Genomic DNA, 140,287 nt, shown 5'->3' on the forward strand with positions numbered 1-140,287 from the left:
GAATTGGAAATACGCTTGCATAGAACAGAAATGCACCCATGTCATTTGAGGCGATTTCATCATAACATGCTGCGCCGGCGGCAGGTGTCAAAAACATCCCCTTTGTAATAACAACTGGGAAAGGTTTCAGTGTCAGTTGAAGGGTGGCCGTGCAGAACAGCATAGAGTAGGTCCCATCTGCAGATGTTTAGAAACTTGTCTCAAATTATTTACATCGGCGTATTTCAAAGCTGAAATACCCTCAGAGCTGCGGTAAAATTTCGCATTACCAAACTTGTCGGCTCATTTTTCTTCCCTCGGTCATTACACTGTGTACAAATGAGGAAATTAATGTCACTTAAATAACATGCACCATATTGAGAGCATTTCACATCTGGTGCATCGTTTTTAGTATTTGATGCCGGAATATTGAAAAAAAATTAAATTTAAAAATAATATACTGATTGCTTTAAAGCCTAGACACCTGCATTTTTACATATTTTAGAAATTATGAATGTAATTTTAGTCATGATGTGACTAAGTATATGAAATGTTTGTACGAATTCATGTTTGGCAAAAAATGAAGAAGTTAGCAAAAACAAGATTGAATGCTACAGGACCTAAGAAAGAGCTACAGACCACATGTTAACAGCCTAGAGAAATTGTCTTCTCTGCTTCTTCACTTAAATATAAGTAGAGAGTCAGAAAAATATGCCTTGTAGACATTGAAGAGATGTCCCAACTTTTCTAGATGCTTAAAGACACCTGGTGAACATTTTTCACTATGTGGAAATAGATACTGAAGAAAACTTTCGTGCACAAAAATTTTTGTGCACGTTATGAAAAATACTCGAATTTATCAACAGACATTCAGTAAGTTAAAGGCTTACTTCGTTTACTCGTAGCTCATAATCGAGCATCTGCTTCAACATTGCACAATAAGTATTTTGCTTCGTCAGCCTTACTGTACCTACTGCGAGTCGAAGGCCTCTTCCATATGATATCTGATTCAGATTACCTGGTCCTGTGCAAAATACAGCCTCATGATTTTCGAAAACTTTGTAATCTCTTCTGCCTACTGCTACGTCTGTCTTCTCTTAAGAGCCATTGAGTTACCGATGGTCACTAAGAAGTGAACATCAGTCATTACCTCTTTGCATTACATGGCCTTCCCATGGCGACACCTTTATTAATGCGTAAGCGTTAAGTGGCTATGTTCGAAGGAGCTTGTCCCCAGAGTTTGTCATCACGATTGTGGTGTACTGAAAAGAGCAAGACGAAAGAGAACAAATGTATGCCAAAAAAGAGCAAAGAATCTTGCCAAGAAAATCGTGGGGCCGAAGTGGAGTCATTAGTTAATAAGTTATACCTAAAAAAGCCATTCAGATGTTGAAATAGCTGAGCAGGCTAATGTCGACGTCCAAATGGACGTGGCATCACACAACCGACGTCGGAGGGAAAAGGTTCTAATAAGTGTTCGAGATCGATCAAAAAGTGATTAATGAGTGTCAGTTATAATTAAAAGAAAATGTAATTAGGGTAGAAAAGCCGAGGAGGAGTAACCAAAAGCATAAAATGAAATAGGTATGTGGTGACGTCATCTCGGCGATGTTACCATGGTGATCGGTGCCATGGCATCCCTAGCAAACACACCACTAGCAACGATGACATTGTGGAGACCTGGCAACGCAGCATGTCTGGGCATGTTGGGAGAGGCGGCGCACCAGAACAAAAAAAAAAAAATAAGTTGTGGTTTAACTCTGGTTAACCCTAGTTGAATTGCGATAGCAACGGCGGAAGCTTCGTTTGCCTGCTACATTATTGAGAACAGTTATGCTCATTCTTTTACGAGTATGACGCGAGAGCCTAAGTTACCAGTCTTCTTCTTCTTCTGCTCCTCCTCCTCAGCTGTTCAAGGTCAAGCGTGACCTCTGCCGAGACCACGCAGTATGGCTTGAAATCTGGCGCAGTATTGCTATCGCAATAATAATGATGGTTTAGCCGTAGTCCAACCGAATGAGAAATGGTTGCTTCATGATGGTTTAACCTGGCAAAGTCTTGTTGTGCTGTTTATTGAGCATTTCTTTGGTATTTGCCGAGGTAAACTATTGTGGAGCTACCACTTCTCACTAGGTTTAACCAATGCTAAAAATCATCAATTTTATTTTGAAATATCTAAATGTTTAACTAATGGAGACACTTGTAATGTAAAGGAATATCTTTCATTGTTATTGACTCTTGGCGAGAGCTATGATTAAAATGTGGTGGTTGGCAAAGAAGCTCGTCTTGGTGCAAATCTTATAAACACTAAGCGAGGCTTGGATTGACTCTCTGTGCAAGACGAGGTCAATTGATGTACCCTACTGAGTTGTATGCTCTGGTTGAATCTGGGTTAGTGTAGGTTGAAACGCTGGTTTAGTTCTTGAATGTAGCTCAATCGGTTCTCTGTTTGGATCTTTGTTGAAGTCTCCAACAGTGATGAGCAGATCTTCTTAGCAGACTCGGTCGGCAAACAGGTCGAGCACTTGGACTCCATGTCTTACTGGTGGCATCTACGCAGCGGCTATTTATGCTCTCCTGAATGCGTGACATCACAGTCTAGGATTTGAACACTGCATGTTGACTTCATGCATAGAAACGTTACATGTGGACTTTGTACCAGGCTCGCCGGCGCTACTGCTGTTATGTACTCTGCTTAGAAGGCTGTGACATCACGGCGTGGCACATGAACACCGCATGTCGACTTATTGTTAGGCACGCCAGCGCTCCTTCTATAAATACAGAACATCATTAGGAGATCCCCAAATGGTCAAAATGTTTTGGATTCAGAGCAGACCTGTGATGATATCCTCAGGATAATGCTCTAGGACTGATCCTAAAATAATCTTACCAGGACCTACTCTGGACTGCGAGTAGTTGTACTTCCTTGTTTTGAGTAACTTTCAATGCATACATAAAGCACACAAAAAGCACATCTGTGAATTAACATACCTAATGTGAAAAATAATGAGTGTGCAATGGTAAGACGCCCGACTACTATGTCGGAGTACCCGGGTTTGATCCCGACTGCCGCCGGCTGCGTTTTGATGGAGGCAAGTCCTCCACTACGGATCCTTGTTCTCTCTTTCCACTTTCAATTCCACCTTCCTCCCTTACCTTATGGTGCGGTTCAGGTGTCCACAAAAACAAGTGTGACAGCAATGAGAACTAGGTGGTTGTAAATTTTGATGTATTTAATATGCTATACAAGGAAATAAACCAGACAAAAAGATATGCAGATCAAGTGCACACTGGAAAATGTTTATTCAGAAATGGGAGTGCATTAACACTGTCCACGTAGCTTCTTGATGTCAGTGTATTTAAACATTTCGTTACTGCTAGTGGCGTCACACTCATGTGCTGTCTTTGGTTATGTAGATCGAGTTTACCTCGCAACCTGTTACTTTGACAGAGGGGTTGCTTACGCATACTACAAAGCTCATGCTGGAGACAAGAAGAAAATGAAAGAAGCTTTTGAGATATCGAAGGCTGGTGAGGACAAGTTTCAAAACCATCCTTCTTTTCATGCTAACATTTGACAAGGTAACTCTGATTAAGTAATTTTTTCAAGCTGCTTTCTTAGCTTTTAATTGTGTGATATTCTAAAAATGTATCTATATACATCTTAGAATACAGAGCAATTTCATATAAAGAACACAGGTGTGACACAGTTGAGCTTGTGCATGGACAGTGTTAATGTACCCCTTTTCTGTGTACATTGCAGTTGTCAGTGCAGACTTGTGCTGTCTACTCGGCATGGTTGTCACGCGGTGGAGAGTAGACGTTTAGAATGAAAAGGCTGGGTTGTCCTGTTGTGCCGGGAGGAGTTCAAGTTGACACCCGCAAATGTGTAGACTCGAGCAACTTGGTGGCGGGCAACGAGAAATGCAAGTTGTGGGAAACGTTGGTTGGTGAAAGTTTGATAGCTAGGGAGAGAGACACGGGGGCCTGGTTCTTGGAGCGCAATGACCAGGGGGGGAGGAGAACATGTGTTAATGAACAGAGAAAGTTGGTGGCGGCGGCAGTTGAGGTTGTTACAGTTCCACTGTACAGTTCCAGACGCGCAAGTATTCACGAGTTGTTGGCGAGCGCGGCATCTTCAGTGTGATTGACAGGACGCGGTACTGGTGTGATTTGGGATGGCAGGCAGTGTGTAACGGAAGCTTGGGTGGGTGACGAGCGACCCAAGTCGCGTGGAATGGAGCGAGATGCGGGACGCAGACGCTTGGTTACCTTGGGCAGGAGTTTGGGGCGTTTGGGCTCCCGGGCAATGTTAGGGCCGGCTTGGACTTTGGCGGTGAGTCTGTTGAGCCGGAGGTCGAAGGTGCGCAGGTGATCCATCACTTCGCTCATGGCCGTCGCAACTGCCTCGGTGATTGTGTCGCGAGTGATGGCCGGTGATGGAGGGGTAGGTTGGGGGGTGGTGACTCGAGTTTCAAGTGTAGTTATCCGATCCGCAAGGCGATCGGCAATCTGGAGAAGGAGCTGCTCGGTTGGAGTTGGGGTGGTAGGAGGGTCGATGATGGGAGGGGTGACCTGAGTAGCGGCCCCTTTCGGCAGGCTTACTAGGGGCACTGGAGTGAGCATAGGTGGGGTGGATGATTGGGGGGGGGGGATGAGGTGTCCATGGACACCACGTGATCAGGTTGGGAGGAGGGAGGGGGGGCGCATTCGGGGCTGTCGGAAAAGGTTTCCAGACTGGGATGGAAGAGGAGTTTGCGGGGATCGACACTGGGGGCCAGGGTTGGGAGTAGTCAGGATAGGGGGGGTTACCTTGAAAAGGGCGGTTGAAAGTGGGAGGACAGGACAGGAGTGGTCCGTCGTGGGATGGGCTCCATGGCACTGGGTGCAACGTGGGATGCACAGGTGATGTTGAGGTGGATTATGGGCGGCACACACAGTACACAAGTTCACTTCCGGCGTTGGGCAGACATCTGCACGGTGACCGGCGGTGAGGCAGCGCGAGCAGATCTGGCAGAGGGGGCGGTGGGGTCGTCAGGGCTGCATGACGCCCTGATACAATACGTATGTTGGTACAGTGCATCCCTCGAAAGTGACGAGCGCATTATCACTTGCGCCAATAAGGCGGGCATACAGGATGTTGAAACCTGGGGGAGCAGTGAGACGCCGCATGAGAGTCTCAGGGGTGGAGCCTGGTTGAACGTCTCGGACAAAGCCCTTGATTGAATTATCGGGGCAGGCGATGTAGCTGCATGTGGAGTAGGATTTGCCATTGAGGATGATGTTCTGGATTTTTTCCATGGCCTGCGCGATGTTGAGAGAGATGGTGCTCGCCACTATGATGTTTTTGTCGTGGGCTATACGCAGCGTAACCCGCGACTGGAAGGGGGGGGGGGGGTGGAATGCCTGTAGAAGCGCTGAGATGCTGCGAAATCTCGTATGGCTTGTACTTGGTGAGGTCAAGGCCCCCGCGCGGGCGCATCACAACCTTTACCTCGTCGCGGGGCAGCGAGGGGAGATTCGGAGTGCGGCGAGGAGGGGGTGGGAGTGGAGCATGAGCAGCTGCCTCGGCCTGCGGGCGCAGGCGGCCACGGCTGTAATAAGCCGTGACCCACATTCGGGATTATTGTGAGCGAGGGCCGCAGTGGTGGTAGAGGACCGCGGAAGCGGTTGGCCTTCAGGTATGCTCATCATGAGGAACAGGTAGATGGATTTCTTGGCGGTGGAGCGCCGCAGCGGCGGCCGTCATAGAAAACGGCGCCGCAGAATCGGCGGCGGGGAGCCTGGATGAGGCGGTGCACCGGCGGGGTGCGCTGGCTAGACCTGCGCCTCCTCGTTAGTATAGTGGCCAGTATCCCCGCCTGTCACGCGGGAGACCGGATTTCGATTCTCCGACGGGGAGCTTAGTTTTTGTTTCTTTGTTGCATTCTGCGCTATTTGAGAACAGCGCTTGCCGTCTTGCCTGCGCCTCCTCGTTAGTATAGTGGCCAGTATCCCCGCCTGTCACGCGGGAGACCGGGGTTCGATTCCCCGACGGGGAGCTTAGCTTTTGTTTCTTTATTGCATTCTGCGCCATTTGAGAACAGCGCTTGCCGTCTTGCCTGCGCCTCCTCGTTATAGAGGAGAAAACCTGGGCCAGGGGGCGCTGCGCCGCTCTGTGCGTCAGCGCCCTCCATGGAGATCCCGTCATAACCTACGCGCAGTGCGACCGCGTCGTCTGCTCCCCGCCGCATAAAAAAGCATGCTGTCGTCTGCTCCGCGCTGCTCTCCAGCACGTGTTTGCGCGCGCGCGCTCGGTTGTTTCCTCCTCCGGCCGCATTCTGGCCGCCGTCGCGCTCCAACAAAGGGGGCAAGAAAAAAAAAATCTGGAATGAAAAAGTGACGGCGCGCTTTTTCGCAAAACTCGTGAAAGTGTTTTTCTCTCTTTCGTGTTGAAACGATGGTTGTCGTTTTTTTTTATGTATCTCGTACCGCTCGTATCTTGCACCTCTGTTTGTAACTGGCGATGCCGCAGGAGCCATCGCAGAACCAAGTCGGCCTCAAGAAACAGATATATGTCATTAATGCCATCACTCGGCGCTTATAAAGGAAAAACACATACGTTAATCGTCCTATCCTCATACGCGATCCTGCATCGGGAGCTCAAAACTGCGCATTCGCTAGAGGAGATAGCTGAACTAGGGATTGCACAGCGTAGCTGTGGAATTAAGAAGACAAAGGTTTACTTGGAGAGATGTCCCCGCCTGCATGAAAGGTCGTCAGGCATTTCCTCGCTCTTCGTCTCACGGAGAGAGGAAACTGCCGAAAGAATGGCGTGCCTCGGCTTCTCGTCAGTGATCCAGGTCGTTAAGAAACCTCTCATCGTTAAAGGTAGATAAGTGATTGACTTCGGATGGCAGCGCCACAACAGCGAACTCCCCCTGACCGCTGTCAGCAGGAACCAAAGGGTAAGGCGGCATGCTTTGTGCCTTAGGGAACGCGTCCTAAACGCGCCGAAAGCAGGCACCACGGCGCCGGCAGCATCGCCTAAAACGTCTGTCCCCAAAGAGTTGAATAGGCCCCTTTCAAGTGAGCAGTCACAAATGGAAAGGAAGCTCCCCAACCAGCGTCCACTCGTCGCTGTGTACACGCGTATCAATTCTCAACTAGAAGGCTGGACCCTTCATTCTCTGAACAACATGGAAGAGACATCAAGAGGTGCCGCCTCAAGTCCTTCAAAATACCTGTCGCTTGCCTCTGCCTTCGAGTACAGAATTCGCGTTCATATTTTTTTTTGTCTGAGCCTGCCAACAAGCGCTCTTTGAAAACAATATCCGCGGCGATCAATTAATCATAATTTCTCACTTTCGAAAGCACCGATAAAAAGCGTGCCTCCAGCCAGCCTCTATGTCAGCCGGGGCACAGAAAAAAAGCAAAAATAAGAAACACCACTGGAAAAGAGCGCCGCCTTTGCGCGCACAGACGCGCGTCCGTCACCCCTCGTCCTCACTCTCCTTCTCCCGCTCCGCGTGCACGTGCGGCTGCCTGTAGCACGCGCTCCCTAGCGAGCGGGCTGCGCAGACTCCGCAGACAGCCGCGCGCAGCGCGGGCGCGGATGCGCGTAGGTTTTGTAGTTCCTCTCCGCTCCGCTGGAAACCGAGCGCTGGCGTCGCGGAGCAAACTCCAGCTTTGGTTCCCTATCCCCGCCTGTCACGCGGGAGACCGGGGTTCGATTCCCCGACGGGGAGCTTAGTTTTTGTTTCTTTGTTGCATTCTGCGCCATTCGAGAACAGCGCTTGCCGTCTTCCCTGCGCCTCCTCGTTAGTATAGTGGCCAGTCCACGCCAGTGAACGGACGCAGGATGCAGGGCTCCTCAGGAGCGGCCTCAGCGGCCACGTCAGGCCGCGGTGACAGCTGCTGAACAGGACAATACTTACCAGGTCGTTTTGCCTGCACTGCCAACATGTCGGTTTGTTTTGAATACCGTTTTTTTTGCACGCCGATATCAGGGCCCGCCCGTACCGGGTGGAAGATTTCCGGGATGCTTTAGCACAACACTCGCTAATCCCCGATGTTATCGCTGTGGGGGCGTATCGGATGAGCCACGTCTGGGCCGTCATTCTCAAGGATACTGAAGCCGTCAACAAGATTGTAAGTGTAGGTGAGCTGTCTGTGAAAAACGGTCGCTGCTTGGTGATTGACCCGGCGAACCAGGACGTGCGACTCAAACTTCCATGGCTACTACACAACGTGCCAGACGAAGATGTTCGTGCTGCATTTGCGCCGTACTGAAAGGTGTCGGAAGTTACCCGGGAGCGCTGGCGTGTTGAAGGTATGCTCGAAAATGGCTCTACAACTAGACTCGTCACGCTGAAGCTGAAAGCTGGCTTGAAGCTCAACGACCTGCCGCCTCAGTTGAATGTTAGCGGCGAGCTGGCGCTAGTGATTGTGCCAGGCAGACCCCCGTTGTGCCTACGCTGCCGGAGTACGGGTCACATCCGCAAAGAGTGCCGGGTTCCTCGCTGCGGAACCTGTCGACGGTTCGGGCATGAAGAGAGCCAGTTTGCTCGTACCTATGCTAGCATTGCCGGACCTGGGACCAGCGAAGACTCGTCCGAGTTAATTATGGACGAGGCGGATTCAGAGGAGACTGCTGACATTAGAGGTCAGTCAACGAAACAGGACGCCCCTTCCATGACGGTTTTAACAAAGAATAATGTGACGGTCTCAAATGAACAGAATGAAACTCTGCATGTCTTGAACGTTCCATCCCAGGACCATGAAATCGCGTCAAAGGAAGCGTCTGAAGACGTAATGAAGTTTTCTGACGCTGAGGAGGATCTCAGTACTGAGCCTCCCTGTACTGATGCCATGGAAGTTGGGCAGGAGACAGCAGCTCTAATTGCCGCGAAACGTCCGCACGAGGAAAGCGTCGAGGAGAATCAGCTGCCAGGCGGTGCTTGTGGTGAGCCACCGCCGAAAACTGCGGGCATCCGAAGAGCAACTTTGAGACCAAAGCCGAACTTCTCGGCTGACACTCGGCAGGCGGGGAAACCGCCTCCGTAGTTTTTGTGGTGTCCTGAACGATTTGTGGGTCGGCTGCCTACCGACCAGCGTCAGGAACCTTTTGCAACCAAGCGGGGCGTGTGTGAAAAAAAAAATGAAAGACGGTGCTTGTACTTCGTTTGAATGCAGCCCGACGTTCTGCTGGGAGGACATTACATGCATACATACGCCGCTGTTCTTCAGAAGCGGAGGCCACGCAACCATGAAGGTAGGCACCATGCGGGTACGGGCGTCTCTTTCTAATACATGACTCTTAATCTTAATTCGCCGTTACACGTAGCTACTTTGAATGTCAGAGGGCTGGGAGCGAGAAGGCGACAATGCCAGCTCAGTCGCCTCCTTTTGGATAATGATATAGATATAGCAGCTGTGCAAGAGTCAAAGATTGAGAGCCAAGAAAGCACTGACCGTATGGTGGCTTCTTTACAAGCAAACTTTTATGTGTGTGTATGCCATTCTGTTGGTGTATCGGGTGGATGCCTTTCATTTATACGTAACACTCTGGGTTTAAGCGTAGAGTCCGTTTTTGCCTGTCCAAGTGGTCGGCTTTTGGTTACTGATTTTACCTACTGTAATTTATGCTGGCGTGTTGTGTGTGTATGCTCCCAATTTAAAATGCGAACGTGAATCGTTTTTTGAGTCTATTGAATTGTGGCATGAAGACCGACAAAATCTTGCTTGTACTTGGTGACTACAACTGTGTGTGCGCAGCTGTGGACCGAGCGGCTAAGTGTAAATCTCGGACAGAAGCTCCGAGCTGTTGAATGCACTTGTGCATGAGTATGGCCTTGAGGATGTTGGCAGTGTGTTCTCCACTGGAAACCAGCCAGAGCTCACGCACTTTCAGCGATATAGCCCTGCTAGATTGGACAGGGTGTATGCCTCGGTTGATCTTGTTTCCGTATGTACTGCATATGAGGTCAAACCTGTGTCTTTCAGTGATCATTGTCTCGTGAGTGCAGTGTTTGGTAGGAAAGGAAAGATATCGCGCTTTACCTGGCACCTATGGAAACTGAATGCCAAACTTCTCGCCGATGAAGAGTTCCTTACGGAAGTTAAGACCGAGTATGAAAATCGTCTTGCTATGCGACCAGTAAGTTTTGCAGCGGAATGGGACAGCTTCAAAGAGTGGGTCAAATTGAAATCCATCGAAAACAGCAGTAAGGTGCGGCATAGAGACAGAAAAAGAAAACGAACTGAATGAACAACTCCAGTTTTTTTTTAGCATGGAAAGTTCTGCGCCAGGGCATTTCACCAGTAAACAACCAGAGATTAAAAGTGAGCTGGAAACAATCGACAGCGAAAGATACACAGCGGCTGTCATACGTGCAAGGGCTGAAAAACTTTGGGCAGGAGAAGTGCCAACAAAACGAGCGCTAGCAGACGAGAAAAGATACGCCTGCCAGAAAGAAATAAGGAGTATAAGGTATGCCGGCCATATCACTGAAGATGCTAAAGATATTCAGCGTGCGGTAGCAGAGCACTTCGAAGAACTGCTTAGCGCTAAGCTTCAGACTGTAGGCGGCTTTCAAACAGATTTTCTAAGACTGATGCCTGCACTGGATGACGAAAGTGAAGCGCGCCTAGAAACACCGATAACGTGTCAGGAGATAGAATCTGCAATAGATGACCTGAGACCTGGGAAGGCCCCTGGGCCGGATGGGCTAAGCGCTGCCTTCTTTAAGGCGGGGGTCCCACTCCGGCAGCGCGAATGTGCCATTTTAGGCAATGTTTGCGTGAGCATTCTGCGTGTTGTTCTTTTTCGAACATCACAATGTAGGCATCATTCGAAAGCTTAATATACGCTCTGTCAAATGATGTGCGCTGCTTTAGTGTGCCAACGTTATAAACTGCATGAGAGGTGGTATTGCAGATGACAAATTCGCTAGCGTCGTTGATATACCCTACTTCGGATTAATTTGCTGAAGAAACTGCTGCACTTAGAACAGTTTCCATTGGCCTACACATAGAATGGGTATATATATTAGGGAAAATGGTGCGTAATTAGTTTTAATTTAATCAGTATTTGATCGGCAGCATTTTAAACATGGTAAAGTTTGGCTATTTTGGGCACGAATATCTGCGCTTTATCAACGTGCACAGCAGTAAAATGTTTACCACTTCGGGCGCACATTATAATAGTTGAGTGTACGAAGTTTCGTCGAAATTTATTCGCTAGTTCGTTTTTAATTACCTTTACAATTTGAAGATTTCCGTAATACTGCCTCACATCGCATAGCTTGACCAGAAAAACCGCTCATTCTACAGCCTAGGAATCATGCATGGCGAAACTAGAATAGTAGTTATTTGTGAAAATGATCGCAAATTGCGCTTTATACAATTAGCACGATTATACTGAGCCTTCAAATATAATCAATTTTTCCTACACGACATTCAATCGAGAAGGCCGTCATACTCAACAACGTGGGCCTTGTTTGAGTTGGCTTTTTTTTAATATTGTATTGCTGTAAAAAAAGTTAAAATAAGAAGCACAAACCATGGTGATAATAAGTATTTGCACCTGTATTCGGTCATTAAAGGTTTTTTACTGCTAGCACCATCTAGGTAAAAGCTGCAAAAGTGTGAGTTCATTCAATTGCCAGGAGAGGCGCGCGTGACTACACTCCTGGGAATCATATGGGAATCATATCGACAAAAGAAACTTCAAGTGCAGGCCCTCGTCCAAAGTAAAATAAGACAGTCCACTGATCGCTGGATGACTGATATACACGATGCCTCTAGAGGCAGAGCAAGAGAATTCTGGAACCATATAAGCTGGCTAGGGAAGAAGAATCAAAGAAAGCAGGATCGGATTCACGATAACGAGGGAAATTGTTTAAAGGGAGACAACCCAGTGACCTACATTACATCAGTTATAGCCGAGTCATTTAAGAGCGGCGATAGGGTAATCTCCGCAAATCAGGAAGCAACACAAGGTAGCAGAATACAAAGCAGCTTAGAACTGACCAATCTAAACTGGAAAAAGGCCGAAAAAAATATTCCTAAAAACACATCTACAGGAATAGATGGAATTCCGATCAAGCTGATTAATGAACTCGGTCTAAAAAGTAAGGAAACGTTGTTAAAAGCTTTGGAAACAGTCATAACGAATAAGCAAATTCCGGACAGCTGGCGGCAGAGTAAAATGAATTTGATTTATAAAGGGAAAGGAGACAGGATGCACATAAAATCCTACAGGCCGATTACCATAACATCTGTTATGTACAGGTTAGCCATGCAGGCGGTGAAATTAAAGGTGCAAGCATGGGTTGAAAGTAACAAGATACTCGGAGAACTTCAGAACGGCTTTAGAAATGGTAGGCGCTTAGATGATAGCCTGTTCGTGCTTACCCAATGCATCGAAATATCTAGAGTGGAAAATAGACCTTTGTATTTGGCCTTCCTGGACATAAACGGGGCGTACGACAACGTAAGCAGGGAACTCCTGTGGAACATATTAAGAGAAGAAGGTATCGGTTATGAGATAATAGAGTTCCTACAGGAAATATACCGGGATAACAAAGTAGAAATTACGTGGGAAGAGATAAGTACGAAGGATGTCAAAGTATGCAAAGGATTAAGACAAGGCTGTCCTCTATCACCGGTGCTGTTCATGCTTTATATGATAAACCTGGAACTGAGGATACAAGACAGTAACCTAGGTTTTAACCTGTCATATAGATTAGGTGGAAAGGCGGTAGAGCAGCGCCTCCCCGGTTTGATGTATGCAGACGATATTGTGCTGCTAGCTGAGAGTCTGGAAGAATTGCAAACTCTAGTTAAGTATTGCGGAGACGAAGGGGACGCTCTAGGCTTCAGTTTCAGCGCAGTTAAGTCGGGTCTGATGATTTTCAACGGCTCAACTGATCAGGGTCTTAAACTACAAGGCCTTGAAATACCTAGAGTAGCAGAATATAAATATCTGGGGGTATGGGTAAACGAAGGATTGGCATACATTGGAAAGCATGAGCAATCACTTAAGGCCAAAGGGCGGAGGAATGTCGGGATAATGAAGCATAAGGCATTGTGGGGATACAATAGGTATGAGGTTTTGAGGGGTATTTGGAAAGGAATTATGGTGCCCGGACTTACTTTCGGAAATGCGGTCTTGTGCCTAAACTCAGAGGTGCAGTCGACATTAGAAACAAATCAGAGATCCGTTGGACGATTAGCACTAGGTGCCCACGGCAAAACTACAAATGAGGCGGTACAGGGAGATATGGGCTGGGCATCTTTCGGAGTACGGGAAGCTCAGAGTATAATATTATATGAGGAACGCCTGAGGAAATTGGACAGTAACAGATGGGCAGCTAAAGTATTTAAATACCTGTACCTAAAAAGCGTTGACTCACAATGGAGGAAAAGAACTAGGAAACTAACTAGTAAGTATGCTAGTAACAAGGACGGAGAAATAAAGAGCATTAAGCAACAGGTGAAAAACACAGAAGGTAAAAATTGGATAAATTCGATGGAAAAGAAACAGAGTGTGGAATTATACCGAAAGTGGAAAATGCAGATCAGGAAGGAAGATTTCTTTGATAACTCGAGAGGCAGTGCCCTACTTTTTGAAGCTAGATCAGGGTGCCTGAGAACACGCAGCTACAAAAAGAAATTTAACAATGGAGATTACGCATGTGCTGTATGTGGAAACTCCAGTGAAACAATTGACCATATTATACTCGAATGTAATGGTATCCATCCGGAAGTTGGTGCAGGCGCAATCACTGTTCTTGAAGCTCTGGGCTTTAGAGATAACAGTGGCCGGGTGAATAAACCGGCGGTGGAAACTATAGCAAAAAACGACTGGAAGATTGGTGGCTTAAAAGCAGAGAAGTGACACAATGTTAGTAATGTAGGAACAAAATTTAATAAATAGAATGGTGGTTTAGTTAACCATTCTAAATCAATAATTAAGATATAGGGAGAAAAATGAGCATGATAGCTACTGCTACCACCCCGTTTCAAAGGGGACGCTCCTATATTCCATCCATCCATCCATCCTTCAAAGTATTGAAGCTAGTCAAGAAACCTAGAAGTCAGCTTCTCTGCAGTGCAAAAACCCCTTCACCATGGCGGCCAAACCTGTTTTGGGGGCAGAAATCAGGAGCAGTGCAGGAGACGTCTATTGTGGCAATAATGGCCACGTCCATTTCCTGCACCCCTCTTTCTTCTTGTCGCAATTATGGGATTAAGAACCCCTCCGTTTGTGAGTGCCATTCATAACACCTCCCCTGCCCCTACCTCCTCCAGGCTCTCAATAGTGAAGGAATTCTGCTCAATACGTTTGCGCATGACATCAGGCTGGACATAGAAGTATTCTGCGCTGCACCCAATTTCTGCCCTCAAAACAGGTTTGGCTGCCATGGTGAAGGGGTTTTGCTCTGCTGACTTCTAGGTTTCTGCAACCCACCTATACTACTTTTGTGCTGTGAAGTGTTTTGCTTGTTGCTATTTGCATTGCTGTTCGTGAGGTGAGTGTCACACTTTTCAAAAATTCATTGCCTGTCGAAACAACTTCTTTCTGCAGCAGATCCGGTTTCAAACATTCCATAGAGAAAGAATTTCGACAACTGTCTCACCTGATGCAGAGGCTACAATTCATGATCTAGAGGAAAGCAGAGAGTGTCAGTGGAGTGAAAGGAATGAATGAATACCTGGAGGCACCACTCGATCCAGAACGTGGTGCGAGACACCACTGGTTCTTAGCACAAGGAGATGCATATACTCAAAGTGGAAACACAAACAGTTCATTAGGGAAGGACTGCGGAGTGAAAGATTTTTTAGGTGACAAGACATGACACGCACACTGCGTGCATGCACATGTTTTGCGCGCATACACTGTGGTTTATGCGGGGGCTATTCGCTCGCACGAAGAACCTGCACATGGTCACCGCATCACCCTTTGCACCCCTGCATTGTGTGCGAACAGTGGACGCTCGCCTGCAGTGCTAAGCCGCTAACCTTCACGCCCAATCGCAGAGGGGCTTTGCGCTATTTTGTGCTTTTCTGAATATACTTCTGGCCCTGTACTTTTTCCCTCACGCATTCGTATTTCGCTAGTCGCTTCAGGCTCGGATAGCAAGTGAGTTTATGCTCTGTGTAATCAGTGAAGCTTATGAACGTAATACTGTTCCATTGTCTTTCTCTACATCGCACATTGTTCTAATACCCAAGACAGATGATCCGAAGAAACGACCGTTGGTGGGGTCATATCGACCGATTAGCCTCACCAATGTTGACTACAAGGTGTACATGAAGGTTTTAGCCAAAAGACTGCAGAGCGTAATAAATAAATTGGTGTGGTCTCATCAAACGTGCGGCATCAAGGGTCGATCCATTGCCACGAATATACATGTCGCAAGAACCGTACTAGAATGTGTTGATGCACTCGGTGGTCAGATAGCCATGATGCAGTTAGATTTGGCGAAAGCCTTTGACCGCGTTTCACACGAAATTCTGTTTTCCATTTTGGAGCATTCTAACCTAGCTGAAATCATAGTGGAGGGCGTTAAAATGGCTTATGCGAACTGCACGACCCGTATTATAACGAATGGTGAACTGACTGACAGCATCGCAGTACCTTCATCGGTAAGGCAGGGCTGCCCGCTCTCACCCCTGCTTTTTGCACTGTATTTAGAGTCACTTTAGAGCCCGACGGGGAGCTTAGTTTTTGTTTCTTTGTTGCATTCTGCGCCATTTCAGAACAGCGCTTGCCGTATTCGCTGCGCCTCCTCGTTAGTATAGTGGCCAGTATCTCCGCCTGTCGCGCGGGAGACCGGGGTTCGATTCCCCGGCGGGGAGCGTAGTTTTTGCTTCTTTGTTGCATTCTGCGCCATTTCAGAACAGCGCTTGCCGTATTCCCTGCGCCTCCTCGTTAGTATAGTGGCCAGTATCCCCGCCTGTCGCGCGGGGGACCGGGGTTCGATTCCCCGACGGGGAGCTTAGTTTTTGTTTCTTTGTTGCATTCTGCGCCGTTTCAGAACAGCGCTTCCCGTATTCCCTGCGCCTCCTCGTTAGTATAGAGATTCCACTTCCGGCCACCGAGCGTGACGGACGTGTTTATCATGGGCTCCGAAGGAGCGGATTCAGCGGCCCAGCTGCGCCGTGGTATCAGGAGCACGGAAAGGCCTGCCAAGGATTATGAACTGGTTCTACCGCATCTGCCTACAGGTTCGAGTGTTTTGCATACTGTTTTTTTGCATGGCGACATAAAAGCCAGGCCGTACCGGGTGGAGCACTTTCGAGACTCCCTCGCTCGTCTTTCACTGCTGCTGGAAGTGGTTGCCCCCGGGGCATATCAAATGAATCACGTGTGGGCGGTAACGTTTAAAGGTGAAGAGGCGAAAGCGAAGATTATGCAAGCTCAAGCTTTTGAAGTTAAGGAACACCGATGCGTGGTCATTGACCCCTGTACCAAGGCATCAGGTTGAAACGTTTCTGGCTGCTTCACGGCGTGCACGACGATGATGTGCGAGCGGTGTTGGCGGCTTTTGGAAAAGTTACGGAAATATCAAGAGACAAGTGGAAAGTGCAACGGTGTGTCGACAAGGCTTCAACGACTCGAACGGTCATGCTGAAGCTAAAAGTGGGCGTAACCATTGAGGACCGCTTCGGGTCGCCGAGGACGTCGCACTCGTCCACGTCCCAGGCAGAGCCCCGCTTTGCCTCCGGTGCCGCGGGAAAGGACATATACGTCGTGAGTGTCGTGTGCCGCGCTGCGGGCTGTGTCGTCGCTACGGCAAGACGAGTCCCAGTGTGTGCGCACGTATGCCAACGTTGCAGGCCCCGTGCCGAGTGAAGTGGCAGGCGAGCACTTGATGGACGCAGTGGACGCCGAGGAAACTAGCAGTGGAATCTCTGAAGAAGAAGAATCCTCTGCGAAGACCCCTGCCCTTAAAGAACACAGTGAATCAGATGTGATTGATCCGTTGCCGAGTGTTGCTGGGACCGAGACACCCACGAAAGAAGACGGCAATGCCAGTGCTGGAAGCCCAGCTTCGACTACACAACACAGTGAGGAACAGGGAGACACTGAAGCTGAGATGCCAGCTGCTTCTACCTTGCCTGTGAAGCGTGTGCACGAAGACAGTGTCAACGAGGGATCAACGCAAGGAGGAGCGGAAAATGGACAACCTCCACTGAAGGCGGCCCCCCTTCGCCGGTCGGCCTTCAAGCCAAGACCAAACGTGCCTCCAGACAGGAGAACTGTGTCACCTGTGCCTCCGCCATAGCGGGGGTACCCTTTTCGGTCGAGACGTTACAAGCCCGGTCCATGATCGGGAGCAGCGCTTGGAACGACGGACGGACTTGCCAAAAAGGAAGAATGGTCATCCCGTGCAACAGATCAACCGCAATGATGTCTTTCTGCAAAAGCAATGTGAGTGATATATGTTTCGCGATTTATAATTTCTTGAGATGGTGACCAATTTATCCACTAGCTTGCGCTTAGCCACGCTAAATGTGAGGGGGCTGTCAACGCGTCGGAGACAACAGCAGCTGAACCGCGCCTTCTGCTGGAAAATGAAATTGAGGTGCTAGCAGTTCAAGAGAGGAAAATGGAAAGCGAACAACAAACAGATAAAATGGCTGAAATATATCGTTCTAGATATAGTGTTTGCGTTTGTCATGCGGTTGGAAGATCGGGGGGATGTGTCATTTTGATCCGAAATTGATTAGAGTGTGTACAGTCTGTGTTCTCGTGTGAGAGTGGACGGCTATTGATATGTGGTTTCAGTTTTTCTGGATTTGACTGGAGAGTGATCTGCGTTTATGCGCCGACTAGAACGTTTGAGCGCGAAGAGTTTTTTCGCTATATAAGATCCTTCTTAGTACATGAGAGGCGTGTTCTCCTGCTTGGAGACTTCGACTGTGTCTGTAGACCAGAAGATAGAACAACAGACCGTGTCCTTCGAGACAAGAGTGCAGAGTTACTTAATGACATTGTTAATGAGGCAGAGCTTGAAGATGCTGGCTGTATACTGACGCATGAAGGCCAAGCAAAGTTCACGCACTTTCAAGGCAGCTGTCACGCAAGGTTGGACCGAATATATGTTCCCATTGATTGTGTGCCATTGTGCTTGGAATATCAAACACTTCCCATGAGCTTTAGTGACCACTCCCTTGTAATGATTACTCTAGGCATGAAAAGTAAGGCAACAAAGTTCAATTGGGAGCTATGGAAATTTAATGAAAAACTGCTGCTGGATGAAGAGTTTACCACTAAAGTTAAAGAATATATTAAGCATATGTTACAAAATGACTCGAATTTTGTACAAGCGGGGGAGCAGTTTAAGTGCGATATAAAGACAGCTGCTATTGACCGAGCATGCACTCTCCGACGTAAAGAAAGAGGACAAGAAAAAGAACTTCGTAGCACACTTGAATACATGCTTATCATGAAGAGCATTAAGCCTGGCTTGTTCGCCCAAGATATAAAAAAGATAAAAACCAAACTTGAGGTGATAGACGAAGAGAAGTATCGCGGTGCGGTGATAAGGGCACGCAGCGAAAAATTGTGGCTCGGAGAGACGCCCACGAAACAGGCACTTAGTGATGAAAAAAGGTACGCAGTGTCAAAAGATATAAAAGAAATCTTCTATCAGATACGTAGTTACCTCGAAAAAAAAAACGATTGAACGGGAGTTTGTAGAATTTTGCACGGAATCGTTTAGCCTGAAAACACCGGACATTGAACGCTTCAGAAAAGACTTTAAGTCGCTGATGCCAAGAGCGGAAGACGAAGTGGCGCAGACACTTGAAGCAAGTATTACATCCGAGGAAATTGAGGCCGATATCGGGGAACTAAATTCCAATAAGTCACCCGGACCAGATGGTCTTGGTGCTGCCATATACAAGGCCTTTCCAACTGAAATGACTGTTTTACTGGAAAGAGTTATTAGTTAATGCTACGAAAAGAACGTACCTCCTCCGTCTTTTAGAATGTCACACGTTGTACTAATCCCGAAAACAGATGACCATGTTAAGCTTCAGTCTGTAGCGTCTTACCGTCCTATAAGTCTAACGAATGTTGACTATAAAAATTACATGAAAGCATTAGGGCGACGACTCCAACGTGTAATTAGTTCTTTGTAGGCCCACATCAGACATGCGGTATAAAAGGAAGGACCATTTTTACTAATATACACGCTGCAAGGATTGTTCTCGAATGTTGCGACGCGATGCATGACCACCTAGCCATGATGCAATTAGACCCCCACAAAGCATTTGATAAAGTGGTAGATGAAATTTTGTTCTCTGTTTTATAGTATGTCAATGCTGGTTCCGTGATTACAAATGGAGTGAAAATGGTGTACAGTGCTGTTCAGCGAGACTGATCGTGAAAAAGCATTTAACCGATTGTATACCTGTTCAGTCGTCAGTAAGGCAGGGCTGTCCTCTGTCTCCCCTTTTGTTTGCGCTTTATCTGGAGCCTTTCTGTCTAAGATTGCTTACAAGGCCAAGCATACGTGGTTAAAGATTTTTTCAAAGTGAAGTTCGGGTTTTGGCGTACGCGGACGATATTGCGGTTTTTTGTACGGACCATGAGAGCGTGCAAGAAGTTGTAAAAGAAGTCATTGCTTTTTGCACTGCAAGTGGAAGTGAAATTAGTTGGGCAAAGTGTTTAGGATTTTGGCATGGAAACTGGCAATACGCGCCTGAACTGTTCTCCAGTATGCAATGGACAATAACGCCAGGCACCTTGGTATGCCACTAAAGCACTAAAGAAAAACTAAGCTCCCCGTCGGGGAATCGAACCCCGGTCTCCCGCCTGACAAGTGGGGATACTGGCCACTATACTAACGAGGAAGCGCAGGAAAGCCGGTTGGCGTTGCTCAGAAATGGCAAAGAAGGCATAAAATGAAAAACTAAGCTCCCCGTCGGGGAATCGAACCCCGGTCTCTCGCGTGACAGGCGGGGATACTGGCCACTATACTAACAAGGAAGCGCAGGAAAGCCGGTTGGCGTTGCTCTGAAATGGCACAGAAGGCTGAAAACGAGAAACTAAGCTCCCCGTCGGGGAATCGAACCCCGGTCTCTCGCGTGACAGGCGGGGATACTGGCCACTATACTAACAAGGAAGCGCACGGAAGCCGGTTGGCGTTGCTCAGAAATGGCAAAGAAGGCTTAAAACGAAAAACTAAGCTCCCCGTCGGGGAATCGAACCCCGGTCTCTCGCGTGACAGGCGGGGATACTGGCCACTATACTAACGAGGAAGCGCAGGAAAGCCGGTTGGCGTTGCTCAGAAATGGCAAAGAACGCTTAAAACGAAAAACAGCTGCCCGCCGGGGAATCGAACCTCGGTTTCCCGCGTGACAGGCGGGTTTACTGGCCACTATACTAACGAGGAAGCGCAGGAAAGCCGGTTGGCGTTGCTCAGAAATGGCAAAGAAGGCTTAAAACGAAAAACTAAGTTCCCCGTCGGGGAATCGAACCCCGGTCTCCCGCGTGACAGGCGGGGATACTGGCCACTATACAACGAGGAAGCGCAGGAAAGCCGGTTGGCGTTGCTCAGAAATGGCAAAGAAGGCTTAAAACGAAAAACTAAGCTCCCCGTCGGGGAATCGAACCCCGGTCTCCCGCGTGACGCGGGGATACTGGCCACTATACTAACGAGGAAGCGCAGGAAAGCCGGTTGGCGTTGCTCAGAAATGGCACAGAAGGCTGAAAACGAAAAACTAAGCTCCCCGTCGGGGAATCGAACCCCGGTCTCCCGCATGGCAGGCGGGTATACTGGCCACTATACTAACGAGGAAGCGCAGGAAAGCCGGTTGGCGTTGCTCAGCAATGGCACAGAAGGCTGAAAACGAAAAACTAAGCTCCCCGTCGGGGAATCGAACCCTCCCGCGTGACAGGCGGGTATACTGGCCACTATACTAACGAGGAAGCGCAGGAGAGCCGGTTGGCGTTGCTCAGAAATGGCACAGAAGGCTGAAAATGAAAAACTAAGCTCCCCGTCGGGGAATCGATCCCCGGTCTCCCGCGTGACAGGCGGGGATACTGGCCACTATACTAACGAGGAAGCGCAGGATTGCCGGTTGGCGTTGCTCAGAAATGGCACAGAAGGCTGAAAATGAAAAACTAAGCTCCCCGTCGGGGAATCGAACCCCGGTCTCCCGCGTGACAGGCGGGGATACTGGCCACTATACTAACGAGGAAGCGCAGGAGAGCCGGTTGGCGTTGCTCAGAAATGGCACAGAAGGCTGAAAATGAAAAACTAAGCTCCCCGTCGGGGAATCGAACCCCGGTCTCCCGCGTGACAGGCGGGGATACTGGCCACTATAGTATCGAGGAAGCGCAGGAGAGCCGGTTGGCGTTGCTCAGAAATGGCACAGAAGGCTGAAAATGAAAAACTAAGCTCCCCGTCGGGGAATCGATTTTTTTCTTTATTGACGTGAAACACAAAAACAAAATACAAATGATAAAACACGTCAACTACACTTGAGCTAACGCGTACGCGGCTAAAATTTTTTCAAGTGCACCAACTCATGAAACAGAGAATGCTATTGTGGCGGATCCTGCTGCATCCTGAAAGTTTCGCGTATATACACAGCACTTTCAATAAAGTTTTCACGCGCAGATCGTGTATCTATATCTGCATGACGCACCTGCATTCGTGTTTTCCACAAACTATGGAGGCCAAGAAGCATATTAAAATCATAAGGTGCATCATCGTTCTGCACTAGTAGGAATCTTATACCGTAAGGAGTTAATGGAAGTTCCTTTTTAATTGTCCTTTGGAGGACGTCCCATAGAAAGACAGCATCCCAACACTGTAAGTAAACGTGTTCATTTGTTTCCGGTTTTTTGCACAACAGGCAATTTGTTGTCCATGGGACGAAGTTACCTTTTTCATTCAGCCAGGTTTTAACAGGGAGCGTATTGGAGTGAAGTTTGAAAAGGAACGTTTTAGCTGATGGCCTCACGGGCATCTTCTTAACTCTTTTCAAAACGTCCTGCCCTGGGCCTCCACAGTGTAATGCCCGGTAAAAAGGCACCGGCAGCATCACGTCAATGAGATCTTTATACAGTTTCTTTCTGGGAACATTGGAAAGATAATCAAAAGAAAACCGCACTTCTAGCAACTTGCACGAAAAAACAACCTCGCGCAGGTAGCCAGTCACAGTACCAGGCATGTTTTCACATGACACAATCCATTCAGGGAGCAGCCTCAGCAATCGCACTTGCATCACAGTTCTTAGAAAGGTATCTTTTTGATCACGGAGGAATATAAACCGCGAGACCACCTGACGCAAGAACAGATGTGCAAGGCCAAGCCCGCCCCTTTTAACAGAAATAAACAAATTCGTCCGGGCGGTTTTTTCCCATGTAGATGCCCAAATAAAAACAGCAAAAACGCGGCGCATTTTCTGAATTGAGGTTCGTGAGATACACAACACATTTATGAGGTACCACAGCCTCGAAACAAGAAAAACATTGCAAATAGAAGCGCGCGAAAACATTGACAGTTGCCTTCCTTGCCACGCATCCGCTTTTTCTTTCACTCTGGGTGTTTCTTCCAACCAGTGCACGTTGGGATCTTGATAACATTCTAAAGGCACGCCTAGATGTCGTGTTGGGAGAGCAGACCATCGCAGCTTACAGAAGAAATCAGGTGTCACGTCCCAATCACCGTGCCAAAACCCAGAGCATTTCTCCCAATTGATCTTGCATCCGGTTTGATCACAAAATGTTTGGACGACACCAGTGACTTCACAGATGCTCTTTCTAGTTGCACAAAAGACTGCAATGTCATCAGCGTATGCTAGCATTTTCACGTGTGCTGATTGCAGCTTGAATCCTAAAATGCGATCGCTATCAATGATAGCCAAGCAAAGTGGCTCTAAATACAGTGCAAAAAGCAGGGGTGAGAGCGGGCAGCCCTGCCTTACTGATGACCGTACTGCGATGCTGTCAGTCAGTTCACAATTCACTATAATGCGGGTCGTGCAGTTCGCATAAGCCATTTTAACACCCTCCACTATGACGTCACCAAGGTTAGAATGCTCCAAAATGGAAAAAAGAATTTCGTGAGAAACACGGTCAAAGGCTGTCGCCAAATCTAATTGCATCATGGCTATCTGACCACCGAATGAATCAACGCATTCTAATACGGTTCTTGCGACATGTATATTCGTGGCAATGGATCGACCCTTGATTCCGCACGTTTGATGAGGCCCAACCAATGTTTTTATTACGCTTTGCAGTCTTTTTGCTAAAACCTTCATGTACACCTTATAGTCAACATTTGTGAGGCTTATCGGTCGATATGACCCCACCAACTTTCGTTTCTCCGGATCATCTGTCTTGGGTATTAGAACAATGTGCGATGTAGAGAAAGACAAAGGAACAGCATTACGTTCATAAGCTTCAGTGATTACACAGACCATAAACTGAGCCGCATACTGCTGAAAAGTTTTAAAGAATGCGGCGCTTAGACCATCCGGCCCAGGGGCCTTCCCTGGTGTCAGGTCATCTATTGCAGATAGTATCTTCTGCAACGTTAGCGGTGTTTCTAGGCGCGCTTTACTTTCGTCATCCAGTGCAGGCATCAGTATTAGAAAATCTGTTCGAAAGCCGCCTACAGTCTGAAGCTTAGCGCTAAGCAGTTCTTCGAAGTGCTCTGCTACCGCACGCTGATTATCTTTAGCATCTTCAGTGATATGGCCGGCATATCTTATACTCCTTATTTCTTTCTGGCTGGCGTATCTTTTCTCGTCTGCTAGCGCTCGTTTTGTCGGTACTTCTCCAGCCCAAAGTTTTTCAGCCCTTGCACGTATAACAGCCGCTGTGTATCTTTCACTGTCGATTGTTTCCAACTCACTTTTTATCTCTCGTATTTTACTGGCGAAATGCCCTGGCACTGAACTTTCCATGCTCAAAAGAAACTGGAGTTGTTCATTCAGTTCTTTTTCTTTCTCTTTATGCCGCACCTTACTGCTCTTTTCTATGGATTTCAATTTGACCCACTCTTTGAAACTGTCCCATTCCGCTGCAAAACTTACTGGTCGCATAGCAAGACGATTTTCAAACTCGGTCTTAACTTCCGTAAGGAACTCTTCATCGGCAAGAAGTTTGGCATTCAGTTTCCATAGGTGCCAGTTAAAGCGCGATATCTTTCCTTTCCTACCAAACACTGCACTCACGAGACAATGATCACTGAAAGACACAGGCTTGACCTCATATGCAGTACATAGGGAAACAAGATCAACCGAGGCATACACCCTGTTCAATCTAGCATGGCTATCTCGCTGAGAGTGCGTGAACTCTGGCTGGTTTCCCGTGGAGAACACACTGCCAACATCCTCAAGGCCATACTCATGCACAAGTGCATTCAACAGCTCGGAGCTTCTGTCTGTTCGAGGTTTACACCCCGCCGCTCGGTCCACAGCTGAGCACACACAGTTGTGTTCACCAAGTACAAGCAAGATTTTGTCAGTCTTCAGCCACAATTCAATAGACTCAAAAAACGATTCACGTTCGCATTTTGAATTGGGAGCATACACACACACAACACGCCAGCATAAATTACAGTAGGTAAAATCAGTAACCAAAAGCCGACCACTTGGACAGGCAAAAACGGACTCTACGCTTACTCCCAGAGTGTTACGTATAAATAAAAGGCATCCACCCGATACACCAACAGAATGGCTTACACACACATAAAAGTTTGCTTGAAAAGAAGCCACCATACGGTCAGTGCTTTCTTGGCTCTAAATCTTTGACTCTTGCACAGCTGCTATATCTATATCATTATCCAAAAGGAGGCGACTGAGCTGGCATTGTCGCCCTCTCGCTCCCAGCCCTCTGACATTCAAAGTAGCTACGTGTGACGGCGAATTAAGATTAAGAGTCATGTATTAGAAAGAGACGCCCGTACCCGCATGGTGCCTACCTTCATGGTTGCGTGGCCTCCGCTTCTGAAGAACAGCGGCGTATGTGTGCATGTAATGTCCTCCCAGCAGAACATCGGGCTGCATTCAAACGAAGTCCAAGCACCGTCTTTCATTTTTTTTTCCACACACGCCCCTCTTGGTTGCAGAATGTTCCTGACGCTGGTCGGTAGGCAGCCGACCCACAAATCGTTCAGGACACAACAAAACTACGGAGGCGGTTTCCCCGCCTGCCGCGTGTCGGCCACGAAGTTCGGCTTCGGTCGCAAAGTTGCTCTTCGGATGCCCGCAGTTTTCGGAGGCGGCTCAGCACAAACACCGCCTGGCAGCTGAGTGTCCTCGATGCTTTCCTCGCGCGGACGTTTCGCGGCAATTAAGGCTGCTGTCTCCGGCCCAACCTCCACGGCATCAGTACAGGAAGGCTCAGTACTGAGATGGTCCTCAGCATCAGCATCAGAAAATTTGATTACGTCTTCTGACGCTTCCTTTGACGCGCTTTCATGGTCCTGGGATGGAACGTTCAAGACATGCAGAGTTTCATTCTGTTCATTAAAGACCGTCACCTTATTCTTCTTTAAAACCATCAAGGAAGGCGCGTCCTGTTTCGTTGACTGACCTCTAATGTCAGAAGCCTCCTCCGCATCCGCCTCGTCCATAATTAACTCGGACGAGTCTTCGCTGGTCCCAGGTCCGGCAATGCTAGCGTAGGTTCGTGCACACTGGCTGTCTTCATGCCCGAACCGTCGACAGGTTCCGCAGCGAGGAAACCGGCACTCTTTGCGGATGTGACCCGTACTCCGGCAGTGTAGGCACAACGGGGGTCTACCTGGCACAATCACTAGCGCCAGCTCGCCGCTAACATTCAACTGATGCGGCAGGTCGTCGAGCTTTCAGCTTCAGCGTGACGAGTCTAGTGGTGGAGCCCTTTTCTAGCATACCTTTAACACGCCAGCGCTCCCGGGAAACCTCCGACACCTTTCCGTACGGCGCAAATGCAGCACGAACATCCTCGTCTGGCACGTTGTGTAGCAGCCAGTGAAGTTTGAGTCGCACGTCCTGGTTTGCCGGGTCAATCACCAAGCAGCGACCGTTTTTTACACACAGCTCACCTACACTTACAATCTTGTTCACCGCTTCAGCATCTTTGAGAGTGACGGCCCAGACGTGCTCATCCGATACGCCCCCATTGCGATAACGTCGGGGATTAGCGAGTGTTGCGCCAAAGCATCCCGGAAATCTTCCACCCGGTACGGGCGGGCCCTGATATCGGCATGCAAAAAAACGGTATTCAAAACAAACCGACCTGTTGGCAGTGTAGGCAAAACAACCTGGTAAGTATTGTCCTGTTCAGCAGTCCTGTTACCGCGGCCTGACGTGGCCGCTGAAGCCGCTCCTGAGGAGCCCTGCATCCTGTGTCCGTTCACTGGCGTGGCCAGAAGCAGAATGTGGCCACTATACTAACAAGGAGGCGCAGGGAAGAGGCTAAGTGCTGTTCTGATATGGCGCATAATGGCAGTAAGAAACAAAAACTAAGCTCCCCGTCGGGGAATCGAACCCCGGTCTCCCGCGTGACAGGCGGGGATACTGGCCACTATACTAACGCGGATTTTTTAAAATCATTTTTATTTACCTTTTCATTCAGACAAAGAAAATACATTGTAATAAAAAAGCACTTCAGCCTGCTTTGGCTGAAGTGATACATTAAAATTTCTTGAACTGGATCAGTTCATCCAATACATTCAGCCATGAAAGTGGCTCAACCTGCACCCGATAAACTTCACGTACATAGCACACACTTTCAACAAATTTTTCTCTCACCGACAGCACATTGACATCTGCATTCCTGAATGCCATTCGTGTCTTCCATAAACTGTGGAGGCCGAGCAGCATTATCATGTCGTAGGGAATACCTGTGTGATTATTGTCTGTTGGTAGATAGCGTATTCCTATAGGTGTTATGGGTAAATCCTTCTTTATGGTACGTTGCAGAATATCCCAATAAAATACCGGGTCCCAGCATTCAATGAACACGTGCTCGATGTTCTCAGGCTTTTTACATAATAAACAGTTTGTGGTCCAGGGTACAAATATTCCTTTGTCAGCTAGCCAGGTCTTAACGGGAAGTGTACTAGTGTGCAGTTTGAAAAAAAAAAACGACTTCGTACTTGCTTTGACCGGCATCTTTTTAACTCTTTGTAAAACATCTTGCCCTCGGCCTCCATTGTTTATCATTCGGTACAAGGGAACTGGGATCATGACATCTATTAAGTCACTATACAATTTTTTCTTGTTCACCAGACTTAGATATTCTATCGAGAATCGAACCTTCAGTATATAGGCAGAGTCAACAATCTCCTTTAAATATCCCTTCAACCCGCATATTGACCACCCTGCAGTAGACACAATAAAATCTGGAAGGGCATTTGCTAGACGCACTTGCATCATTGTACGTAAGAAGGTCTCACTTTGATCCCTGAAAAACATAAAACGGGAGACGAGTTGCCGAACAAACAAATGTGAGAGACCGACACCACCATCTCGAACTGATCGAAATAAATTGGTTCGTTTTGTCCTTTCCCAGTTGGACGCCCAAATGAATACAGCAAACACTCTGTGCATTTTTTGCACATATACGCGTGACATAGAAAGAAACTGCAAAACATACCACAATTTGGAGATTAGAAAAATACTGCATATGGATGCCCTCGCAAACATGGATAATTCTCTACCTTGAAAAGCCCCTGCTTTCTCCTTCACTTCGGGCATCATGTCCTTCCAGTAATCGGCGCTCCTGTTATAATATTGCAGTGGCACTCCCAAGTACTTCGATGGAACGGTTGTCCACTGGAGGTTCGCAAAAGACCTCGGCGCAATTTCCCAATTTCCGTGCCAGAAGCCGACACTTTTGTCCCAGTTAATCTCAGCGCCTGTCTGTTCACAAAACTTTTTGGCAACGAAAATTGCTTCTTGAACACTTTTTTGGTCGCTACAAAACACCGCAATATCATCCGCATAGGCAAGAACTTTCACCTGGGACGACTCAATACGAAAACCGTTAATTAGTTCGGAGTTGATCAGTTTAAGACAAAATGGCTCCAGGTATAGAGTGAAAAGTAAAGGAGAGAGTGGGCAACCTTGTCTTACTGAAGACCGCACGGGGACAGTCTCGCTTAAGCTTTTGTTAACAATGATTCGAAAGGTGCAATTGTCATAAACCATTTTTAGACCATCAAGAATAACACATCCTACATTTGCATGTTCGAGCACGCTGTACAGAACTTCATGCGATACCCGATCGAATGCCTTTGCCAGGTCCAGTTGGATCATTGCTACTCGACCAGCAAAGTGATCACAACATTCCAGAATACTACGCGCAACATGAACATTTGTGCATATACTGCGCCCTTTTATTCCGCAGGTTTGGTGCGGCCCAACGAGTTGCATGATCACACTTTGCAGGCGCTTGGCCAGAACCTTCATGAATATCTTGCAGTCGGTATTGGTCAGCGTAATCGGGCGATAAGACCCTACCGACTGCAGTTTCCTTTGGTCATCCGTTTTGGGGATTAGCACTACGTGACCAGTACGAAAAGACAGCGGCATTTGCTTTTCTTTGTACGCTTCCGTGATCACCGCATGTAAAGTTGGGCTAATTTCATCTCGAAAAGTCTTATAAAAAGCGGCCCCGAGGCCGTCGGGCCCTGGCGTCTTCCCAAGGACTAGCTCGTCAATTGCGCTTTCAACTTCACCAATGCTGATAGGTTGTTCTAGGCGAGCAACAGTGTGCTCATCTAATCTGGGCACTAGCGATAAAAATTCATCACGCATTTCGCACCTCGTTCTTTTATTCCCTACCAGTTCTTTATAATATTCCACAAAGGCCTGCTCAATGTACTTCTTGTCGCTGGTAATCTCATTATGGTACCGAATCTGCCGGATTTCTTTCTGCGTTGCATACCGCCTTTCATCGCACAACGCACGTTTGTTCGGTGCTTCACCTGCCCACAACTTTTCGGCCCGCGCTCTTATCACTGCCGCTCTGTACTTGTCTGTCTCCAGAGTTTCTAGCTGGTTCTTTATTTCTCGGATTTTGTTTGTGTACATGCCAGGCGCTGCTGTTTCCATACACATTATGAAATCCAAATTGCACTTCAATTCTTTCTCCATTTTTCGACATCTTTGATGAAGTATTGTTCCTCGTTCTATCGCGATCACCTTGACGTCGTTCTTAAGTGCCTCCCACTTTGCTGCGTAGCTCCATGAGCTAGTCGAGGGCATTTTAGCTATCTCTTCTTTAATTCGCTCACTGGATTCTTCATCCTCTAAAAGTTTTACGTTAAGCTTCCAGAGGTCCCAACTAAACCGTGACTTTTTGGGCTTGTTACCAAACGTAACCATCACAAGACTGTGATCGCTGAACGAGAGGTGCTTTAGATCGTATTTTTCACATGCTGTGACAAGTTGCAAGCTGACGTACACTCTGTCTAGTCTCGCATTACTGCCGCGTTGGAAATGCGTAAAACCGGGATGTGAGCCTTGGGACAGTACACTGCCAAGATCTTCCATATTATTCCTTGAATTCCATATTCCTTGAATTAGTGAGTTCAGCAACCGAGCGCTCTGATCGCGAATCGGGGACTTGGGTACTCGATCTTCTGTTAAGCAGACACAGTTGAAGTCACTCATAAGAATAACACTTTTCGCGCAATTTAGGAACACTTCAACCTTCTAAGAAAAAGCAACACGCTCAGTCTGATTGTTAGGTGCGTACACACATATAACACGCCAAGCACTACCAGTCAGTACAAAGTCAACAACCAATAACCGGCCTTCTTCGGATGCTACGACATTTTCCTCCACAATGCCCAGACTGTTTCTCAAAAATAAGGCGCAACCACCCGACCTTCCAACAGCATGACATATACACACACTGTATCGCGACCGAAAATTGGCAACCATTCGATCTGTATGTTCCTCACTCTCAATTTTGGTTTCTTGCAAAGCGATAATGTCCAAATCATTTTCTAGGAAAATTCGGCTGACTTGACGCTGACGTTTGATTGCTGCCAGCCACCTGACATTCAACGTCGCTATGCGCAATGGCATATGAAATAATATTCCCTTATCTCTGGAGGAACACACAAATCGCGCAGTGCTCACCTCAGGGCACCATGTCGCGGCAGCAGTTTCCGTGCTCATCGGATTAACACTTGTGTCCACGCTGTGCCAGCCTTTACTGGAGGCTCGATGCGCTTCTTCTGGGTCGTCCTCCATGCGCAGTCAAGTGTGTCGCGCACGTTGCTCCGGCATCCGAAAAGGACAAAGTTACCACAGAAGCAGCGCTATTTCGGCGTCGCTTCTGCTGTTCTTCTATCAGGCGGAATAGTTGGTTTAAATGGCGCTCGCCGCCTCGGTGTCGCTTTGCTGGGCGGCTCCTCCACTGCTGCACCGTCACTTAGCTGGTCGCCTTGTACCGCTTGAAGATGAGAGCGTTTTGTGGCCGAAACAGCGGTGTCTTCCATGGTTGCATCTTTGACATTTTGTAGGGTGTTTGCTTCGTTTTTTGAGGTATCCTCCATTTCGACAGTAGGCGTCTTCTCTTGATTTTTCTTCTGCTCCTGTTCGAGTTGAGGCAGTTCATGCTGCGAGGCCGTCGTCGCCACAATGTGCTCACCGCTTGAAGGTTGCAGATCTTTTGCAGCAGCAGATGGTAAAACCCCTGCTTCCTTTGACGCTTCCTCAGCTTCCAACTCATCCATGACATGTTCCGCCAGCTCGCTGTTCCTTGCCGGGCCCGTCATGTTCGCGTACGTGGGAACACACTGGCTCTCATCATGCCCAAATCGCCGACAACGCGAGCACCTAGGCACTCGACAGTCGCGACGAATGTGGCCTTTACCTTGACATCGCAGGCAAAGGGGGGGCCTCCCTGCGACAACTAAAAGAGCTGGCTCACCTGCGATACGGATTTGGTGGGGAATGTCTTCCGCTGTGACACCTGTGTTCAGTTTTAGGCTCAACATTCTAGTTGTGGACCCCTTTTCGGTGACGCCTTGAACACGCCACTTCTCTTTTGACGTTTGCGTCACTTCACCATATGGTCGGAAGGCCACCCGCACATCTTCGTCAGTCACATTGTGAAGAACCCAGTGCACCTTGACTCGTACTTCCTGCTTGTTGGGGTCGATAACGATGCACCGACGTTCCTTGACGGAAATGCTTTCGGCCGCGAGCACTTTCTGCATGGCCTCTGAACTCCTAAACGTAACCGCCCACACGTGATTCATTTGGAATGCTCCCAGGGCTACAACCTCAGGGAGCAAATCCAAACGGGCAAGGGCATCCCTGCAGTCCTCGACTCTATACGGCCGCGCCCGAACGTCACCGTGCAAAAATACTGTGTTCAAAACGATACGACCTGAAGGTAGGTGGGGCAGCATAACTTCGTATTCCTCGTTATCATGAACAGCAATCCTGTTTCAGCGGGTCGGCTGAGCCGCTAACGCCGCTCCAACGGAGCACATGATAGCACGTCCGTCACGCTCGGTGGCCGGAAGTGGACGGGATACTGGCCACTATACAACGAGGAGGCGCAGGGAAGAGGCTAAGTGCTGTTCTGATATGGCGCATAATGCAAGAAAGAAACAAAAATTAAGCTCCCCATCGGGGAATTGAACCCCGGTCTCCCGCGTGACAGGCGGGGATACTGGCCACTATACTAACGAGGAGGCGCAGGGAAGAGGCTAAGTGCTGTTCTGATATGGCGCATAATGCAAGAAAGAAACAAAAACTAAGCTCCCCGTCGGGGAATCGAACCCCGGTCTCTCGCGTGACAGGCGGGGATACTGGCCACTATACTAAGGAGGAAGCGCAGGAAAGCAGGCTGGCGTTGTTCAGAAATGGCACAGAAGGCTGAAAACGAAAAACTAAGCTCCCGTCGGGGAATCGAACCCCGTTCTCCCGCGTGACAGGCGGGGATACTGGCCACTATACTAACGAGGAAGCGCAGGGAAGCCGACAAGCGCTGTTCTCAAATGGCGCAGAGTGCAACAAGGAAACAAAAACTAAGCTCCCCGTCGCGGAATCGAACCCCGGTCTCCCGCGTGACAGGCGGGGATACTGGCCACTATACTAACGAGGATTTTTTTTCTTTATTACCGACTTGGCAACTACAAAGGACGATGAAAAGTCGCATGAAATTAAAAACAAGTCACTTTCTGACAGGTTTCTTGTGATGGAATGGATTAGGTGACATGAGCTTGTCCAAGACTGGCAGCCATTCCGGGGGTTCAGATTGCCCTCCGAAAACATCACGCGTGTACATTACACTTTCAACAAAATATTGATGGGCTGGGTGTACAACATGTTCATGGCGAACATCCATCCGCGTTCTCCATACGCTGTGCATACACAAGACCATTAATAAATCACTGGGCACTTCCCCTGGCTGGGCGCATGGAAGGTAGCGTATGCCAAACGGCGTTATTGGTAAGTCCTTTTTAATAGTACGCTGTAGCACGTCCCAGAAAAAAACCGCATCGTGTCAATCAAGGAAAATATGCTCTATGGATTCCAGTTTTTGGCAAATTAAACAGTCAGCAGACCAAGGCACAAAAAGGCCTTTGCTTTCCAGCCATGGCTTCACCGGAAGAGTGCCGGTGCCCGGTATGCAATTTAAAAAAGAAAGATCTGATGGGCATTCTTTTCACTCTTTTCAACACGTCCCGCTCCGGACCCAAAGCATATACAGCGCGATAAAGAGGCACAGGTAAAAAGGTTTCCAATAAATCTTTGTACAGCCGTTTTCGCGTAACAGTACACATATACTCATTTGAAAATCTCGCCTTCACTATTTGGAAGGACGCGACAACTTCGCGAAGAAAAGCACTTAGAGCCATTGTCCCTGTAGACATAGTCGAAACTACATATTACGGCAGTGAATCACACAATCGCACTTGGATTACCGTTCTGAGAAAAACATCGCTTTGTTCGCGCAAAAAAAAGAACCTGGTTACAATCTGCTTTAATTATAAATGTGACAATCCCAGTCCACCATTATGCACCGTATGAAACAGATTGCATCGACTGGTACGCTCCCATGTTGAAGCCCACACAAACGTGGCAAATACCCTATGCAGTTTTTGAACAGAGATTCTTGACATAGATAACACTTGCAGCATGTAAAACATTTTTGCAACTAGGAGCATATTGCAAACGGTAGCTCTTGCGAACATAGAAAAGTTATGTCCTCCCCATTTGTTTGTTTGGGTTTTCACTTGCTCAACTTCACCGGCCCAACATTCCTTGCTTTCACGGTAATGCTTTAGTGGCACACCAAGGTAATTGCCCGGCGTTATTGTCCATTGCATACTGGAGAACAGTTCAGGCGCGTATTGCCAGTTTCCGTGCCAAAATCCTAAACACTTCGCCCAACTAATTTCACTTCCACTTGCAGTGCAAAAAGCAGTGGCTTCTTTTACGACTTCCTGCACGCTCTCATGGTCAGTACAAAAAACCGCAATATCGTCCGCGTATGCCAAAACCCGAACTTCACTTTGAAAAAATCTATAACCGCATATGTTCGGCCTTGTAAGCAATCTTAGACAGAAAGGCTCCAGATAAAGCGCAAACAAAAGGGGAGACAGAGGACAGCCCTGCCTTACTGACGACTGAACAGGTATACGATCGGTTAAATGCTTATTCACGACCAGTCTCGCTGAACAGCACTCGTAAACCATTTTCACGCCCTTTGTAATCACGGAACCAGCATTGACATACTCTAAAACAGAGAACAAAATTTCATGTACCACTTTATCAAATGCTTTATGGAGGTCTAATTGCATCATGGCTACGTGGTCATGCATCGCGTCACAACATTCTAGTACACTCCTTGCTGCGTGTATGTTAGTAAAAATGGTCCTTCCTTTTATACCGCATGTCTGATGTGGGCCTACAAGAGAAGTAATTACACATTGGAGTCGTCGCTCTAATACTTTCATGCAAATTTTATAGTCAACATTCGTTAGACTTATAGGACGGTAAGACGCTACAGAGGGAAGCTTAACTGGGTCATCTGTTTTCGGGATTAGTACAACGTGTGACATTCGAAAAGACGGAGGAGGTACGTTCTTTTCGTAGCATTCACTAATAACTCTTTCCAGTAAAACAGACATTTCAGTTGGAAAGGCCTTGCATATGGCAGCACCAAGACCATCTGGTCCGGGTGATTTATTGGAATTCAATTCCCCGATAACGGCCTCAATTTCGTCGGAAGTAATACTTGCTTCAAGTGTCTGCGCAACTTCGTCTTCCACTCTTGGCATCAGCGACTTAGTCTTTTGTGAAGCGTTCAATGTCCGGTGTTTTCAGGCTAAACAATTCGCTGTAAAATTCTACAAACGCCCGTTCAATCGTTTTTTTTTCCGAGGTAACTACGTTATGATAGCAGATTTCTTTTATCTCTTTTGACACTGCGTACCTTTTTTCGTCACTAAGTGCCCTTTTCGTGGGCGTCTCTCCGAGCCATAATTTTTCGCTGCGTGCCCTTATCACCGCACCGCGATACTTCTCTTCGTCTATCACCTCAAGTTTGGTTTTTATCTTTTTTATATCTTGGGCGAACAAGCCAGGCTTAACGCTCTCCATGCTAAGCATGTATTCAAGTGTGCTACGAAGTTCTTTTTCTCGTTCTATTTCTTTACGTCGGAGAGTGCATGCTCGGTCAATAGCAGCTATCTTTACCTCGCACTTAAACTGCTCCCATGCTTGTATAAAATTAGAGTCATTTTGTAACATATGCCTAATATATTCTTTAACTTTAGTGTTAAACTCTTCATCCAGCAGCATTTTTTCATTAAATTTCCATAGCTCCCAATTGAACTTTGTTGCCTTACTTTTCACGCCTAGAGTAATCATTACGAGGGAGTGGTCACTAAAGCTCATGGGAAGTGTTTGATGTTCCGAGCACAAGGGCACACAATCAATGGGAACATATATTCGGTCCAACTTTGCATGACTGCTACCTTGAAAGTGCGTGAACTTTGCTTGGCCTTCATGCGTCATTATACAGCCAGTATCTTCAAGCTCTGCCTCAATAACAATGTCAATAAGTAACTCTGCACTCTTGTCACGAAGGACACGGTCTGTTGTTCTATCTTCCGGTCTACAGACACAGTTGAAGTCTCCAAGCAGGAGAACACGCCTCTCATGTATTAGGAAGGATTTCATATAGTGAAAAAACTCTTCCCGCTCAAACGTTCTAGTCGGCGCATAAACGCAGATCACTCTCCAGTCCAATCCAGAAAAACTGAAATCACATATCAATAGCCGCCCACTCTCACACGAGAACACAGACTGCACACACTCTATGCAATTTCGAATGAAAATGAGACATCCCCCCGATCTTCCAACCGCATGACAAACGCAAACACTATATCTAGAACGATATATTTCAGCCATTTTCTCTGTTTGTTGTTCGCTTTCCATTTTGCTCTCTTGAACTGCTAGCACATCAATTTCATTTTCCAGCAGAATGCGGTTCAGCTGCAGTTGTCTCCGACGCGTTGACAGCCCCCTCACATTTAGCGTGGCTACGCGCAAGCTAGTGGTTAAATTGGTCGCCATCTCAAGAAATTATAAATCGCGAAACATATATCACTCACATCGCTTTTGCAGAAAGACAGCATTGCGGTTGATCTGTTGCACGGGATGACCATTCTTCCTTTTTGGCGAGTCCGTCCGTCGTTCCAAGCGCTGCTCCCGATCATGGACCGGGCTTGTAACGTCTCGACCGGAAAGGGTACCCCCGCTATGGCGGAGGCACAGGTGACACAGTTCTCCGGTCTGGGGGCACGTTTGGCCTTGGCTTGAAGGACGCCCGGCGAAGGGGGGCTGCCTTCAGTGGAGGCTGTCCGCTTTCCGCTCCTCCTTGGGTTGATTCCTCGTTGACACTGTCTTCGCGCACCCGCTTCACAGGCGAGGTAGAAGCAGCTGGCATCTCAGCTTCAGTGTCCCCCTGTTGTTCCTCACTGTGTTGCGTAGCCGACGCTGGGCTTGCTGCACTGGCATTGCCGTTTTCTTTCGTGGGTGTCTCGGACCCAGCGACATTCGACAACGGAACTATCAACACTGATTCACAGTGTTCTTTAGGGGCAGGGGTCTTCTCAGAGGACTGTTCGTTCTGTTCTGCCTCCTCAGTGATTCCACTGCTCGCTTCCTCGGCGTCCACTGCGTCCATCAAGTGCTCGCCTGTCACTTCACTCGGCACGGGGCCTGCAACGTTGGCATACGTGCGCACACACTGCGACTCGTCATGGCCGTAGCGACGACACAGCCCGCTGCGCGGCACACGACACTCACGACGTATATGTCCTTTCCCGCGGCACCGGAGGCAAAGCGGGGCTCTGCCTTGGACGTGGACGAGTGCGACGTCCTCGGCGACCCGAAGCTGATGCGGCAGGTCCTCGATGGTAACGCCCACTTTGAGCTTCAGCGTGACCGTTCGTGTTGTTGAAGCCTTGTCGACACACCCTTGCACTCTCCACTTGTCTCTTGAAATTTCCGTAACTTTTCCAAAAGCTGCCAACGCCGCTCGCACGTCATCGTCTTGCACGCCGTGAAGCAGCCAGAAAAGCTTCAACCTGATGCCTTGGTTACAGGGGTCAATGACCACGCAGTGGTGTTCCTTCACTTCAATAGCTTGGACTTCCAAAATCTTCGCTTTCGCCTCTTCACCTTTAAATGTTACCGCCCACACGTGATTCATTTGGTATGCCCCGAGGGCAACCACTTCCGGCAGCAGTGAAAGACGAGGGAGGGAGTCTCGAAAGTGCTCCACCCGGTACGGCCTGGCTTTTATGTCGCCATGCAAAAACACAGTATGTAAAACACTCGAACCTTTAGGCAGATGCGGTAGAACCAGTTTATAATCCTTGGTAGGCCTTTCCGTGCTCCTGATACCACGGCCCAGCTGGGCCGCTGAATCCGCTCCTTGGGAGCCCATGATAATCACGTCCGTCACGCTCGGTGGCCGGAAGTGGAATCCACTATACTAACGAGGAGGCGCAGGGCTAAGTGCTGTTCTGATATGGCGCATAATGCAAGAAAGAAACAAAAACTAAGCTCCCCGTCGGGGAATCGAACCCCGGTCTCCCGCGTGACAGGCGGGGATACTGGCCACTATACTAACGAGGAGGCGCAGGGAAGAGGCTATGTGCTGTTCTGAAATGGTGCATACTGCAAGAAAAAAAGAAAAACTAAGCTCCCCGTCGGGGAATCGAACCCCGGTCTCCCGCGTGACAGGCGGGGATACTGGCCACTATACTAACGAGGAGGCGCAGGGAAGAGGCTAAGTGCTGTTCTGATATGGTGCATACTGCAAGAAAGAAACAAAAACTAAGCTCCCCGTCGGGGAATCGAACCCCGGTCTCCCGCGTGACAGGCGGGGATACTTGCCACTATACTAACGAGGAGGCGCAGGGAAGAGGCTAAGTGCTGTTCTGATATGGTGCATACTGCAAGAAAGAAACAAAAACTAAGCTCCCCGTTTGGGAATCGAACCCCGGTCTCCCGCGTGACAGGCGGGGATACTGGCCACTATACTAACGAGGAGGCGCAGGGAAGAGGCTAAGTGCTGTTCTGATATGGTGCATACTGCAAGAAAGAAACAAACACTAAGCTCCCCGTCGGGGAATCGAACCCCGGTCTCCCGCGTGACAGGCGGGGATACTGGCCACTATACTATTTTTTTCTTTATTGCCGTGAAACACAAAAACAAAATACAAATGATAAAACACGTCAACTACACTTGAGCTAACGCGTACGCGGCTAAAATTTTTTCAAGTGCACCAACTCATGAAACAGAGAATGCTATTGTGGCGGATCCTGCTGCATCCTGAAAGTTTCGCGTATATACACAGCACTTTCAATAAAGTTTTCACGCGCAGATCGTGTATCTATATCTGCATGACGCACCTGCATTCGTGTTTTCCACAAACTATGGAGGCCAAGAAGCATATTAAAATCATAAGGTGCATCATCGTTCTGCACTAGTAGGAATTTTATACCGTAAGGAGTTAATGGAAGTTCCTTTTTAATTGTCCTTTGGAGGACGTCCCATAGAAAGACAGCATCCCAACACTGTAAGAAAACGTGTTCAATTGTTTCCGGTTTTTTGCACAACAGGCAATTTGTTGTCCATGGGACGAAGTTACCTTTTTCATTCAGCCAGGTTTTAACAGGGAGCGTATTGGAGTGAAGTTTGAAAATGAACGTTTTAGCTGATGGCCTCACGGGCATCTTCTTAACTCTTTTCAAAACGTCCTGCCCTGGGCCTCCACAGTGTAATACCCGGTAAAAAGGCACCGGCAGCATCACGTCAATGAGATCTTTATACAGTTTATTTCTGGAACATTGGAAAGATAATCAAAAGAAAACCGCACTTCTAGCAACTTGCACGAAAAAACAACCTCGCGCAGGTAGCCAGTCACAGTACCAGGCATGTTTTCACATGACACAATCCATTCAGGGAGCAGCCTCTGCAATCGCACTTGCATCACAGTTCTTAGAAAGGTATCTTTTTGATCACGGAGGAATATAAACCGCGAGACCACCTGACGCAAGAACAGATGTGCAAGGCCAAGCCCGCCCCTTTTAACAGAAATAAACAAATTCGTCCGGGCGGTTTTTTCCCATGTAGATGCCCAAATAAAAACAGCAAAAACGCGGCGCATTTTCTGAATTGAGGTTCGTGAGATACACAACACATTTATGAGGTACCACAGCCTCGAAACAAGAAAAACATTGCAAATAGAAGCGCGCGAAAACATTGACAGTTGCCTTCCTTGCCACGCATCCGCTTTTTCTTTCACTCTGGGTGTTTCTCCCAACCAGTGCACGTTGGGATCTTGATAACATTCTAAAGGCACGCCTAGATGTCGTGTTGGGAGAGCAGACCATCGCAGCTTACAGAAGAAATCAGGTGTCACGTCCCAATCACCGTGCCAAAACCCAGAGCATTTCTCCCAATTGATCTTGCATCCGGTTTGATCACAAAATGTTTGGACGACACCAGTGACTTCACAGATGCTCTTTCTAGTTGCACAAAAGACTGCAATGTCATCAGCGTATGCTAGCATTTTCACGTGTGCTGATTGCAGCTTGAATCCTAAAATGCGATCGCTATCAATGATAGCCAAGCAAAGTGGCTCTAAATACAGTGCAAAAAGCAGGGGTGAGAGCGGGCAGCCCTGCCTTACTGATGACCGTACTGCGATGCTGTCAGTCAGTTCACAATTCACTATAATGCGGGTCGTGCAGTTCGCATAAGCCATTTTAACACCCTCCACTATGACGTCACCAAGGTTAGAATGCTCCAAAATGGAAAAAAGAATTTCGTGAGAAACACGGTCAAAGGCTGTCGCCAAATCTAATTGCATCATGGCTATCTGACCACCGAATGAATCAACGCATTCTAATACGGTTCTTGCGACATGTATATTCGTGGCAATGGATCGACCCTTGATTCCGCACGTTTGATGAGGCCCAACCAATGTTTTTATTACGCTTTGCAGTCTTTTTGCTAAAACCTTCATGTACACCTTATAGTCAACATTTGTGAGGCTTATCGGTCGATATGACCCCACCAACTTTCGTTTCTCCGGATCATCTGTCTTGGGTATTAGAACAATGTGCGATGTAGAGAAAGACAAAGGAACAGCATTACGTTCATAAGCCTCAGTGATTACACAGACCATAAACTGAGCCGCATACTGCTGAAAAGTTTTAAAGAATGCGGCGCTTAGACCATCCGGCCCAGGGGCCTTCCCTGGTGTCAGGTCATCTATTGCATATAGTATCTTCTGCAACGTTAGCTTTGTTTCTAGGCGCGCTTTACTTTCGTCATCCAGTGCAGGCATCAGTATTAGAAAATCTGTTCGAAAGCCGCCTACAGTCTCAAGCTTAGCGCTAAGCAGTTCTTCGAAGTGCTCTGTTACCGCACGCTGATTATCTTTAGCATCTTCAGTGATATGGCCGGCATATCTTATACTCCTTATTTCTTTCTGGCTGGCGTATCTTTTCTCGTCTGCTAGCGCTCGTTTTGTCGGTACTTCTCCAGCCCAAAGTTTTTCAGCCCTTGCACGTATAACAGCCGCTGTGTATCTTTCACTGTCGATTGTTTCCAACTCACTTTTTATTTCTCGTATTTTACTGGCGATATGCCCTGGCACTGAACTTTCCATGCTCAAAAGAAACTGGAGTTGTTCATTCAGTTCTTTTTCTTTCTCTTTATGCCGCACCTTACTGCTCTTTTCTATGGATTTCAATTTGACCGACTCTTTGAAGCTGTCCCATTCCGCTGTAAAACTTACTGGTCGCATAGCAAGACGATTTTCAAACTCGGTCTTAACTTCCGTAAGGAACTCTTCATCGGCAAGAAGTTTGGCATTCAGTTTCCATAGGTGCCAGTTAAAGCGCGATTTCTTTCCTTTCCTACCAAACACTGCACTCACGAGACAATGATCACTGAAAGACACAGGCTTGACCTCATATGCAGTACATAGGGAAACAAGATCAACCGAGGCATACACCCTGTTCAATCTAGCATGGCTATCTCGCTGAGAGTGCGTGAACTCTGGCTGGTTTCCCGTGGAGAACACACTGCCAACATCCTCAAGGCCATACTCATGCACAAGTGCATTCAACAGCTCGGAGCTTCTGTCTGTTCGAGGTTTACACCTCGCCGCTCGGTCCACAGCTGAGCACACACAGTTGTGTTCACCAAGTACAAGCAAGATTTTGTCAGTCTTCAGCCACAATTCAATAGACTCAAAAAACGATTCACGTTCGCATTTTGAATTGGGAGCAAACACACACACAACACGCCAGCATAAATTACAGTAGGTAAAATCAGTAACCAAAAGCCGACCACTTGGACAGGCAAAAACGGACTCTACGCTTACTCCCAGAGTGTTACGTATAAATAAAAGGCATCCACCCGATACACCAACAGAATGGCATACACACACATAAAAGTTTGCTTGAAAAGAAGCCACCATACGGTCAGTGCTTTCTTGGCTCTAAATCTTTGGCTCTTGCACAGCTGCTATATCTATATCATTATCCAAAAGGAGGCGACTGAGCTGGCATTGTCGCCCTCTCGCTCCCAGCCCTCTGACATTCAAAGTAGCTACGTGTGACGGCGAATTAAGATTAAGAGTCATGTATTAGAAAGAGACGCCCGTACCCGCATGGTGCCTACCTTCATGGTTGCGTGGCCTCCGCTTCTGAAGAACAGCGGCGTATGTGTGCATGTAATGTCCTCCCAGCAGAACATCGGGCTGCATTCAAACGAAGTCCAAGCACCGTCTTTCATTTTTTTTTCCACACACGCCCCTCTTGGTTGCAGAATGTTCCTGACGCTGGTCGGTAGGCAGCCGACCCACAAATCGTTCAGGACACAACAAAACTACGGAGGCGGTTTCCCCGCCTGCCGCGTGTCGGCCACGAAGTTCGGCTTCGGTCGCAAAGTTGCTCTTCGGATGCCCGCAGTTTTCGGAGGCGGCTCAGCACAAACACCGCCTGGCAGCTGAGTGTCCTCGATGCTTTCCTCGCGCGGACGTTTCGCGGCAATTAAGTCTGCTGTCTCCGGCCCAACCTCCACGGCATCAGTACAGGAAGGCTCAGTACTGAGATGGTCCTCAGCATCAGCATCAGAAAATTTGATTACGTCTTCTGACGCTTCCTTTGACGCGCTTTCATGGTCCTGGGATGGAACGTTCAAGACATGCAGAGTTTCATTCTGTTCATTAAAGACCGTCACCTTATTCTTCTTTAAAACCATCAAGGAAGGCGCGTCCTGTTTCGTTGACTGACCTCTAATGTCAGCAGCCTCCTCCGCATCCGCCTCGTCCATAATTAACTCGGACGAGTCTTCGCTGGTCCCAGGTCCGGCAATGCTAGCGTAGGTTCGTGCACACTGGCTGTCTTCATGCCCGAACCGTCGACAGGTTCCGCAGCGAGGAAACCGGCACTCTTTGCGGATGTGACCCGTACTCCGGCAGTGTAGGCACAACGGGGGTCTACCTGGCACAATCACTAGCGCCAGCTCGCCGCTAACATTCAACTGATGCGGCAGGTCGTCGAGCTTTCAGCTTCAGCGTGACGAGTCTAGTGGTGGAGCCCTTTTCTAGCATACCTTTAACACGCCAGCGCTCCCGGGAAACCTCCGACACCTTTCCGTACGGCGCAAATGCAGCACGAACATCCTCGTCTGGCACGTTGTGTAGCAGCCAGTGAAGTTTGAGTCGCACGTCCTGGTTTGCCGGGTCAATCACCAAGCAGCGACCGTTTTTTACACACAGCTCACCTACACTTACAATCTTGTTCACCGCTTCAGCATCTTTGAGAGTGACGGCCCAGACGTGCTCATCCGATACGCCCCCATTGCGATAACGTCGGGGATTAGCGAGTGTTGCGCCAAAGCATCCCGGAAATCTTCCACCCGGTACGGGCGGGCCCTGATATCGGCATGCAAAAAAACGGTATTCAAAACAAACCGACCTGTTGGCAGTGTAGGCAAAACAACCTGGTAAGTATTGTCCTGTTCTGCAGTCCTGTTACCGCGGCCTGACGTGGCCGCTGAAGCCGCTCCTGAGGAGCCCTGCATCCTGTGTCCGTTCACTGGCGTGGCCAGAAGCAGAATGTGGCCACTATACTAACGAGGAGGCGCAGGGAAGAGGCTAAGTGCTGTTCTGATATGGCGCATAATGGCAGTAAGAAACAAAAACTAAGCTCCCCGTCGGGGAATCGAACCCAGGTCTCCCGCGTGACAGGCGGGGATACCGGCCACTATACTAACGCGGATTTTTTAAAATCATTTTTATTTACCTTTTCATTCAGACAAAGAAAATACATTGTAATAAAAAAGCACTTCAGCCTGCTTTGGCTGAAGTGATACATTAAAATTTCTTGAACTGGATCAGTTCATCCAATACATTCAGCCATGAAAGTGGCTCAACCTGCACCCGATAAACTTCACGTACATAGCACACACTTTCAACAAATTTTTCTCTCACCGACAGCACATTGACATCTGCATTCCTGAATGCCATTCGTGTCTTCCATAAACTGTGGAGGCCGAGCAGCATTATCATGTCGTAGGGAATACCTGTGTGATTATTGTCTGTTGGTAGATAGCGTATTCCTATAGGTGTTATGGGTAAATCCTTCTTTATGGTACGTTGCAGAATATCCCAATACAATACCGGGTCCCAGCATTCAATGAACACGTGCTCGATGTTCTCAGGCTTTTTACATAATAAACAGTTTGTGGTCCAGGGTACAAATATTCCTTTGTCAGCTAGCCAGGTCTTAACGGGAAGTGTACTAGTGTGCAGTTTGAAAAAAAAAAAACGACTTCGTACTTGCTTTGACCGGCATCTTTTTAACTCTTTGTAAAACATCTTGCCCTCGGCCTCCATTGTTTATCATTCGGTACAAGGGAACTGGGATCATGACTTATATTAAGTCACTATACAATTTTTTCTTGTTCACCAGACTTAGATATTCTATCGAGAATCGAACCTTCAGTATATAGGCAGAGTCAACAATCTCCTTTAAATATCCCTTCAACCCGCATATTGGCCACCCTGCAGTAGACACAATAAAATCTGGAAGGGCATTTGCTAGACGCACTTGCATCATTGTACGTAAGAAGGTCTCACTTTGATCCCTGAAAAACATAAAACGGGAGACGAGTTGCCGAACAAACAAATGTGAGAGACCGACACCACCATCTCGAACTGATCGAAATAAATTGGTTCGTTTTGTCCTTTCCCAGTTGGACGCCCAAATGAATACAGCAAACACTCTGTGCATTTTTTGCACATATACGCGTGACATAGAAAGAAACTGCAAAACATACCACAATTTGGAGATTAGAAAAATACTGCATATGGATGCCCTCGCAAACATGGATAATTCTCTACCTTGAAAAGCCCCTGCTTTCTCCTTCACTTCGGGCATCACGTCCTTCCAGTAATCGGCGCTCCTGTTATAATATTGCAGTGGCACTCCCAAGTACTTCGATGGAACGGTTGTCCACTGGAGGTTCGCAAAAGACCTCGGCGCAATTTCCCAATTTCCGTGCCAGAAGCCGACACTTTTGTCCCAGTTAATCTCAGCGCCTGTCTGTTCACAAAACTTTTTGGCAACGAAAATTGCTTCTTGAACACTTTTTTGGTCGCTACAAAACACCGCAATATCATCCGCATAGGCAAGAACTTTCACCTGGGACGACTCAATACGAAAACCGTTAATTAGTTCGGAGTTGATCAGTTTAAGACAAAATGGCTCCAAGTATAGAGTGAAAAGTAAAGGAGAGAGTGGGCAACCTTGTCTTACTGAAGACCGCACGGGGACAGTCTCGCTTAAGCTTTTGTTAACAATGATTCGAAAGGTGCAATTGTCATAAACCATTTTTAGACCATCAAGAATAACACATCCTACATTTGCATGTTCGAGCACGCTGTACAGAACTTCATGCGATACCCGATCGAATGCCTTTGCCAGGTCCAGTTGGATCATTGCTACTCGACCAGCAAAGTGATCACAACATTCCAGAATACTACGCGCAACATGAACATTTGTGCATATACTGCGCCCTTTTATTCCGCAGGTTTGGTGCGGCCCAACGAGTTGCATGATCACACTTTGCAGGCGCTTGGCCAGAACCTTCATGAATATCTTGCAGTCGGTATTGGTCAGCGTAATCGGGCGATAAGACCCTACCGACTGCAGTTTCCTTTGGTCATCCGTTTTGGGGATTAGCACTACGTGACCAGTACGAAAAGACAGCGGCATTTGCTTTTCTTTGTACGCTTCCGTGATCACCGCATGTAAAGTTGGGCTAATTTCATCTCGAAAAGTCTTATAAAAAGCGGCCCCGAGGCCGTCGGGCCCTGGCGTCTTCCCAAGGACTAGCTCGTCAATTGCGCTTTCAACTTCACCAATGCTGATAGGTTGTTCTAGGCGAGCAACAGTGTGCTCATCTAATCTGGGCACTAGCGATAAAAATTCATCACGCATTTCGCACCTCGTTCTTTTATTCCCTACCAGTTCTTTATAATATTCCACAAAGGCCTGCTCAATGTACTTCTTGTCGCTGGTAATCTCATTATGGTACCGAATCTGCCGGATTTCTTTCTGCGTTGCATACCGCCTTTCATCGCACAACGCACGTTTGTTCGGTGCTTCACCTGCCCACAACTTTTCGGCCCGCGCTCTTATCACTGCCGCTCTGTACTTGTCTGTCTCCAGAGTTTCTAGCTGGTTCTTTATTTCTCGGATTTTGTTTGTGTACATGCCAGGCGCTGCTGTTTCCATACACATTATGAAATCCAAATTGCACTTCAATTCTTTCTCCATTTTTCGACATCTTTGATGAAGTATTGTTCCTCGTTCTATCGCGATCACCTTGACGTCGTTCTTAAGTGCCTCCCACTTTGCTGCGTAGCTCCATGAGCTAGTCGAGGGCATTTTAGCTATCTCTTCTTTAATTCGCTCACTGGATTCTTCATCCTCTAAAAGTTTTACGTTAAGCTTCCAGAGGTCCCAACTAAACCGTGACTTTTTGGGCTTGTTACCAAACGTAACCATCACAAGACTGTGATCGCTGAACGAGAGGTGCTTTAGATCGTATTTTTCACATGCTGTGACAAGCTGCAAGCTGACGTACACTCTGTCTAGTCTCGCATTACTGCCGCGTTGGAAATGCGTAAAACCGGGATGTGAGCCTTGGGACAGTACACTGCCAAGATCTTCCATATTATTCCTTGAATTCCATATTCCTTGAATTAGTGAGTTCAGCAACCGAGCGCTCTGATCGCGAATCGGGGACTTGGGTACTCGATCTTCTGTTAAGCAGACACAGTTGAAGTCACTCATAAGAATAACACTTTTCGCGCAATTTAGGAACACTTCAACCTTCTAAGAAAAAGCAACACGCTCAGTCTGATTGTTAGGTGCGTACACACATATAACACGCCAAGCACTACCAGTCAGTACAAAGTCAACAACCAGTAACCGGCCTTCTTCGGATGCTACGAAATTTTCCTCCACAATGCCCAGACTGTTTCTCAAAAATAAGGCGCAACCACCCGACCTTCCAACAGCATGACATATACACACACTGTATCGCGACCGAAAATTGGCAACCATTCGATCTGTATGTTCCTCACTCTCAATTTTGGTTTCTTGCAAAGCGATAATGTCCAAATCATTTTCTAGGAAAATTCGGCTGACTTGACGCTGACGTTTGATTGCTGCCAGCCACCTGACATTCAACGTCGCTATGCGCAATGGCATATGAAATAATATTCCCTTATCTCTGGAGGAACACACAAATCGCGCAGTGCTCACCTCAGGGCACCATGTCGCGGCAGCAGTTTCCGTGCTCATCGGATTAACACTTGTGTCCACGCTGTGCCAGCCTTTACTGGAGGCTCGATGCGCTTCTTCTGGGTCGTCCTCCATGCGCAGTCAAGTGTGTCGCGCACGTTGCTCCGGCATCCGAAAAGGACAAAGTTACCACAGAAGCAGCGCTATTTCGGCGTCGCTTCTGCTGTTCTTCTATCAGGCGGAATAGTTGGTTTAAATGGCGCTCGCCGCCTCGGTGTCGCTTTGCTGGGCGGCTCCTCCACTGCTGCACCGTCACTTAGCTGGTCGCCTTGTACCGCTTGAAGATGAGAGCGTTTTGTGGCCGAAACAGCGGTGTCTTCCATGGTTGCATCTTTGACATTTTGTAGGGTGTTTGCTTCGTTTTTTGAGGTATCCTCCATTTCGACAGTAGGCGTCTTCTCTTGATTTTTCTTCTGCTCCTGTTCGAGTTGAGGCAGTTCATGCTGCGAGGCCGTCGTCGCCACAATGTGCTCACCGCTTGAAGGTTGCAGATCTTTTGCAGCAGCAGATGGTAAAACCCCTGCTTCCTTTGACGCTTCCTCAGCTTCCAACTCATCCATGACATGTTCCGCCAGCTCGCTGTTCCTTGCCGGGCCCGTCATGTTCGCGTACGTGGGAACACACTGGCTCTCATCATGCCCAAATCGCCGACAACGCGAGCACCTAGGCACTCGACAGTCGCGACGAATGTGGCCTTTACCTTGACATCGCAGGCAAAGGGGGGGGGCCTCCCTGCGACAACTAAAAGAGCTGGCTCACCTGCGATACGGATTTGGTGGGGAATGTCTTCCGCTGTGACACCTGTGTTCGGTTTTAGGCTCAACATTCTAGTTGTGGACCCCTTTTCGGTGACGCCTTGAACACGCCACTTCTCTTTTGACGTTTGCGTCACTTCACCATATGGTCGGAAGGCCACCCGCACATCTTCGTCAGTCACATTGTGAAGAACCCAGTGCACCTTGACTCGTACTTCCTGCTTGTTGGGGTCGATAACGATGCACCGACGTTCCTTGACGGAAATGCTTTCGGCCGCGAGCACTTTCTGCATGGCCTCTGAACTCCTAAACGTAACCGCCCACACGTGATTCATTTGGAATGCTCCCAGGGCTACAACCTCAGGGAGCAAATCCAAACGGGCAAGGGCATCCCTGTAGTCCTCGACCCTATACGGCCGCGCCCGAACGTCACCGTGCAAAAATACTGTGTTCAAAACGATACGACCTGAAGGTAGGTGGGGCAGCATAACTTCGTATTCCTCGTTATCATGAACAGCAATCCTGTTTCCGCGGCTCGGCTGAGCCGCTAACGCCGCTCCAACGGAACACATGATAGCACGTCCGTCACGCTCGGTGGCCGGAAGTGGACGGGATACTGGCCACTACACAACGAGGAGGCGCAGGGAAGAGGCTAAGTGCTGTTCTGATATGGCGCATAATGCAAGAAAGAAACAAAAATTAAGCTCCCCGTCGGGGAATTGAACCCCGGTCTCCCGCGTGACAGGCGGGGATACTGGCCACTATACTAACGAGGAGGCGCAGGGAAGAGGCTAAGTGCTGTTCTGATATGGCGCATAATGCAAGAAAGAAACAAAAACTAAGCTCCCCGTCGGGGAATCGAACCCCGGTCTCCCGCGTGACAGGCGGGGATACTGGCCACTATACTAAGGAGGAAGCGCAGGAAAGCAGGCTGGCGTTGCTCAGAAATGGCACAGAAGGCTGAAAACGAAAAACTAAGCTCCCGTCGGGGAATCGAACCCCGTTCTCCCGCGTGACAGGCGGGGATACTGGCCACTATACTAACGAGGAAGCGCAGGGAAGCCGACAAGCGCTGTTCTCAAATGGCGCAGAGTGCAACAAGGAAACAAAAACTAAGCTCCCCGTCGGGGAATCGAACCCCGGTCTCCCGCGTGATAGGCGGGGATACTGGCCACTATACTAACGAGGATTTTTTTTCTTTATTACCGACTTGGCAACTACAAAGGACGATGAAAAGTCGCATGGAATTAAAAACAAGTCACTTTCTGACAGGTTTCTTGTGATGGAATGGATTAGGTGACATGAGCTTGTCCAAGACTGGCAGCCATTCCGGGGGTTCAGATTGCCCTTCGAAAACATCACGCGTGTACATTACACTTTCAACAAAATATTGATGGGCTGGGTGTAAAACATGTTCATGGCGAACATCCATCCGCGTTCCCCATACGCTGTGCATACACAAGACCATTAATAAATCACTGGGCACTTCTCCTGGCTGGGCGCATGGAAGGTAGCGTATGCCAAACGGCGTTATTGGTAAGTCCTTTTTAATAGTACGCTGTAGCACGTCCCAGAAAAAAACCGCATCGTGTCAATCAAGGAAAATATGCTCTATGGATTCCAGTTTTTGGCAAATTAAACAGTCAGCAGACCAAGGCACAAAAAGGCCTTTGCTTTCCAGCCATGGCTTCACCGGAAGAGTGCCGGTGCCCGGTATGCAATTTAAAAAAGAAAGATCTGATGGGCATTCTTTTCACTCTTTTCAACACGTCCCGCTCCGGACCCAAAGCATATACAGCGCGATAAAGAGGCACAGGTAAAAAGGTTTCCAATAAATCTTTGTACAGCCGTTTTCGCGTAACAGTACACATATACTCATTTGAAAATCTCGCCTTCACTATTTGGAAGGACGCGACAACTTCGCGAAGAAAAGCACTTAGAGCCATTGTCCCTGTAGACATAGTCGAAACTACATATTACGGCAGTGAATCACACAATCGCACTTGGATTACCGTTCTGAGAAAAACATCGCTTTGTTCGCGCAAAAAAAAGAACCTGGTTACAATCTGCTTTAATTATAAATGTGACAATCCCAGTCCACCATTATGCACCGTATGAAACAGATTGCATCGACTGGTACGCTCCCATGTTGAAGCCCACACAAACGTGGCAAATACCCTATGCAGTTTTTGAACAGAGATTCTTGACATAGATAACACTTGCAGCATGTAAAACATTTTTGCAACTAGGAGCATATTGCAAACGGTAGCTCTTGCGAACATAGAAAAGTTATGTCCTCCCCATTTGTTTGTTTGGGTTTTCACTTGCTCAACTTCACCGGCCCAACATTCCTTGCTTTCACGGTAATGCTTTAGTGGCACACCAAGGTAATTGCCCGGCGTTATTGTCCATTGCATACTGGAGAACAGTTCAGGCGCGTATTGCCAGTTTCCGTGCCAAAATCCTAAACACTTCGCCCAACTAATTTCACTTCCACTTGCAGTGCAAAAAGCAGTGGCTTCTTTTACGACTTCCTGCACGCTTTCATGGTCAGTACAAAAAACCGCAATATCGTCCGCGTATGCCAAAACCCGAACTTCACTTTGAAAAAATCTATAACCGCATATGTTCGGCCTTGTAAGCAATCTTAGACAGAAAGGCTCCAGATAAAGCGCAAACAAAAGGGGAGACAGAGGACAGCCCTGCCTTACTGACGACTGAACAGGTATACGATCGGTTAAATGCTTATTCACGACCAGTCTCGCTGAACAGCACTCGTAAACCATTTTCACGCCCTTTGTAATCACGGAACCAGCATTGACATACTCTAAAACAGAGAACAAAATTTCATGTACCACTTTATCAAATGCTTTATGGAGGTCTAATTGCATCATGGCTACGTGGTCATGCATCGCGTCACAACATTCTAGTACACTCCTTGCTGCGTGTATGTTAGTAAAAATGGTCCTTCCTTTTATACCGCATGTCTGATGTGGGCCTACAAGAGAAGTAATTACACATTGGAGTCGTCGCTCTAATACTTTCATGTAAATTTTATAGTGAACATTTTTTAGACTTATAGGACGGTAAGACGCTACAGAGGGAAGCTTAACTGGGTCATCTGTTTTCGGGATTAGTACAACGTGTGACATTCGAAAAGACGGAGGAGGTACGTTCTTTTCGTAGCATTCACTAATAACTCTTTCCAGTAAAACAGACATTTCAGTTGGAAAGGCCTTGCATATGGCAGCACCAAGACCATCTGGTCCGGGTGATTTATTGGAATACAATTCCCCGATAACGGCCTCAATTTCGTCGGAAGTAATACTTGCTTCAAGTGTCTGCGCAACTTCGTCTTCCACTCTTGGCATCAGCGACTTAGTCTTTTGTGAAGCGTTCAATGTCCGGTGTTTTCAGGCTAAACAATTCGCTGTAAAATTCTACAAACGCCCGTTCAATTGTTTTTTTTTCCGAGGTAACTACGTTATGATAGCAGATTTCTTTTATCTCTTTTGACACTGCGTACCTTTTTTCGTCACTAAGTGCCCTTTTCGTGGGCGTCTCTCCGAGCCATAATTTTTCGCTGCGTGCCCTTATCACCGCACCGCGATACTTCTCTTCGTCTATCACCTCAAGTTTGGTTTTTATCTTTTTTATATCTTGGGCGAACAAGCCAGGCTTAACGCTCTCCATGCTAAGCATGTATTCAAGTGTGCTACGAAGTTCTTTTTCTTGTTCTCTTTCTTTACGTCGGAGAGTGCATGCTCGGTCAATAGCAGCTATCTTTACCTCGCACTTAAACTGCTCCCATGCTTGTATAAAATTAGAGTCATTTTGTAACATATGCCTAATATATTCTTTAACTTTAGTGTTAAACTCTTCATCCAGCAGCATTTTTTCATTAAATTTCCATAGCTCCCAATTGAACTTTGTTGCCTTACTTTTCACGCTTAGAGTAATCATTACGAGGGAGTGGTCACTAAAGCTCATGGGAAGTGTTTCATATTCCGAGCACAAAGGCACACATTCAATGGGAACATATATTCGGTACAACCTTGCATGACAGCTACCTTGAAAGTGCGTGAACTTTGCTTGGCCTTCATGCGTCATTATACAGCCAGTATCTTCAAGCTCTGCCTCAATAACAATGTCAATAAGTAACTCTGCACTCTTGTCACGAAGGACACGGTCTGTTGTTCTATCTTCCGGTCTACAGACACAGTTGAAGTCTCCAAGCAGGAGAACACGCCTCTCATGTATTAGGAAGGATTTCATATAGTGAAAAAACTCTTCCCGCTCGAACGTTCTAGTCGGCGCATAAACGCAGATCACTCTCCAGTCCAATCCAGAAAAACTGAAATCACATATCAATAGCCGCCCACTCTCACACGAGAACACAGACTGCACACACTCTATGCAATTTCGAATGAAAATGAGACATCCCCCCGATCTTCCAACCGCATGACAAACGCAAACACTATATCTAGAACGATATATTTCAGCCATTTTCTCTGTTTGTTGTTCGCTTTCCATTTTGCTCTCTTGAACTGCTAGCACATCAATTTCATTTTCCAGCAGAATGCGGTTCAGCTGCAGTTGTCTCCGACGCGTTGACAGCCCCCTCACATTTAGCGTGGCTACGCGCAAGCTAGTGGTTAAATTGGTCGCCATCTCAAGAAATTATAAATCGCGAAACATATATCACTCACATCGCTTTTGCAGAAAGACAGCATTGCGGTTGATCTGTTGCACGGGATGACCATTCTTCCTTTTTGGCGAGTCCGTCCGTCGTTCCAAGCGCTGCTCCCGATCATGGACCGGGCTTGTAACGTCTCGACCGGAAAGGGTACCCCCGCTATGGCGGAGGCACAGGTGACACAGTTCTCCGGTCTGGGGGCACGTTTGGCCTTGGCTTGAAGGACGCCCGGCGAAGGGGGGCTGCCTTCAGTGGAGGCTGTCCGCTTTCCGCTCCTCCTTGGGTTGATTCCTCGTTGACACTGTCTTCGCGCACCCGCTTCACAGGCGAGGTAGAAGCAGCTGGCATCTCAGCTTCAGTGTCCCCCTGTTCCTCACTGTGTTGCGTAGCCGACGCTGGGCTTGCTGCACTGGCATTGCCGTTTTCTTTCGTGGGTGTCTCGGACCCAGCGACATTCGACAACGGAACTATCAACACTGATTCACAGTGTTCTTTAGGGGCAGGGGTCTTCTCAGAGGACTGTTCGTTCTATTCTGCCTCCTCAGTGATTCCACTGCTCGCTTCCTCGGCGTCCACTGCGTCCATCAAGTGCTCGCCTGTCACTTCACTCGGCACGGGGCCTGCAACGTTGGCATACGTGCGCACACACTGCGACTCGTCATGGCCGTAGCGACGACACAGCCCGCAGCGCGGCACACGACACTCACGACGTATATGTCCTTTCCCGCGGCACCGGAGGCAAAGCGGGGCTCTGCCTTGGACGTGGACGAGTGCGACGTCCTCGGCGACCCGAAGCTGATGCGGCAGGTCCTCGATGGTAACGCCCACTTTGAGCTTCAGCGTGACCGTTCGTGTTGTTGAAGCCTTGTCGACACACCCTTGCACTCTCCACTTGTCTCTTGAAATTTCCGTAACTTTTCCAAAAGCTGCCAACGCCGCTCGCACGTCATCGTCTTGCACGCCGTGAAGCAGCCAGAAAAGCTTCAACCTGATGCCTTGGTTACAGGGGTCAATGACCACGCAGTGGTGTTCCTTCACTTCAATAGCTTGGACTTCCAAAATCTTCGCTTTCGCCTCTTCACCTTTAAACGTTACCGCCCACACGTGATTCATTTGGTATGCCCCGAGGGCAACCACTTCCGGCAGCAGTGAAAGACGAGGGAGGGAGTCTCGAAAGTGCTCCACCCGGTACGGCCTGGCTTTTATGTCGCCATGCAAAAAAACAGTATGTAAAACACTCGAACCTGTAGGCAGATGCGGTAGAACCAGTTTATAATCCTTGGTAGGCCTTTCCGTGCTCCTGATACCACGGCCCAGCTGGGCCGCTGAATCCGCTCCTTGGGAGCCCATGATAATCACGTCCGTCACGCTCGGTGGCCGGAAGTGGAATCCACTATACTAACGAGGAGGCGCAGGGCGAAGTGCTGTTCTGATATGGCGCATAATGCAAGAAAGAAACAAAAACAAAGCTCCCCGTCGGGGAATCGAACCCCGGTCTCCCGCGTGACAGGCGGGGATGCTGGCCACTATACTAACGAGGAGGCGCAGGGAAGAGGCTATGTGCTGTTCTGAAATGGTGCATACTGCAAGAAAAAAAGAAAAACTAAGCTCCCCGTCGGGGAATCGAACCCCGGTCTCCCGCGTGACAGGCGGGGATACTGGCCACTATACTAACGAGGAGGCGCAGGGAAGAGGCTAAGTGCTGTTCTGATATGGTGCATACTGCAAGAAAGAAACAAAAACTAAGCTCCCCGTCGGGGAATCGAACCCCGGTCTCCCGCGTGACAGGCGGGGATACTTGCCACTATACTAACTTTTTTTTTTTTTCTTTATTGCCGTGAAACACAAAACAAAAATACACATGATAAAAAACGTCAACTACACTTGAGCTAACGCGTAAGTGGCTAAAATCTTTTCAAGTGCACTAACTCATCAAAGAGACAATGCCATTGTGGCGGATCCTGCTGCCTCATGAAAGTTTCACGTATATAAACAGCACTTTCAATAAAGTTTTCACGCGAAGATCGTGTATCTATATCTGCATGACGCACCTGCATTCGTGTTTTCCACAAACTATGGAGGCCAAGAAGCATAATTAAATCATAAGGTGCATCATCGTTCTGCACTGGTAGAAATCTTATACCGTAAGGAGTTAATGGAAGCTCCTTTTTAATTGTCCTTTGGAGGACGTCCCATAGAAATACAGCATCCCAACACTGTAAGAAAACGTGTTCAATTGTTTCCGGTTTTTTGCACAACAGGCAATTTGTTGTCCATGGGACGAAGATACCTTTTTCATTCAACCAGGTTTTAACAGGGAGCGTATTAGAGTGAAGTTTGAAAAGGAATGTTTTAGCTGATGGCCTCACGGGCATCTTCTTAACTCTTTTCAAAACGTCCTGCCCTGGGCCTCCACAGTGTAATGCCCGGTAAAAAGGCACCGGCAGCATCACGTCAATGAGATCTTTATACAGTTTTTTTCTAGGAACGTTGTAAAGGTAATCAAAAGAAAACCGCACTTCAAGCAACTTGCACGAAAAAACAACCTCGCGCAGGTAGCCAGTCACAGTACCAGGCATGTTTTCACAAGACACAATCCATTCAGGGAGCAGCCTCTGTAATCGCACTTGCATCACGGTTCTTAAAAAGGTATCTTTTTGATCACGGAGGAATATAAATCGCGAAACCACCTGACGCAAGAACAGATGTGCAAGGCCAAGCCCGCCCCTTTTAACAGAAATAAACAAATTCGCCCGGGCGGTTTTTTCCCATGTGGATGCCCAAATAAAAACAGCAAAAACGCGGTGCATTTTCTGAATTGAGGTTCGTGAGACACACAACACATTCATGAGGTACCACAGCCTCGAAATAAGAAAAACATTGCAAATAGAAGCGCGCGAAAATATTGAGAGTTGCCTTCCTTGCCAGGCTTCCGCTTTTTCTTTCGCTCTGGATGTTTCTTCCATCCAGTGCACGTTGGGATCTTGATAACATTCTAAAGGCACGCCTAGATATCGTGTTGGGAGAGCAGACCATCGCAGCTTACAGAAGAAATCAGGTGTCACGTCCCAATCACCGTGCCAAAACCCAGAGCTTTTCTCCCAATTGATCTTACATCCCGTTTGATCACAAAATGTTTGGACGACACTCGTGGCTTCACAAATGCTCTTTCTAGTTGCACAAAACACTGCTATGTCATCGGCATATGCTAGCATTTTCACGTGTGCTGATTGCAGCTTGAACCCTAAAATGCGATCGCTATCAATGATAGCCAAGCAAGGTGGCTCTAAATACAGTGCAAACAGCAGGGGTGAGAGTGGGCAGCCCTGCCTTACCGATGAACGTACTGCGATGCTGTCAGTCAGTTCACCATTCACTATAATACGGGTCGTGCAGTTCGCATACGCCATTTTAACACCCTCCACTATGACGTCACCGAGGTTAGAATGCTCCAAAATGGAAAACAGAATTTCGTGAGAAACACGGTCAAAGGCTTTCGCCAAATCTAACTGAATCATGGCTATCTGACCACCGAGTGCATCAACACATTCTAGTACGGTTCTTGCGACATGTATATTCGTGGCAATGGATCGACCCTTGATGCCGCACGTTTGATGAGACCCAACCAATTTCTTTATTACGCTTTGCAGTCGTTTTGCTAAAACCTTCATGTACACCTTGTAGTCAACATTGGTGAGGCTAATCGGTCGATATGACCCCACCAACAGACGTTTCTCCGGATCATCTGTCTTGGGTATTAGAACAATGTGCGATGTAGAGAAAGACAATGGGACAGTATTACGTTCATAAGCTTCAGTGATTACACAGAGCAAAAACTGAGCCGCATACTGCTGAAACGTTTTAAAGAAGGCAGCGCTTAGGCCATCCGGCCCAGGGGCCTTCCCAGTTGTCAGGTCATCTATTGCAGATACTATCTCCTGCAACGTTATCGGTGTTTCTAGGCGCGCTTTACTTTCGTCATCCAGTGCAGGCATCAGTCTCAGAAAATTTGTTTGAAAGCCGCCTACAGTCTGAGGCTTAGCGCTAAGCAGTTCTTCGAAATGCTCTGCTACCGCACGCTGAATATCTTTAGCGTCTTCTGTGATATGGCCGGCATACCTTATACTCCTTATTTCTTTCTGGCAGGCGTATCTTTTCTCGTCTGCTAGCGCTCGTTTTGTCGGAACTTCTCCAGCCCAAAGTTTTTCAGCCCTTGCACGTATGACAGCCGCTGTGTATCTTTCGCTGTCGATTGTTTCCAACTCACTTTTTATCTCTCGTATTTTACTGGCGAAATGCCCTGGCACTGAACTTTCCATGCTCAAAAAAAACTGGAGTTGTTCATTCAGTTCTTTTTCTTTTTCTTTCTCTTTATGCCGCACCTTACTGCTCTTTTCTATGGATTTCAATTTGACCCACTCTTTGAAGCTGTCCCATTCCTCTGCAAAACTTACTGGTCGCATAGCAAGACGATTTTCAAACTCGGTCTTAACTTCCGTAAGGAACTCTTCATCGGCAAGAAGTTTGGCATTCATTTTCCATAGGTACCAGATAAAGCGCGATTTCTTTCCTTTGCGACCAAACACTGCACTCACGAGACAATGATCGCTGAAAGACACAGGTTTGACCTCATATGCAGTACATAGGGAAACAAGATCTACCGAGGCATACACCCTGTCCAATCTAGCATGGCTGTCACGCTGAAAGTGCGTGAACTCTGGCTGGTTTCCAGTGGAGAACACACTACCAACATCCTCAAGGCCATACTCATGCACAAGTGCATTCAACAGCTCGGAGCTTCTGTCTCTTCGAGGTTTACACTTCGCCGCTCGGTCCACAGCTGCGCACACACAGTTGTAGTCACCAAGAACAAGCAAGATTTTGTCAGTCTTCAGCCACACCTCAATAGACTCAAAAAACAATTCACGCTCACATCCTGAATTGGGAGCATACACACACACAACACGCCAGCATAAATTAGAGTAGGTAAAATCGGTAACCAAAAGCCGACCGCTTGGACAGGCAAAAACGGACTCTACGCTTACTCCCAGCGTGTTGCGTATAAATAAAAGGCATCCACCCGATACACCAACAGAATGGCACACACACACATAAAAGTTTGTTTGAAAAGAAGCCACCATACGGTCAGTGCTTTCTTGGCTCTCAATCTTTGACTCTTGCACAGCTGCTATATCTATATCATTATCCAAAAGGAGGCGACTGAGTTGGCATTGTCGCCTTCTCGCTCCCAGTCCTCTGACATTCAAAGTAGCTACATGTACCGGCGAATTAAGCTTGAGAGTCATGTATTAGAGAGAGACGCCCGTACCCGCATGGTGCCTACCTTCATGGTTGCATGGCTTCTGCTTCTGACGAACAGCGGCGTATGTATGCATGTAATGTCCTCCCAGCAGAATGTCGGGATGCATTCAAACGAAGTCCAAGCACATTGTTTCATTTTTGCTCACACACGCACCACTTGGTTGCAGAAGGTTCCTGACGCTGGTCGGTAGGCAGCCGACCCACAAATCGTTCAGGGCACCACAAAAACTACGGAGGCGGTTTCCCCGCCTGCCGCGTGTCGGCCGAGAAGTTCGGCTTCGGTCTTAACGTGGCTCTTCGGATGCCAGAAGTTTTCGGCGGCGGCTCACCACAAACACCGCCTGGCAGCTGAGTCTCCTCCACGCTTTCCTCATGCGGACGTTTCGCGGCTATTAAGGCTGCTGTCTCCGGCCCAACCTCCATGGCATCAGTACAGGAAGGCTCAGTACTGAGATGGTCCTCAGCATCAGCATCAGAAAATTTGATTACGTCTTCTGACGCTTCCTTTGACGCGCTTTCATGGTCCTGGGATGGAACGTTCAAGACATGCAGAGTTTCATTCATTTCATTTGAGACCGTCACCTTATTCTTTGTTAAAACCGTCATGGAAGGCGCGTCCTGTTTCGTTGACTGGCCTCTAATGTCAGCAGCCTCCTCCGCATCCGCCTCGTCCATAATTAACTCGGACGAGTCTTCGCTGGTCCCAGGTCCGGCAATGCTAGCGTAGGTTCGTGCACACTGGCTGTCTTCATGCCCGAACCGTCGACAGGTTCCGCAGCGAGGAACCCGGCACTCTTTGCGGATGTGACCCGTACCCCGACAGCGTAGGCACAACGGGGGTCTGCCTGGCACGATGACGAGCGCGAGCTCGCCGCTAACATTCAACTGATGCGGCAGGTCGTCGAGCTTCATGCCAGCTTTCAGCTTCAGCGTTACGAGTCTAGTTGTAGAGCCCTTTTCTAGCATACCTTTAACACGCCAACGCTCCCGGGAAACTTCCGACACCTTTCCGTAAGGCGCAAATGCAGCACGAACATCTTCATCTGGCACGTTGTGTAGTAGCCAGTGAAGCTTGAGTCGCACGTCCTGGTTCGCCGGGTCAATCACCAAACAGCGACCGTTTTTCACAGACAGCTCACCTACACTGACAATCTTGTTGACGGCTTCAGTATCCTTGAGAGTGACGGCCCAGACGTGGCTCATCCGATACGCCCCCATAGCGATAACATCGGGGATTAGCGAGTGTTGTGCTAAAGCATCCCGGAAATCTTTCACCCGGTACGGGCGGGCCCTGATATCGGCGTGCAAAAAAACGGTATTCAAAACAAACCGACCTGTTGGAAGTGCAGGCAAAACGGCCTGGTAAGTGTTGTCCTGTTCAGCAGTCCTGTTACCGTGGCCTGACATGGCCGCTGAAGCCGCTCCTGAGGAGCCCTGCATCCTGCGTCCGTTCACTGGCGTGGCCGGAAGCAGAATCTGCCACTATACTAACGAGGAGGCGCAGGGAAGAGGCTAAGTGCTGTTCTGATATGGTGCCTACTGCAAGAAAGAAACAAAAACTAAGCTCCCCGTTTGGGAATCGAACCCCGGTCTCCCGCGTGACAGGCGGGGATACTGGCCACTATACTAACGAGGAGGCGCAGGGAAGAGGCTAAGTGCTGTTCTGATATGGTGCATACTGCAAGAAAGAAACAAACACTAAGCTCCCCGTCGGGGAATCGAACCCCGGTCTCCCGCGTGACAGGCGGGGATACTGGCCACTATACTATTTTTTTCTTTATTGCCGTGAAACACAAAAACAAAATAGAAATGATAAAACACGTCAACTACACTTGAGCTAACGCGTACGCGGCTAAAATTTTTTCAAGTGCACCAACTCATGAAACAGAGACTGCTATTGTGGCGGATCCTGCTGCATCCTGAAAGTTTCGCGTATATACACAGCACTTTCAATAAAGTTTTCACGCGCAGATCGTGTATCTATATCTGCATGACGCACCTGCATTCGTGTTTTCCACAAACTATGGAGGCCAAGAAGCATATTAAAATCATAAGGTGCATCGTCGTTCTGCACTAGTAGGAATCTTATACCGTAAGGAGTTAATGGAAGTTCCTTTTTAATTGTCCTTTGGAGGACGTCCCATAGAAAGACAGCATCCCAACACTGTAAGAAAACGTGTTCAATTGTCTCCGGTTTTTTGCACAACAGGCAATTCGTTGTCCATGGGACGAAGATACCTTTTTCATTCAGCCAGGTTTTAACAGGGAGCGTATTAGAGTGAAGTTTGAAAAGGAACGTTTTAGCAGATGGCTTCAAGGGCATCTTCTTGACTCTTTTCAAAACGTCCTGCCCTGGGCCTCCACAGTGTAATGCCCGGTAAAAAGGCACCGGCAGCATCACGTCAATGAGATCTTTATACAGTTTCTTTCTGGGAACATTGGAAAGATAATCAAAAGAAAACCGCACTTCTAGCAACTTGCACGAAAAAACAACCTCGCGCAGGTAGCCAGTCACAGTACCAGGCATGTTTTCACATGACACAATCCATTCAGGGAGCAGCCTCAGCAATCGCACTTGCATCACAGTTCTTAGAAAGGTATCTTTTTGATCACGGAGGAATATAAACCGCGAGACCACCTGACGCAAGAACAGATGTGCAAGGCCAAGCCCGCCCCTTTTAACAGAAATAAACAAATTCGTCCGGGCGGTTTTTTCCCATGTAGATGCCCAAATAAAAACAGCAAAAACGCGGCGCATTTTCTGAATTGAGGTTCGTGAGATACACAACACATTTATGAGGTACCACAGCCTCGAAACAAGAAAAACATTGCAAATAGAAGCGCGCGAAAACATTGACAGTTGCCTTCCTTGCCACGCATCCGCTTTTTCTTTCACTCTGGGTGTTTCTTCCAACCAGTGCACGTTGGGATCTTGATAACATTCTAAAGGCACGCCTAGATGTCGTGTTGGGAGAGCAGACCATCGCAGCTTACAGAAGAAATCAGGTGTCACGTCCCAATCACCGTGCCAAAACCCAGAGCATTTCTCCCAATTGATCTTGCATCCGGTTTGATCACAAAATGTTTGGACGACACCAGTGACTTCACAGATGCTCTTTCTAGTTGCACAAAAGACTGCAATGTCATCAGCGTATGCTAGCATTTTCACGTGTGCTGATTGCAGCTTGAATCCTAAAATGCGATCGCTATCAATGATAGCCAAGCAAAGTGGCTCTAAATACAGTGCAAAAAGCAGGGGTGAGAGCGGGCAGCCCTGCCTTACTGATGACCGTACTGCGATGCTGTCAGTCAGTTCACAATTCACTATAATGCGGGTCGTGCAGTTCGCATAAGCCATTTTAACACCCTCCACTATGACGTCACCAAGGTTAGAATGCTCCAAAATGGAAAAAAGAATTTCGTGAGAAACACGGTCAAAGGCTGTCGCCAAATCTAATTGCATCATGGCTATCTGACCACCGAATGAATCAACGCATTCTAATACGGTTCTTGCGACATGTATATTCGTGGCAATGGATCGACCCTTGATTCCGCACGTTTGATGAGGCCCAACCAATGTTTTTATTACGCTTTGCAGTCTTTTTGCTAAAACCTTCATGTACACCTTATAGTCAACATTTGTGAGGCTTATCGGTCGATATGACCCCACCAACTTTCGTTTCTCCGGATCATCTGTCTTGGGTATTAGAACAATGTGCGATGTAGAGAAAGACAAAGGAACAGTATTACGTTCATAAGCTTCAGTGATTACACAGACCATAAACTGAGCCGCATACTGCTGAAAAGTTTTAAAGAATGCGGCGCTTAGACCATCCGGCCCAGGGGCCTTCCCTGGTGTCAGGTCATCTATTGCAGATAGTATCTTCTGCAACGTTAGCGGTGTTTCTAGGCGCGCTTTACTTTCGTCATCCAGTGCAGGCATCAGTATTAGAAAATCTGTTCGAAAGCCGCCTACAGTCTCAAGCTTAGCGCTAAGCAGTTCTTCGAAGTGCTCTGTTACCTCACGCTGATTATCTTTAGCATCTTCAGTGATATGGCCGGCATATCTTATACTCCTTATTTCTTTCTGGCTGGCGTATCTTTTCTCGTCTGCTAGCGCTCGTTTTGTCGGTACTTCTCCAGCCCAAAGTTTTTCAGCCCTTGCACGTATAACAGCCGCTGTGTATTTTTCACTGTCGATTGTTTCCAACTCACTTTTTATCTCTCGTATTTTACTGGCGAAATGCCCTGCCACTGAACTTTCCATGCTCAAAAGAAACTGGAGTTGTTCATTAAGTTCTTTTTTTTTTTCTCTTTATGCCGCACCTTACTGCTCTTTTCTATGGATTTCAATTTGACCCACTCTTTGAAGCTGTCCCATTCCGCTGCAAAACTTACTGGTCGCATAGCAAGACGATTTTCAAACTCGGTCTTAACTTCCGTAAGGAACTCTTCATCGGCAAGAAGTTTGGCATTCAGTTTCCATAGGTGCCAGTTAAAGCGCGATTTCTTTCCTTTCCTACCAAACACTGCACTCACGAGACAATGATCACTGAAAGACACAGGCTTGACCTCATATGCAGTACATAGGGAAACAAGATCAACCGAGGCATACACCCTGTTCAATCTAGCATGGCTATCTCGCTGAGAGTGCGTGAACTCTGGCTGGTTTCCCGTGGAGAACACACTGCCAACATCCTCAAGGCCATACTCATGCACAAGTGCATTCAACAGCTCGGAGCTTCTGTCTGTTCGAGGTTTACACCTCGCCGCTCGGTCCACAGCTGAGCACACACAGTTGTGTTCACCAAGTACAAGCAAGATTTTGTCAGTCTTCAGCCACAATTCAATAGACTCAAAAAACGATTCACGTTCGCATTTTGAATTGGGAGCAAACACACACACAACACGCCAGCATAAATTACAGTAGGTAAAATCAGTAACCAAAAGCCGACCACTTGGACAGGCAAAAACGGACTCTACGCTTACTCCCAGAGTGTTACGTATAAATAAAAGGCATCCACCCGATACACCAACAGAATGGCATACACACACATAAAAGTTTGCTTGAAAAGAAGCCACCATACGGTCAGTGCTTTCTTGGCTCTAAATCTTTGACTCTTGCACAGCTGCTATATCTATATCATTATCCAAAAGGAGGCGACTGAGCTGGCATTGTCGCCCTCTCGCTCCCAGCCCTCTGACATTCAAAGTAGCTACGTGTAACGGCGAATTAAGATTAAGAGTCATGTATTAGAAAGAGACGCCCGTACCCGCATGGTGCCTACCTTCATGGTTGCGTGGCCTCCGCTTCTGAAGAACAGAGGCGTATGTGTGCATGTAATGTCCTCCCAGCAGAACATCGGGCTGCATTCAAACGAAGTCCAAGCACCGTCTTTCATTTTTTTTTCCACACACGCCCCTCTTGGTTTGCAGAATGTTCCTGACGCTGGTCGGTAGGCAGCCGACCCACAAATCGTTCAGGACACAAAAAAACTACGGAGGCGGTTTCCCCGTCTGCCGCGTGTCGGCCACGAAGTTCGGCTTCGGTCGCAAAGTTGCTCTTCGGATGCCCGCAGTTTTCGGAGTCGGCTCAGCACAAACACCGCCTGGCAGCTGAGTGTCCTCGATGCTTTCCTCGCGCGGACGTTTCGCGGCAATTAAGGCTGCTGTCTCCGGCCCAACCTCCACGGCATCAGTACAGGAAGGCTCAGTACTGGGATGGTCCTCAGCATCAGCATCAGAAAATTTGATTACGTCTTCTGACGCTTCCTTTGACGCGCTTTCATGGTCCTGGGATGGAACGTTCAAGACATGCAGAGTTTCATTCTGTTCATTAAAGACCGTCACCTTATTCTTCTTTAAAACCGTCAAGGAAGGCGCGTCCTGTTTCGTTGACTGACCTCTAATGTCAGCAGCCTCCTCCGCATCCGCCTCGTCCATAATTAACTCGGACGAGTCTTCGCTGGTCCCAGGTCCGGCAATGCTAGCGTAGGTTCGTGCACACTGGCTGTGTTCATGCCCGAACCGTCGACAGGTTCCGCAGCGAGGAAACCGGCACTCTTTGCGGATGTGACCCGTACTCCGGCAGTGTAGGCACAATGGGGGTCTACCTGGCACAATCACTAGCGCCAGCTCGCCGCTAACATTCAACTGATGCGGCAGGTCGTCGAGCTTTCAGCTTCAGCGTGACGAGTCTAGTGGTGGAGCCCTTTTCTAGCATACCTTTAACACGCCAGCGCTCCCGGGAAACCTCCGACACCTTTCCGTACGGCGCAAATGCAGCACGAACATCCTCGTCTGGCACGTTGTGTAGCAGCCAGTGAAGTTTGAGTCGCACGTCCTGGTTCGCCGGGTCAATCACCAAGCAGCGACCGTTTTTTACACACAGCTCACCTACACTTACAATCTTGTTCACCGCTTCAGCATCTTTGAGAGTGACGGCCCAGACGTGCTCATCCGATACGCCCCTATTGCGATAACGTCGGGGATTAGCGAGTGTTGCGCCAAAGCATCCCGGAAATCTTCCACCCGGTACGGGCGGGCCCTGATATCGGCATGCAAAAAAACGGTATTCAAAACAAACCGACCTGTTGGCAGTGCAGGCAAAACAACCTGGTAAGTATTGTCCTGTTCAGCAGTCCTGTTACCGCGGCCTGACGTGGCCGCTGAAGCCGCTCCTGAGGAGCCCTGCATCCTGTGTCCGTTCACTGGCGTGGCCAGAAGCAGAATGTGGCCACTATACTAACGAGGAGGCGCAGGGAAGAGGCTAAGTGCTGTTCTGATATGGCGCATAATGGCAGTAAGAAACAAAAACTAAGCTCCCCGTCGGGGAATCGAACCCAGGTCTCCCGCGTGACAGGCGGGGATACTGGCCACTATACTAACGCGGATTTTTTAAAATCATTTTTATTTACCTTTTCATTCAGACAAAGAAAATACATTGTAATAAAAAAGCACTTCAGCCTGCTTTGGCTGAAGTGATACATTAAAATTTCTTGAACTGGATCAGTTCATCCAATACATTCAGCCATGAAAGTGGCTCAACCTGCACCCGATAAACTTCACGTACATAGCACACACTTTCAACAAATTTTTCTCTCACCGACAGCACATTGACATCTGCATTCCTGAATGCCATTCGTGTCTTCCATAAACTGTGGAGGCCGAGCAGCATTATCATGTCGTAGGGAATACCTGTGTGATTATTGTCTGTTGGTAGATAGCGTATTCCTATAGGTGTTATGGGTAAATCCTTCTTTATGGTACGTTGCAGAATATCCCAATAAAATACCGGGTCCCAGCATTCAATGAACACGTGCTCGATGTTCTCAGGCTTTTTACATAATAAACAGTTTGTGGTCCAGGGTACAAATATTCCTTTGTCAGCTAGCCAGGTCTTAACGGGAAGTGTACTAGTGTGCAGTTTGAAAAAAAAAAACGACTTCGTACTTGCTTTTACCGGCATCTTTTTAACTCTTTGTAAAACATCTTGCCCTCGGCCTCCATTGTTTATCATTCGGTACAAGGGAACTGGGATCATGACATCTATTAAGTCACTATACAATTTTTTCTTGTTCACCAGACTTAGATATTCTATCGAGAATCGAACCTTCAGTATATAGGCAGAGTCAACAATCTCCTTTAAATATCCCTTCAACCCGCATATTGGCCACCCTGCAGTAGACACAATAAAATCTGGAAGGGCATTTGCTAGACGCACTTGCATCATTGTACGTAAGAAGGTCTCACTTTGATCCCTGAAAAACATAAAACGGGAGACGAGTTGCCGAACAAACAAATGTGAGAGACCGACACCACCATCTCGAACTGATCGAAATAAATTGGTTCGTTTTGTCCTTTCCCAGTTGGACGCCCAAATGAATACAGCAAACACTCTGTGCATTTTTTGCACATATATGCGTGACACAGAAAGAAACTGCAAAACATACCACAATTTGGAGATTAGAAAAATATTGCATATGGATGCCCTCGCAAACATGGATAATTCTCTACCTTGAAAAGCCCCTGCTTTCTCCTTCACTTCGGGCATCTCGTCCTTCCAGTAATCGGCGCTCCTGTTATAATATTGCAGGGGCACTCCCAAGTACTTCGATGGAACGGTTGTCCACTGGAGGTTCGCAAAAGACCTCGGCGCAATTTCCCAATTTCCGTGCCAGAAGCCGACACTTTTGTCCCAGTTAATCTCAGCGCCTGTCTGTTCACAAAACTTTTTGGCAACGAAAATTGCTTCTTGAACACTTTTTTGGTCGCTACAAAACACCGCAATATCATCCGCATAGGCAAGAACTTTCACCTGGGACGACTCAATACGAAAACCGTTAATTAGTTCGGAGTTGATCAGTTTAAGACAAAATGGCTCCAGGTATAGAGTGAAAAGTAAAGGAGAGAGTGGGCAACCTTGTCTTACTGAAGACCGCACGGGGACAGTCTCGCTTAAGCTTTTGTTAACAATGATTCGAAAGGTGCAATTGTCATAAACCATTTTTAGACCATCAAGAATAACACATCCTACATTTGCATGTTCGAGCACGCTGTACAGAACTTCATGCGATACCCGATCGAATGCCTTTGCCAGGTCCAGTTGGATCATTGCTACTCGACCAGCAAAGTGATCACAACATTCCAGAATACTACGCGCAACATGAACATTTGTGCATATACTGCGCCCTTTTATTCCGCAGGTTTGGTGCGGCCCAACGAGTTGCATGATCACACTTTGCAGGCGCTTGGCCAGAACCTTCATGAATATCTTGCAGTCGGTATTGGTCAGCGTAATCGGGCGATAAGACCCTACCGACTGCAGTTTCCTTTGGTCATCCGTTTTGGGGATTAGCACTACGTGACCAGTACGAAAAGATAGCGGCATTTGCTTTTCTTTGTACGCTTCCGTGATCACCGCATGTAAAGTTGGGCTAATTTCATCTCGAAAAGTCTTATAAAAAGCGGCCCCGAGGCCGTCGGGCCCTGGCGTCTTCCCAAGGACTAGCTCGTCAATTGCGCTTTCAACTTCACCAATGCTGATAGGTTGTTCTAGGCGAGCAACAGTGTGCTCATCTAATCTGGGCACTAGCGATAAAAATTCATCACGCATTTCGCACCTCGTTCTTTTATTCCCTACCACTTCTTTATAATATTCCACAAAGGCCTGCTCAATGTACTTCTTGTCGCTGGTAATCTCATTATGGTACCGAATCTGCCGGATTTCTTTCTGCGTTGCATACCGCCTTTCATCGCACAACGCACGTTTGTTCGGTGCTTCACCTGCCCACAACTTTTCGGCCCGCGCTCTTATCACTGCCGCTCTGTACTTGTCTGTCTCCAGAGTTTCTAGCTGGTTCTTTATTTCTCGGATTTTGTTTGTGTACATGCCAGGCGCTGCTGTTTCCATACACATTATGAAATCCAAATTGCACTTCAATTCTTTCTCCATTTTTCGACATCTTTGATGAAGTATTGTTCCTCGTTCTATCGCGATCACCTTGACGTCGTTCTTAAGTGCCTCCCACTTTGCTGCGTAGCTCCATGAGCTAGTCGAGGGCATTTTAGCTATCTCTTCTTTAATTCGCTCACTGAATTCTTCATCCTCTAAAAGTTTTACGTTAAGCTTCCAGAGGTCCCAACTAAACCGTGACTTTTTGGGCTTGTTACCAAACGTAACCATCACAAGACTGTGATCGCTGAACGAGAGGTGCTTTAGATCGTATTTTTCACATGCTGTGATAAGTTGCAAGCTGACGTACACTCTGTCTAGTCTCGCATTACTGCCGCGTTGGAAATGCGTAAAACCGGGATGTGAGCCTTGGGACAGTACACTGCCAAGATCTTCCATATTATTCCTTGAATTCCATATTCCTTGAATTAGTGAGTTCAGCAACCGAGCGCTCTGATCGCGAATCGGGGACTTGGGTACTCGATCTTCTGTTAAGCAGACACAGTTGAAGTCACTCATAAGAATAACACTTTTCGCGCAATTTAGGAACACTTCAACCTTCTAAAAAAAAGCAACACGCTCAGTCTGATTGTTAGGTGCGTGCACACATATAACACGCCAAGCACTACCAGTCAGTACAAAGTCAACAACCAGTAACCGGCCTTCTTCGGATGCTACGACATTTTCCACCACAATGCCCAGACTATTTCTCATAAGGCGCAACCACCCGACCTTCCAACAGCATGACATATACACACACTGTATCGCGACCGAAAATTGGCAACCATTCGATCTGTATGTTCCTCACTCTCAATTTTGGTTTCTTGCAAAGCGATAATGTCCAAATCATTTTCTAGGAAAATTCGGCTGACTTGACGCTGACGTTTGATTGCTGCCAGCCACCTGACATTCAACGTCGCTATGCGCAATGGCATATGAAATAATATTCCCTTATCTCTGGAGGAACACACAAATCGCGCAGTGCTCACCTCAGGGCACCATGTCGCGGCAGCAGTTTCCGTGCTCATCGGATTAACACTTGTGTCCACGCTGTGCCAGCCTTTACTGGAGGCTCGATGCGCTTCTTCTGGGTCGTCCTCCATGCGCAGTCAAGTGTGTCGCGCACGTTGCTCCGGCATCCGAAAAGGACAAAGTTACCACAGAAGCAGCGCTATTTCGGCGTCGCTTCTGCTGTTCTTCTATCAGGCGGAATAGTTGGTTTAAATGGCGCTCGCCGCCTCGGTGTCGCTTTGCTGGGCGGCTCCTCCACTGCTGCACCGTCACTTAGCTGGTCGCCTTGTACCGCTTGAAGATGAGAGCGTTTTGTGGCCGAAACAGCGGTGTCTTCCATGGTTGCATCTTTGACATTTTGTAGGGTGTTTGCTTCGTTTTTTGAGGTATCCTCCATTTCGACAGTAGGCGTCTTCTCTTGATTTTTCTTCTGCTCCTGTTCGAGTTGAGGCAGTTCATGCTGCGAGGCCGTCGTCGCCACAATGTGCTCACCGCTTGAAGGTTGCAGATCTTTTGCAGCAGCAGATGGTAAAACCCCTGCTTCCTTTGACGCTTCCTCAGCTTCCAACTCATCCATGACATGTTCCGCCAGCTCGCTGTTCCTTGCCGGGCCCGTCATGTTCGCGTACGTGGGAACACACTGGCTCTCATCATGCCCAAATCGCCGACAACGCGAGCACCTAGGCACTCGACAGTCGCGACGAATGTGGCCTTTACCTTGACATCGCAGGCAAAGGGGGGGCCTCCCTGCGACAACTAAAAGAGCTGGCTCACCTGCGATACGGATTTGGTGGGGAATGTCTTCCGCTGTGACACCTGTGTTCAGTTTTAGGCTCAACATTCTAGTTGTGGACCCCTTTTCGGTGACGCCTTGAACACGCCACTTCTCTTTTGACGTTTGCGTCACTTCACCATATGGTCGGAAGGCCACCCGCACATCTTCGTCAGTCACATTGTGAAGAACCCAGTGCACCTTGACTCGTACTTCCTGCTTGTTGGAGTCGATAACGATGCACCGACGTTCCTTGACGGAAATGCTTTCGGCCGCGAGCACTTTCTGCATGGCCTCTGAACTCCTAAACGTAACCGCCCACACGTGATTCATTTGGAATGCTCCCAGGGCTACGACCTCAGGGAGCAAATCCAAACGGGCAAGGGCATCCCTGTAGTCCTCGACCCTATACGGCCTCGCCCGAACGTCACCGTGCAAAAATACTGTGTTCAAAACGATACGACCTGCAGGTAGGTGGGGCAGCATCACTTCGTATTCCTCGTTATCATGAACAGCAATCCTGTTTCCGCGGCTCGGCTGAGCCGCTAACGCCGCTCCAACGGAGCACATGATAGCACGTCCGTCACTCTCGGTGGCCGGAAGTGGACGGGATACTGGCCACTATACAACGAGGAGGCGCAAGGAAGAGGCTAAGTGCTGTTCTGATATGGCGCATAATGGAACAAAGAAACAAAAACTAAGCTCCCCGTCGGGGAATCGAACCCCGGTCTCCCGCGTGACAGGCGGGGATACTGGCCACTATACTAACGAGGAGGCGCAGGGAAGAGGCTAAGTGCTGTTCTGATATGGTGCATACTGCAAGAAAGAAACAAACACTAAGCTCCCCGTCGGGGAAGCGAACCCCGGTCTCCCGCGTGACAGGCGGGGATACTGGCCACTATACTATTTTTTTCTTTATTGCCGTGAAACACAAATACAAAATACAAATGATAAAACACGTCAACTACACTTGAGCTAACGCGTACGCGGCTAAAATTTTTTCAAGTGCACCAACTCATGAAACAGAGAATGCTATTGTGGCGGATCCTGCTGCATCCTGAAAGTTTCGCGTATATACACAGCACTTTCAATAAAGTTTTCACGCGCAGATCGTGTATCTATATCTGCATGACGCACCTGCATTCGTGTTTTCCACAAACTATGGAGGCCAAGAAGCATATTAAAATCATAAGGTGCATCATCGTTCTGCACTAGTAGGAATCTTATACCGTAAGGAGTTAATGGAAGTTCCTTTTTAATTGTCCTTTGGAGGACGTCCCATAGAAAGACAGCATCCCAACACTGTAAGAAAACGTGTTCAATTGTTTCCGGTTTTTTGCACAACAGGCAATTTGTTGTCCATGGGACGAAGTTACCTTTTTCATTCAGCCAGGTTTTAACAGGGAGCATATTGGAGTGAAGTTTGAAAAGGAACGTTTTAGCTGATGGCCTCACGGGCATCTTCTTAACTCTTTTCAAAACGTCCTGCCCTGGGCCTCCACAGTGTAATGCCCGGTAAAAAGGCACCGGCAGCATCACGTCAATGAGATCTTTATACAGTTTCTTTCTGGGAACATTGGAAAGATAATCAAAAGAAAACCGCACTTCTAGCAACTTGCACGAAAAAACAACCTCGCGCAGGTAGCCAGTCACAGTACCAGGCATGTTTTCACATGACACAATCCATTCAGGGAGCAGCCTCAGCAATCGCACTTGCATCACAGTTCTTAGAAAGGTATCTTTTTGATCACGGAGGAATATAAACCGCGAGACCACCTGACGCAAGAACAGATGTGCAAGGCCAAGCCCGCCCCATTTAACAGAAATAAACAAATTCGTCCGGGCGGTTTTTTCCCATGTAGATGCCCAAATAAAAACAGCAAAAACGCGGCGCATTTTCTGAATTGAGGTTCGTGAGATACACAACACATTTATGAGGTACCACAGCCTCGAAACAAGAAAAACATTGCAAATAGAAGCGCGCGAAAACATTGACAGTTGCCTTCCTTGCCACGCATCCGCTTTTTCTTTCACTCTGGGTGTTTCTTCCAACCAGTGCACGTTGGGATCTTGATAACATTCTAAAGGCACGCCTAGATGTCGTGTTGGGAGAGCAGACCATCGCAGCTTACAGAAGAAATCAGGTGTCACGTCCCAATCACCGTGCCAAAACCCAGAGCATTTTTCCCAATTGATCTTGCATCCGGTTTGATCACAAAATGTTTGGACGACACCAGTGACTTCACGGATGCTCTTTCTAGTTGCACAAAAGACTGCAATGTCATCAGCGTATGCGAGCATTTTCACGTGTGCTGATTGCAGCTTGAATCCTAAAATGCGATCGCTATCAATGATAGCCAAGCAAAGTGGCTCTAAATACAGTGCAAAAAGCAGGGGTGAGGGCGGGCAGCCCTGCCTTACTGATGACCGTACTGCGATGCTGTCAGTCAGTTCACAATTCACTATAATGCGGGTCGTGCAGTTCGCATAAGCCATTTTAACACCCTCCACTATGACTTTTCCAAGGTTCAGTTCAGTTCAGGCGTTCAGTCGTGTCCGACTCTTCGTGACCCTATGGACCATGTCACGCCACGCTTTCCGGTCTCTCACTATCTTCTTAACATCACATAGCTTCATCTGCAATGCCTCGAGAATGCCATCTAACCATCGCGTTCGCTGCCTACCCCTTCTCCGGCGACCCTCAACCTTTCCCAACATCAAATCTTTCTCCAGCGACTCCTCTCTTCTCATCAGATGACCAAAGTAGCTGAGCTTTAACTTTAGAATTTGACCCTCCAATGAGCAGTCAGGGTTTATGGTCGACAATATCGACTGATTTGATCTTCTGGCAGTCCAAGGAACTCTTAAGAGTCTTCGCCAGCACCACAATTCAAACGCGTCAATTCTTCGGCGGTCAGCCTTTTTCACAGTCCAACTCTCGCATCCATACATCACAACTGGAAAGACCATAGCACGGGTTATATGGATCTTGGTTGGCAGACTAATGTCTCTGCTCTTTACTAGGCGGTCAAGGCTAACCATTGCTCTCTTTCCCAGAAGCAGGCGTCTCCTAATTTCATGGCTGCAGTCTCCTTCCGAGGTAATCTTGGCTCCCAAGAACAGAAAATCTGTCACAGCTTCCACTTCTTGTCCATTGATGCTCCAGGACTTGATAGGGCAAGACGCCATGATCTTCGTCTTTTTAATGTTCAGTTTAAGCCCAAACTTCTCACTCTCTTCTTGTACGCGCATCAGAAGTCTCTTGAGTTCCACTTCACTTTCTGCCATTAAAGTGGTATCATCCGCATATCTAAGGTTGTTGATACGTTTTCCAGCAATCTTCACTCCAGCTGATGACTCGTCCAGACCAGCCTTCCTCATGATGCACTCTGCATATAGGTTAAATAGGCAGGGCGACAGTATGCAGCCTTGCCTCACCCCTTTCTCAATCGGAAACCAATCAGTAAGACCATGCCCAGTTCTGACTGTGGCCTCTTGCCCTTCATAAAGGTTCCTGAGGAGACAGATGAGGTGAATTGGAACTCCCATCTCTTGGAGAGCTTGCCACAATCTGCTGTGATCTACGCAGTCAAACGCTTTTGCATAATCAATAAAGCAGAAGTAAATGGGTTTCTGGAACTCTCTTGCTTTTTCCATGATCCAGCGAAGGTTGGCAATTTGGTCTCTAGTTCCTCTGCCCTTGCGAAACCCAGCTTGCACGTCCGGAAGCTCCCGATCCACATACTGCTGCAGCCTACCTTGCAGGATTTTTAACATCACCTTGCTAGCATGCGAAATAAGCGCGATCGTGCGGTAGTTGGAACAATCTTTGGCACTGCCTTTCTTTGGAATGGGGATGTGAACTGACCTCCTCCAATCCTGTGGCCACTGCAGGGTTGTCCAAATCTTCATGGATCACTGCCTTGTCGTGGCGGAGGGGCTTGCGAAACTCGATGAAGTCGTGAGCTCTGCTGTGTAGGGCCACCCAAGATAGACAGGTCACGGCAGAGAGTTCTGACAAAATGTGATTCACTGGAGAAGGTAATGGCAACCCACTCCAGTAATTCCTGCCAAGAAAACCCAATGGCCAGTCCAAGGTTAGAATGCTCCAAAATGGAAAAAAGAATTTCGTGAGAAACACGGTCAAAGGCTTTCGCCAAATCTAACTGCATCATGGCTATCTGACCACCGAGTGCATCAACATATTCTAGTACGGTTCTTGCGACATGTATATTCGTGGCAATGGATCGACCCTTGATGCCGCACGTTTGATGAGACCCAACCAGTTTTTTTTATTACGCTTTGCAGTCTTTTTGCTAAAACCTTCATATACACCTTGTAGTCAACATTGGTGAGGCTAATCGGTCGATATGACCCCACCAACAGTCGTTTCTGTGGATCATCTGTCTTGGGTATTAGCACAATGTGCGATGTAGCGAAAGACAATGGAACAGTATTACGTTCATAAGCTTCAGTGATTACATCGAGCATAAACTGAGCCGCATACTGCTGAAAGGTTTTAAAGAAGGCAGCGCTTAGACCATCCGGCCCAGGTGCTTTCCCAGGTGTCAGGTCATCTATTGCAGATTCTATCTCCTGCAACGTTATCGGTGTTTCTAGGCGCGCTTTACTTTCGTCATCCAGTGCAGGCATCAGTCTTAGGAAATCTGTTTGAAAGCCGCCTACAGTCTCAAGCTTAGCGCTAAGCAGTTCTTCGAAGTGCTCTGCTACCGTACGCTGAATATCTTTAGCATCTTCAGTGATATGGCCGGCATACCTTATACTCCTTATTTCTTTCTGGCAGGCGTATCTTTTTTCGTCTGCTAGGGCTCGTTTTGTCGGCACTTCTCCAGCCCAAAGTTTTTCAGCCCTTGCACGTATGACAGCCGCTGTGTGTCTTTCGCTGTCGATTGTTTCCAGCTCACTTTTAATCTCTCGTACTTTACTGGCGAAATGCCCTGGCACAGTACTTTCCATGCTCAAAAAAAAACTGAAGTTGTTCATTCAGTTCTTTTTCTTTTTCTTTCTCTTTATGCCGCACCTTACTGCTCTTTTCTATGGCTTTCAATTTCATCCACTCTTTGAAGCTGTCCCATTCCGCTGCAAAACTTACTGTTCGCATAGCCAGACGATCTTCAAACTCGGTCTTAACTTCCGTAAGGAACTCTTCATCGGCGAGAAGTTTGGCATTCAGTTTCCATAGGTACCAGTTAAAGCGCGATTTCTTTCCTGCCCTACCGAACACTGCACTCACGAGACAATGATCGTTGAAAGACACAGGTTTCACCTCATATGCAGTACATAGGGCAACAAGATCAACCGAGGCATACACCCTGTCCAATCTAGCATGGCTATCTCGCTGAAAGTGCGTGAACTCTGGTTGGTTTCCAGTGGAGAACACACTACCAACATCCTCAAGGCCGTATTCATGCACAAGTTCATTCAACAGCTCGGAGCTTCTGTCTCTTCGAGGTTTACACTTCGCCGCTCGGTCCACAGCTGCGCACACACAGTTGTAATCGCCAAGTACAAGCAAGATTTTGTCGACCTTCAACCACAATTCAATAGACTCAAAAAACGATTCACGTTCGCATTCTGAATTGGGAGCATACACACACATAACACGCTAGCATAAATTACAGTAGGTAAAATCAGTAACCAAAAGCCGACCACTTGGACAGGCAAAGACGAACTCTACACTTACTCCCAGCGTGTTACGTATAAATAAAAGGCATCCACCCGACACACCAACAGAATGGCATACACACACATAAAACTTTGTTTGAAAAGAAGCCACCATACGGTCAGTGCTTTCTTGGCTCTCAATCTTTGACTCTTGCACAGCTGCTATATCTATATCATTATCCACAAGGAGGCGACTGAGCTGGCATTGTCGCCTTCTCGCTCCCAGCCCTCTGACATTCAAAGTAGCTACGTGTAACACCGAATTAAGCTTGAGAGTCATGTGTTAGAAAGGGCCGCCCGTACCCGCATGGTGCCTACCTTCATGGTTGCATGGCCTCCGCTTCTAAAGAAGAGCGGCATATGTGTGCACGTATTGTCCTCCCAGCAGAACGTCGGGCTGCATTCAAACGAAGTCCAAGCACCGTTTTTCATTTTTTTTTCACACACGCCCCGCTTGGTTGCAGAATGTTCCTGACGCTGGTCGGTAGGCAGCCGACCCACAAATCGTTCAGGACACCACAAAACCTACGGAGGCGGTTTCCCCGCCTGCCGCGTGTCGGCAGAGAAGTTCGGCTTTGGTCTCAAAGTCGATCTTCGAATGCCCGCAGTTTTCGGCGGCGGCTCACCACAAACGCCGCCTGGCAGCTGAGTCTCCTCGAAGCTTTCCTCGTGTGGACGTTTTGAGGCAATTAAGGCCGCTGTCTCCGGCCCAACTTCCATGGCATCAGTGCAAGGAGGCTCAGTACTCAGATGCTCCTCAGCGTCAGAAAACTTGATTACGTCCTCTGACGCTTCCTTTGAAGCGCTTTCGTGGTCCTGTTGGTCCTGCGATGGAACGTGCGAGACGTGCCGAGTTTCGTTCTTTTCACTTGAGACCGTCACCTTATGCTTAGTTAAAACCGTCATGGAAGGCGCGTCCTGTTTCGTTGACTGTCCTCTAATGTCGGCTGCCTCCTCCGCATCCACCTCATCCATTATCAACTCGGACGTGTCCTCGCTGGTCCCAGGTCCGGCAATTCTTGCGTAAGTACGTGCACACTGGCTGTCTTCATGACCGAACCGTCGACAGGTTTCGCAGCGAGGAACCCGGCACTCCTTGCGGATGTGACCAGTGCTCCGACAGCGTAGGCACAAGGGAGGTCTGCCTGGCACAACAACGAGCGCCAGCTCACCGCTAACGTTCAACTGATGTGGCAGGTCATCCAGCTTCACGCCAGCTTTCAACTTAAGCGTGACAAGTCTAGTAGTTGAGCCTTTTTCTACCATACCTTTCACACGCCAGCGCTCCCTTGTAACTTCCAACACCTTTCCATACGGCGTAAAGGCAGCACGCACATCCTCCTCTGGCACGTTGTGTAAAAGCCAGTGAAGTTTCAGTCGCACGTCCTGGTTGGCCGGGTCAATTACCAAGCAGCGACTGTTTTTCACACACAACTCACCGACACTAACAAGCTTGGTCACCGCTTCAGGATCCTTGAGAGTGACAGCCCAGACGTGGCTCATCCGATACGCCCCCATCGAAACAACATCGGGGAGCAGCGAATGCTGTGCCAACGCGTCGCGGAAATCTTCCACCCGGTAAGGGCGGGCCCTGATATCGGCGTGCAAAAAAACCGTATTCAAAACAAACCGACCTGTTGGCAGTGCAGGCAAAACAACTTGATAAGTACCATCCTGTTCAGCAGTCCTGTTACCGCGGCCTGACATGGCCGCTGAAGCCGCTCCTGAGGAGCCCTGCATCCTGCGTCCGTTCACTGGCGTGGCCGGAAGCAGAATCCTATACTAACGAGGAGGCTCAGGGAAGAGGCTAAGTGCTGTTCTGATATGGCGCATAATGGAAGAAAGAAACAAAGACTAAGCTCCCCGTCGGGGAATCGAACCCCGGTCTCCCGCGTGACAGGCGGGGATACTGGCCACTATACTAACGAGGAGGCGCAGGGAAGAGGCTAAGTGCTGTTCTGATATGGCGCATAATGGAAGAAAGAAACAAAAACTAAGCTCCCCGTCGGGGAATCGAACCCCGCTCTCCCGCATGACAGGCGGGGATACTGGCCACTATACTAACGAGGAGGCGCAGGGAAGAGGCTAAGTGCTGTTCTGATATGGCGCATAATGCAAGAAAGAAACAAAAACTAAGCTCCCCGTCGGGGAATCGAACCCCGGTCTCCCGCGTGACAGGCGGGGATACTGGCCACTATACTAACGAGGAGGCACAGGGAAGAGGCTAAGTGCTGTTCTGATATGGCGCATAATGCAAGAAAGAAACAAAAACTAAGCTCCCCGTCGGGGAATCGAACCCCGGTCTCCCGCGTGACAGGCGGGGATACTGGCCACTATACTAACGAGGAGGCGCACGAAAGAGGCTAAGTGCTGTTCTGATATGGCGCATAATGCAAGAAAGAAACAAAAACTAAGCTCCCCGTCGGGGAATCGAACCCCGGTCTCCCGCGTGACAGGCGGGGATACTGGCCACTATACTAACGAGGAGGCGCAGGGAAGAGGCTAAGTGCTGTTCTGATATGGCGCATAATGGAAGAAAGAAACACAAACTAAGCTCCCCGTCGGGGAATCGAACCCCGGCCTCCCGCGTGACAGGCGGGGATACTGGCCACTATACTAACGAGTTTTTTTTTTCTTTATTGCCTGGCTTTGACACACACCGCACTGAAACTCAAAACAACAGGAAAAAAGGAATAATATATGTACACAAAGGTAGCTAGCGTTGCCTAACACCCACTGAGGGGCAGGCATTGTCATGTTAAAATTCCTTGAGCACCGTCAAAGGTTCCAGCTTTGACAGCCACTCAGGAGCACATGGTTGCACTTTAAGCACGTGGAGCCATCGCTGCACACTTTCACGGAAATACATGCGGGCTGGCCGTGCATCTGGATCGCAGTGATAACCAGCCATTCGTGCGCGCCATATACTGTGGAGGCACATTAACATAACCTGGTCTAACGGCATATCATCGTGGTTATCCAATGGCAAATACCTAATGCCATAGGAATCAAGTGGCAACTGTTTTTTTATTGTCCTTTGCAGAACATCCCACAAATATACCCCCTCCCAGCAATGCAAAAACACGTGATCTATTGTCTCTGACTGTTTGCAGATGAGACATTGGGCCCCCCACGGTAGGAACATACCCTTCTCCTCCATAAATGATTTTACACTCAAAGTACCGGTATGTAGCATAAAGAAAAACGTTTTAGCTCCCGTAGCAACTTGCATTTTCTTTACGCGTTTTAATACATTACCTCCTGTGCCTCCATAGTATAAAGCTCGGTACAAGGGCACCGGGAACACCACTTCACAAACATCCTTGTATAATGTTCTCCTTTTAACATTACTTAAATACTCTTTCGAAAAACGTGTGCTTAAGAATTTCACGCTCACAACTATTTCCCTAAAGAGTCCAAAAAGAGAGCCCGGCATACATTGAGTATAAACTACGAAATCAGGCAACGCTCGACCAAGTCTTTGTTGACACACTGTGCGCAGGAATGGATCACTGGCATCCCTAAAAAACATAAACCGGTTGACAATCTGTCGCACAAACAAATGACCCAGACCAAGCCCCCCATGCTTCACCTGCCGGAAAAAATTTGTCCGACTGCACCTCTCCCAACTCGAGGCCCAAACAAACACCGCAAAAACTCGATGCAATTTTTGCACATTTACACGGGAGCAATGCAACACTTGCATAACATACCATAACTTACTAATTAAAAACAGGTTGCAAACTGCGGCTCTTGCAAATATTGATAATTGAGCGCTTTTCCATTTCTCCGCTTTTTCACTGGTTTCTTTGACCTTCTCTAGGCAATATGGCTTGCTTTCCTTATAAAATTTCAAGGGCACACCCAAGTACTTTGCAGGCGTTGTAACCCACGACACATTAGCGAAAGTGTCGGGGGTCAGCTGCCATTCTCCGTGCCAAAATCCCAGGCACTTACCCCAGTTAACTTTACTCCCTGTGACTTTGCTAAAATGTTTTACCACATCCACTGTCCTCTTTATACTCTCCTTATTTACACAAAAAACCGCAACGTCGTCTGCGTAAGCCAGCAATTTGACTTCTGACTCCTGCAGTCGAAAACCATCAATGTCATTGTTTTGTAGGATGCTTAAACACAACGTTTCAATATAAATGCCGAACAAAAGAGGGCTGAGGGGGCAACCTTGGCGCACCGAACGTCGTACGTTGATGGGGGCCCCCAGTGACTTATTGACAATTAATCTCGTAGTGCAGTTACGGTACGCCAAAGCCACTCCCTCTCGAATAACAGAGCCGACATTAAGATAGTCTAATATACTGAACTGAATAGTATGTGCCACACAATCAAAAGCTTTCTCCAAGTCCAACTGCAGTAACGCAACACATGCATGAGTTGCATCGCAGCATTCGAGCACACTTCGCGCTTTGTGAATGTTCTGAAAGATAGATCGCCCTTTGATACCGCACGTTTGGTGAGGGCCCACTAGTTCGCATATAACCGTTTGTAGTCTGCCAGCAAGCACCTTCATATAAATCTTGTAATCAACGTTTGTCAGAGCAATGGGCCTGTAAGACGACAACTGCCTAAGCTTATCTGGTTGGTCAGTTTTCGGAATAAGTAATGTGTGCGACGATCCGAAAGACGCAGGCAGTGCCTTCAGTTCATACGCTTCATTAAATAAGGCCCACAACAAAGGAGATAGCTGTTCCTTGAACTCTTTATAAAAAGCCGCACTCAGGCCATCAGGCCCGGGTGATTTCCCTGGGTTTAAATTTTCTATTGCCTGCTGCACTTCTTTTTCGCTTATTGGCCGCTCCAGTCTTTCTTTTTGTTCCTCGTCAATTTTTGGCATCGCGTCAAGAAAGGATTCTTTAAAACGGTCGAAATAAACCTCTCGGGACGAAAATAGATCTTCATAATACTCCCGGAAAGCTTTCGCGATTCCTTCGTTATCGGTTTCTGTGCGTCCTGCCCAATCTACCTCTGCCACGTGATTTCGCCTTGGATTTGCTTTTTCTATTCCCAACGATCTTTTTGTCGGCGTCTCATCCATGGCCAATTTTTCCGCTCTTGCACGCACTAACGCTCCTTGGTATCTGTCTTCTTCTATCAAGTTAATTTGTTCTTTTATTTTTCGAATATCCTCTATCCATCTGCCGGGTGCCTTACATTCCTGTTCGTGTAGTTTTGCAAGCAAAGCATTAAGCTGGGTTTCTGTAATTTTCTTCTCGTACACCAGGCAACTGGATCTGTCAATGGCTTTAATTTTAATCTGTTCCTTGCACAACTCCCACTGTTTCCAGATTTCGAGCCAGGTCTCTGGCCTCACTTTAATCAATTCATTCAATACCACGCGTCTAAAGGCATCATCTTAAGCAATTTATTGTTCAATTTCCATAACTCCCAGCTAAATGCATTGCTCCGTTTTTTGGTGCCGAATAAGCATTGCACCGAACAGTGATCCGTGAATGTCATAGGCACCGCTCGGTATTCATTGCATGAATGAATCAAATCAAGCGACGCGTAAATTCTGTCCAGACGCGCGTGGCTAGAACCTTGGAAGTGCGTGTACTGAACGGCACGGGGTCCTTCCAAGCAATCAGCCACATCCTCCATGTTCCATTCGCTTGTTAACTGGCATAACATTTGAGTGCTCTTGTCTCTGAATCCGCGTGTGCTGGTTTTGTCTCGAGCATTCAGTACACAGTTAAAATCGCCCAGCAATACTACCTGCCTTTCCGTACTTAACTGCTGCATAACATTCTCGAAAAATACTGTTCTTTCCTCCACACAGTTAGGAGCGTACACACAAATAATGCACCACTCAACACCGCTGTATACACAATCAGCCACTACACACCGTCCAGAAGAGCATGAGGAGTAGCCCTTTACAACCAGACCAGGCAGCTTTTTGACGAACAATACACACCCGGCCGATGTCCCAACTGCGTGGCTAACAATGGCGTAAAATCTAGCCGTGAAACGTCGCACCATGCTCCCGGTCTCTTCCTCCCCATCAACCTTAGTTTCTTGCACGGCAAGCACGTCAATATCGTGGTCAGTTAAGAGCCGGTGCACATGGCTCTGCTTCTTTTTGCATGCTAATCCCCTGACATTTAACGTGGCTACTTTTAAGGTGGTTTCGGGCGCCATTTTCATCAAGGGTGAAGAGACCGAAAGCATGGTGCTTACCTTTCCCGTCCAGCGCGTTGCTAGACGCCGTCGTTGGATCCATCCCCGTCCGGTGCGAGCGGCTGACCCGGCCGCGGGGGCACTTTATCCGCTGGCCGTCTCTCTGATGATATGTTTGGCCGCGGACGTAGCGTGGACCGCCGGGATTGCCCCGTTTTTGCTGGTGGCTCGTCGACGCTGGGGGCTGATACCTGGTTACCTTCGGGTTCGGACTGTGTGTGGGACGCTTGGCTGGGGCTGGGACGCCTGGCTTACGAACACCGCTGGTGTCCGAGTGCTCCTCCCCATTATCCTGTTCCATACCGTTTGCCGGCTCAAGTGACGTGCCTTCCTCATTGCTAGGGAGCTCAGGTGCAGAGTCCGCTCTCCGCACATCCCTCGCAGCATTGCCGCTTTCTGCCGTGTCCACCGACGAATCCGTCTCCCGTGTCTTCGTTCGCACCTCTCCGGCACCCTTCGCCGCCTCCTCCGCCTCGACCACGTCCATTGTGAGCTTCGCCGACCGTTCCGCAGTTCCATGTCCCGCGGCCGAAGCGTACGAAAGCACACAGGCAGCCTCGTCATGTCCGTAGCGTCTACACTTTGGACAACGCGGTACCTTAGATTCACGTTGAACGTTACCGGTACCGCGGCAGCGCAGGCACTGCATCGCTCGCCCAGGCACCACGACAAGGGCTAGCTCTCCGGCAACTCGCAGCTGGTGAGGTAAGTCGTCGACCTTAACGCCGGGTTTCAATTCGAGGAGCACAGTCCTCGTGGTGGACCCCTTCTCCTTGACGCCTTGAACTCTCCACATTTCCCGGGTCACCTCGGTCACATTCCCAAACGCAGCAAAAGCCGTCCGGATGTCGTCGTCTGCCACACCGTGCAACATCCAGTGAAGTCGCAGCTTCACCTGTTGGTCTTCGGGATCAATAATGAGGCAACGGCGTCCCTTAACTTCGAGTTCCTTGAAAGCCGCCAATTTCTTCGTTGCTTCTGTGCTGCTTAACGTGACCGCCCAAACATGGTTGATCTGATACGCCCCCAACGCCACAACGTCGGGGAGCGCACCAGCCTTGACCAGGGCGTCGCGGAAATCCTCGACCCTGTATGGCCTGACTCGCACATCGCCGTGCAAAAAAAGCGTGTTAAAAACAACGCGTCCGGTGGGCAAAGTTGGCAGAATAATCTGATACTCGGTATCGTCCATGTCGTCAAGCCTGTCTCCGCGGCTGGAAAGGGCCGCTATCGCCGCTCCGCTGGAGCACATGATTCTGCGACCGTTCACTACGGTGTCCGGAAGTAGAATGGCCACTATACTAACGAGGAGGCGCAGGGAAGAGGCTAAGTGCTGTTCTGATATGGCGCATAATGCAAGAAAGAAACAAAAACTACGCTCCCCGTCGGGGAATCGAACCCCGGTCTCCCGCGTGACAGGCGGGGATACTGGCCACTATACTAACGAGGAGGCGCAGGGAAGAGGCTAAGTGCTGTTCTGATATGGCGCATAATGCAAGAAAGAAACAAAAACTAAGCTCCCCGTCGGGGAATCGAACCCCGGTCTCCCGCGTGACAGGCGGGGATACTGGCCACTATGCTAACGAGGAGGCGCAGGGAAGAGGCTAAGTGCTGTTCTGACATGGCGCATAATGCAAGAAAGAAACAAAAACTAAGCTCCCCGTCGGGGAATCGAACCCCGGTCTCCCGCGTGACAGGCGGGGATACTGGCCACTATACTTTTTTTTTCTTTATTGCCTGGCTTTGACACAAATACACCGCACTGGAACTCAAAACAACAGGAAAAAAGGAATAATATATGTACACAAAGGTAGCTAGCGTTGCCTAACACCCACTGAGGGGCAGGCATTGTCATGTTAAAATTCCTTGAGCACCGTCAAAGGTTCCAGCTTTGACAGCCACTCAGGAGCACATGGTTGCAATTTAAGCACGTCGAGCCATCGCTGCACACTTTCACGAAAATACATGCGGGCTGGCCGTGCATCTGGATCGCAGTGATAACCAGCCATTCGTGCGCGCCATATACTGTGGAGGCACATTAACATAACCTGGTCTAACGGCATATCATCGTGGTTATTCAATGGCAAATACCTAATGCCATGGGAATCAAGTGGCAACTGTTTTTTATTGTCCTTTGCAGAACATCCCACAAATATACCCCCTCCCAGCAATGCAAAAACACGTGATCTATTGTCTCTGGCTGTTTGCGGATGAGACATTGGGCCCCCCACGGTAGGAACATACCCTTCTCCTCCATAAATGATTTTACACTCAAAGTGCCGGTATGTAGCATAAAGAAAAACGTTTTAGCTCCCGGAGCAACTTGCATTTTCTTTACGCGTTTTAATACATTACTTCCTGTGCCTCCATAGTATAAAGCTCGGTACAAGGGCACCGGGAACACCACTTCACAAACATCCTAGTATAATGTTCTCCTGTTAACATTACTTAAATACTCTTTCGAAAAACGTGCGCTTAAGAATTTCACGCTCAAAACAATTTCCCTAAAGAATCCAAACAGAGAACCAGGCATACATTGAGTATAAACTACGAAATCAGGCAACGCTCGACCAAGTCTTTGTTGACACACTGTGCGCAGGAATGGATCGCTGGCATTCCTAAAAAACATAAACCGGTTGACAATCTGTCGCACAAACAAATGACCCAGACCAAGCCCCCCATGCTTCACCTGCCGGAACAAATTTGTCCGACTGCACCTCTCCCAACTCGAGGCCCAAACAAACACTGCAAAAACTCGATGCAATTTTTGCACATTTACACGGGAGCAATGCAACACTTGCATAACATACCATAACTTACTAATTAAAAACAGGTTGCAAACTGCGGCTCTTGCAAATATTGATAATTGAGCGCTTTTCCATTTCTCCGCTTTTTCACTGGTTTCTTCGACCTGCTCTAGCCAGTATGGCTCGCTTTCCTTGTAAAATTTCAAGGGCACACCCAAGAACTTTGCAGGCGTTGTAACCCACGACACATTAGCGAAAGTGTCGGGGGTCAGCTGCCATTCTCCGTGCCAAAATTCCAGGCACTTACCCCAGTTAACTTTACTGCCTGTGACTTTGCTAAAATGTTTTACCACATCCACTGTCCTCTTTATACTCTCCTTATTTACACAAAAAACCGCAACGTCGTCTGCGTAAGCCAGCAATTTGACTTCTGACTCCTGCAGTCGAAAACCATCAATGTCATTGTTTTGTAGGATGCTTAAACACAACGTTTCAACATAAATGCCGAACAAAAGAGGGCTGAGGGGGCAACCTTGGCGCACCGAACGTCGTACGTTGATGGGGGCCCCCAGTGACTTATTGACAATTAATCTCGTAGTGCAGTTACGGTACGCCAAAGCCACTCCCTCTCGAATAACAGAGCCGACATTAACATAGTCTAATATACTGAACAGAATAGTATGTGCCACACAATCAAAAGCTTTCTCCAAGTCCAACTGCAGTAACGCAACACATGCATGAGTTGCATCGCAGCATTCGAGCACACTTCGTGCTTTGTGAATGTTCTGAAAGATAGATCGCCCTTTGATACCGCACGTTTGGTGAGGGCCCACTAGTTCGCATATAACCGTTTGTAGTCTGCCAGCAAGCACCTTCATATAAATCTTGTAATCAACGTTTGTCAGAGCAATGGGCCTGTAAGACGACAACTGCCTAAGCTTATCTGGTTGTTCAGTTTTCGGAATAAGTACTGTGTGCGACGATCCGAAAGACGCAGGCAGTGCCTTCAGTTCATACGCTTCATTAAATAAGGCACACAACAAAGGAGATAGCTGTTCCTTGAACGCTTTATAAAAAGCCGCACTCAGGCCATCAGGGCCGGGTGATTTCCCTGGGTTTAAATTTTCTATTGCCTGCTGCACTTCTTTTTCGCTTATTGGCCGCTCCAGTCTTTCTTTTTGTTCCTCGTCAATTTTTGGCATCGCGTCAAGAAAGGATTCTTTAAAACGGTCCAAATAAACCTCTCGGGACGAAAATAGATCTTCATAATACTCCCGGAAAGCTTTCGCGATTCCTTCGTTATCGGTTTCTGTGCGTCCTGCCCACTCTACCTCTGCCACGTGATTTCGCCTTGCATTTGCTTTTTCTATTCCCAACGATCTTTTTGTCGGCGTCTCATCCATGGCCAATTTTTCCGCTCTTGCACGCACTAACGCTCCTTGGTATCTGTCTTCTTCTATCAAGTTAATCTGTTCTTTTATTTTTCGAATATCCTCTATCCATCTGCCGGGTGCCTTACATTCCTGTTCGTGTAGTTTTGGGAGCAAAGCCTTAAGCTGGGTTTCTGTAATTTTCCTCTCGTACACCAGGCAACTGGATCTGTCAATGGCTTTAATTTTAATCTGTTCCTTGCACAACTCCCACTGTTTCCAGATTTCGAGCCAAGTCCCTGGCCTCACTTTAATCAATTCATTCAATACCACGCGTCTAAAGGCATCATCCTTAAGCAATTTATTGTTCAATTTCCATAACTCCCAGCTAAATGCATTGCTTCGATTTTTGGTGCCGAATAAGCATTGCACCAAACAGTGATCCGTGAATGTCATAGGCACAACTCGGTATTCATTGCATGAATGAATCAAATCCAGGGACGCGTAAATTCTGTCCAGACGCGCGTGGCTAGAACCTTGGAAGTGCGTGTACTGAACGGCACGTGGTCCTTCCAAGCAATCAGCCACATCCTCCATATTCCATTCGCTTGTTAACTGCCATAACATTTCAGTGCTCTTGTCTCTGAATCCGCGTGTGGTGGTTTTGTCTCGAGCATTCAGTACACAGTTAAAATCGCCCAGCAATACTACCTGCCTTTCCGTACTTAACTGTTGCATAACATTCTCGAAAAACACTGTTCTTTCCTCCACACCGTTAGGAGCGTACACACAAATAATGCGCCACTCAACACCGCTGTATACACAATCAGCCACTACACACCGTCCAGAAGAGCATGAGGAGTAGCCCTTTACAACCAGACCAGGCAGCTTTTTGACGAACAATACACACCCGGCCGATGTCCCAACTGCGTGGCTAACAATGGCGTAAAATCTAGCCGTGAAACGTCTCACCATGCTCCCGGTCTCTTCCTCCCCATCAACCTTGGTTTCTTGCACGGCATGCACGTCAATATCGTGGTCAGTTAAGAGCCGGTGCACCTGGCTCTGCTTCTTTTTGCCTGCCAATCCTCTGACATTTAACGTGGCTACTCTTAAGGTGGTTTCGGGCGCCATTTTCATCAAGGGTGAACAGACCGAAAGCATGGTGCTTACCTTTCCTGTCTAGCGCGTTGCTAGACGCCGTCACCACTATACTAACGAGGAGGCGCAGGGAAGAGGCTAAGTGCTGTTCTGATATGGCGCATAATGGAAGAAAGAAACAAAAACTAAGCTCCCCGTCGGGGAATCGAACCCCGGTCTCCCGCATGACAGGCGGGGATACTGGCCACTATACTAACGAGGAGGCGCAGGGAAGAGGCTAAGCGCTGTTCTGATATGGCGCATAATGCAAGAAAGAAATAAAAACTAAGCTCCCCGTCGGGGAATCGAACCCCGGTCTCCCGCGTGACAGGCGGGATACTGGCCACTATACTAACGAGGAAGCGCAGGGAAGCCGGCAAGCGCTGTTCTCAAATGGCGCAGAATGCAACAAAGAAACAAAAACTAAGCTCGCCGTCGGGGAATCGAGCCCCGCTCTCCCGCGTGACAGGCGGGGATACTGGCCACTATACTAACGAGGAGGCGCAGGGAAGAGGCTAAGTGCTGTTCAGATATGGCGCATAATGCAAGAAAGAAACAAAAACTAAGCTCCCCGTCGGGGAATCGAACCCCAGTCTCCCGCGTGACAGGCGGGGATACTGGCCACTATACTAACGAGGAGGCGCAGGGAAGAGGCAAAGTGCTGTTCTGATATGGCGCATAATGGAAGAAAGAAACAAAAACTAAGCTCCCCGTCGGGGAATCGAACCCCGGTCTCCCGCGTGACAGGCGGGGATACTGGCCACTATAGTAACGAGGATTTTTTTTTCTTTATTACCGACTTGGCAACTACAAAGAACGATGAAAAGTCGCATGGAATTAAAAACACAAGTCACTTTCTTACAGGTTTCTTACAGGATAGAATGGATTAGGTGACATGAGCTTGTCCAAGACTGGCAGCCAATCCGGGGGTTCAGATTGCCCTCCGAAAACATCACGCGTGTACATTACACTTTCAACAAAGTATTGATGGGCTGGGTGTACGACAACATGCTCATGGCGAACATCCATCCGCGTTCTCCATATGCTGTGCATACACAAGACCATCAATAAATCACTGGGCACTTCTCCTGGCTGGGCGCATGGAAGGTAGCGTATGCCAAACGGCGTTATTGGTAAGTCCTTTTTGATAGTACGCTGTAGCACGTCCCACAAAAAAACCGCATCGTGACAATCAAGGAAAATATGCTCTATGGTTTCCAGCTGTTTGCAAATTAAACAGTCAGCAGACCAAGGCACGAAAAGGCCTTTGCTTTCCAGCCATGGCTTCACCGGAAGAGTGCCGGTATGCAATTGAAAGAAGAAAGATTTAGCGGACGATCTGATGGGCATTCTTTTCACTCTCTTCAACACGTCCCGCTCCGGACCCAAAGCATATACAGCGCGATAAAGAGGCACAGGTAAAAAGGTTTCCAATAAATCTTTGTACAGCCGTTTTCGCGTAACAGTACACATATACTCATTTGAAAATCTCGCCTTCACTATTTGGAAGGACGCGACAACTTCGCGAAGAAAAGCACTTAGAGCCATTGTCCCTGTAGACATAGTCGAAACTACATATTCCGGCAGTGAATCACGCAATCGCACTTGGATTGCCGTTCTAAAAAAAACATCGCTTTGTTCGCGCAAAAAAAAAGAACCTTGTTACAATCTGCTTTAAGTATAAATGTGACAAGCCCAGTCCACCGTTATGCACCGTATGAAAAAGGTTGCATCGACTGGTACGCTCCCATGTTGAAGCCCACAGAAACGTGGCAAATACCCTATGCAGTTTTTGAACAGAGATTCTTGACATAGATAACACTTGCAGCGTGTAAAAAATTTTTGCAACTAGGAACATATTACAAACGGTAGCTCTTGCGAACATAGAAAAGTTATGTCCTCCCCATTTGTTTGTTTGGGTTTTCACTAGCTCAACTTCACCGGCCCAACATTCCTTGCTTTCACGGTAATGCTTTAGTGGCACACCAAGGTAATTGCCTGGCGTTATTGTCCATTGCATACTGGAGAACAGTTCAGGCGCGTATTGCCAGTTTCCGTGCCAAAATCCTAAACTCTTTGGCCAACTAATTTCCCTTCCACTTGCAGTGCAAAAAGCAGTGGCTTCTTTTACAACTTCTTGCACGCTCTCATGGTCAGTACAAAAAACCGCAATATCGTCCACGTATGCCAAAACCCGAACTTCACTTTGAAAAAATCTATAACCGCGTATGTTTGGCCTTGTAAGCAATCTTAGACAGAAAGGCTCCAGATAAAGCGCAAACAAAAGGGGAGACAGAGGACAGCCCTGCCTTACTGACGACTGAACAGGTATACGATCAGTTAACTGCTTATTCACGACCAGTCTCGCTGAACAGCACTCGTAAACCATTTTCACGCCCTTTGTAATCACGGAACCAGCACTGACATACTCTAAAACAGAGAACAAAATTTCATGTACCACTTTATCAAATGCTTTGTGGAGGTCTAATTGCATCATGGCTACGTGGTCATGTATCGCGTCACAACATTCGAGTACACTCCTTGCTGCGTGTATGTTAGTAAAAATGGTCCGTCCTTTTATACCGCATGTCTGATGTGGGCCTACAAGAGAAGTAATTACACTTTGGAGTCGTCGCCCTAATACTTTCATGTAAATTTTATAGTCAACATTCGTTAGACTTATAGGACGGTAAGACGCTACAGACTGAAGCTTAACATGGTCATCTGTTTTCGGGATTAGTACAATGTGTGACATTCGAAAAGACGGAGGAGGTACGTTCTTTTCGTAGCATTCACTAATAACTCTTTCCAGTAAAACAGCCATTTCAGTTTGAAAGGCCTTGTATATGGAAGCACCAAGACCATCTGGTCCGGGTGACTTATTGGAATTTAATTCCCCGATAGCGGCCTCAATTTCCTCGGAAGTAATACTTGCTTCAAGTGTCTGCGCCACTTCGTCTTCTACTCTTGGCATCAGCGACAGAAAGTCTTTTCTGAAGCGTTCAATGTCCGGTGTTTTCAGGCTAAACAATTCGCTGTAAAATTCTACAAACGCCCGTTCAATCGTTTTTTTTTTCCGAGGTGACTACGTTCTGATAGCAGATTTCTTTTATCTCTTTTGACACTGCCTACCTTTTTTCGTCACTAAGTGCTCTTTTCGTGGGCGTCTCTCCGAGCCACAACTTTTCGCTGCGTGCCCTTATCACCGCACCGCGATACTTCTCTTCGTCTATCACCTCAAGTTTGGTTTTTATCTTTTTATATCTTGGGCGAACAAGCCAGGCTTAACGCTCTCCATGCTAAGCATGTATTCAAGTGTGCTACGAAGTTCTTTTTCTTGTTCTCTTTCTTTACGTCGGAGAGTGCATGCTCGGTCAATAGCAGCTATCTTTACCTCGCACGTAAACTGCTCCCATGCTTGTATAAAATTAGAGTCATTTTGTAACATATGCCTAATATATTATTTAACTTTAGTGGTAAACTCTTCATCCAGCAGCAGTTTTTCATTAAATTTCCATAGCTCCCAATTGAACTTTGTTGCCTTACTTTTCATGCCCAGAGTAATCATTACGAGGGAGCCGTCACTAAAGCTCATGGGAAGTGTTTCATATTCCGAGCACAAAGGCACACAATCAATGGGAACATATATTCGGTCCAACCTTGCATGACAGCTACCTTGAAAGTGCGTGAACTTTGCTTGGCCTTCATGCGTCATTATACAGCCAGCATCTTCAAGCTCTGCCTCAATAACAATGTCAATAAGTAACTCTGCACTCTTGTCACGAAGGACACGGTCTGTTGTTCTATCTTCCGGTCTACAGACACAGTTGAAGTCTCCAAGCTGGAGAACACGCCTCTCATGTATTAGGAAGGATTTCATATAGTGAAAAAACTCTTCCCGCTCAAACGTTCTAGTCGGCGCATAAACGCAGATCACTCTCCAGTCCAATCCAGAAAAACTGAAATCACATATCAATAGCCGCCCACTCTCACACGAGAACACACACTGCACACACTCTATGCAATTTCGAATGAAAATGACACATCCCCCCGATCTTCCAACCGCATGACAAACGCAAACACTATATCTAGAACGATATATTTCAGCCATTTTCTCTGTTTGTTGTTCGCTTTCCATTTTGCTCTCTTGAACTGCTAGCACATCAATTTCATTTTCCAGCAGAATGCGGTTCAGCTGCAGTTGTCTCCGACGCGTTGACAGCCCCCTCACATTTAGCGTGGCTACGCGCAAGCTAGTGGTTAAATTGGTCGCCATCTCAAGAAATTATAAATCGTGAAACATATATCACTCACATCGCTTTTGCAGAAAGATAGCATTGCGGTTGATCTGTTGCACGGGATGACCATTCTTCCTTTTTGGCGAGTCCGTCCGTCGTTCCAAGCGCTGCTCCCGATCATGGACCGGGCTTGTAACGTCTCGCCAGGAAAGGGTACCCCCGCTATGGCGGAGGCACAGGTGACACAGTTCTCCGGTCTGGGGGCACGTTTGGCCTTGGCTTGAAGGACGCCCGGCGAAGGGGGGCTGCCTTCAGTGGAGGCTGTCCGCTTTCCGCTCCTCCTTGGGTTGATTCCTCGTTCACACTGTCTTCGTGCAACCGCTTCACAGGCAAAGTAGAAGCAGCTGGCATCTCAGCTTCAGTGTCCCCCTGTTCCTCACTGTGTTGCGTAGCCGACGCTGGGCTTGCTGCACTGGCATCGCCGTTTTCTTTCGTGGGTGTCTCGGTCCCAGCGACATTCGACAACGGAACTATCAACTCTGATTCACAGTGTTCTTTAGGGGCAGGGGTCTTCTCAGAGGACTGTTCGTTCTGTTCTGCCTCCTCAGTGATTCCACTGCTCGCTTCCTCGGCGTACACTGCGTCCATCAAGTGCTCGCCTGCCACTTCACTCGGCACGGGGCCTGCAACGTTGGCATACGTGCGCACACACTGAGACTCGTCATGGCCGTAGCGACGACACAGCCCGCAGCGCGGCACACGACACTCACGACGTATATGTCCTTTCCCGCGGCACCGGAGGCAAAGCGGGGCTCTGCCTGGGACGTGGACGAGTGCGACGTCCTCGGCGACCCGAAGCTGATGCGGCAGGTCCTCGATGGTAACGCCCACTTTGAGCTTCAGCGTGACCGTTCGTGTCGTTGAAGCCTTGTCGACACACCCTTGCACTCTCCACTTGTCTCTTGAAATTTCAGTAAGTTTTCCAAAAGCTGCCAACGCCGCTCGCACGTCATCGTCTTGCACGCCGTGAAGCAGCCAGAAAAGCTTCAACCTGATGCCTTGGTTACAGGGGTCAATGACCACGCAGCGGTGTTCCTTCACTCCAATTGCTTGGGCTTCCAAAATCTTCGCTTTCGCCTCTTCACCTTTAAACGTTACCGCCCACACGTGATTCTTTTGGTATGCCCCGAGGGCAACCACTTCCGGCAGCAGTGAAAGACGAGCGAGGGAGTCTCGAAAGTGCTCCACCCTGTACGGCCTGGCTTTTATGTCGCCATGCAAAAAAACAGTACGTAAAACACTCGAACCTGTAGGCAGATGCGGTAGAACCAGTTCATAATCCTTGGTAGGCCTTTCCGTGCTCCTGATACCACGGCCCAGCTGGGCCGCTGAATCCGCTCCTTGGGAGCCCATGGTAATCACGTCCGTCACGCTCGGTGGCCGGAAGTGGAGTATACACTAACGAGGAAGCGCAGGGAAGCCGGCAAGCGCTGTTCTCAAATGGCGCAGAATGCAACAAAGAAACAAAAACTAAGCTACCCGTCGGGGAATCGAACCCCGGTCTCCCGCGTGACAGGCGGGGATACTGGCCACTATACTAACGAGGAGGCTCAGGGAAGAGGCTAAGGGCTGTTCTGATATGGCGCATAATGCAAGAAAGAAACAAAAACTAAGCTCCCCGTCGGGGAATCGAACCCCGGTCTCCCGCGTGACAGGCGGGGATACTGGCCACTATACTAACGAGGAGGCGCAGGGAAGAGGCTAAGTGCTGTTCTGATATGGCGCATAATGCAAGAAAGAAACAAAAACTAAGCTCCCCGTCGGGGAATCGAACCCCGGTCTCCCGCGTGACAGGCGGGGATACTGGCCACTATACTAACGAGGAGGCGCAGGGAAGTGGCTAAGTGCTGTTCTGATATGGCGCATAATGTAAGAAAGAAGCAAAAACTAAGCTCACCGTCGGGGAATCGAACCCCGGTCTCCCGCGTGACAGGCGGGGATACTGGCCACTATACTAACGAGGAAGCGCAGGGAAGCCGGCAAGCGCTGTTCTCAAATGGCGCAGAATGCAACAAAGAAACAAAAAGTAAGCTCCCCGTCGGGGAATCGAACCCCGGTCTCCCGCGTGACAGGCGGGGATACTGGCCACTATACTAACGACGATTCTTTTTCAATACCTTTTTATTGAGACAAGCACGATACGTTGTTAAAAGCACCCCGGCTGCTTCAGCCGGTCACAAGTTAAAAAGACTTGATTTGAACTAAATCATCAAGCACACTCATCCACGCGGGTGGGTCTTTCTGCGCTGGGTACACATCACGTATATAACATACACTTTCCACAAAGTTTTCCTTTGTAGTTCGGACGTTTACATCAGCATTGCGTACCGCCATTCGAGTTTTCCATAAACTATGGAGGCCGAGGAGCATAATCATGTCGTAAGGGACACCTGTATGATCTGTGCCTATTGGTAAATAGCGGATTCCAATCGGTGTTAAAGGTAGTTCCTTTTTTAGTGTACGTTGCAGGACATCCCAATAGAAGATCGCGTCCCAACATTCAATGAACACATGTTCAACGGTTTCTGGCTTTTTGCACAGCAAGCAGTTCGTTGTCCATGGTACAAAAATGCCTTTGTCAGATAGCCATGTCTTAACTGGCAAGGTACCTGAGTGCAGTTTGAAAAAGAATGTTTTTGTACTTGGTTTAACTGGCATCCTTTTAATTCTTTTAGGAACATCTTGTCCTAGGCCTCCGGAGTTTATTATACGATACAGGGGCACTGGCATGATTACATCTTTAAGATCTTTGTGCAGTTTTTTCCTCTTTACAGTGCTGAGATACTCTTGTGAAAACCGAACCTTGAGAAATTGCACCGAGTCAACAACTTCTTTCAAATAACCTCTAGCGCCACAAGTTGACAATCTCACAGTGGACACTATAAAATCAGGAAGAGCCCTGCTCAGACGCACCTGCATCATTGAGCGCAGGAAGGGGTCTTTCTGATCCCTCATAAACATAAAACGGGACACAACCTGGCGAACAAACAAATGTGCGAGACCCAGACCACCATCTTGAACTGTTCGAAAAAATTGGTTCTTCTGACCCTATCCCAACTTGAATTCCAGATAAACACAGCAAATACCATATGCATTTTTTGCACATTTACACGCGACATAGCCAGAAACAGCAAAACATACCACACTTTGGCAATTAAAAAATGTTGCATACTGTTGCTCTCGCAAACATCGACAAGTCTCGTCCTTGCCATGCCCTTGCTTTCTCGCTCACTTTTGACGTCGCCTCGTTCCAGTAATCTGCGCTCTTGTTATAGTGCTCAAGAGGCACACCCAAGTAGTTCAACAGCATGTTTGTCCACTGCAGATTCGCGAACAACGGTGGTGTAATTACCCAGCTTCCGTGCCAAAAGCCCACACTCTTTTCCCAGTTGATCTCAGCCCCAGTTTGCTGGCAAAATCGCTTGGCGACGTCAACATTTTCTTGTACACTTTCGCGGTCACTGCAGAATACAGCTATGTCGTGCGCATACGCAAGAATTTTAACATTAGATGACTGAAACCTGAAGCGATTTATACGGTCGTTGTTAATAAGACTTAAACAGAAGGGCTCAAGGTAAAGTGCAAAAAGCAATGGTGAAAGCGGGCATCCCTGCCGTACGGAGGACCGCAGAGGGATGGGTTCACACAGGTTCTAATTGACAATTATTTGAAATGTACAGCTGCTGTAAACCATTTCAAGCCCGTCTTGTATTATGCTGCCCACACTTACATGTTCCAAAACTGAGTACAAGACATCGTGCGCCACGCGATCAAACGCCTTCGACAGGTCTAGCTGTACCATTGCAACTCGGCCACCGAACACATCACAGCACTCAAGGATACTTCGAGCGATGTGCACATTTGTACATATTGTACGCCCTTTCACTCCGCACGTTTGGTGCGGTCCAACTAGGTCCGTGATGACACTCTGAAAACGTTTGCCAAGAATCTTCATATAGATCTTATAGTCGACATTTGTGAGGGTTATCGGGCGATAAGCCCCCACAGACAGCATTTTTTCTCGGTCACATGTTTTGGGGATAAGCACAATGTGGGCAGCAGAGAAGGAAGGTGGCATTTGTTTTACATTGTATGCTTCTACAATCATATCGTATAGCAGCGGGCTGACTTCTTCTTTGAATGTTTTATAGAAAGCAGCGCCTAACCCATCAGGTCCTGGTGTTTTCCCAAGTGGCATGTCCTCAATAGCCTTCTGAACTTCCTCTAAGCTAATAGGCTGTTCTAAGCGCGCACGTTTCTCTTCGTCTAATCGAGGCATGAGGTGCAAAAATTAGTCCCACAGACTGCCCTTTGCGCTTCTGTCATTCCCTATCAGTTCTTTGTAATGCTCAACAAACGCTCGCTCGATTTCTTCGCGGTCGGTCGTTATTCTGTTGCGGTAGCGGATCTGTTGAATTTCATTTTGTGCTGCATATCTTCTTTCATCACAACGCACGCTTATTCGGCACTTCACCAGCCCACAACTTTTCGGCGCGCGCTCTTATCACAGCCGCTCGGTACTTATCTGCCTCCAGTGCTTCTAGCTGGCTTTTGACTTCTCGGATTTCTTTTATGTACAAACCGGGCACTACTGCTTCCATACTTGTCACAAAGTCTAATTTGCACTCCAATTCTTTGACTCGTTTCTTTTCGCTTTGATGAAGGATAGTTCCTCGTTCTATCGCTTTCATCTTGACTGTGTTCTTAAAATTTTCCCACTTATCTGCACAGCTTGCTGATTTGACGCAAGGCATTTTGGTTAAGTCTATAATTTGCTTAACGAAGGTTTCATCCTCCAGCAATTCAACATTAAATTTCCAAAGTTTCCAGTTGAAACGAGTCCTACTATGTTTATTCCCAAAGCTTACAATAACAAGGCTGTGATCGCTGAAAGAAACATGTTTTACTTCATGGTTGGAACACATTTTCACAAATCCTATGCTTGCGTATACTCTGTCTAGTCTTGCATTGCTACCGCGTTGGAAGTGCGTAAAACATTGTTGCGAGCCTTGAAGCAACACCCAGCCCAGATCTTCCATGTCGTGTTCTTGAATTATTGCATCGAGATACTGCGCACTCTGATCACGCACAGGGGTGATCGGCACTCGACCCTCTGGCATGCAAACACAGTTAAAATCACCCATCAAAACGACGCTTCTCTCGCAGTTCAAAAACACTTTGACCTTTTCAAAAAAACTAACACGTTCCTTGTAATTGTTAGGGGCATACACACAAATCACTCTACAAGAGCATCCAGAAAGGGTGAAATCGACAACCAGTAACCGAACCTCTTCGGATGTGACAATGGTTTCATTCCAAATTCCAAGATTATTTCTCAAAAATAACGCGCAACCTTCGGACTTTCCAACCGCGTGACATACGCAGACATTGTATCGGGACCGAAAAATTTCAACCATGCGATCTGTGTGTTCCTCGCTCTCAATCTTAGTTTCTTGTAATGCGATTATATCCAATTCATTTTCTAAAAAGAGGCGGTTGACCTGACACTGGCGCTTCCTCGCCGCCAGCCCACGCACGTTCAGTGTGGCTACGCGTAGTGGCAGTTGAATCGTTTGTTCATTTTTAAAGGCACCCGCTGCTCGCGCAGTGCTCACCTCAGAGTACCGTGGCGCTGAAGGGGGTTCCGCGTATTGGAGCTCCACAAAGCGCACCGCCTCGCAACGATCACACGCACTTTCACAGTCCATGGCCAAAGTTTGACGGTCAAGCTCACAGTTCCCTTCCATGGTATATCGTCTCCACCATGGCACGCTGATCCGGAAACCGACGGCAGCGCATTACAGCTGTAGAAGCGCTATTCAGGCGCCTCTACTGCAGGTCGTATGTCTGGTGGAATATTTGGTTTTGGCCTGTAGGGCGACCGTCGCGTCATTACCGCCTTGGTGGGCGGCTCCTCCGCGGGTGCTCCATCAGTTTGTCGGTCATCTTTCACAGTTTAGAGGTAAGCGCGTTTTGTGGCTGTGACAGCAGCCTCTTCCAATGAGACATCATTATGGGGGTGTTCGACGTGAGGTTCGTCAAGTGTGCTAGCAGGGGCTCTGAGAGTAGGCGGCTGCTTTTCTTGGCTCGTCTATTACTCGGAGGCGTGTTGCGTTACTGGAGGTGCCTCGGCTGAACTTGTGCCGCTAGGCCCAACACTTGAAGGCTGCGTGCTCTTCTCGACGGTTGCTGCTTTGCCTCCAGCTGCCCTAGATGCTTCCTCGGCCTCCACCTCGACCATAACGTGCTCAGTCATATCGATGTTCCTTCCAGGCCCGGTCTTGCTTGCGTACGTAGGTACACACTCGCTTTCCTCGTGACCAAACCGGCGACAGCGCGAGCACTGAGGTACCCGACAGTCGCGGCGAATATGGCCTTTCCCTTGGCAGCGGAGGCAGAGCGGGGGCCTCCCAGCTACAACCAGAAGTGCAGGTTCACCGGCTATTCACAGTTGGTGAGGTATATCTTCAACTGTCACTTTGGATTTGAGCTTCAGGCTTAGTACACGGGTCGTTGACCCTTTTTTTTTTGTGACGCCGTGCACACGCCAGCGCTCCTTCGACAACTCGTTCACCTCGCCGTACGGAAGGAAGGCCGCACGCACTTCTTCATCAGTTACGTTGTGTAGGACCCAGTGCAATTTAATGCGAACCTCTTGCTTGTTGGGGTCAATCACGAGACACCGGTGCTCCTTCACCCCCATGATCCCGGCAGCACGCACTTTCTTGAAATGCTCCCAAGGCCACAACCTCGGGTAGCAATTCCAAACGGACCAGGGCATCCCTGTAGTCCTCGACCCTATACGGCCGCGCTCGAACGTCGCCGTGCAAAAATACGGTATTAAAAACAATACGACCTGTTGGGAGGTGGGGCAGCATAACTTCGTATCCTGTGTCGTTATCTTCAGCAGTAAACCTGTTTCCGCGGCTGGGCTGAGCCGGTAACACTGCTCCGAAGGAGCACATGACAACACGTCCGTTCACAGTGGTGGCCGGAAGTGGAATCACTGAGCTACATCGGCCGCTCCACTATACTAACGACGAGGCGCAGGGAAGAGGCTAAGTGCTGTTCTGATATGGCGCATAAAGCAAGAAAGAAACAAAAACTAAGCTCCCCGTCGGGGAATCGAACCCCGGTCTCCCGCGTGACAGGCGGGGTTACTGGCCACTATACTTTTTTTTTTATTGCCTGGCTTTGACACAAATACACCGCACTGGAACTCAAAACAACAGGAAAAAAGGAATAATATATGTACACAAAGGTAGCTAGCGTTGCCTAACACCCACTGAGGGGCAGGCATTGTCATGTTAAAATTCCTTGAGCACCGTCAAAGGTTCCAGCTTTGAAAGCCACTCAGGAGCACATGGTTGCAATTTAAGGACGTCGAGCCATCGCTGCACACTTTCACGGAAATACACGCGGGCTGGCCGTGCATCTGGATCGCAGTGATAACCAGCCATTCGTGCGCGCCATATAATGTGGAGGCACATTAACATAACCTGGTCTAACGGCATATCATCGTGATTATCCAATGGCAAATACCTAATGCCATGGGAATCAAGTGGCAACTGCTTTTTTATTGTCCTTTGCAGAACATCCCACAAATATACCCCCTCCCAGCAATGCAAAAACACGTGATCTATTGTCTCTGGCTGTTTGCAGATGAGACATTGGGCCCCCCACGGTAGGAACATATCCTTCTCCTCCATAAATGATTTTACGCTCAAAGTACCGGTATGTAGCATAAAGAAAAACGTTTTAGCTCCCGGAGCAACTTGCATTTTCTTTACTCTTTTTAATACATTACTTCCTGTGCCTCCATAGCATAAAGCTCGGTACAAGGGCACCGGGAACACCACTTCACAAACATCCTTGTATAATGTTCTCCTGTTAACATTACTTAAATACTCTTTCGAAAAACGTGCGCTTAAGAATTTCACGCTCAAAACAATTTCCCTAAAGAATCCAAACAGAGAACCAGGCATACATTGAGTATAAACTACGAAGTCAGGCAACGCTCGACCAAGTCTTTGTTGACACACTGTGCGCAGGAATGGATCACTGGCATCCCTAAAAAACATAAACCGGTTGACAATCTGTCGCACAAACAAATGACCCAGACCAAGCCCCCCATGCTTCACCTGCCGGAACAAATTTGTCCGACTGCACCTCTCCCAACTCGAGGCCCAAACAAACACCGCAAAAACTCGATGCAATTTTTGCACATTTACACGGGAGCAATGCAACACTTGCATTACATACCATAACTTACTAATTAAAAAAAGGTTGCAAACTGCGGCTCTTGCAAATATTGATAATTGAGCGCTTTTTCATTTCTCCGCTTTTTCACGGGTTTCTCTGACCTGCTCTAGCCAGTATGGCTCGCTTTCCTTGTAAAATTCCAAGGGCACACCCAAGTACTTTGCAGGCGTTGTAACCCACGACACATTAGCGAAAGTGTCGGGGCTCAGCTGCCATTCTCCGTGCCAAAATCCCAGGCACTTACCCCAGTTAACTTTACTGCCTGTGACTTTGCTAAAATGTTTTACCACATCCACTGTCCTCTTTATACTCTCCTTACTTACACAAAAAACCGCAACGTCGTCTGCGTAAGCCAGCAATTTGACTTCTGACTCCTGCAGTCGAAAACCATCAATGTCATTGTTTTGTAGGATGCTTAAACACAACGTTTCAACATAAATGCCGAACAAAAGAGGGCTGAGGGGGCAACCTTGGCGCACCGAACGTCGTACGTTGATGGGGGCCCCCAGTGACTTATTGACAATTAATCTCGTAGTGCAGTTACGGTACGCCAAGGCCACTCCCTCTCGAATAACAGAGCCGACATTAACATAGTCTAATATACTGAACAGAATAGTATATGCCACACAATCAAAAGCTTTCTCCAAGTCCAACTGCAGTAACGCAACACACGCATGATTTGCATCGCAGCATTCGAGCACACTTCTCGCTTTGTGAATGTTCTGAAAGATAGATCGCCCTTTGATACCGCACGTTTGGTGAAGGCCCACTAGTTCGCATATAACCGTTTGTAGTCTGCCAGCAAGCACCTTCATATAAATCTTGTAATCAACGTTTGTCAGAGCAATGGGCCTGTAAGACAACTGCCTAAGCTTATCTGGTTGGTCAGTTTTCGGAATAAGTACTGTGTGCGACGATCCGAAAGACGCAGGCAGTGCCTTCAGTTCATACGCTTCATTAAATAAGGCACACAACAAAGGAGATAGCTGTTCCTTGAACGCTTTATAAAAAGCCGCACTCAGGCCATCAGGCCCGGGTGATTTCCCCTGGGTTTAAATTTTCTATTGCCTGCTGCACTTCTTTTTCGCTTATTGGCCGCTCCAGTCTTTCTTTTTGTTCGTGATCAATTTTTGTCATCGCGTCAAGAAAGGATTCTTTAAAACAGTCCAAATTAACCTCTCGGGACGAAAATAGCTCTTCATAATACTCCCGGAAAGCTTTCGCGATTCCTTCGTTATCGGTCTCTGTGCGTCCTGCCCAATCTACCTCTGCCACGTGATTTCGCCTTGCATTTGCTTTTTCTATTCCCAACGATCTTTTTGTCGGCGTCTCATCCATGGCAAGTTTTTCCGCTCTCGCACGCACCAGTGCTCCGCGATAACGGTCTTCGTCATTCAGTTGAAGTCTGTTTTATTTTTCTAATATCGTCCATGTATAACCCTGGCGTGTTACACTCCAGGGCTAACAATTTATCTAGCAAAGATCTTAAATGCACTTCATTTTGTTTTTCTTGAAACCTTATGCAGCTGGCCTTTTCTATAGCTTTGATTTTTATTTGTTGCTTACACAGTTCCCATTCTTGACCCAGTTCGTGGCTGTCCTCCTGACAAATCCTACCAATTTCTTCTTCTACTAGTCTGGTGAATTGCTCGTCATTCAGCAGTTTATTATTTAACTTCCACAATTCCCAACTAAAACCGCTACCTCTCTTTCTTGTTCCAATTGTACACTGAACCATGCAGTGATCTGAGTACGTTACCGCCAAAACATAATAATCCTGACATTTTGGAGCCAGTTCTGCGGCCACATAAATTCTGTCAAGGCGGGCGTGGCTAGCACCCTGAAAATGCGTATACTGAACCCGTCGCTCGCTCGTGAGACACTCTGCAACGTCTTCCAGTGCAAACTCGTCAATCAAGCGTGAAAGTACCTCTGTGCTACGATCCCTAAATGTACGATGGCTAGTTTTGTCACCGGAGCTCAGTACACAATTGAAATCTCCCAGAAAGACAAGTTGCTTATCCGTGTTTAAATAATCTTCAACAAAATCAAATAAAGCAGCCCTCTCATCAACTATCGTAGGTGCATATATACAAACAGCACGCCACTCAGCCGAGCAAAAACTAACATCGAGGACCACGCCCCGACCCGACGGAACAGAAGCATGCGACTGCACTACAAGACCCGGCAACTTCTTCACAAACAGGACGCATCCAGCAGAAGTACCGACTGCATGGCTGACAACTGCGTAAAACCCCGACGTGAAACGTTGCACCATGCTCTCGATCTCTTGCTCACCCTCGACTTTTGTCTCTTGAACTCCAAGTATATCGATGTCATTTTCATTTAAAAGGCGCAGGACCTGGCTCTGCTTCCTTTTTGCTGCTAGACCTCTCACGTTAAGGGTCGCAACCTTTAGTGACAGTACATAAGCCATTTTCTTAGAGTGAAAAGAGGCCAAGATCTTGGTGCTTACCCTTCACGTCTAGCATGGCGCTAGACGCTTTCGCTGACGCCAGAGCCATGAGGTTGGACTGGCAGACCTTGTGACGGGGCGGCTTTTCGGCAGCTCTCCTGTCCGTCGAGACATTCGGTCTTGGTTTGAAGGTCGCCCTCCTCCCTATTGGCGTTTTTATCGGCGGCTCGTCGTTGCTAGCTGCCTCTGCCTCATTCGTCTCACTGGCGCTCCCGTCGTGGGCACGCTTCGCAGGGCCCTGGACGTTGGTCGCTCGGCCGCTGCTCCCTTCGAGGGTCCCCCTTCTGCCCGCAGACTCCGGAAGTTCAAGTTTTGAGCTCTGGGCATCGCTCACCTTTTCTTCCTCCGACGGTCCGTTGCTTGGCAGTGCCACTTCCCTGTCTGGTCCACCGAGCATCTCGTCACCACCCCCCCGGGGCACTAACATGCCTGTCGTTGCTGCCACCCTCTCGTCCTCTCCGACCCCTTTTGCGGCATCCTCCGTCTCTGCGACATCCATTCGGTGTTCCGTCATGTCCGCCCTCGCTGTTGGTGCAGTAGCCACTGCATACGTTCGTACGCAGTCTTCCTCCGAGTGGCCAAACCGCTTACACGTCGCACACCGCGGAATCTTACATTCCCGGCGCACATGACCGGTCCCGCGGCAGCGCAGGCACTGCATGGGCCGCCCAGGCACCACAACAAGGGCCAACTCCCCTGCTACTCTTATCTGGTGAGGCAGGTCTGCTATCTTCATCCCAGGCTTCAACTTCAGAAGCACGGTTCTCGTTGTTGAGCCCTTTTCGTGCACTCCCTGGACTCGCCACCGCTCACGGGTCACTTCCGTCACCTCGCCGAACGCCGCAAAAGCTGTTCGGATATCTTCATCCGCCACGCCGTGCAACATCCAGTGGAGCCGTAGCTTCACCTGTTGGTCCTCCGGGTCAATGATGATACACCGTCGACCTTTCCCTTGAAGCTCCTTGAATGCTAGCAGCCGCTTGGTTGCTTCCGTGCTGTTCAAAGTCACCGCCCAGACATGGTTTATTTGGTAAGCCCCCAAGGCCACCACGTCTGGGAGCGTACCAATCTTGGCCAGGGCGTCCCGGAAATCTTCAACCCTGAAGGGTCGCACTCGTACGTCACCGTGTAAAAAAATCTGTGTTGAAAACAACACGTCCGGTGGGCAGATGCGGCAAAATAATCTGATATACCTTATCGTCGTTTTCCACAAGCCTGTTACCGCGGCCAGCCTGGGCCGCAATCGCCGCTCCGCCGGAGCTCATCATTCTGCGTCCGTACACGCCGGTGGCCGGAAGTAGAATGACTATACTAACGAGGCGGCGCAGGGAAGACGGCAAGCGCTGTTCTAAAATGGCGCAGAATGCAAGAAAGAAACAAAAACTAAGGTCCCCGTCGGGGAATCGATCCCGGGTCTCCCGCGTGACAGGGAGGGATACTGGCCACTATACTAACGAGGCGGCGCAGGGAAGACGGCAAGCGCTGTTCTAAAATGGCGCAGAATGCAAGAAAGAAACAAAAACTAAGGTCCCCGTCGGGGAATCGATCCCGGGTCTCCCGCGTGACAGGGGGGGATACTGGCCACTATACTAACGAGGCGGCGCAGGGAAGACGGCAAGCGCTGTTCTAAAATGGCGCAGAATGCAAGAATGAAACAAAAACTAAGGTCTCCGTCGGGGAATCGATCCCGGGTCTCCCGCGTGACAGGGGGGGATACTGGCCACTATACTAATGAGGCGGCGCAGGGAAGACGGCAAGCGCTGCTCTAAAATGGCGCAGAATGCAAGAAAGAAACAATAAGTAAGGTCCCCGTCGGGGAATCTATCCCGGGTCTCCCGCCTGACAGGGGGGGATACTGGCCACTATACTAACGAGGCGGCGCAGGGAAGACGGCAAGCGCTGTTCTAAAATGGCGCAGAATGCAAGAAAGAAACAAAAACTAAGTTCGCCGTCGGGGAATCGAACCCCGGTCTCCCGCGTGACAGGGGGGGATACTGGCCACTATACTAACGAGGCGGCGCAGGGAAGACGGCAAGCGCTGTTCTAAAATGGCGCAGAATGCAAGAAAGAAACAAAAACTAAGGTCCCCGTCGGGGAATCGATCCCGGGTCTCCCGCGTGACAGGGGGGGATACTGGCCACTATAACGAGGCGGCTCAGGGAAGACGGCAAGCGCTGTTCTAAAACGGCGCAGAATGCAAGAATGAAACAAAAACTAAGGTCCCCGTCGGGGAATCGATCCCGGGTCTCCCGCGTGACAGGGGGGGATACTGGCCACTATACTAACGAGTCTTTTTTTTTTATTGCCGTGAAACACAAAACAAAATACACATGATAAAACACGTCAACTACATTTGAGCTAACGCGTACGCGGCTAAAATCTTTTCAGGTTCACCAACTCATCAAATAGACATTGCCATTGTGGTGGATCCTGCGGCATCGTGAAAGATTCGCGTATATACACCGCACTTTCAATAAAGTTTTCACGCGCAGATCGTGTATTTATATCTGCGTGACACACCTGCATTCGTGTTTTCCACAAACTACGGAGGCCAAGAAGCATAATTAAATCATAAGGTGCATCATCGTTCTGCACTGGTAGAAATCTGATACCATACGGAGTTAGGGGAAGTTCCTTTTTAATTGTCCTTTGGAGGACGTCCCATAGAAAAACAGCATCCCAACACTGTAAGAAGACGTGTTCAATTGTCTCCGGTTTTTTGCACAACAGGCAATTCGTTGTCCATGGGACGAAGATACCTTTTTCATTCAGCCAGGTTTTAACAGGGAGCGTATTAGAGTGAAGTTTGAAAAGGAACGTTTTAGCAGATGGCTTCAAGGGCATCTTCTTGACTCTTTTCAAAACGTCCTGCCCTGGGCCTCCACAGTGTAATGCCCGGTAAAAAGGCACCGGCAGCATCACGTCAATGAGATCTTTATACAGTTTTTTTTTGGGAACATTGAAAAGGTAATCAAAAGAAAACCGCACTTCCAGCAACTTGCACGAAAAAACAACCTCGCGCAGGTAGCCAGTCACAGTACCAGGCATGCTTTCACATGACACTATCCATTCAGGGAGCAACCTCTGCAATCGCACTTGCATCACAGTTCTTAGAAAGATATCTTTTTGATCACGCAGGAATATAAATCGCGAAACCACTTGACGCAAGAACAAATGGACAAGGCCAAGCCCGCCCCTTTTAACAGAAATAAACAAATTCGTCCGGGCGGTTTTTTCCCATGTGGATGCCCAAATAAAAACAGCAAAAACGCGGTGCATTTTCTGAATTGAGGTTCGTGAGACACACAACACATTCATGAGGTACCACAGCCTCGAAATAAGAAAAACATTGCAAATAGAAGCGCGCGCAAACATTGAGAGTTGCCTTCCTTGCCACGCATCCGCTTTTTCTTTCGCTCTGGATGTTTCTTCCATCCAGTGCACGTTGGGATCTCGATAACAATCTAAAGGCACGCCTAGATATCGCGTTGGGAGAGCAGACCATCGCAGCTTACAGAAGAAATCAGGTGTCACGTCCCAATCACCGTGCCAAAACCCAGAGCTTTTCTCCAATTTGATCTTACATCCGGTTTGATCACAAAATGTTTGAACGACACCCGTGACTTCACAGATGCTCTTTCTGGTTGCACAAAAGACTGCAATGTCATCAGCGTATGCTAGCATTTTCACGTGTGCTGATTGCAGCTTGAATCCTAAAATGCGATCGCTATCAATGATAGCCAAGCAAAGTGGCTCTAAATACAGTGCAAAAAGTAGGGGTGAGAGCGGGCAGCCCTGCCTTACTGATGACCGTACTGCAATGCTGTCAGTCAGTTCACCATTCACTATAATACGGGTCGTGCAGTTCGCATAAGCCATTTTAACACCCTCCACTATGACTTCACCAAGGTTAGAATGCTCTAAAATGGAAAAAAGAATTTCGTGAGAAACACGGTCAAAGGCTTTCGCCAAATCTAATTGCATCATGGCTATCTGACCCCCGAGTGCATCAACACATTCTAGTACGGTTCTTGCAACATGTATATTCGTGGCAATCGATCGACCCTTGATTCCGCACGATTGATGAGGCCCAACCAATGTTTTTATTACGCTTTGCAGTCTTTTTGCTAAAACCTTCATGTACACCTTATAGTCAACATTTGTGAGGCTTATCGGTCGATATGACCCCACCAACTTTCGTTTCTCCGGATCATCTGTCTTGGGTATTAGAACAATGTGCGATGTAGAGAAAGACAAAGGAACAGCATTACGTTCATAAGCCTCAGTGATTACACAGACCATAAACTGAGCCGCATAGTGCTGAAACGTTTTAAAGAAGACAGCACTTAGACCATCGGGCCCAGGGGCTTTCCCAGGTGACAGGTCATCTATTGCAGATTCTATCTCCTGTAACGTTATCGGTGTTTCTAGGCGCGCTTTACTTTCGTCATCCAGTGCAGGCATCAGTCTTAGAAAGTCTGTTTGAAAGCCGCCTACAGTCTCAAGCTTAGCGCTAAGCAGTTCTTCGAAGTGCTCTGCTACCGCATGCTGAATATCTTGAGCATCTTCTGTGATATGGCCGCCATACTTTATACTCCTAATTTCTTTCTGGCAGGCGTATCTTTTCTCGTCTGCTAGGGCTCGTTTTGTCGGCACTTCTCCAGCCCAAAGTTTTTCAGCCCTTGCACGTATGACAGCCGCTGTGTATCTTTCGCTGTCGATTGTTTCCAGCTCACTTTTAAGCTCTCGTATTTTACTGGCGAAATACCCTGGCACAGTACTTTCCATGCTCAAAAAAAGAGCAAGTTGTTCATTCAGTTCTTTTTCTTTCTCTTTGTACCGCAGCTTACTACTCTTTTCTATTGCTTTCAATTTGACCCACTCTTTGAAGCTGTCCCATTCCGCTGCAAAACTTACTGGTTGCATAGCAAGACGATTTTCAAACTCTGTCTTAACTTCAGTAAGGAACTCTTCATCGGCAAGAAGTTTGGCATTCAGTTTCCATAGGTACCAGTTAAAGCGCGATTTCTTTCCTTTGCGACCAAACACTGCACTCACGAGACAATGATCGCTGAAAGACACAGGTTTGACCTCATATGCAGTACATAGCGAAACAAGATCTACCGACTCATACACCCTGTCCAATCTGGCATGGCTATCTCGCTGAAAGTGCGTGAACTCTGGCTGGTTTCCAGTGGAGAACACACTACCAACATCCTCAAGGCTATACTTATGCAGAAGTGCATTCAACAGCTCGGAGCTTCTGTCTCTTCGAGGCCGCTCGGCCGCTCGGCCACTTGGCCGCTCGGTCCACAGCTGCGCACACACAGTTGTAGTCACCAAGTACAAGCAAGATTTTGTCGACCTTCAACCACAACTCAATAGACTGAAAAAACAATTCACGCTCACGCCCTGAATTGGGAGCATACACACACACACAACACGCCAGCATAAATTAGAGTAGGTAAAATCGGTAACCAAAAGCCGACCACTTGGACAGGCATAAACGGACTCTACGCTTACTCCCAGCGTGTTACGTATAAATAAAAGGCATCCACCCGATACACCAACAGAATGGCATACACACACATAAAAGTTTGTTTGAAAAGAAGCCACCATACGGTCAGTGCTTCCTTGGCTCTCAATCTTTGACTCTTGCACAGCTGCTACATCTATATCATTATCTAAAAGGAGGCGACTGAGCTGGCATTGTCGCCTTCTCGCTCCCAGTCCTCTAACATTCAAACTAGCTACGTGTAACGGCGAATTAAGCTTGAGAGTCATGTACTAGAGAGAGACGCCAGTACCGGCATGGTGCCTACCTTCATGGTTGCGTGGCCTCCGCTTCTGACAAACAGCGGCGTATGCATGCATGTAATGTCCTGCCAGCAGAATGTCAGGATGCATTCAAACGAAGTCCAAGCCCATTGTTTCATTTTTGCTAACACACGCACCACTTGGTTGTAGAAGGTTCGTGACGCTGGTCGGTGGGCAGCCGACCCATAAATCGTTCAGGTCACCGCAAAAACTACGGAGGCGGTTTCCCCGCCTGCCGCGTGTCGGCCAAGAAGTTCGGCTTCGGTCTTAACGTGGCTCTTCGGATGCCAGAAGTTTTCGGCGGCGGCTCACCACAAACACCGCCTGGCAGCTGAGTCTCCTCGACGCTTTCCTCATGCGGACGTTTCGCGGCAATTAAGGCTGCTGTCTCCGGCCCAACCTCCATGGCATCAGTACAGGAAGGCTCAGTACTGAGATGATCCTCAGCGTCAGAAAATTTGGTTAAGTCTTCTGACCCGTCCTTTGACTCGTTTTCATGGTCCTGGGATGGAGCGTTCAAGACATGCCGAGGTTCATTCTTTTCATTTGAGACCGTTACCTTATCCTTTGTTAAAACCGTCATGGAAGGCGCGTCCTGTTTCGTTGACTGACCTCTAATGTTAGCAGCCTCCTCCGCATCCGCCTCGTCCATAATTAACTCGGACGAGTCTTCGCTGGTCCCAGGTCCGGCAATGCTAGCGTAGGTTCGTGCACACTGGTTGTCTTCATGCCCGAACCGTCGGCAGGTTCCGCAGCGAGGAACCCGGCACTCTTTGCGGATGTGACCCGTACTCCGGCAGCGTAGGCACAACGGGGGTCTGCCTGGCACAATGACGAGCGCGAGCTCACCGCTAACATTCAGCTGATGCGGCAGGTCGTCGAGCTTCATGCGAGCTTTCAGCTTCAGCGTGACGAGTCTAGTTGTAGAGCCCTTTTCCAGCATACCTTTAACACGCCAGCGCTCCTGGGAAACGTCTGACACCTTTCCGTACGGCGCAAATGCAGCACGAACATCTTCATCTGGCACGTTGTGAAGTAGCCAGTGAAGTTTGAGTCGCACGTCCTGGTTCGCCGGGTCAATCACCATGCAGCGACCGTTTTTCACAGACAGCTCAACTACACTGACAATCTTCTTGACGGCTTCAGTATCCTTGAGAGTGACGGCCCAGACGTGGCTCATCCGATACGCCCCCATAGCGATAACATCGGGGATTAGCGCGTGTTGTGCTAAAGCATCCCGGAAATCTTCCACCCGGTACGGGCGGGCCCTGATATCGGCGTGCAAAAAAACGGTATTCAAAACAAACCGACCTGTTGGAAGTGCAGGCAAAACGACCTGGTAAGTGTTGTCCTTTTCAGCAGTCCTGTTACCGCGGCCTGACATGGCCGCTGAAGCCGCTCCTGAGGAGCCCTGCATCCTGCGTCCGTTCACTGGCGTGGCCGGAAGCAGAATCCACTATACTAACGAGGCGGCGCAGGGAAGACGGCAAGCGCTGCTCTAAAATGGCACAGAATGCAAGAAAGAAACAATAAGTAAGGTCCCCGTCGGGGAATCTATCCCGGGTCTCCCGCCTGACAGGGGGGGATACTGGCCACTATACTAACGAGGCGGCGCAGGGAAGACGGCAAGCGCTGTTCTAAAATGGCGCAGAATGCAAGAAAGAAACAAAAACTAATTTCGCCGTCGGGGAATCGAACCCCGGTCTCCCGCGTGATAGGCGGGGATACTGGCCACTATACTAACGAGGATTTTTTTTCTTTATTGCCTGTTTTGAGTTCACATCAATTAAAAGAAGATCCACAATAATGGTAAAACTCGCAACAACCAGACTTCGGCTGTCACGAAAGGTTTAAAATTTCTTGAGGACAGCCAGTTCATCGAGCACTCTGACCCAGTCAGGTGGATCAGAAAGCACCCGGTACGTTTCTCTAAGGAGCAGCACACTCTCGATAAAGTTCTCGCGTACAGAACTCGTGTTGACATCTGCATGTTGCACTTGCATCCTTGTTTTCCACAGGCTGTGGAGGCCCAAGACCATGACTAAATACAAAGGAATACCCTCACTCTCGACTGGAAGGAACCGTATGCCATACGGATCGAACGGAATGTCTTTCTTTAGTATTCTCTGGAGAACATCCAATGAAAGACTGGGTCCCAGCAATCCAGAAAGACGTGCTCGATTGTCTCTGGTTTTTTGCAAAGGAGACAGTCTGTTGTCCAGGGAACGAATAAGCCTCTTTCATGTAACCAGGTTTTAACAGGTAATGTGTTGGAATGTAGCTTAAAGAAAAACGTTTTAACTGAAGGCCTAATTGGCATCTTTTTCACAGGCTTTAAGACAGCCTGTCCGGGGCCTCCACTGTGTGGTGCACGGTAAATCGGCAACGGTATCGTCACATCCAGAAGATCTTTGTACAGCTTCTTGTTACACACTTTGCTCAAGTATTTCATTGAAAAACGCGCATGCAACGTCCTGAAAGACAAGACAACTTCGCGCATGTACCCTTTTAAAGCGCCACTCATATTCTCACCAGAACAGACAACGTATTCTGGAAGCATTTTACACAGTCGTACTTGCATGACCGTCCTCAAGAATTTGTCGTTTTGATCACGAAGGGAAAAAAAGAATGCGAGACAACCTGTCGCAAAAAGAGATGCACAAGGCCCAAGCCCCCCGCCTTAACAGGAAGAAAGAGGTTGGTTCTGCTGCACTTTTCCCATGTTGATGCCCACATGAAAACGGCAAAGACACGATTCAATTTTTTTAATGCTAACACGCGTCGCCGAAAGCACATTCATTACGTACCATATCTTTGCCACAAGGAAAACATTGCACACATAAGCGCGTGAGAACATTGACAACGGCTTGCCCTGCCATGAATCAGCTTTCTCTCTCGCCCTCTCTGCTTGGCCAGCCCAGAAAGGGGTGGGATCTTGGTACGATTCAAGCGGCACGCCTAAATACTGGGTCGGCAATTTTGACCATTGCAAACGAGAAAAGTATTCAGGCGTAACATCCGAGTCTCCATGTCAGAAACCGGCACTTTTTTCCCAATTTACTTCACAGCCTGTCTGTCGGCAGAATTTTTCGACAAGGACAGTAACTTCTTGAATGCTTTCGATGCTTGAACAGAATACAGCGATGTCATCTGCATATGCCAGCATTTTGACCTGTGCTGACTGTAGCATAAAACCAGTTATACGTTCATTGTTTATGATTGACCGGCAGAGAGGCTCGAGGTAGGCCGCAAACAGCAGGGGTGACAGGGAGCAGCCTTGCCTCACTGACGACAGCACACGAATGCTGTCAGTGAGCTCTCCATTCACAATTATCCGTGTCGTGCAGTTCGCATACACCATTCGAACATCTTCCTCAATCACTCGCCCTATGTTTGAATGTGCCAATACTTCGAACAAGGCATCGTGCGAAACGCGATCGAATGCTTTGGCGAGATCCAGCTGTATCATTGCCACTCGAGATCCAATCGCGTCACAACACTCCAAAACAGTTCGTACCACGTGCACATTAGTTGCGATGCTTCGACCTTTAATGCCGCACGTCTGGTGCGGCCCAACCAGACTCGGTATTACACTTTGAAGCCTTTTCGCCAGCACTTTCATGTATATTTTGTTATCCACGTTGGTGAGGCTTATCGGCCGATAAGAACCCACCAACAGGCGTTTTCCTGGCTCATCATACTTCGGAATCAAAACAATGTGCGAGGTAGAAAACCAAGGTGGAACCTGCTTACGCTCGTATTACTCGTCTAGCACTTTAAGCAAAACCTGGCCTGTGTAATCTTTAAATTCTTTGTAGAAAGCAGTGCCAAGCCCGTCAGGTCCTGGCGACTTTCCCATTGGAAGCTCGTCTATCGCACTTTCTATTTCTGTCAAACTTATGGGTCGTTCTAGACGCGTTTTAACATCATCATCGAGTTTTGGCATTTGGCGCAAAAATTCTGCCTGAAAGCCATTTTTGACTTCGGGTTTACGGCCAAGCAGTTCATTGTAGTGTTCTATAAAGGCATTTTTGATAGTAGCAGGGTCACTAGTTACATCACACCGGTTGTCAATTTGCCGTATTTCCTTTTGATACGCGTGCCATTTCTCATCTGACAGCGCTCGCTTAGTTGGCGTCTCCCCCGCCCAAAATTTTTCAGACCTTGCTCTTATCACTGCTGCCTTATACTTTTCAGTGTCAATCTTTCCAAGTTGTCGTTTCAAGGCTTTTATTTCTTGTGCATATCTTCCCGGCTGGATGCTATCCATGCTAAGCAAAAACTCAAGCTCCTCGTGCATTTCTTTCTCTTTTCTTTTTTCGTCATATCGAATTGCGCTTGCAGTTTTGATAGCCAATAGCTTTACTCTCTGCTTTAGCTCCTCCCACTCAACTATATAGCTTTCGGCCTGCGTCGAGAGTAATTTATCGAGTTCTTTCGTTGTCTCTCTTACAAAACTGTCATCCTCTAAAAGCTTCACCTTAAATTTCCACAGGTTCCAGTTCAATCGTGACCTCCGCTGTTTCTTGCCAAATGTTCCAATTACTAAGCAATGGTCACTGAAGCTTACGGGCTTAACGTCATACTCTGTGCACAATGAAGCCAGTTCAACAGAGACATAAATTCGATCTAATCTGGCGTGGCTATCCCTTTGAAAATGCGTGTATTTAGGGTGTGCGTCGTAAGAGAACAAATAGCCAACGTCTTCCAGATTACATTCATTAATTAAAGAGTGAAGCAGCTGAGCACTCCTATCCCTCAATGGCAAATGTTTTGCGCGGTCCTGAGCGAAACAAACACAGTTGAAGTCTCCTATCAATATTACTACTTTGTCGCACCTAGGATGCATTTCGAGGCTTTCGAAAAATGTTTTGCGCTCGCTCACCGCGTTCGGAGCATAAACACAGACAACACGATAACTATAATTCGAAAACGAAAAGTCAACAACAAGAAGGCGACCGCATTGGGAAGCCACAACGGAAGCAACGTTGATGCCTAAACTTTTACGAATAAATAAAACGAAGCCACCCGACGCGCCGACGGAATGGCAGACGCATACGTCATACAAAGAAGAAAGGACGACGCCATACGAACAGTTAGCTCTTCGCTTTCAATCTTAGTTTCTTGGATAGCGATTAGGTCAAGGTCATTTTCAAGAATTAGGCGTCGCAGTTGGCTTTGTCGTCTTCTTGCTCCCAAACCCCGGACATTTAAAGATGCTAGACGAAGTGTTACATCGAGATTAACCGCCATGTTTAGTAACAAAAGCCCCGCTAATAAGAAGTCGTAGCGGGTAACAAAACACTAAACTCACAGTGCATAAAGCCTCCATGCAGCGTTCCCCAATCCAGTCTTTCGCAGGCGCCGTACAGATCACAGCCAGCACTGTCTTCACTGAGTCCACCAGGCCACACAGGCCAAAGGATTATGGAGGCGGTTTCACCGCCTGCCTTAGCTCGGACGGGACGTTCGGGTTCGGCCGCGGTTTGCAGGGCGGCCGTCTCTTCCCGGTTGTTTTTGATGGCGGCTCCCCGCTGCCACTGCCGCCCAGTTGCTCACTCTCGGTATCTTTCTGGTCACGCGGCCGCTTTCCGGGAAGTATACCGGAACCGACGCCAGCTGCTCCTTGAGTAACGTCCATTGCGGTTGCTTCGGCGCCCTCGATGTTCGATTCGTCGTCGTTCGTCGCGTTATCCAACGCAGATTCCTCTTGGTCGGTAACTATTGGTTTGCTCGGTGGGCTAGCGTGAACTGCTGAAGGTTCGCTTCTGCGGCACAAGGACTTGAAGATTAGGCTGTGAAAGGGGGTGTTTACTGTCCTTTAGCAGGGATAATAGCCCTCTCCAAGAACCACAGAGAACCACACAAGAGCACAGCCAGTCTAGGCCTTCCACAAGCGAGCTCGAGCAGCGCAGCGGCACTTCGTCGTTCTTCTCCTCGTCTTTGAGATATCCTCGCCTAGTTCATCCTCGTCTTCATAATATATTCGCAGAGTTCACTACAATTTCCCCCGGAGCGAAGAGGAGCCATCCTGGCGACTTAGGGTGAGGGCAAGAGGAGCGGATCGTAGTAAGTTTTGAGGCGGCTCACGTGCACAGTTTCGCGGCCACGATGACGCATGTCCGAAGAGGGAGTGAGTGGCTCCACGATGTAATTCACAGGGGAGGTTTGGCGGACAATGCGGTAGGGGCCGTGGTACTCGGTTCGAAATTTTGATGACAATCCCGGTGGGGTGCCAGGAACCCAGAGCCAAACAAGGGATCCTGTAGGGAAAACGTGTGGCGTCTGATCTTTGTCGTGACGATACTTTTGGCGGCCTTGCGATTCCGATGTTAAACTGCGGGCTAACTGGCGGCATTCTTCCGCATGTTTGGCAACGTCTGAAAGGAGAGTCCACTCGGAGGAGTCAGGACGATATGGTAAAATAGTGTCCATCGTGGACGATGCCTCATGCCCATAAAGCAGGAAGAAAGGGCTAAATCCAGTGGTTGACTGCGTGGCGGTATTGTATGCGTACGTCACGAAAGGAAGAACAGCGTCCCAGTTGGTCTGATCAGCGGCAACGTACATTGTGAGCATATCGCCAAGAGTACGATTGAAACGCTCAGTCAGCCCGTTAGTTTGAGGGTGGTAGGCTGTTGTGGTCCGATGTATGATGCGACATTCGGCGAGTAGAGCTTCAACGACGTTGGAAAGGAAGACGCGTCCTCGGTCACTCAGCAGCTCTCGCGGCGCGCCGTGGCGAAGAACAAAATGATGTAGCAAGAACAGGGCAACTTCACGTGCAGTAGCGGCGGGTAAAGCGGCGGTCTCGGCATACCGGGTGAGGTGGTCGATGCCGACGATAATCCACCGGTTCCCAGAGACCGTGCAGGGAAGTGGTCCGTAAAGGTCAACGCCAACGCGGTCAAAAGGGCGGGCCGGGCATGGAAGTGGTTGTAAGGGGCCAGAAGCACGAGGTGTAGGTGACTTTCGGCGCTGACAGGCGATGCAGGAGCGGACGTATTTGCGAATATACCCGTACATGCCGCGCCAATAATAGCGTTGAGAGATCCTTTGAAACGTCTTCACTACACCAGGATGGGCACACTGAGGGTCGGCATGGAAAGAGGCGCAAATTTCTTGTCGTAAATGGCGGGGAATGACGAGAAGCCACCGTCGACCATCAGACATATAATTGCGGCGGTAGAGAAGACCGTCTCGTAGGGCAAAGTGTGGTGCTTGACGGCGTAAAGCCCGAGAAGGCGCAGCGTTTGGAGAAGTGGACACGATGTCGATAAGAGATGCGAGCCACGGGTCTTTTCGCTGCTCCGCGGGCATATCAGCGATTGTTAGAGACGAGAGGACGGGATCAGCCGCCGAGGAGCAAAGAGGTGCAATGGATAGGGGAGAACGAGACAGAGCGTCGGCGTCCATGTGTTTACGGCCAGACCGATATATAACGCGGATGTCAAATTCCTGAAGGCGGAGAGCCCATCGTGCGAGGCGGCCGGACGGGTCTTTAAGAGAGGACAGCCAACATAACGCGTGGTGGTCCGTGACGACGTCAAACTGGCGACCATACAGGTAGGGTCGGAATTTCGTTAGTGCCCACACAATGGCCAAACACTCCTTTTCCGTAACTGAGTAGTTACATTCAGCTTTGGAGAGGACGCGACTCGCGTACGCGACGACGTATTCTTGAAAGCCATTTTTCCGTTGAGCCAATACCGCTCCGAGGCCAACGCCACTCGCATCAGTATGGACCTCGGTAGGTGCTGTGGGGTCGTAGTGGCGAAGGATTGGTGGCGAAGTCAAAAGACGGCGTAATGCGGTGAACGCTTCGTCGCACTCGACCGACCACGCAGTTAAGTCACTGTTTCCCCCGAGTAGCTTCGTAAGGGGTGAAATTATAGAAGCGAAATTGCGCACGAAGCGCCGAAAATAGGAGCATAGACCAATGAAGCTTCGAAGTTGCTTGAGCGAGACCGGCTTAGGAAACTCCGCCACTGCGCGCAGCTTGGCCGGATCAGGGCGAACACCTTCCTTAGAGACGATGTGCCCCAAAATAGTCAACTCCCGGGCACCGAAGTGACACTTCTTGAGATTTAGTTGTAAGCCGGCGTCAGTAAGACAAACCAAAACTTGCCGCAAGCGCTCTAGGTGCGTGGCGAAGTCGGTGGAGAAGATGACAATGTCGTCCAGGTAGCAGAGGCAGATGTGCCACTTGAATTTCCGCAAGATGTTATCCATCATCCTCTCGAATGTGGCGGGCGCGTTGCACAAACCGAAGGGCATTACATTAAATTCATAAAGGCCATCCGGGGTCACAAATGCGGTCTTCTCTCTGTCACAGGCGGCCATTGGTACTTGCCAGTAACCGGAACGTAGATCAAGAGACGAAAAGTACTCGGCACCTTGGAGGCAATCAAGAGCGTCGTCTATACGCGGCAGGGGGTAATTGTCCTTGTGGGTAATTTTGTTCAGGCGCCGGTAATCAACACAAAAGCGAACTGAGCCATCTTTCTTCTTTACTAGCACCACTGGTGAAGACCAGGGGCTTTGAGATGGACGGATCACACCACGTTTTAGCATGTCCTCAACTTGCTCATTGATCACGCGACGCTCTGCCGCTGACACACGATAGGGGCGCTGTCGAAAAGGTGTATTAGAACCGGTCTGAATGTGATGCACGACTGTGGAAGTGCGGCCGAGAGGTGTGTGGGCGGCGTCGAACGCGGAGCGAAACGTCTGTAAAAGGGCCACAAGCTGCGTCCGGTAGGTGGAAGGAAGTGCGTCATCGATGGCGGTTCGGAAGAAGTCGTCTGGCAACGAATCAGGCGTCGGATCGGACTGCAGAGCATCGATGTAGTTACCACGGTTGGTGTCGGGGGCATCCAGGTCAGAGAGAAGGTGGGCTGGTTCAATAGAACCGGGAGATTCCCCACGTAGTAAAGTAATCGGGCGCGGAGACGGATTGTAGATGAGTAGCTTCGTGAAGCCACCGTGAATATCGAGAACAGCAGACGGCAGCGGCAGGTGCTTGCGGTGGATGAAGGATGCAGACGGCGTAAATAGAACACTAACGGCTGACACGGTAGGACACGAAAGAGGCACAAGGGCACAAGCTTCTGGAGCTACGTCGACATCTTCAGCGATGGTGAGCTTTTGAGGACACACTGAACGGTTGTCGTCGTGCAGTACGTCGCACAGTGTAGAAAATTCCACTTCAGCTCGGGCGCAATCGATCACGGCGTTATTTTTAGACAAGAAGTCCCATCCAAGGATCACATCGTGAGAACAAGACGACAAAACTACGAACTCTACACTGTATAAAATACCTTCAATGACGACGCGCGCTGTACATGCTGCTAAAGGTGCAATCCTCTCTTCGCTGGCAGTGCGGAGCGACAAACCGTTAAATGGCGTTGTAACTTTTCGTAATCGTCGGCAAAGTCGCTCATGAATCACAGACACTGCAGCACCTGTATCGACCAGCGCATGTACAGACAGACCATCTACAGAGATTACTATAACGTTCGTGGGCAAAATATGAGGCCTTGAGCTTTTCGCAGAGCACGCAGTTCTCGCCTCATGAACCGCGGAACTTAGTTTCCCTCATCAGCAGGGGGTGGTCGCCGGCGCATTGGTGACAGTGACCTGCGACGTGGAGAAGGCGAACGATTGGTCGTGTACGAACGCTGTTCGGCGGCGTATGCAGGCGAAGACGGAGCAGAACGAAGCAGCGGTGGGGAATACTCCGAAGACGCAGGCTCGGGACGCGCAGCCATGCGGCGACGGCACCGACGAGCCACGTGTCCAGGGCAACCACAGTAGTAACAAATTGGGCGATTGTCAGAAGTACGCCACGGGTTGTAATAGCGCGGAGTCGCAGGATGAAGCGGAGCCGTTTGAGGAAGCGGTGCATGGCGTAGGACAGGCTGCACGGGTGGTAACGGCTCAGGCGGAGGCCGCGCAGCCACTGCCGCGTAGGTCAAAGGGGCTGGGACAGATGGTTGGCTATATTGTAGTGGTGCTCCGACGTATGTCAAGGGAGCGACGGCAGGAGTTTCAGGAAGCGTAGGAAGTGCTTCTGCGACTTGTTCGCGGATCACTTGCTGCAACTTTGGCGCCAAAGGAGAGGAAGCGTCAGGACGATGGGCAACGAGGGACAGTTGACGGGCAACTTCTTCTCGAATGAACTGCTTGATTTGTTGCAGCAAGGGGGGCTGTTCTGGATCAGCTGTTAACGCTGCAAGAGGCTCCTGGTGTGAGAGCGAAGAACGAGTGATTTGACGGCGCTTGCGTAATTCCTCAAAGTTTTGGCATGCATTGATGACGTCGACCACGGTTGCTGGGTTTCTGGCCAGAAGCATCTGGCACGCGTCATCGTCGATTCCTTGTAAAATATGACCAATCTTGGCCTGTTCTGTCATTGAAGCGTCCACGCGCTTGCACAGGTCTACAACATCTTCAATATAACTCGTAAAATTTTCGCCGGGTAGCTGTGCACGGCGGCGCAAGCGTTGCTCAGCGCGCAGCTTGCGCACTGCAGGCCTGCCGAAGATATCGGAAAAAGTAGTCTTGAAAGCAGACCACGAGGAGATATCAGCCTCGTGGTTGCGGAACCACAGGTTGGCTACGTCCGTCAGGTAGAATATCACGTTATTTAATTTGAGACCGTCGTCCCATTTGTTGTGCGTACTGACCCGCTCATATGATGACAGCCAATCTTCCACGTCGTGGTCGCCGGTTCCGCTGAAGATAGGAGGATCACGCTGGCGCAAAGCTCCAGCGCAGAACACGGCGGATGAGGGGCCGGTTGGACTGGGGGTGGTAGCGTCGGTCATTGCTTGTGTCGGGAGTGTGCGGCTTCGAAGCTCCAGGACGGCAGTAAATCCTGACCTCCACCAAGTGAAAGGGGGTGTTTACTGTCCTTTAGCAGGGATAATAGCCCTCTCCAAGAACCACAGAGAACCACACAAGAGCACAGCCAGTCTAGGCCTTCCACAAGCGAGCTCGAGCAGCGCAGCGGCACTTCGTCGTTCTTCTCCTCGTCTTTGAGATATCCTCGCCTAGTTCATCCTCGTCTTCATAATATATTCGCAGAGTTCACTACAGCTGCAATACTTCCTTGACCGCTGGTCCTTTTCCTGCTTTCGAAGTCTCCTCAGCGTCCGCCTCATCCATGTACAGCTCGGACGCTTCATCGCTTTTGCCGGGACCGGTGACGCTTGCGTATGTGCGAGTGCACTGACTCTCTTCGTGTCCGAGCCGACGGCAAGAGCTGCATCGCGGAATGCGGCACTCACGCCGTATGTGACCTGTACCTTGGCAGCGCAGGCAAAGCGGGGCCCTGCCAGGCACTACCACTAGAGGCAATTCGCCACTGACGCTCACCTGATGCGGAAGGTCGTCGAGCTTGACACCTGGATTCAACTTGAGTGTCACAAGTCTTGTTGTTGAACCCTTATCCGACACGCCCTGTGCTCTCCACTTCTTTGCAACATCTGTCACCTTCGGAAAGCAGCAAAGGCGAGCCGCACGTCTTCGTCTGGTACACTGTGCAGCAACCAGTGTACAGGCGCCCAAATCTTTAACTGGCTTGCGCGAGCGGCGACTTTTCTGTGCGTCAGCGCCCTATGATGGAGCGAAGTTGGAAACAGGATGAGGCTAAGCGCATGCTCACAAAGCACGCTCGCTGGACGCGTCGTGAGCTGAGCGTGCTTTGTGAGCATGCGCTTAGCCTCATCCTGTTTCCAACTTCGCTCCGTCATAGGGCGCTGACGCACAGAAAAGTCGCCGCTCACGCACGCCAGTTAAAGATTTGGGCGCCTGTACCTTCATTCGGACGTCTCGGTTAGCAGAATCGATGACGAGACACCGAGGACCTTTAACCTGCAGGTTTGCAAAGCGAAGTATCCTCTTCATCGAGTCAGCGTCCTTGAAGGTCACGGCCCAGACGTGGTTCATACGGTACGCCCCCAGGGCGATAACATCCGGCATGAGCGAAAGCGGAGCAAGCACATCACGAAAGTCTTCCACCCGGTATGGGCGGGCCCTGATGTCACCGCGCAAAAAAAACAGTATTTTCAACAAATCGCCCTGTAGGCAAACTTGGCAGTACAACCTGATAATCACTGTCCGAATCAAAAAGCCTGTTTCCGCGGCCAGACATGACCGCTGTACCCGCTCCAACGGAGCCCAACATAACACGTCCGTTCGCTAGGGCAGCCGGAAGTGGACTCCCGCTATACTAACGAGGAGGCGCAAGGAAGACGGCAAGCGCGGTTCTGAAATGGCGCAGAATGCAAGAAAGAAACAAAAACTAAGCTCCCCGTCGGGGAATCGAACCCCGGTCTCCCGCGTGACAGGCGGGGATACTGGCCACTATACTAACCAGGAGGCGCAGGGAAGAGGCTAAGTGTTGTTCTGATATGGCGCATAATGCAAGAAAGAAACAAAAACTAAGCTCCCCGTCGGGGAAACGAACCCCGGTCTCCCGCGTGACAGGCGGGGATACTGGCCACTATACTAACGAGGAGGCGCAGGGAAGAGGCTAAGTGCTGTTCTGATATGGCGCATAATGGCAGAAAGAAACAAAAACTAAGCTCCCCGTCGGGGAATCGAACCCCGGTCTCCCGCGTGATAGGCGGGGACACTGGCCACTATACTAACGAGGAGGCGCAGGGAAAAGGCTAAGTGCTGTTCTGATATGGCGCATAATGTCAGAAAGAAACAAAAACTAAGCTCCCCGTCGGGGAATCGAACCCCGGTCTCCCGCGTGACAGGCGGGGATACTGGCCACTATACTAACGAGGAGGCGCAGGGAAGAGCCTAAGTGCTGTTCTGATATGGAGCATAATGGCAGAAAGAAACAAAAACTAAGCTCCCCTTCGGGGAATCGGACCCCGGTCTCCCGCGTGACAGGCGGGGATACTGGCCACTATACGAAAGAGGATTTCTTTTTTTTTCTTTATTACCGACTTGGCAACTACAAAGAACGATGAAAAGTCGCATGGAATTAAAAACACAAGTCACTTTCTTACAGGTTTCTTGTGATAGAATGGATTAGGTGACATGAGCTTGTCCAAGATTGGCAGCCAATCCGGGGGTTCAGGGTTCAGATTGCCCTCCGAAAACATCACGCGTGAACATTACACTTTCAACAATGTATTGATGGGCTGTGTGTACGACAACATGCTCATGGCGAACATCCATCCGCGTTCTCCATATGCTGTGCATACACAAGACCATTAATAAATCACTGGGCACTTCTCCTGGCTGGGCGCATGGAAGGTAGCGTATGCCAAACGGCGTTATTGGTAAGTCCCTTTTAATAGTACGCTGTAGCACGTCCCACAAAAAAAAACCGCATCGTGACAATCAAGGAAAATATGCTCTATGGTTTCCAGCTTTTTGCAAATTAAACAGTCAGCAGACCAAGGCACGAAAAGGCCTTTGCTTTTCAGCCATGGCTTCACCGGAAGAGTGGCGTTATGCAATTGAAAAAAGAAAGATTTAGCGGACGATCTGATGGGCATTCTTTTCACTCTCTTCAACACGTCCCGCTCCGGACCCAAAGCATATACAGCGCGATAAAGAGGCACAGGTAAAAAGGTTTCCAATAAATCTTTGTACAGCCGTTTTCGCGTAACAGTACACATATACTCATTTGAAAATCTCGCCTTCACTATTTGGAAGGACGCGACAACTTCGCCAAGAAAAGCACTTAGAGCCATTGTCCCTGTAGACATAGTCGAAACTACATATTCCGGCAGTGAATCACGCAATCGCACTTGGATTACCGTTCTGAGAAAAACATCGCTTTGTTCGTGCAAAAAAAAAAGAACCTTGTTACAATCTGCTTTAAGTATAAATGTGACAAGCCCAGTCCACCGTTATGCACCGTATGAAATAGATTGCATCGACTGGTACGCTCCCATGTTGAAGCCCACACAAACGTGGCAAATACCCTATGCAGTTTTTGAACAGAGATTCTTGACATAGATAACACTTGCAGCATGTAAAAAATTTTTGCAACTAGGAACATATTGCAAACGGTAGCTCTTGCGAACATGGAAAAGTTATGTCCTCCCCATTTGTTTGTTTGGGTTTTCACTTGCTCAACCTCCCCGGCCCAACATTCCTTGCTTTCACGGTAATGCTTTAGTGGCACGCCAAAGTAATTGCCTGGCGTTATTGTCCATTACATACTGGAGAACAGTTCAGGCGCGTATTGCCAGTTTCCGTGCCAAAATCCTAAACACTTTGCCCAACTAATTTCACTTCCACTTGCAGTGCAAAAAGCAGTGGCTTCTTTTACATCTTCTTGCACGCTCTCATGATCAGTACAAAAAACCGCAATATCGTCCGCGTATGCCAAAACCCGAACTTCACTTCGAAAAAATCTATAACCGCGTATGTTTGGCCTTGTAAGCAATCTTAGACAGAAAGGCTCCAGATAAAGCGCAAACAAAAGGGGAGACAGAGGACAACCCTGCCTTACTGACGACTGAACAGGTATACGATCAGTTAAATGCTTATTCACGATCAGTCTCGCTGAACAGCACTTGTAAACCATTTTCACGCCCTTTGTAATTACGGAACCAGCATTGACATACTCTAAAACAGAGAACAAAATTTCATGTACCACTTTATCAAATGCCTTGGGGAGGTCTAATTGCATCATGGCTACGTGGTCATGCATCGCGTCATAACATTCGAGTACACTACTTGCTGCGTGTATGTTAGTAAAAATGGTCCTTCCTTTTATACCTCATGTCTGATGTGGGCCTACAAGAGAAGTAATTACACGTTGGAGTTGTCGCCCTAATACTTTCATGTAAATTTTATAGTCAACATTCGTTAGACCTGTAGGACGTAAGACGCTACAGACTGAAGCTTAACATGGTCATCTGTTTCGGGATTAGTACAATGTGTGACATTCGAAAAGACGGAGGAGGTACGTTCTTTTCGTAGCATTCGCTAATAACTCTTTCCAGCATAACAGCCATTTCGGTTTGAAAGGCCTTGTATATGGCAGCACCAAGACCATCTGGTCCGGGTGACTTATTGGAATTTAATTCCCCGATAGCGGCCTCAATTTCCTCGGAAGTAATACTTGCTTCAAGTGTCTGCGCCACTTCGTCTTCTACTCTTGGCATCAGCGACAGAAAGTCTTTTCTGAAGGGTTCAATGTCAGGTGTTTTCAGGCTAAACAATTCGCTGTAAAATTCTACAAACGCCCGTTCAATCGTTTTTTTTTTCCGAGGTAACTACGTTCTGATAGCAGATTTCTTTTATGTCTTTTGACACTGCGTAGTTTTTTTTCGTCACTAAGTGCCCTTTTCGTGGGCGTCTCTCCGAGCCACAATTTTTCGCTGCGTGCCCTTATCACCGCACCGCGATACTTCTCTTCGTCCATCACCCCAAGTTTGGTTTTACCTTTTTAATATCTTGGGCGACCAAGCCAGGCTTAACGCTCTCCATGCTAAGCATGTATTCAAGTGTGCTACGAAGTTCTTTTTCTTGTCCTCTTTCTTTACGTCGGAGAGTGCATGCTCGGTCAATAGCAGCTGTCTTTATATCGCACTTAAACTGCTCCCCCGCTTGTACAAAATTCGAGTCATTTTGTAACATATGCTTAATATATTCTTTAACTTTAGTGGTAAACTCTTCATCCAGCAGCAGTTTTTCATTAAATTTCCATAGCTCCCAATTGAACTTTGTTGCTTTACTTTTCATGCCTATAGTAATGATTACGAGAGAGTGGTCACTAAAGCTCATGGGAAGTGCTTGATATTCCGAGCACAAGGGCACACAATCAATGGGAACATATATTCGGTCCAACCTTGCATGACAGCTACCTTGAAAGTGCGTGAACTTTGCTCGGCCTTCATGCGTCATTATACAGCCAGCATCTTCAAGCTCTGCCTCAATAACAATGCCAGTAAGTAACTCTGCACTCTTGTCACGAAGGACACGGTCTGTTGTTCTATCTTCCGGTCTACAGACACAGTTGAAGTCTCCAAGCAGGAGAACACGCCTCTCGTGTATTAGGAAGGATTTCATATAGTGAAAAAACACTTCCCGCTCAAACGTTCTAGTCGGCGCATAAACGCAGATCACTCTCCAGTCAAATCCAGAAAAACTGAAATCGCATATCAATAGCCGTCCACTCTCACACGAGAACACAGACTGTACACACTCTAATCAATTTCGGATGAAAATGACACATCCCCCCGATCTTCCAACCGCATGACAAACGCAAACACTATATCTAGAACGATATATTTCAGCCATTTTATCTGTTTGTTGTTCGCTTTCCATTTTCCTCTCTTGAACTGCTAGCACCTCAATTTCATTTTCCAGCAGAAGGCGCGGTTCAGCTGCTGTTGTCTCCGACGCGTTGACAGCCCCCTCACATTTAGCGTGGCTACGCGCAAGCTAGTGGATAAATTGGTCACCATCTCAAGAAATTATAAATCGCGAAACATATCACTCACATCTCTTTTGCAGAAAGACAGCATTGCAGTTGATCTGTTGCACGGGATGACCATTCTTCCGTTTTGGCGAGTCCGTCCGTCGTTCCAAGCGCTGGTCCCGATCATGGACCGGGCTTCTAACGTCTCGACCGAAAGGGTACCCCCGCTATGGCGGAGGCACAGGTGACACAGTTCTCCGGTCTGGGGGCACGTTTGGCCTTGGCTTGAAGGACGCCCTGCGAAGGGGGGCCGCCTTCAGTGGAGGCTGTCCGCTTTCCGCTCCTCCTTGGGTTGATTCCTCGTTGACACTGTCTTCGTGCACCCGCTTCACAGGCAAGGTAGAAGCAGCTGGCATCTCAGCTTCAGTGTCCCCCTGTTCCTCACTGTGTTGCGTAGCCGAAGCTGGGCTCGCAGCACTGGCATTGCCGTCTTCTATCGTGGGTGTCTCGGTCCCAGCAACATTCGGCAACGGAACAATCACATCTGACTCACAGTGTTCTTTAAGGGCAGGGGTCTTCTCAGAGGATTCTTCTTTCAGCTCTGCATCCTCAGTGGTTCCACTGCTAGTTTCCTCGGCGTCCACTGCGTCCATCAAGTGCTCGCCTGCCACTTCACTCGGCACGGGGCCTGCAACGTTGGCATACATGGGCACAGACTGGGACTCGTCATGGCCGTAGCGACGACACAGCCCGCAGCGCGGCACACGACACTCACGACGTATATGTCTTTTCCCGCGGCACCGGAGGCAATGCGGGGCTCTGCCTGGAACGTGGACGAGTGCGACGTCATCGGCGACCCGAAGCTGATGCGGCAGGTCCTCGATGGTAACGCCCACTTTTAGCTTCAGCGTGACCGTTCGTGTCGTTGAAGCCTTGTCGACACACCCTTGCACTCTCCACTTGTCTCTTGAAATTTCAGTCACTTTTCCGATAGCCGCCAACGCCGCTCGCACATCATCGTCGTGCACGCCTTGAAGCAGCGAGAAAAGTTTTAGCCTGATGCCTTGGTTGGAGGGGTCAATGACCACGCATCGGTGCTCTTTCACTTCAAAAGCTTCGGCTTGCAAAATCTTCGCTTTCCCCTCTTCACCTTTAAACGTTACCGCACATATTTGATTCATTTGATATGCCCCGAGGGCAACCACTTCCGGCAAAAGTGAAAGACGAGCGAGGGAGCCTCGAAAGTGCTCCACCCGGTACGGCCTGGCTTTTATGTCGCCATGCAAAAAAACAGTATGCAGAACACTCGAACCTGTAGGCAGATGCGGCAGAACCAGTTCATAATCCTTGGCAGGCCTTTCCCTACTCCTGATACCACGGCCCAGCTGGGCCGCTGAATCCGCTCCTTGGGTGCACATCATACACACGTCCGTCACGCTCGGTAGCCGGAAGTAGAATCACTATACTAACGAGGAGGTGCAAAAGATGCGGCAAGCGCTGTTCTGAAATAACGCAGAATGCAAAAAAGAAACAAACTAAGCTCCCCGTCGGGGAATCGAACCGCGGTCTCCCGCATGACAAGCGGGGTACTGGCCACTATACTAACGAGGATTTTTTTTTCCTTATTGCCGGACAATGCACAGTTTACAAGAGATAAAATACGCCAACCTGTCTTCAGCTGGCGAGACAAATTAAAATTTCTTCAGACACACTAACTCATCAAATACATCTATCCACTCAGGAGGTTCGGGTAATGCCTGATACACTTCTCTCATGTATACCATACTCTGAATGAAATTTTCACGTACAGAGAGAACATTTGGATCTGCGTGACGCACTGCCATTCTTCTTTGCCACAGACTTTGAAGACCTAGGAGCATAAGCATGTCATAGGGAATTTCATCACTTTTCACTGGGAGAAACCGGATGCCGTAGGGTGTAATGGGCCGCTTTTTCTTTAGAGTTCGTTGTAATATGTCCCAATGGAAGATAGGGTCCCAGCCCCCGATGAAAACGTGTTCAATTGTTTCCGCTTTTTGCACAATAGACAATTAATTGTCCATGGAACAAATATGCCCTTCTGGTATCGCCATGCTTTTACGGGGAGGGTGTTCGTGTGTAACTTAAAAAAAAAGGATTTAATGTGAGGTCTAACTGGCATTCTTTTGACCCTCTTCAACACATCCCTTCCTGGGCCTTCACAGTAAATTACTCTGTATAGTGGAGCTGGTAGTAGGTTTTCCAGCAAGCCTGCATACAATTTCTTTTTTGTAAGAGAACACAGGTAATTCAATGAGAACTGAGCATGCAGCATAGGGAAAGAAACTACAACTTCATGAAAGTAGCCTGTCACGCGACGGCACATTATATCACTGGTTGTAACAATGAATTCAGGCAGCGCTCTCGCGAGTCGAACTTGCATAACTGTGCCAGCTTTCAGCTTCAGCGTGACGAGCCTAGTAATAGAGCCCTTTTCAAACATACTTTTAACACGCCAGCGCTCCCGGGAAACTTCCGACACATTTCCGTACGGCGCAAATGCAGCACGAACATCTTCGTCTGGCACGTTGTGTAGTAGCCAGGAAAGTTTGAGTCGCATGTCCTGGTTCGCCGGGTCAATCACCAAGCAGCGACCGTTTTTCACAGACAGCTCACCTACACTTACAATCTTATTGACGGCTTCAGTATTCTTGAGGGTGACGGCCCAGACGTGGCCCATCCGATACGCCCCCATAGCGATAACATCGGGGATTAGCGAGTGTTGTGCTAAAGCTTCCCGGAAATCTTCCACCCGGTGCGGGCGGGCCCTGATATTGGCGTGCACAAAAACGGTATTCAAAACAAACCGACATGTTGGCAGTGCAGGCAAAACGACCTGGTAAGTATTGTCCTGTTCAGCAGTCCTGTTACCGCGGCCTGACGTGGCCGCTGAAGCCGCTCCTGAGGAGGCCTGCATCCTGCGTCCGTTCACTGGCGTGGCCGGAAGCAGAATCCCCACAGCATACACTCTGAACACACAAAAAACAAAACAAAAAGGGGCTTTTAGCATTACTATACTAACGAGGCGGCGCAGTGAGGTCGGCAAGCGCTGTTCTAAAATGGCGCAGAATGCAAGAAAGAAACAAAAACTAAGGTCCCAGTCGGGGAATCGATCCCGGGTCTCTCGCGTGACAGGGGGGGGATACTGGCCACTAAACTAACGAGGCGGCGCAGGGAAGACGGCAAGCGCTGTTCTAAAATGGCGCAGAATGCAAGAAAGAAACAAAAACTAAGGTCCCCGTCGGGGAATCAATCCCGGGTCTCCCGCGTGACAGGGAGGGATACTGGCCACTATACTAACGAGGCTTTTTTTTTCTTTATTGCCTGACTTTGACACAAGTACACCGCACTGGACCTCAAAACAACAGGAACAAAGGAATAATATATGTACACAAAGCTAGTTCGCGTTGCCTATTTCCCACTGAGGGGTAGGCATTGTCATTTTAAAATTCCTTGAGCACCGTCAAAGGTTCCAGCTTTGACAGCCACTCAGGAGCACATGGTTGCAATTTAAGCACGTCGAGCCATCGCTGCACACTTTCACGGAAATACATGCGGGCTGGCCGTGCATCTGGATCGCAGTGATAACCAGCCATTCGTGCGCGCCATATACTGTGGAGGCACATTAACAACCTGGTCTAACGGCATATCATCGTGGTTATCCAATGGCAAATACCTAATGCCATGAGAATCAAGTGGCAACTGTTTTTTTATTGTCCTTTGCAGAACATCCCACAAATATACCCCCTCCCAGCAATGCAAAAACACGTGATCTATTGTCTCTGGCTGTTTGCAGATGAGACATTGGGCCCCCCACGGTAGGAAAATACCCTTTTCCTCCATAAATGATTTTACACTCAAAGTACCGGTATGTAGCATAAAGAAAAACGTTTTAGCTCCCGTAGCAACTTGCATTTTCTTTACGCGTTTTAATACATTACTTCCTGTGCCTCCATAGTATAAAGCTCGGTACAAGGGCACCGGGAACACCACTTCACAAACATCCTTGTATAATGTTCTCCTTTTAACATTACTTAAATACTCTTTCGAAAAACATGTGCTTAAGAATTTCACGCTCACAACAATTTCCCTAAAGAATCCAAAAAGAGAGCCCGGCATACGTTGAGTATAAACTGCGAAATCAGGCAACGCTCGACCAAGTCTTTGTTGACACACTGTGCGCAGGAATGGATCACTGGCATCCCTAAAAAACATAAACCGGTTGACAATCTGTCGCACAAACAAATGACCCAGACCAAGCCCCCCATGCTTCACCTGCCGGAACAAATTTGTCCGACTGCACCTCTCCCAACTCGAGGCCCAAACAAACACCGCAAAAACTCGATGCAATTTTTGCACATTTACACGGGAGCAATGCAACACTTGCATTACATACCATAACTTACTAATTAAAAAAAGGTTGCAAACTGCGGCTCTTGCAAATATTGATAATTGAGCGCTTTTCCATTTCTCCGCTTTTTCACGGGTTTCTCTGACCTGCTCTAGCCAGTATGGCTCGCTTTCCTTGTAAAATTCCAAGGGCACACCCAAGTACTTTGCAGGCGTTGTAACCCACGAAACATTAGCGTAAGTGTCGGGGGTCAGCTGCCATTCTCCGTGCCAAAATCCCAGGCACTTACCCCAGTTAACTTTACTCCCTGTGACTTTGCTAAAATGTTTTACCACATCCACTGTCCTCTTTATACTCTCCTTATTCACACAAAAAACCGCAACGTCGTCTGCGTAAGCCAGCAATTGACTTCTGACTCCTGCAGTCGAAAACCATCAATGTCATTGTTTTGTAGGATGCTTAAACACAATGTTTCAATATAAATGCCGAACAAAAGAGGGCTGAGGGGGCAACCTTGGCGCACCGAACGTCGTACGTTGATGGGGGCCCCCAGTGACTTATTGACAATTAATCTCGTAGTGCAGTTACGGTACGCCAAGGCCACTCCCTCTCGAATAACAGAGCCGACATTAACATAGTCTAATATACTGAACAGAATAGTATGTGCCACACAATCAAAAGCTTTCTCCAAGTCCAACTGCAGTAACGCAACACACGCATGATTTGCATCGCAGCATTCGAGCACACTTCTCGCTTTGTGAATGTTCTGAAAGATAGATCGCCCTTTGATACCGCACGTTTGGTGAAGGCCCACTAGTTCGCATATAACCGTTTGTAGTCTGCCAGCAAGCACCTTCATATAAATCTTGTAATCAACGTTTGTCAGAGCAATGGGCCTGTAAGACAACTGCCTAAGCTTATCTGGTTGGTCAGTTTTCGGAATAAGTACTGTGTGCGACGATCCGAAAGACGCAGGCAGTGCCTTCAGTTCATACGCTTCATTAAATAAGGCACACAACAAAGGAGATAGCTGTTCCTTGAACGCTTTATAAAAAGCCGCACTCAGGCCATCAGGCCCGGGTGATTTCCCTGGGTTTAAATTTTCTATTGCCTGCTGCACTTCTTTTTCGCTTATTGGCCGCTCCAGTCTTTCTTTTTGTTCGTCATCAATTTTTGTCATCGCGTCAAGAAAGGATTCTTTAAAACGGTCCAAATTAACCTCTCGGGACGAAAATAGCTCTTCATAATACTCCCGGAAAGCTTTCGCGATTCCTTCGTTATCGGTCTCTGTGCGTCCTGCCCAATCTACCTCTGCCACGTGATTTCGCCTTGCATTTGCTTTTTCTATTCCCAACGATCTTTTTGTCGGCGTCTCATCCATGGCAAGTTTTTCCGCTCTCGCACGCACCAGTGCTCCGCGATAACGGTCTTCGTCATTCAGTTGAAGTCTTTGTTTTATTTTTCTAATATCGTCCATGTATAACCCTGGCGTGTTACACTCCAGGGCTAACAATTTATCTAGCAAAGATCTTAAATGCACTTCATTTTGTTTTTCTTGAAACCTTATGCAGCTGGCCTTTTCTACAGCTTTGATTTTTATTTGTTGCTTACACAGTTCCCATTCTTGACCCAGTTCGTGGCTGTCCTCCAGACAAATCCTACCAATTTCTTCTTCAACTAGTCTGGTGAATTGCTCGTCATTCAGCAGTTTATTATTTGACTTCCACAATTCCCAACTAAAACCGCTACCTCTCTTTCTTGTTCCAATTGTACACTGAACCATGCAGTGATCTGAGTACGTTACCGCCAAAACATAATAATCCTGACATTTTGGAGCCAGTTCTGCGGCCACATAAATTCTGTCAAGGCGGGCGTGGCTAGCACCCTGAAAATGCGTATACTGAACCCGTCGCTCGCTCGTGAGACACTCTGCAACGTCTTCCAGTGCAAACTCGTCAATCAAGCGTGAAAGTACCTCTGTGCTACGATCCCTAAATGTACGATGGCTAGTTTTGTCACCGGAGCTCATACACAATTGAAATCTCCCAGAAAGAAAAGTTGCTTATCCGTGTTTATATAATCTTCAACAAAATCAAACAAAGCAGCCCTCTCATCAACTATCGTAGGTGCATATATACAAACAGCACGCCACTCAGCCGAGCAAAAACTAAAATCGAGGACCACGCCCCGACCCGACGGAAAAGAAGCATGCGACTGCACTACAAGACCCGGCAACTTCTTCACAAACAGGACGCATCCAGCAGAAGTACCGACTGCATGGCTGACAACTGCGTAAAACCGCGACGTGAAACGTTGCACCATGCTCTCGGTCTCTTGCTCACCCTCGACTTTTGTCTCTTGAACTCCAAGTATATCGATGTCATTTTCATTTAAAAGGCGCAGGACCTGGCTCTGCTTCCTTTTTGCTGCTAGACCTCTCACGTTAAGGGTCGCAACCTTTAGTGACAGTACATAAGCCATTTTCTTAGAGTGAAAAGAGGCCAAGAGCTTGGTGCTTACCCTTCACGTCTAGCATGGCGCTAGACGCTTTCGTTGACGCCAGAGCCATGAGGTTGGACTGGCAGACCTTGTGACGGGGGCGGCTTTTCGGCAGCTCTCCTGTCCGTCGAGACATTCGGTCTTGGTTTGAAGGTCGCCCTCCTCCCTATTAGCGTTTTTATCGGCGGCTCGTCGTTGCTAGCTGCCTCTGCCTCATTCGTCTCACTGGCGCTCCCGTCGTGGGCACGCTTCGCAGGGCCCTGGACCTTGGTCGCTCGGCCGCTGCTCCCTTCGAGGGTCCCCCTTCTGCCCGCAGACTCCGGAAGTTCAAGTTTTGAGCTCTGGGCATCGCTCACCATTTCTTCCTCCGACGGTCCGTTGCTTGGCAGTGCCACTTCCCTGTCTGGTCCACCGAGCATCTCGTCACCACCCCCCGGGGGCACTAACATGCCTGTCGTTGCTGCCACCCTCTCGTCCTCTCCGACCCCTTTTGCGGCATCCTCCGTCTCTGCGACATCCATTCGGTGTTCCGTCATGTCCGCCCTCGCTGTTGGTGGAGTAGCCACTGCATACGTTCGTACGCAGTCTTCCTCCGAGTGGCCAAACCGCTTACACGTCGCACACCGCGGAATCTTGCATTCCCGGCGCACATGACCGGTCCCGCGGCAGCGCAGGCACTGCATGGGCCGCCCAGGCACCACAACAAGGGCCAACTCCCCTGCTACTCTTATCTGGTGAGGCAGGTCTTCTATCTTCATCCCAGGCTTCAACTTCAGAAGCACGGTTCTCGTTGTTGAGCCCTTTTCGTGCACTCCCTGGACTCGCCACCGCTCACGGGTCACTTCCGTCACCTCGCCGAACGCCGCAAAAGCTGTTCGGATATCTTCATCCGCCACGCCGTGCAACATCCAGTGGAGCCGTAGCTTCACCTGTTGGTCCTCCGGGTCAATGATGATACACCGTCGACCTTTCACTTGAAGCTCCTTGAAGGCTAGCAGCCGCTTGGTTGCTTCCGTGCTGTTCAAAGTCACCGCCCAGACATGGTTTATTTGGTAAGCCCCCAAGGCCACCACGTCTGGGAGCGTACCAATCTTGGCCAGGGCGTCCCGGAAATCTTCAACCCTGAAGGGTCGCACTCGTACGTCACCGTGCAAAAAAACTGTGTTGAAAACAACACGTCCGGTGGGCAGATGCGGCAAAATAATCTGATATTCCTTATCGTCGTTTTCCACAAGCCTGTTACCGCGGCCAGCCTGGGCCGCAATCGCCGCTCCGCCGGAGCTCATCATTCTGCGTCCGTACACGCCGGTGGCCGGAAGTAGAATGACTATACTAACGAGGCGGCGCAGGGAAGACTGCAAGCGCTGTTCTAAAATGGCACAGAATGCAAGAAAGAAACAAAAACTAAGGTCCCCGTCGGGGAATCGATCCCGGGTCTCCCGCGTGACAGGGGGGGATACTGGCCACTATACTAACGAGGCGGCGCAGGGAAGACGGCAAGCGCTGTTCTAAAATGGCGCAGAATGCAACAAAGAAACAAAAACTAAGCTCCCCGTCGGGGAATCGAGCCCCGGTCTCCCGCGTGACAGGCGGGGATACTGGCCACTATACTAACGAGGAGGCGCAGGGAAGAGGCTATGTGCTGTTCAGATATGGCGCATAATGCAAGAAAGAAACAAAAACTAAGCTCCCCGTCGGGGAATCGAACCCCGGTCTCCCGCATGACAGGCGGGGATACTGGCCACTATACTAACGAGGAGGCGCAGGGAAGAGGCTAAGCGCTGTTCTGATATGGCGCATAATGCAAGAAAGAAACAAAAACTAAGCTCCCCGTCGGGGAATCGAACCCCGGTCTCCCGCGTGACAGGCGGGATACTGGCCACTATACTAACGAGGAAGCGCAGGGAAGCCGGCAAGCGCTGTTCTCAAATGGCGCAGAATGCAACAAAGAAACAAAAACTAAGCTCCCCGTCGGGGAATCGAGCCCCGGTCTCCCGCGTGACAGGCGGGGATACTGGCCACTATACTAACGAGGAGGCGCAGGGAAGAGGCAAAGTGCTGTTCTGATATGGCGCATAATGGAAGAAAGAAACAAAAACTAAGCTCCCCGTCGGGGAATCGAACCCCGGTCTCCCGCGTGACAGGCGGGGATACTGGCCACTATACTAACGAGGATTTTTTTTTCTTTATTACCGACTTGGCAACTACAAAGAACGATGAAAAGTCGCATGGAATTAAAAACACAAGTCACTTTCTTACAGGTTTCTTACAGGATAGAATGGATTAGGTGACATGAGCTTGTCCAAGACTGGCAGCCAATCCGGGGGTTCAGATTGCCCTCCGAAAACATCACGCGTGTACATTACACTTTCAACAAAGTATTGATGGGCTGGGTGTGCGACAACATGCTCATGGCGAACATCCATCCGCGTTCTCCATATGCTGTGCATACACAAGACCATCAATAAATCACTGGGCACTTCTCCTGGCTGGGCGCATGGAAGGTAGCGTATGCCAAACGGCGTTATTGGTAAGTCCTTTTTGATAGTACGCTGTAGCACGTCCCACAAAAAAACCGCATCGTGACAATCAAGGAAAATATGCTCTATGGTTTCCAGCTGTTTGCAAATTAAACAGTCAGCAGACCAAGGCACGAAAAGGCCTTTGCTTTCCAGCCATGGCTTCACCGGAAGAGTGCCGGTATGCAATTGAAAAAAGAAAGATTTAGCGGACGATCTGATGGGCATTCTTTTCACTCTCTTCAACACGTCCCGCTCCGGACCCAAAGCATATACAGCGCGATAAAGAGGCACAGGTAAAAAGGTTTCCAATAAATCTTTGTACAGCCGTTTTCGCGTAACAGTACACATATACTCATTTGAAAATCTCGCCTTCACTATTTGGAAGGACGCGACAACTTCGCGAAGAAAAGCACTTAGAGCCATTGTCCCTGTAGACATAGTCGAAACTACATATTCCGGCAGTGAATCACGCAATCGCACTTGGATTGCCGTTCTAAGAAAAACATCGCTTTGTTCGCGCAAAAAAAAGAACCTTGTTACAATCTGCTTTAAGTATAAATGTGACAAGCCCAGTCCACCGTTATGCACCGTATGAAAAAGGTTGCATCGACTGGTACGCTCCCATGTTGAAGCCCACAGAAACGTGGCAAATACCCTATGCAGTTTTTGAACAGAGATTCTTGACATAGATAACACTTGCAGCGTGTAAAAAATTTTTGCAACTAGGAACATATTACAAACGGTAGCTCTTGCGAACATAGAAAAGTTATGTCCTCCCCATTTGTTTGTTTGGGTTTTCACTAGCTCAACTTCACCGGCCCAACATTCCTTCCTTTCACGGTAATGCTTTAGTGGCACACCAAGGTAATTGCCTGGCGTTATTGTCCATTGCATACTGGAGAACAGTTCAGGCGCGTATTGCCAGTTTCCGTGCCAAAATCCTAAACTCTTTGGCCAACTAATTTCACTTCCATTGCAGTGCAAAAAGCAGTGGCTTCTTTTCACTAGCTCAACTTCACCGGCCCAACATTCCTTGCTTTCACGGTAATGCTTTAGTGGCACACCAAGGTAATTGCCTGGCGTTATTGTCCATTGCATACTGGAGAACAGTTCAGGCGCGTATTGCCAGTTTCCGTGCCAAAATCCTAAACTCTTTGGCCAACTAATTTCACTTCCATTGCAGTGCAAAAAGCAGTGGCTTCTTTTACAACTTCTTGCACGCTCTCATGGTCAGTACAAAAAACCGCAATATCGTCCACGTATGCCAAAACCCGAACTTCACTTTGAAAAAATCTATAACCGCGTATGTTTGGCCTTGTAAGCAATCTTAGACAGAAAGGCTCCAGATAAAGCGCAAACAAAAGGGGAGACAGAGGACAGCCCTGCCTTACTGACGACTGAACAGGTATACGATCAGTTAACTGCTTATTCACGACCAGTCTCGCTGAACAGCACTCGTAAACCATTTTTACGCCCTTTGTAATCACGGAACCAGCACTGACATACTCTAAAACAGAGAACAAAATTTCATGTACCACTTTATCAAATGCTTTGTGGAGGTCTAATTGCATCATGGCTACGTGGTCATGTATCGCGTCACAACATTCGAGTACACTCCTTGCTGCGTGTATGTTAGTAAAAATGGTCCGTCCTTTTATACCGCATGTCTGATGTGGGCCTACAAGAGAAGTAATTACACTTTGGAGTCGTCGCCCTAATACTTTCATGTAAATTTTATAGTCAACATTCGTTAGACTTATAGGACGGTAAGACGCTACAGACTGAAGCTTAACATGGTCATCTGTTTTCGGGATTAGTACAATGTGTGACATTCGAAAAGACGGAGGAGGTACGCTCTTTTCGTAGCATTCACTAATAACTCTTTCCACTAAAACAGCCATTTCAGTTTGAAAGGCCTTGTATATGGCAGCACCAAGACCATCTGGTCCGGGTGACTTATTGGAATTTAATTCCCCGATAGCGGCCTCAATTTCCTCGGAAGTAATACTTGCTTCAAGTGTCTGCGCCACTTCGTCTTCTGCTCTTGGCATCAGCGACAGAAAGTCTTTTCTGAAGCGTTCAATGTCCGGTGTTTTCAGGCTAAACAATTCGCTGTAAAATTCTACAAACGCCCGTTCAATCGTTTTTTTTTCCGAGGTGACTACGTTCTGATAGCAGATTTCTTTTATCTCTTTTGACACTGCCTACCTTTTTTCGTCACTAAGTGCACTTTTCGTGGGCGTCTCTCCGAGCCACAACTTTTCACTGCGTGCCCTTATCACCGCACCGCGATACTTCTCTTCGTCTATCACCTCAAGTTTGGTTTTTATCTTTTTTATATCTTGGGCGAACAAGCCAGGCTTAACGCTCTCCATGCTAAGCATGTATTCAAGTGTGCTACGAAGTTCTTTTTCTTGTTCTCTTTCTTTACGTCGGAGAGTGCATGCTCGGTCAATAGCAGCTATCTTTACCTCGCACGTAAACTGCTCCCATGCTTGTATAAAATTAGAGTCATTTTGTAACATATGCCTAATATATTATTTAACTTTAGTGGTAAACTCTTCATCCAGCAGCAGTTTTTCATTAAATTTCCATAGCTCCCAATTGAACTTTGTTGCTTTACTTTTCATGCCCAGAGTAATCATTACGAGGGAGCCGTCACTAAAGCTCATGGGAAGTGTTTCATATTCCGAGCACAAAGGCACACAATCAATGGGAACATATATTCGGTCCAACCTTGCATGACAGCTACCTTGAAAGTGCGTGAACTTTGCTTGGCCTTCATGCGTCATTATACAGCCAGCATCTTCAAGCTCTGCCTCAATAACAATGTCAATAAGTAACTCTGCACTCTTGTCACGAAGGACACGGTCTGTTGTTCTATCTTCCGGTCTACAGACACAGTTGAAGTCTCCAAGCAGGAGAACACGCCTCTCATGTATTAGGAAGGATTTCATATAGTGAAAAAACTCTTCCCTCTCAAACGTTCTAGTCGGCGCATAAACGCAGATCACTCTCCAGTCCAATCCAGAAAAACTGAAATCACATATCAATAGCCGCCCACTCTCACACGAGAACACACACTGCACACACTCTATGCAATTTCGAATGAAAATGACACATCCGCCCGATCTTCCAACCGCATGACAAACGCAAACACTATATCTAGAACGATATATTTCAGCCATTTTCTCTGTTTGTTGTTCGCTTTCCATTTTGCTCTCTTGAACTGCTAGCACATCAATTTCATTTTCCAGCAGAATGCGGTTCAGCTGCAGTTGTCTCCGACGCGTTGACAGCCCCCTCACATTTAGCGTGGCTACGCGCAAGCTAGTGGTTAAATTGGTCGCCATCTCAAGAAATTATAAATCGTGAAACATATATCACTCACATCGCTTTTGCAGAAAGATAGCATTGCGGTTGATCTGTTGCACGGGATGACCATTCTTCCTTTTTGGCGAGTCCGTCCGTCGTTCCAAGCGCTGCTCCAGATCATGGACCGGGCTTGTAACGTCTCGCCCGGAAAGGGTACCCCCGCTATGGCGGAGGCACAGGTGACACAGTTCTCCGGTCTGGGGGCACGTTTGGCCTTGGCTTGAAGGACGCCCGGCGAAGGGGGGCTGCCTTCAGTGGAGGCTGTCCGCTTTCCGCTCCTCCTTGGGTTGATTCCTCGTTCACACTGTCTTCGTGCACCCGCTTCACAGGCAAAGTAGAAGCAGCTGGCATCTCAGCCTCAGTGTCCCCCTGTTCCTCACTGTGTTGCGTAGCCGACGCTGGGCTTGCTGCACTGGCATCGCCGTTTTCTTTCGTGGGTGTCTCGGTCCCAGCGACATTCGACAACGGAACTATCAACTCTGATTCACAGTGTTCTTTAGGGGCAGGGGTCTTCTCAGAGGACTGTTCGTTCTGTTCTGCCTCCTCAGTGATTCCACTGCTCGCTTCCTCGGCGTACACTGCGTCCATCAAGTGCTCGCCTGCCACTTCACTCGGCACGGGGCCTGCAACGTTGGCATACGTGCGCACACACTGCGACTCGTCATGGCCGTAGCGACGACACAGCCCGCAGCGCGGCACACGACACTCACGACGTATATGTCCTTTCCCGCGGCACCGGAGGCAAAGCGGGGCTCTGCCTGGGACGTGGACGAGTGCGACGACCTCGGCGACCCGAAGCTGATGCGGCAGGTCCTCGATGGTAACGCCCACTTTGAGCTTCAGCGTGACCGTTCGTGTCGTTGAAGCCTTGTCGACACACCCTTGCACTCTCCACTTGTCTCTTGAAATTTCAGTAAGTTTTCCAAAAGCTGCCAACGCCGCTCGCACGTCATCGTCTTGCACGCCGTGAAGCAGCCAGAAAAGCTTCAACCTGATGCCTTGGTTACAGGGGTCAATGACCACGCAGCGGTGTTCCTTCACTTCAATTGCTTGGGCTTCCAAAATCTTCGCTTTCGCCTCTTCACCTTTAAACGTTACCGCCCACACGTGATTCATTTGGTATGCCCCGAGGGCAACCACTTCCGGCAGCAGTGAAAGACGAGCGAGGGAGTCTCGAAAGTGCTCCACCCTGTACGGCCTGGCTTTTATGTCGCCATGCAAAAAAACAGTACGTAAAACACTCGAACCTGTAGGCAGATGCGGTAGAACCAGTTCATAATCCTTGGTAGGCCTTTCCGTGCTCCTGATACCACGGCCCAGCTGGGCCGCTGAATCCGCTCCTTGGGAGCCCATGGTAATCACGTCCGTCACGCTCGGTGGCCGGAAGTGGAGTATACACTAACGAGGAAGCGCAGGGAAGCCGGCAAGCGCTGTTCTCAAATGGCGCAGAATGCAACAAAGAAACAAAAACTAAGCTCCCCGTCGGGGAATCGAACCCCGGTCTCCCGCGTGACAGGCGGGGATACTGGCCACTATACTAACGAGGAGGCGCAGGGAAGAGGCTAAGGGCTGTTCTTATATGGCGCATAATGCAAGAAAGAAACAAAAACTAAGCTCCCCGTCGGGGAATCGAACCCCGGTCTCCCGCGTGACAGGCGGGGATACTGGCCACTATACTAACGAGGAGGCGCAGGGAAGAGGCTAAGTGCTGTTCTGATATGGCGCATAATGCAAGAAAGAAGCAAAAACTAAGCTCACCGTCGGGGAATCGAACCCCGGTCTCCCGCGTGACAGGCGGGGATACTGGCCACTATACTAACGAGGAAGCGCAGGGAAGCCGGCAAGCGCTGTTCTCAAATGGCGCAGAATGCAACAAAGAAACAAAAAGTAAGCTCCCCGTCGGGGAATCGAACCCCGGTCTCCCGCGTGACAGGCGGGGATACTGGCCACTATACTAACGACGATTTTTTTTCAATACCTTTTTATTGAGACAAGCACGATACGTTGTTAAAAGCACCCCGGCTGCTTCAGCCGGTCACAAGTTAAAAAGACTTGATTTGAACTAAATCATCAAGCACACTCATCCACGCGGGTGGGTCTTTCTGCGCTGGGTACACATCACGTATATAACATACACTTTCCACAAAGTTTTCCTTTGTAGTTCGGACGTTTACATCAGCATTGCGTACCGCCATTCGAGTTTTCCATAAACTATGGAGGCCGAGGAGCATAATCATGTCTTAAGGGACACCTGTATGATCTGTGCCTATTGGTAAATAGCGGATTCCAATCGGTGTTAAAGGTAGTTCCTTTTTTAGTGTACGTTGCAGGACATCCCAATAGAAGATCGCGTCCCAACATTCAATGAACACATGTTCAACGGTTTCTGGCTTTTTGCACAGCAAGCAGTTCGTTGTCCATGGTACAAAAATGCCTTTGTCAGATAGCCATGTCTTAACTGGCAAGGTACCTGAGTGCAGTTTGAAAAAGAATGTTTTTGTACTTGGTTTAACTGGCATCCTTTTAATTCTTTTAAGAACATCTTGTCCTAGGCCTCCGGAGTTTATTATACGATACAGGGGCACTGGCATGATTACATCTTTAAGATCTTTGTGCAGTTTTTTCCTCTTTACAGTGCTGAGATACTCTTGTGAAAACCGAACCTTGAGAAATTGCACCGAGTCAACTTCTTTCAAATAACCTCTAGCGCCACAAGTTGACAATCTCACAGTGGACACTATAAAATCAGGAAGAGCCCTGCTCAGACGCACCTGCATCATTGAGCGCAGGAAGGGGTCTTTCTGATCCCTCATAAACATAAAACGGGACACAACCTGGCGAACAAACAAATGTGCGAGACCCAGACCACCATCTTGAACTGTTCGAAACAAATTGGTTCTTCTGACCCTATCCCAACTTGAATTCCAGATAAACACAGCAAATACCATATGCATTTTTTGCACATTTACACGCGACATAGCCAGAAACAGCAAAACATACCACACTTTGGCAATTAAAAAAATGTTGCATACTGTTGCTCTCGCAAACATCGACAAGTCTCGTCCTTGCCATGCCCTTGCTTTCTCGCTCACTTTTGACGTCGCCTCGTTCCAGTAATCTGCGCTCTTGTTATAGTGCTCAAGAGGCACACCCAAGTAGTTCAACAGCATGTTTGTCCACTGCAGATTCGCGAACAACGGTGGTGTAATTACCCAGCTTCCGTGCCAAAAGCCCACACTCTTTTCCCAGTTGATCTCAGCCCCAGTTTGCTGGCAAAATCGCTTGGCGACGTCAACAATTTCTTGTACACTTTCGCGGTCACTGCAGAATACAGCTATGTCGTGCGCATACGCAAGAATTTTAACATTAGATGACTGAAACCTGAAGCGATTTATACGGTCGTTGTTAATAAGACTTAAACAGAAGGGCTCAAGGTAAAGTGCAAAAAGCAATGGTGAAAGCGGGCATCCCTGCCGTACGGAGGACCGCAGAGGGATGGGTTCACACAGGTTCTAATTGACAATTATTTGAAATGTACAGCTGCTGTAAACCATTTTAAGCCCGTCTTGTATTATGCTGCCCACATTTACATGTTCCAAAACTGAGTACAAGACATCGTGCGCCACGCGATAAAACGCCTTCGACAGGTCTAGCTGTACCATTGCAACTCGGCCACCGAACACATCACAGCACTCAAGGATACTTCGAGCGATGTGCACATTTGTACATATTGTACGCCCTTTCACTCCGCACGTTTGGTGCGGTCCAACTAGGTCCGTGATGACACTCTGAAAACGTTTGCCAAGAATCTTCATATAGATCTTATAGTCGACATTTGTGAGGGTTATCGGGCGATAAGCCCCCACAGACAGCATTTTTTCTCGGTCACATGTTTTGGGGATAAGCACAATGTGGGCAGCAGAGAAGGAAGGTGGCATTTGTTTTACATTGTATGCTTCTGCAATCATATCGTATAGCAGCGGGCTGACTTCTTCTTTGAATGTTTTATAGAAAGCAGCGCCTAACCCATCAGGTCCTGGTGTTTTCCCAAGTGGCAGGTCCTCAATAGCCTTCTGAACTTCCTCTAAGCTAATAGGCTGTTCTAAGCGCGCACGTTTCTCTTCGTCTAATCGAGGCATGAGGTGCAAAAATTAGTCCCACAGACTGCCCTTTGCGCTTCTGTCATTCCCTATCAGTTGTTTGTAATGCTCAACAAACGCTCGCTCGATTTCTTCGCGGTCGGTCGTTATTCTGTTGCGGTAGCGGATCTGTTGAATTTCATTTTGTGCTGCATATCTTCTTTCATCACAACGCACGCTTATTCGGCACTTCACCAGCCCACAACTTTTCGGCGCGCGCCCTTATCACAGCCGCTCGGTACTTATCTGCCTCCAGTGCTTCTAGCTGGCTTTTGACTTCTCGGATTTCTTTTATGTACAAACCGGGCACTACTGCTTCCATACTTGTCACAAAGTCTAATTTGCACTCCAATTCTTTGACTCGTTTCTTTTCGCTTTGATGAAGGATAGTTCCTCGTTCTATCGCTTTCATCTTGACTGTGTTCTTAAAATTTTCCCACTTATCTGCACAGCTTGCTGATTTGACGCAAGGCATTTTGGTTAAGTCTATAATTTGCTTAACGAAGGTTTCATCCTCCAGCAATTCAACATTAAATTTCCAAAGTTTCCAGTTGAAACGAGTCCTACTATGTTTATTCTCAAAGCTTAC

General features: G+C 48.4%; 6 protein-coding genes, 30 non-coding genes and 1 pseudogene across 36 annotated transcripts; 2 read left to right on the plus strand and 35 right to left on the minus strand.

Moving 5' to 3' along the window:
- Positions 1-5,948: 5,948 nt before the first annotated feature.
- On the plus strand, positions 5,949-6,020 carry TRNAD-GUC (transfer RNA aspartic acid (anticodon GUC)). Its single transcript has one exon. It is a non-coding gene; the product is annotated as a tRNA-Asp (tRNA).
- A 9,872-nt stretch (positions 6,021-15,892) lies between these two features.
- TRNAD-GUC (transfer RNA aspartic acid (anticodon GUC)) lies at positions 15,893-15,964 on the plus strand. The gene has a single exon. It is a non-coding gene; the product is annotated as a tRNA-Asp (tRNA).
- A 5,008-nt stretch (positions 15,965-20,972) lies between these two features.
- Positions 20,973-21,044, minus strand: TRNAD-GUC (transfer RNA aspartic acid (anticodon GUC)). The gene has a single exon. It is a non-coding gene; the product is annotated as a tRNA-Asp (tRNA).
- Positions 21,045-21,108: 64 nt separating this feature from the next.
- Positions 21,109-21,180, minus strand: TRNAD-GUC (transfer RNA aspartic acid (anticodon GUC)). The gene has a single exon. It is a non-coding gene; the product is annotated as a tRNA-Asp (tRNA).
- A 5,269-nt stretch (positions 21,181-26,449) lies between these two features.
- On the minus strand, positions 26,450-26,521 carry TRNAD-GUC (transfer RNA aspartic acid (anticodon GUC)). The gene has a single exon. It is a non-coding gene; the product is annotated as a tRNA-Asp (tRNA).
- Positions 26,522-26,579: 58 nt separating this feature from the next.
- On the minus strand, positions 26,580-27,634 carry LOC146179815 (uncharacterized). The gene has a single exon (XM_084579910.1). The coding sequence runs from the start codon at positions 27,628-27,630 to the stop codon at positions 26,617-26,619; it is 1,014 nt and encodes a 337-aa protein (XP_084436036.1). The 5' UTR covers positions 27,631-27,634; the 3' UTR covers positions 26,580-26,616.
- Positions 27,635-29,691: 2,057 nt separating this feature from the next.
- Positions 29,692-32,286, minus strand: LOC146179816 (uncharacterized). The gene is made up of 2 exons (XM_084580280.1): positions 32,276-32,286; positions 29,692-31,389 (listed from the first exon to the last, which is right to left on the minus strand). Exons 1-2 carry the CDS (start codon positions 32,284-32,286, stop codon positions 30,258-30,260), a joined length of 1,143 nt encoding a protein of 380 aa, XP_084436406.1. The 3' UTR covers positions 29,692-30,257.
- Positions 31,572-31,643, minus strand: TRNAD-GUC (transfer RNA aspartic acid (anticodon GUC)). The gene has a single exon. It is a non-coding gene; the product is annotated as a tRNA-Asp (tRNA).
- Positions 32,287-37,035: 4,749 nt separating the features above from the next.
- On the minus strand, positions 37,036-37,107 carry TRNAD-GUC (transfer RNA aspartic acid (anticodon GUC)). Its single transcript has one exon. It is a non-coding gene; the product is annotated as a tRNA-Asp (tRNA).
- A 67-nt stretch (positions 37,108-37,174) lies between these two features.
- On the minus strand, positions 37,175-37,246 carry TRNAD-GUC (transfer RNA aspartic acid (anticodon GUC)). Its single transcript has one exon. It is a non-coding gene; the product is annotated as a tRNA-Asp (tRNA).
- Positions 37,247-37,313: 67 nt separating this feature from the next.
- Positions 37,314-37,385, minus strand: TRNAD-GUC (transfer RNA aspartic acid (anticodon GUC)). The gene has a single exon. It is a non-coding gene; the product is annotated as a tRNA-Asp (tRNA).
- Positions 37,386-45,879: 8,494 nt separating this feature from the next.
- Positions 45,880-47,698, minus strand: LOC146179821 (uncharacterized; annotated as a pseudogene).
- Positions 47,699-47,830: 132 nt separating this feature from the next.
- TRNAD-GUC (transfer RNA aspartic acid (anticodon GUC)) lies at positions 47,831-47,902 on the minus strand. Its single transcript has one exon. It is a non-coding gene; the product is annotated as a tRNA-Asp (tRNA).
- Positions 47,903-48,243: 341 nt separating this feature from the next.
- TRNAD-AUC (transfer RNA aspartic acid (anticodon AUC)) lies at positions 48,244-48,315 on the minus strand. The gene has a single exon. It is a non-coding gene; the product is annotated as a tRNA-Asp (tRNA).
- A 4,976-nt stretch (positions 48,316-53,291) lies between these two features.
- On the minus strand, positions 53,292-53,363 carry TRNAD-GUC (transfer RNA aspartic acid (anticodon GUC)). The gene has a single exon. It is a non-coding gene; the product is annotated as a tRNA-Asp (tRNA).
- A 15-nt stretch (positions 53,364-53,378) lies between these two features.
- LOC146179825 (uncharacterized) lies at positions 53,379-68,953 on the minus strand. Its single transcript, XM_084580281.1, has 3 exons — positions 68,664-68,953; positions 57,727-58,296; positions 53,379-53,405 (listed from the first exon to the last, which is right to left on the minus strand). Exons 1-3 carry the CDS (start codon positions 68,949-68,951, stop codon positions 53,379-53,381), a joined length of 885 nt encoding a protein of 294 aa, XP_084436407.1. The 5' UTR covers positions 68,952-68,953.
- Positions 53,431-53,502, minus strand: TRNAD-GUC (transfer RNA aspartic acid (anticodon GUC)). Its single transcript has one exon. It is a non-coding gene; the product is annotated as a tRNA-Asp (tRNA).
- LOC146179827 (uncharacterized) lies at positions 64,096-65,146 on the minus strand. The gene has a single exon (XM_084579911.1). It carries the CDS (start codon positions 65,144-65,146, stop codon positions 64,133-64,135), a length of 1,014 nt encoding a protein of 337 aa, XP_084436037.1. The 3' UTR covers positions 64,096-64,132.
- Positions 68,954-69,083: 130 nt separating the features above from the next.
- Positions 69,084-69,155, minus strand: TRNAD-GUC (transfer RNA aspartic acid (anticodon GUC)). The gene has a single exon. It is a non-coding gene; the product is annotated as a tRNA-Asp (tRNA).
- Positions 69,156-75,925: 6,770 nt separating this feature from the next.
- On the minus strand, positions 75,926-75,997 carry TRNAD-GUC (transfer RNA aspartic acid (anticodon GUC)). Its single transcript has one exon. It is a non-coding gene; the product is annotated as a tRNA-Asp (tRNA).
- A 67-nt stretch (positions 75,998-76,064) lies between these two features.
- On the minus strand, positions 76,065-76,136 carry TRNAD-GUC (transfer RNA aspartic acid (anticodon GUC)). Its single transcript has one exon. It is a non-coding gene; the product is annotated as a tRNA-Asp (tRNA).
- A 67-nt stretch (positions 76,137-76,203) lies between these two features.
- Positions 76,204-76,275, minus strand: TRNAD-GUC (transfer RNA aspartic acid (anticodon GUC)). Its single transcript has one exon. It is a non-coding gene; the product is annotated as a tRNA-Asp (tRNA).
- A 67-nt stretch (positions 76,276-76,342) lies between these two features.
- TRNAD-GUC (transfer RNA aspartic acid (anticodon GUC)) lies at positions 76,343-76,414 on the minus strand. The gene has a single exon. It is a non-coding gene; the product is annotated as a tRNA-Asp (tRNA).
- A 67-nt stretch (positions 76,415-76,481) lies between these two features.
- Positions 76,482-76,553, minus strand: TRNAD-GUC (transfer RNA aspartic acid (anticodon GUC)). The gene has a single exon. It is a non-coding gene; the product is annotated as a tRNA-Asp (tRNA).
- A 5,083-nt stretch (positions 76,554-81,636) lies between these two features.
- Positions 81,637-81,708, minus strand: TRNAD-GUC (transfer RNA aspartic acid (anticodon GUC)). Its single transcript has one exon. It is a non-coding gene; the product is annotated as a tRNA-Asp (tRNA).
- Positions 81,709-81,775: 67 nt separating this feature from the next.
- TRNAD-GUC (transfer RNA aspartic acid (anticodon GUC)) lies at positions 81,776-81,847 on the minus strand. The gene has a single exon. It is a non-coding gene; the product is annotated as a tRNA-Asp (tRNA).
- A 3,819-nt stretch (positions 81,848-85,666) lies between these two features.
- TRNAD-GUC (transfer RNA aspartic acid (anticodon GUC)) lies at positions 85,667-85,738 on the minus strand. The gene has a single exon. It is a non-coding gene; the product is annotated as a tRNA-Asp (tRNA).
- Positions 85,739-89,975: 4,237 nt separating this feature from the next.
- On the minus strand, positions 89,976-91,166 carry LOC146179837 (uncharacterized). Its single transcript, XM_084580282.1, has 2 exons — positions 90,402-91,166; positions 89,976-90,254 (listed from the first exon to the last, which is right to left on the minus strand). Exons 1-2 carry the CDS (start codon positions 91,164-91,166, stop codon positions 89,976-89,978), a joined length of 1,044 nt encoding a protein of 347 aa, XP_084436408.1.
- A 261-nt stretch (positions 91,167-91,427) lies between these two features.
- Positions 91,428-91,499, minus strand: TRNAD-GUC (transfer RNA aspartic acid (anticodon GUC)). Its single transcript has one exon. It is a non-coding gene; the product is annotated as a tRNA-Asp (tRNA).
- Positions 91,500-91,566: 67 nt separating this feature from the next.
- TRNAD-GUC (transfer RNA aspartic acid (anticodon GUC)) lies at positions 91,567-91,638 on the minus strand. Its single transcript has one exon. It is a non-coding gene; the product is annotated as a tRNA-Asp (tRNA).
- Positions 91,639-91,975: 337 nt separating this feature from the next.
- LOC146179840 (uncharacterized) lies at positions 91,976-92,823 on the minus strand. Its single transcript, XM_084579912.1, has one exon. The coding sequence runs from the start codon at positions 92,772-92,774 to the stop codon at positions 91,995-91,997; it is 780 nt and encodes a 259-aa protein (XP_084436038.1). The 5' UTR covers positions 92,775-92,823; the 3' UTR covers positions 91,976-91,994.
- A 26,135-nt stretch (positions 92,824-118,958) lies between these two features.
- TRNAD-AUC (transfer RNA aspartic acid (anticodon AUC)) lies at positions 118,959-119,030 on the minus strand. The gene has a single exon. It is a non-coding gene; the product is annotated as a tRNA-Asp (tRNA).
- A 67-nt stretch (positions 119,031-119,097) lies between these two features.
- On the minus strand, positions 119,098-119,169 carry TRNAD-GUC (transfer RNA aspartic acid (anticodon GUC)). Its single transcript has one exon. It is a non-coding gene; the product is annotated as a tRNA-Asp (tRNA).
- A 12,180-nt stretch (positions 119,170-131,349) lies between these two features.
- Positions 131,350-131,421, minus strand: TRNAD-GUC (transfer RNA aspartic acid (anticodon GUC)). The gene has a single exon. It is a non-coding gene; the product is annotated as a tRNA-Asp (tRNA).
- A 344-nt stretch (positions 131,422-131,765) lies between these two features.
- TRNAD-GUC (transfer RNA aspartic acid (anticodon GUC)) lies at positions 131,766-131,837 on the minus strand. Its single transcript has one exon. It is a non-coding gene; the product is annotated as a tRNA-Asp (tRNA).
- Positions 131,838-137,034: 5,197 nt separating this feature from the next.
- On the minus strand, positions 137,035-137,106 carry TRNAD-GUC (transfer RNA aspartic acid (anticodon GUC)). Its single transcript has one exon. It is a non-coding gene; the product is annotated as a tRNA-Asp (tRNA).
- Positions 137,107-137,173: 67 nt separating this feature from the next.
- On the minus strand, positions 137,174-137,245 carry TRNAD-GUC (transfer RNA aspartic acid (anticodon GUC)). The gene has a single exon. It is a non-coding gene; the product is annotated as a tRNA-Asp (tRNA).
- Positions 137,246-140,287: the final 3,042 nt, after the last annotated feature.

The sequence above is a fragment of the Amblyomma maculatum genome, chromosome 9, assembly GCF_055883805.1.
Source record: "Amblyomma maculatum isolate TAMU_Amacu chromosome 9, ASM5588380v1, whole genome shotgun sequence".
Classification (NCBI taxonomy): Eukaryota; Metazoa; Arthropoda; class Arachnida; order Ixodida; family Ixodidae; genus Amblyomma; species Amblyomma maculatum.

Coding starts and splice junctions, on each gene's coding strand:
- LOC146179815 (XM_084579910.1), bottom strand. CDS start 27,630: ATGTTTGCGAGGGCATCCATATGCAGTATTTTTCTAATCTCCAAATTG.
- LOC146179827 (XM_084579911.1), bottom strand. CDS start 65,146: ATGTTTGCGAGGGCATCCATATGCAATATTTTTCTAATCTCCAAATTG.
- LOC146179825 (XM_084580281.1), bottom strand. CDS start 68,951: ATGTGCTCCGTTGGAGCGGCGTTAGCGGCTCAGCCGAGCCGCGGAAAC. Junction 58,297..68,663: donor GTTCAGAGGCCATGCAGAAA/GTGCTCGCGGCC, acceptor GCCGTCAACAAG/ATTGTCAGTGTAGGTGAGCT. Junction 53,406..57,726: donor CGGTTTTAACAAAGAATAAG/GTGACGGTCTCA, acceptor TTTTTCTTGCAG/TATGCACCATTTCAGAACAG.
- LOC146179837 (XM_084580282.1), bottom strand. CDS start 91,166: ATGGGCTCCCAAGGAGCGGATTCAGCGGCCCAGCTGGGCCGTGGTATC. Junction 90,255..90,401: donor AAGTGGCAGGCGAGCACTTG/ATGGACGCAGTG, acceptor GCTGGGACCGAG/ACACCCACGAAAGAAAACGG.
- LOC146179840 (XM_084579912.1), bottom strand. CDS start 92,774: ATGTTTATGAGGGATCAGAAAGACCCCTTCCTGCGCTCAATGATGCAG.